The following is a 144179-nucleotide window of genomic DNA, read 5'->3' on the forward strand; positions in this document are numbered from 1 at the left end:
CTAATAAAACCAAGGCTGCAAAACTTAGAAGGAGGGGGTGGCTAGGTGGTGTAGTGTATAAAGCACCCACCGGCTCTGGAGTCAGGAGTACCTGGGTTCAAATCCCATCTCAGAGACTTAATAATTACCTAGCTGTGTGGCCTCGGGCAAGCCACTTAGCCCCGTTTGCCTTACAAAAAAACCTAAAAACAAAAAAAAAAAAACTTAGAAGGAAAACAGAAAACTGGGACATAGTTTTTACAACTAGGGGCTCTGATAAAGGTTTCATTTCTAAATCACACAGAGAATTTCATCAAATTTGTAAGGTTTACAAGCCATTCACCAATTGATAAATGGTCAAAGGATATAAATAGTTTTCAAATGAAGAAATTAAAGCTATATATTATCATATGAAAAAATGCTCCTAATCATTATTGATTAGAGAAATGCAAATTAAAACAACTATGAGGTATCACTCAAACCTATCAGACTGGCTAAGATGGCAAAAAGGGGAAATGATCAAAATTGGAGAGGTTTGGGACATTGGGACATTGATGCATTGCTGGTAGAGTTGTGAATGGGTGCAACCATTTTAGAGAGCAATTTGGAACTATGTCCAAAGAGCAATAAAACCGTTCATACCCTTTGTTCCAACAGTTCTAATACTAGGCCTATACCCAGAAAAAATTACAAAAAAATGGGAAGTTTCACATGTGCCAAGATATTCATAGCAGGTCTTTTTGTAGTGTTAAAGAATTGGAAAGTGAGGGGATGCTCATTAATTGGGGAATGGATAAACAAATTATGATACAGGAATATTATGGAATATTATTATTCTATAAGAAACTATGAATAGTCAGACTTCAGAAAAGCATGAAATGAATTATAGAAACTGAAGCTGAGTGAAGGGAGCATAACCAAGAGAAAATTCTACATATTAACAACAACATTGTGAGTTGATCAACCATGATAGATGCAGCATCTTTCAGCAGTTCAGAGAGTTCAGGCAATGCTAGGAGAACAGCTATGGACAATGCTAACCACATCCAGAGGAAGAAAAATGAAACAAAACAAAAATTCTACAGAATCTCAATGAACACTACACTCACTTTTAAAAATTTTCATATTTCTTTCCTATCTCATGGTTTTCTTTCTTTTCCCTTAATCCTAATTCCTTATACTGAAAATGATTAATCTGTAACATGTTAAATTTAAAAGTATAGGTATAATATTCACCTGACTATTCGCCACTGAGGGGAGGGGAGTGGGAAGGAAGGGTGGAAAGAAATTATGTAACTTAAAATATGCATATGCATGTGGATGAATGTTGAAAAACTTTCATAATATGTAATTAGAAAAATATCAATTAAAAAATAATAAAAAAACAAGGTTTGAGCAGGCTTAGACAAAGTAGGCAGGACCCCAAGAATGTGAATGAATAATAAATATCAGAACTAGAAAACTATAATACTCCAGAAATAAAACAACTTCAATGATTCAAAACTGGCTGAGGAAGCAAAATGATGAATTATCATGTGACTCTGATTTGGGTTTCATGGGGATTTGGAAGACAGAAGAGATAACTCAGTTCTTTAGTCTACTTTCCCCACTTTCCCCATCAGCAAACATTTTCTAAAAGGGTGATTCTATTACCAGTCTATAACTACACTAGAGAAAAAAGACACAGGGCAAACCTATCATTTATATTTACTTCATGATTTATTGAAGGAATATCACCATATCAGGCAAACCCAAATGCTAAAGGTTCAGTACTATAGGTTCTTCCAGGCACTTCTAGGAATATAGCATCTTGCTTTGGGTCTGCAGATCATGTCTCATTTCAACCATTTGTGCCATTCAAATTCAGCATCCCCCAGATCTGTTTGAGAGACATAGCAGTCGAGAGAGAGAGAGAGAGAGAGAGAGAGAGAGAGAGAGAGAGAGAGTGTTGTAAAAACAAAGTTTTTTGGTCATCTTTTTCTGCCCTGCTCTCATTCTGAAAATGTTCAATATTTTAATTTTCTATTTTTTAAAGTTGATGTTTTAGAAACTTCAAATTTCACATCTGATTGGTGCCTCTCTTTCTGTGATTTCAGGGATAGAAAACAATTCAGATCCACCTAAATTACTTCTATAAAATTCCCTGAGCAACTCTTATCTCATGGCTGCCAAAATCCCTTTATACTCTAGCTACCAGAAATTGTCATGATCTTTAAACTGACTTAAATGCTATCAATGAAATCTTAAAACTTGAACCCAGGAGAACTAAACTATGGTGGACTGTTTCTTCCTGCTTCAATTTGGAGACTATGATGCCAGCTGCTCCTTGGTGACATCCTGGTTTATAAATTTTTCCTCTTACTTCCCAGGTTTACTTTTGAAGTATTAATCCCAGATCACAATATGAGAAAGCTCAGTAGGCTATCTCTGGACGCATCAGTCCTAATCCAGAGCCAAGAGGGCTATGAGCTTCCCTAGTTTGTAAATCTAGATCCTGTCCCCATCCTGAGGAGTTCACTGATCTCTCCTAAAGCTTGTCCCTTGTTCCATCTCAAATCTTCCTTTAAACCATTACAAATAAAATGACCTATTGATTTCAGTACCCATTGACTCTTTGAATCCTTTTTTGAGCCCCTTTTTGTTCCAGAAATAGATCCCTGACAGTTTCCCATTTTTTAAGCCATGTAGGATACATGCCATCTCTGGCATGGTCTGCTGATACTTCACTGATCTTTTTGTTTCCCAATGTTTATATGGCAATAATTGATGGGAAGATAAACTTTTATCTATCACTTTTGTTCCTTAATCTACATTTTGAAATATATGAGGAAGCAAAAAAAAAAAAAAAAGAAGGAAGGAGAATCTGGCTCACCCCATGACTGACTGCAAATTTAGTGTTCGCCATTTAAAGATGGGGGCCTGTTCTCTTGGTCTTCAGTTTGGGATCGTAAGAGATTCTTATCTGTATAATCCCAGAGCTGAGGATAGCAAAGAGTAACAAAGAAAAGAACAAGATGCTATTAAGTTAATCCATAACCTGAATTTCTGACTGAACTCAATTCCTCTGGGTAAATTTATGAACGTTTAAATGTCACTTGGGACATTTGATCAGTATTTTGCATACTGGTATCTCATCTCATGAAATGAATGAAGCCATCATATGGGATATTCTTCTAGCATCTTGTAGCTTCCAATATTTGTCAATTGATCTCATAAATTCACTGGAGTTCACCAAGACCACTTCTAGGCTCTAAAGGGAGAATAGGAGTCTAGGGTCCACTGATTCATTAAAGGACCAAAGATCACTTACTGATTTCTTTTAGTTGACTCCATGTACCAAATCAATGTCTTTTAATATTGAATGCTATTTTGATATTTGTATATAAGATATTTGTGAAATGACTGGTCTTGATGAGAAATTATGGAAGGATATTTTCCCCATATTAGACTTTTGTATTCTCCTCCTAGAGGATCCAGGTAGGTTCTGATGCTTTTTTTCTAGTTCAATCTAGTTTTAAAAGCAATTTTGTTATTGCTAAATATTTCCACCATGATTATTCATAGAGCACGTGTTTATCTTCATTGCATAGTAATAGACCTTACTCCAAAAGAAAGGAGAAAAATATTCTGTGGTTCATTGATTTTTATCTCTAGGGTTTGGATCTTAAAATTATAAGATGACCTTTCAGAGATGATCTGGTCCTAATTTCCTTTCATCCTATTTGATCCTAGGAAATAATTGGCATTTAGAATAAAAGCAATTTATACAGTATAGCTTACTATATAATTGTGATCAACAATCTGGTAAATATAGAATCATATAACTTGAGTTGGAAGGAACCTCATGGACAATCCAATCCGATCCCTTTATTTTCTACATAAGGAAACTAAAGCTAAGTAAGGTTAATTGATTTTCCCAAGGTGAATTCAATAATATATGTTAGAAAGGGATTTGAATTCAGGCCCCATTTTTCCACTTCAACAGGAAAGTTTGATGTTCTTTCCACTGAATCATGCTCCCTTCTTCCTCTGGAGTCTGCTTCTCTTTATAAGGAAAAGAAAACAACCAAGAATAATTTTGGAGAGTCCTTCCATTGCTTATGGGAGACTATCATCTTTCCCCTTCCAGAGGATCCAAAATTGGGATTGCCTCCTAACTCATTTGCAGTGTTGACTCAGTTCATAGCATGACAACATTCAGCCAACAACTTCTATGAAACACTATCCAACCAGTTCAACTTTTATTTTTATTGCATTCCAAATATTCCTTATTCTTGAGATCTGTTTTCAATAGAGGCTCTTTTGATTTTAAGTTCTTATCTTGCTATCCTTAAAAGCAACATGAATACTTAGTCTTCCAAACAAGTTGGTAAAAAGTCTGAATGGATTTTGGATTAAAGAGTTCATTACAAAATTACCATATTTCCATTTGAGGTTGCGAGTTTCAGATATCCTCAGCAAGCTCTTACCAAGATAAAGAAATTTGTGAAATCTATGTAGTTTTTAATCTTAATAAATCTGAAACTTTATAAGAAAAATCATCTTCCTAATCATGATAAGAGATTCATTTAATTTACATTAAAAGATGGACATTCTTTTTCATATTTTTTCTTTAGGTTTGAATATTCATGAAGTCTATTCTTTTTCCACATAAACAATGACTCTCCTCCTTTACACACACACACACACACACACACACACACACACACACAAGAAGTCTGAGATTATTTCTATCTTCCTAAGGTCTCTTATATTTTTTAATTGCTGGAGAAATGCTTTCCCCAAACCAAATTAACCTTTGACATACCAGTGTATTCATGTTAAAGCATTAGACGCACAGGAGCACAAATGAATTATACTACACTAAATCTGCCAGAGAGAAGATACCATCTCCTTCAGGCAAATATTTTCACTATGCAGTGCTATACTAGGTGGGTTTCTACCATATTTTCAAAGTCCATATCAGCATTAGTGATTTCTGCTGTTCTGAAATTAAACTTCAAAATCATTAGGTCTTTCTAGAGAATAGAAATTGCTAGGGGAAAACTAGAAAACAGACAGGAAATTAGATTTAAAGCAACATCTTTCACCCTATACCACAATAAACTAAAAAATGATATTTGAACAGAATATATTAAAGCCTATAGTGTTAGAAAAACAGAAGAAAATCAGGTCAAGTATATTTCAGTTATAGCTAAGGGGAAAATTCTTAACCATATGTGAAAGTCAGAGGTGATAAAAACAGATAATTTCAATTTCATGAAATTGAAAAAAAAATTTGAACAAGCAACATTAATGCAAGTAGGATAATAAGGTAAGTGGTCATTTGGGGGAAAAAACCTTTTTACAACAAATATCTCTGATAAGGTCTAATTTCTATTTGCCAATGGATATATATATATATATATATATATATATATATATATATATATAGTCAAAGTATATGAACAAATAATTCTCACAAATAGAAATTATCATTTTAATTAACAGCCTTCTGAGAGATTGTTGCAAATTAGTAATAATAAAAGCATATCAAAACATTTCTGAGATATATCTCACCTACCAAATCAACAAAGATGATAAAAGTTGTAAATAATAATAGTTAGCATTTACATAGTGCTTCAAAATGCACAAAATGCTTTACAAGTATTATCTCATTTTATCCACAATGAAAACCTGGTGATATTATTATTCCCATTTTACAGATGAGGAAACTATGGGAAAAAAGACTCACTATACTGTTTCTGGATTTATAAATTGGTTCAACATTCTGTAAAATATTTTGGTATCTTACTAAGAAAAAGACTAAATTGACCCTATACCTTGACTCAGAAATCCCATTGTTAAAAGCATATTGCCTCAAAAACCTCAATGAAAAAAAGAAAGGAAAATATTTAAAGCATCACTTTTTATAATATTAAAGAACTAACAAGAAAGACAAATTCTCTTTGATGGGGGAGACAAATCCTTATTGATGGGGCAATGAATGACTAAATAGTGATTGAAAAATGAATATAATAAAACAAAAATCACTGTTCTATAAGAAACATTGAATGTGCAGAATTCAAAAAAAATGTGAAAATTTCAGTGACCATTAATGGATTCAGAACCAGGAAAGCAACACATGCAGTGACTGAAACAATATAAATAGAAAGAAAACATTTAAGGAATGAGAATTTATCTTCTTCTCTGGTTTATAGAGGGGAGGGACTATGAGTGCAACATTGTTGTGTCCGGGGTCTTCTTCCCCGGACCCCCGAGTGAGCTCCTCAGTGGGCACTGCTTCAGGCGTCCCTGGTATTTCCCTCCCCCGGGGATCAGCGAGGAGGGACTCAGGCAGACATGTCTTCAGGAGGCATATGTTTTATTAGGTGCAGAGGGATCCCCCGAATAGCTCAGGGTGATGGCTAATATAGGGAGTTAGTTCTGGGCTGCCACCCCGATCCGCCCCGAGGGCGGAACCTACTACCTGATTGGAGCAAGCGACACAGGCCAACCAGGCGAAGCCACTGTTCCCCTTAAGGAGCCGTGTCTTCTTTGGATTGGCCTGACCTCACTCTCGGGGAGGTCCTATCCACTCAGGCGGTCAGGGCCGACACCCCAACATTGTTGCTTTTTATGTTTTATTGTACTTTTATTTTGTTAACTAGTTTGCAATTACATTTCTTTCTTTTTTTTTGCAAGGCAATGGGGGTAAGTGACTTGGCCAAGGCCACACAGTTAGGTAATTATTAAGTGTCTGAGGTCGGATTTGAACTCAGGTCCTCCTGACTCCAGGGCTGGTACTCTATTCATTGTGCAACCTGGCTGCCCCTGCAATTACATTTCTGACTGATTCTGGTCACATCCTGGAGTGTTGTGAGCTGTTATTTTTAAAAATTTTCTTTAATTTATTTACACATTAATAAAATATTCTTGTTTAAGAGTAAACACAACACCCCTCCCCCACAAAAAATATAAAAGCTCATGAAAAATAAAGTGAAAGAAAGAGAAAAAAATGTGTTTCAGTCTGTTTTCTGATACCATCAGCTCTGTCTCAGGTGGATTACATTCTTGTTTGTTTGTTTATTTGTTTGTTTTGTAAGTTTTTTCAAGGCAAATGGGGTTAAGTGGCTTGCCCAAGGCCACACAGCTGGGTAATTATTAAGTGTCTGAGACTGGATTTGAACCCAGGTACTCCTGATTCCAAGGCCGGTACTTTATCCACTATGCCAACTAGACGCCCCAGATTACATTCTTTATCACAAGTCCATCATAGAAATTACTTCCATTTTTTTTCCACAGTTGCTGTTGCTGATTGTAATTCCCTCCCTCCATTCCTCCCCACTACCAACTATTATATTTTCTCTCTCCTTTCACTCTGTCCCTCTTTTAAAATGTGCTGTGGGACAGCTGAGTGGCAAAGAAGACAGAGCACTGACCCTGAGGCCAAGAGGCTCCAAGCCTACATCCCACCTCAGAGACCCAGCAACCACCCAGCCCCATGGTCCCAGATAGGTCATACAATCCCACTACCTTGCAAAAAGTAAAAAAGAAAATGTGTTATATCTGACTATCCTCTCTTATGATCTACTGTCTCCTCTATCACCCACATTCCCCCTCTCCTCCTCCTGTCCCCTTTCTCTCCTTTTCCTTCTAGGTGTCTATACCTTATTGAGTGTGTATGCTGTTTCCTCTCTGAGCCATTTCCAATGAAAATGAAGGCTTACTCATTCCCCCTCGTCTTCCATACTATGGCAAAAACTACATGAAATATCTTAGCATATTCTACTTCTCCTTTCTCTTACTCTCAGTACATTTCCTTTTCACCCACTAACGATTTTTACAATATATTATATCTTCAAATTCAGCTCTCCTGTGCTTCATCTATAAAAGATCTTTCTACCTGCTCTAATAAAAGAGAAGGCTCATATGAGTATTATCAGTATCATCTTTCCATGCAGGAATACATGCAGTTCATCATTATTAAGTCCCTCATAATGTATCCTTCTCATCCACTCTCTATGCTTCACCTGAGTCCTGTGCTTGAATATCAAACTTTTTGTTCAGTTCTGGTCATTTCAGCAGGAGCATTTGAAATTCCCCTATTTCATTGAAAATTCATCTTTTCCCCTGGAAGAGGATGTTCAGTTTTGCTGGGTAGTTGATTCTTGTTTGCATTCCAAGCTCTTTTGCCTTCTGGAATATTATATCCCAAGCCCTACGAGCCCTTAATGTAGATGCTGCTAAGTCCTGGGTAATCCTGACTGTAACTCCATGATATTTGAATTTTTCCTTCTGGCTATTGTAATATTTTCTCTTTAACTTGGGAGTTCTGAAACTTGGCTATAATATTTCTGGAGGTTGTTTTAATTTTTGGATCTCTTTCCAAAGGAGATTGGTGGATTCTCTCAATTTCTATTTTGCCCTCTGCTTCTAGGATATCAGGGCAATTTTCCTGTAGAAATTCTTTAAAAATGAGGTTAGGTAGCCCAATAATTTTAAAATTATCTTTTCTGGATCTGGTTTTCCAGATCCAGATTGTTTTTTCAGTGAGATATTTCACATTTTCTTCTAGGTTTTTCATTCTTTTGTTGTTGAATTATTATTCTCGCAAAGTCATCAGCTTCCTTTAGCTCCATTCTACATCTGAAGGATTTGTTTTCCTCAGAGAGCTTTCTTATCTTCTTTTCCATCTGGCCAATTCTACTTTTTAAAGCATTCTTCCCCTCAATAACTTTTTGAACTGTTTTATTCATTTGACCTAAACTGGTCTTCAATATGTTATTTTCTTCAGTGTTTTTTTTTTTTTTGGATCTCCTTGACTAAGCTGCTGACTTCATTTTCATGTTTTATCCTGCATCTCTCTCATTTCTTTTCCCAATTTTTCTTCCACCTCCCTTACTTGATTTTCAAAATCTTTTTTGAACTCTGTCATAGCCTGAGCCCAACTTCTATATTTCTTGGAGTCTTTAGATGTAGAAGATTGGACTTTCCCATCTTCAGATTGTTTATTTTGGTCCTCCATGGGACCAAAGTAATTGTCTATGGTCAGGTTCCTTTTTTTACTTATTTCCCTAGTCTGTGCCTGGTTTTGAGGTGCTTCCTGAGCTTTTGAGTATTATTGGGACATCCCCTCAAGGACCTCAGTATGTGAGTCTTTGACTGCTCTCCTGGTCTGTTGATTGGTCACAAGCTCACCCCTCTGGAGCCCCAGACTGCAACCAGGGTCTGAATGTGAGTCCTGTTCCAGGGATAGAGGACCAACCTTGGTGGTCTCCCTTTAATGTTTGAGTTGGTTAATATGTTAGTTTGCTTTGATGAGTCATTTATAAAAATTTTTTATATTCTTTGTTACAAGGGAACATTGGAAAATGAAAACTGATACAAAATCAAAATTGATCAATAATTCTTGAAAGTCTGCCTAATTTTCTAGTAGGGGTCTCCTGTAGGGTCCATTATTATTGACTTTGGCCTGTTGGTATCATATTAAACTTCCTGGGTCACTCAGCAGGCAAAGCCTGATCATAAGTTTTTCTTGAATGCAAGTCCAACATTCCTTTCATTAATTTATTATTACATTGCTAACATTTGTGACAACATTTCTAGGCATTAGATTCTAGTTTAAAACATTTTTCCTTCTGTAACTTGGTTTTAAATTCTTCTGATCCATTATTAAACAAATTACATTTTCAAATTTCAGACTCTGCATACCATTTTTTACGTACATTTGAACCACACAGACCTAATCTGATTTGTAGTAGAAATACTATCTTAAGATGACTAATTTCCAATTTTACAATTGTATTTTAGGTATTCTAATTCATAGCCTTCAAAATGATCTCCTACTTGATATACACAAATAGTCTATCCAATTGAGATATTACCTGCACTATTTAGATGAAAATACATGAAAACATGTTTATTTTAATACATATTTGAGTTCATTTGTCTTTGACAATAGCATGCATTGGCAGATTGTACCCAATGACTTACATTGACATAGGTTTATCTTCCAAAACAGAAATGTTTATAGAGATAAGGATAGAGTACTGAATGTGGAAGTAGTAAGACCCACATATAATACCACACCTCAGATTAGAATAAGTGGGCAAAGTAGAAATAGAGAGAATTCACTGGTCACCTCTTGAAAGAATTCTCAATAGAAAACTCCTTGATCATTTTAACCAAACTATAGAATTTCCAGGTCAAAGAAAAGAATTCATGTACTAAGCAGTCACTATTAGTCACATAAAATTTTGCTCTACTCTAAAGAAATATGGCATCCTAAAAGGCAAAGGGTCTAAGTTTATAGTCAAGAATAACTTGTGAAAATTGAGTATAATTGTACAAAGGAAAAAAAATAGACCTTTAATAGAGGACATCTAAACAGTTCTGATGAAAAGATCAGAGCTATATAGGAACATTCAGTGAAAATACAAATGTCAAGAGAAACAAAAAAGATTAAAAAATGAACAAAATATAAGCTACTAAAGGGAGTTAAACTGCTTATATTCTAAGAAGGGGAAATGATATTCATTATCTCCTCAGAATTATATCATCACCATCATCTTCATAGGAAGAATAATTAGACAGAAGGCCTGAGAGTGATTACCGTTTTACATTTTGAAAAAGAAAGGGCAAGAGAAATATAAAGGGGCAAGGAGGAAGAGAAAGGATCTCAATAAAATTGAGATGCAGGAATAGAAGTGTACAGGATAAAGAGGAAGGCTTAGGTAGAAAAAGAAAACACATGAACCAGAACTGGCTCACTCTCATCTTTATTTGAATTGGTCTAAGGAAGGAAGAATACACACACACACACATACACACACACACACACACACACACACACACACACACACACAGAGTAAGGTATAGAATGACATTTCTTCCAAAAGGGAAACAACTGAGAAAGGGGTTAAGGGAAGCGAATAATAAGAGGGAGAATAGAATAACAGGATAATTAAATGTAATCAAAACTCTCAAAAAGGGGTTAATAAAGAAAAGGAAAAGAATAAGAATGGTATGACAGAAACGATGAGATTAGCAATCATAAATGTATGTAAATAGCATGCACTTACCCATAAAATTGAAGAGAATAGCAAATTGTATGAAAACAAGAATCTAAAAATATGTTGCTTAAAAGAAATGCATTTGAAACAGAAAGATATTTAAAGTTAAAATAAGAGATTGGACTAGAATCTGTTATGCTTTAGCTGAGGTAAAAAAGGCACTGATCTGAGACAAAAGAATAGCCAAAAAATAAATATAATTAAAAAAGGTAACCCAAGGAGAAAGCATTTTGCAGAACCAGGAGAATTATGTATATAACAGTAATAATATTATAAAGATAAACAACTCTCAAAGACTTGGAAATTCTGATCAATATATTTACCAATCACAATTCTCAGAGGAATGAGATGAGACATGCTACCCACCTCCAGACAGAGAGCAAAAGATTCAGAGTACAGACAGACATTTTTTGACATGGTCGATGCAGGAATTTGTTTTACTTAGTTATATCTGTGAGTTTCAGGTTTTATGAGTAGAAGTGTGAGGGAAAGAATATAGACCTAGAAATAAAATAAAATTTAATTATAAAAAAATTGACCATCTCAGACATTAACCGTGTGACTGGGAAAATCATTTCACTCCTCTTTATTTATTTAATGTCATTCTATTATTTTATAAATCATTTAACCTCAACTTATTCTTCTATAAAATAGAAAGAATAATAGTAGGGTTGTAGTACTATAGTAAAAATGTAGTAGTACTATAGTAGGTTGTAGTACTATAGTAAGAAGATCACTCTATCTATACATACATATGAGAGCTTTATATATATATATATATATATATATACGTATATATATATATGTATATATGAACTTTACAAATTATTTAACACTATATAAATGTTAGTGCAGTTAGTGCAGTTGATGAGAGTAGGAGGCCTGAAGTCAGGAAGACTCTTGGTGGTGAATTTGAATCTCACCTCACTTACCAGCCATGTGACTCTTGGCAAATCACTTAACACTGTTTGCCTCAGTTTCCTATCTGTAAAATGAACTGGAGAAATGGCAAACCATTCTAGTACCCTTGACAAGAAAATCTCAAAGGAGTTTTGAGGAGTCAGATACAACTGAACAACAAAAATATGTTAACTATTTTCATTATTATAGATTTAAAATAACACTGCTATCATAATTAGAAAAAAGAGTTTCAAGATAGAAATATAAATCTCAATTAATCAAAATGAGAGTGCCCTGATCCAGGTAGCTATTCACACAAAGGACTTAACTTAATTAGCATCTGATAATAAATCACACTAGCATACAGTTCCTTGAAATCATTAAGAGCAACAAAAACTTCTGCATTCTAAGGATTTGACTTTTGAAGAGAAAAATATTTTTAAATCTTATATAGCATTTAAGTAGAATCAAAACAGGGTATCAGTGAACTTCTACACTCCACAGCCTCATCAGTGCATCAGTGACTTTGAGGGAGAAAATGCTCTCATGAACAGATTATATGTATAACTATCCAACTTCTTTAAACCTCAATTCCCAATTTCACAATCCCTAGTGAAGCATATCTAGGAGACCATCATCATGAAATTTAATACTGAGATCAAAATCTAATTTGTCTATAATAATCTCACCTAAATCCATTGAATTTGTGTTAAAAAGAGAAAAGATCAATACTGATTCCTTGATTTCCTGTTGAAGACAGTCATTAATATATTCTTCATTATAACAAATCTCAGGAATGAGAGAATGTTTTAGTTTTTGTCATCTTTTTCCTTTTCCCTTTCTTGGTTAGCTGTACCAAGAGAGGTTAAAAAAAAAGAGATTAAAGGAAATAGAATAATTCTGCTTAGATCAGACTTTAATTCCAGTTAGATAGATTGAAGCATAACAGCTGAAAGGTCCACATTTCTTTTTCTTGACCCTTATTTTATTAGGGGTGATTTCCACTTTTCACCCAAAGATTTGTTAGGGGCACCCAACTGGCACAGTGGATGGAGCCTCAGACCTGATCAGTCAGGGATATCTAAGGTCAAAACTGGCCTCAGATATTTAATAGGTGTGTTAACCCTGTTTGCCTCAGTTTCTTCATCTGTAAAATGAGCTAGAGAAAAAAATAGCAAACCACTCCAATATCTCAGCTGACAAAAACCTAAAGAGTCACAAGGAATAAGAAAAACTAAAAACAACTAAACAGCAACAGCCCCATATTACCAAGTGCCTTTTGGACATTCCTCCTAGTTATCTCAAATTCAACATGTCTAATTTAGAACACATTATCTTTCCCACTAAACCCATCCCTCTCTCCCTAACTTCTGTCTTTCTATATAGTACATCAGCATTCTTCTAGTTTCTCCACATAGTTTTCCTTTCCTCTTTATCTCCATCCAATAAGTTGCCAGATCTCACTGTTACTTCTTCAACATCCCTCACATCTTTCCCCTTTTCTCCATACATATTTTTAGTATTTCATCACTTTCTTAATGTAGAAACAAGGGTGGCGGGGGGGTACAGTGGACAGTCTAGAATCAGGAAGAACTCATTCTGAGTTCAAATCTGGCTTCAGACACTTTACTATCTGTGTGATCCTAGGCAAATTATTTAACCCTGTTTACCTAGAAAATGAACCTAATAAGGATATGGCAAACCACCCCAATATCTTTGTCAAGAAAATCATGAATTGGGTCATGAAGAGTTGGGACACAACTGAAAAATGACTGAACAACAATAAGCACAAACTGGACCGTGTCCCTTTCTTGTTCCAGAATATTTAATAATTCTCTATTTTTTCCAGGAGAAAATTCAAATTTCTTGGTTTGGCATTTAAAAACGCTTCAAAATGTGTCTCTAACCTCTTTCCATTCTTATTTTATATTACTCTCCACACACTGTGTATTCCAATCAAATCTACACACTAATACTTGTAGATACTATTCCATTTCCATTATCACCTTTGCACAGGTTTCCACCCATTCCTAGAAAGCTTCTTCACATCTTTCAAAATCTCTAGCTCCTTTTGAGTCTCAGCTCAGGTGCTACATAGGGTCTTCTTTGATTAATATTCCAATGGTCAGTGCCTTTCCTAGTCTTTAAAATTGTTCTGTATTCACTTGAAATAAACTTTATATTTCATTATTTGTATATTCTCTCACAGTATTCTAGATTTTCAGTATTTGTAGGGACCTCAGAAGTCATCTAGTCTTATCTGTACCTGTCACAAAAGCCAAAAAATTGATATTAAACTCACTGGCCTTCAATTGGCAGTTTCTATTTTCTTCCCATTCACAAAAATCAGAACATTTGCCCTCTCCAGTTCTATTCTACTTCTGTGCTATATAGGATCTTTCAGATATTACTTCAGTTTAAAATTTACAGGGTATCAACAAAGTAATTGTTTTCTCCCAGTAGAATGTAATCAACTGTTGAACAGTTTCATTATTGCCTTTGAAACCCCTCCTCCCCCAGCACATAGTAAAGTGCTTTAAAAATATTATATATTTAATTAATGCTTGTCTAATTAAATTGAACTGATCATTTCCTCAGAGAGTGATGGATACCTCTCCTAGAGAGGGGAGGATCATAGCAACAATTATCAAAGGAGTTACTCATTCCAGCTCAGGAGGCTTTTTGTTTTTATTTTTTTATTTTTTAAACAGCACAGTTGAAGAAAAGTTGTTGGAGGGAAAAAGTGACTGAGACAGAGCAGCTGTGCCAACTTTCTTCACCACCCTGACCCCCCTATGCTCCTGACCCTGGTCATCAGCCACTTTCCAATAAATAGAATTTACTATGGGGCTAAAAAATCATGACTATTTAGGCATAGGTTGGCTAAGATCTCAATGAAATAAGGTTCCAGGAGTCACTTGGTCCCTGAAAACTTTGTTATAAATGGGTGATCAGGTAGATGTTGTGACAATGGTGTTTTCCGAAATTCTCAAGTGGAGATTAGTTATAATATACTAACAATATTGTTATGAAATGAGGTCAGTTGGACATCATCATATGCAGTTTGTCTCTACTGATTAGGGAGAGAATTAAAGGGAAGTAAAAATGAAGATAATCTATTCTATTTAAATATTTTTTTAATATTTTGATAATATAAAGACCAAGTAGTATTATTCTATAATTATTTCTTGATGGGACCTGGGATTTCATTCATATGGAGAACTCTCATTAGCCTGATTACAAGGTGGATTGTCTCTGTTCTGTAACTTAAAGTCTAGTAATGTTTCCTGGGACAACCGAGAAGTTAATTGAATTTTCTCATAGTGTCACTACTATGTGTCAGAAATATCTACTATACTCATGTTGACACATTATTATCATTATTATTATTATTATTATTAGTAGTAGTAGTAGTAGTAGTAGTAGTAGTAGTAGTAGTAGTAGTAGTAGTAATAGCAATACTTACTGTAGGATCTTAAGAAAGGATCAGCCTTGATCCTTTAATTTTGAAATTTAACATTATTTTGTTGGTGAATTTTTTTGAAGGGTGGGAGCATTGGGGGGAGGTGGGGTTAAATGATTTGCCCAGGGTCACAAAGTAAGTATGTGAGGCCGGCCAGAGCTCTATCCACTGAGTTAACTACTTGTCCCATTTTTTTCTTTGTTGTTGTTGTTGTTGTTATTGTTGTTTTGGGGAGATTCTATTAGAATTAAGTGTGAAGTCTAATATTGTGAAGAGAAAGAGAGAATAAAAAGGGCATTGAACCAAGATCTAAATATGATAGTTTATTTTTATTTAAATTTGGGTCTTAAAGAAAAATGGTTGAAACTAAATGAAGTGATAATGTAACAGGGTTATTAAATTGGAAGAAAGCAATGGTCTTTGGAATTAAATTCTCAATGTTTTTCTCACCAAATACTCACTTGTTTCAAGTTCAGCTCTGATTGTTAGCCATGTAGCTGGTGGCATTTTTGAATCATCTGATCTCCTGTTCTTCTGTAATGGGGGGGTATTTAGTCCTCTTCAAAACATGAAATAGATGGGGTGGGAAATGGGAGTGTTTGTATACTGTATTATGGATGATAATTGTGTTTTTTCATTGATGGAAAAAAAGGAAAAGGAAAAAGGAAGCTTTGTTTCTATCCTGCCTATCTTCCTTGACCAGGTCTGCATTTAGAGTTGAGTGGCACAGTGGATAGAACATGGGCCTGGAGTGAGGAAGACCTGGGTTTAAGTCTGGCCTTAAACACTTACTAGCTGTGTGACCCTGGGCAAGTCACTTCACCTTGTTTGTATCAGGTTTCTCATCTTCTCATCTATAGAATGGGTATCATTCTATACCATATAGGTATAATATATATATTATATATATATGTATATCTAAAATCATTGAGAAGATTAAATGATAATAATTGGAAAGCACAAAGTAAACACTCCATAAATGTTAGCTATTCTGATTACTCTCTGTCTATCTTTTGGGTTTATTTCAATTTACAAACAACAAACAGACAATTTCTGTGTGTTTTTTTTATTGTTAAGGTGATACTTCAGGTCTTTTCTTTGCTCAATAGAGCATTGCCCTTCAGATATATTTCTTCCTTCCCTGACTCCCATGAGATAAAGGATTCAAAGTCCACACAGTCACTCCACATCCCTGTCAATCCAGCTGAATAATTTTTCACTTTGGTTTGAAAAATCTGCAAAATTTTGAGAATTTTCTTTCATGGTTGAGAAACCAGGAAATCCAGTGATCTGATTGTGGCCTTTGTAAGGTATCCCCTGGGTAAAGAAATTCTTTTTTATAAAAGCATCGAGTAGAATGGAAAGAGAGCTGAACTAGGAGTCAGGAGACCTAGCTTTGACTTCTTTGATGAAAGACTAATTCACTCTGAAGCCTGAGAAGTCATTTAACCCTCTCAAGGCCTCACAGATAGAAGGATCTTAAGAGTTGCTGGCAATTTCCTTGGTTGTAATATGAGGGGATTGAATTTTGATGATCTGATTTAAAATTTCCCCCAATAGTTGAGCATATTTGCGACAAAAACAGATGCCTTCCAATTTCTTTGGGTCCTTCCATCACCCTCATACAGTTGATTTTGTGTTTCAGGGACACAAACAAGACAGTTCCCCTAAACAAACTGGGATGGACCAGGGCCAGACCAAGCATGTTGGGAGAGAGGAAACAGGTTTGGGATACAGAGAGCATTTCAAGCCCTTAGGCTGAGGAATAAATGGGATTATGAGCCATGTTAGAACCAATAAATAGTGTTGAATTATAGACCCTGACATACAAGTAGCTAGAGAAAAAAGGTTTTTGGTTTCATGTATGATGGAAGGCTTTGCACTTGTGATAGAACCATTGGTATGCCCATTAGCAGCTAAAAAGGACCTAATGAGACCACCTGAGGCAGACCTAGGAGATGCTCCTCTCATCTGTACTTGCCATCTCTCATCTCAGAGGAGAAATCCTACTCATCAGGGCTATTGGCATATATATATATATATAATTTTGACAACCATATTATATATATATATATATATATATATATATATATATATATATATATATATATATATATATATATATTGCATTTTTGACAACCATATTTTTGCCAGGTAAGGAAATCTGCTTTTTCAAATTCATATGTTTGAATTAAGTCTATCATTGCACCACTCTAATATCTAGTCTAGGAAGGTCTTTTGGGCCTCAACAATTGGCATTGTGGGGAGGGGGGAGTGATGAAAATTGCTCCTTCATTTAAGCAAGGAGAAAAGGGGGACAGAAGATGGGAGAAGGTTATCTGATGGAACTAGAGTTCTGGGTAATTTTAAAGAAATCCCATCAGTGGGACAAGATAAAGTGCTTTATCAAATTTGGATGATATGGACAAAAAAAGTAGAAGGAAGACTGCATATTTGAAATTGAAATTTTAGCTTAACTCCAATAAACAGAAATAGCTCAAGCAAGTTATTCTGAGTCACCCTTTCTCAGAGGAAGGCTTTTCTATTTTATTTATCTGTTGTTCATTATATAGAATTAGTGTGTATGCTGTCAATAGTGTCTGTGCAGTCTGTGTTTGTTTATCTGGGTAGAGTTGTTTTTTTCCCTGTGTGATGTGAGTAGGCAAAAGTAGAAGGATAATTAGAAGTGAGGTGTTTTCTTCCTTTTGGTTTGTTTTAGCAAAAAGTTTATAAACTTTTAAAGGATATTGTCTTTTTCTGTATTCCAATTAGGTCTCTTGATATGGCAAGAGAGAGATAAAGAAAAATCTATCTCCTCCTGCATATGCAGAGATTAATATTGAAAACTACAGAGACTAAATCTCTGAATAAAGTCAGGTATAATGTTATTAAATAATGTAGATTTCCAAATTGTGATAGGGATGGCTAAAGAACAAATTTTTAGAATTTGCATATACAAATGCACCCAGAGCTCTCCCCCCGTTTCCCCTAGGGAGACAAATATTTTTTATGGCTTTTAATAATGTTAGGAAAAGGGGAAGATTTGTGATTGGAACCTTTGTCACTGAAACCCCTCCCACTGAAGTAACTCTTTCCAAATCCAAATCACTACCAAAGGACTGGGGTGTCCTAATGTTCACAAATTTTGTAATCTGAGCAACATGATGTTCTAACAGTTAATTTCCTTTCTAGCAGAACTATAGAAGACTCTAAGTGTCTATAAGATAGATTCATTATAACATGTCCTTTTCTTAGTTCTATGAATAAAAAAAAGGACATTACATTCAACAAGAATGTGTATGGAGTTACAAAAAGCTTTTGCTTATTTTAAATCTAAGTCTGAATAAGTTAAAAAATTGACTTCTGGATTTTTAAAAGCTTAAAACAGGTTAAATCACAAAGGGTTTGAGGCACCTAGGTGGAGCAGTGGATAGAGCACTGGCCCTGGAGTCAGGAGGATACAAGTTCAAATCTGACCTCAAACACTTAATAATTGCCTAGCTGTGTGACCTTGGACAAGTCACTTAACCCCATTGCCTTGAATAATAAAATAAAAAAAAATAAATCACAAACGGTTTAGATGAAGTTTGTAAATTTATGCATTTAAAGGTAAGCTAGTTCAATGAGTTTTGCCATTCCCCCTTCAAATACACACAGACAGACAGACAGACACACACACACACACACACATAGTTACAATTCCTGCTAAATGGGAGGACAGCAATTATGAAGAAGTTTGTTAAAACAACAGCTTGGAATTAATAAAACCAATAGGACAATGAAATATCTAGAATGTAATCAAAGGTTGCTCATAATAGATAAATAATTTTATATGAATTACTAATTATTATGGAATATATGAAATATAACTGGATAAATTATAAACCAACTTCACATTTTCTTATTATTCATATGCTTGTTATATAATGTTGAAAAATATGGAAAAATAGTGAAAGATCAGACTACTTCCATCCTTTTGTGAATATGATGAGTTTTTCAACTGAAGAAAAACATTTTCAGATCTATACTCTCTATTTTAGGCCAAGACTAAAAATAGCATTGAAGTCTGCCGAGAGAATCTCTCACCAGAGATCTTAGACCATGAGCAAAGATATTAAACATAAAGGCTTTGAAATCTGGATCTTTGTATTTCAGGTTAAAATACTTTTACTTTCTAGAGATTGACATGCAGGTCCTGAATTCTCAGAAATAATATCAAGCCTTTTTAGGTTAACCCAACAAGTGACTTAGTATTTAGAGAAGTGCATGAATTTAATTTCTGTGTAAACTACTAAAATTATTTTTGTGATTATTAATTTTGACAATTGATGGCCATATCAGGGTGTGTGTCAAGCTAGAAAGAGAGGAATTGAGGTACAAGTGTTTAGGAAAGTCTACCTATGAGCTTAAACAAGATGAATGTTTTAAATGACTATCATGTATTATGTCATAATTGTGAACTTGTTGGTATTAATGTTAACTTGGGAGGTAATTATCTTGCTTAAGTTATAATTAAATGTATGAGGTAGAATCTCTTGGGACTGCATTTCTGATCTGATCTCAATTTGATTTCTAGTAAGAGAGTTTATGATGCATAGCCAATAACCCATCATTCAGGAGATACTAACAGAGGGAATGCTGCCTAGTACTTCTAAATGCTATAGTCACCAAGGTGGAGGTGGATTAATAGAGGGGTTGAGAGCATGGCCTTATGCAGGTAATAGCAGGTTCCTCCCAAAATCAATTTTGAAGTTGCTTCAACCACATTCCTCTTCCTCCTTTCATAGTAGATTCCTCTGACTGGAAGGAGATGCATGAATATGTTGTAATGAATCTTAATGTAACCATCTTCTGTCATCCCTGAATTCATAATATTGAAGATTCTAAGATGGAAAAAATGTCACTACCCATTGTAGACAAACAAAACAACAAACAACAACAGAAGCAGCATTGGCATTTATATGATCCTTTAAAGTAGGCAAACTTTATCTCATTTGACCCTTAAAAAGCCATGGATAGTAGTCTCAGTAAGGATGAGAGTAAGACTTAGTAGTCTGTGTCATATTAAAATTCAGATCTTTCTTATTACCAGGTCTAGGGCCTATTCCTTATGCTGTCTCATGGGTGAATGGTTCCAGTATCTCTCAGAACCAAAGATCTGAGGAAGGGAAACACCAACCTCAAATTTTTGAATGACAGTCTTTAAAAAGATGGGATAGAAATGCTAGAGAAATAACTGTAAAATAAAATAACTATAATGAATAAACTTAGAATTGTTTTTCATTCTGATGACCACTATAGTGAGAGATGTAAGATTGGACATGGCATTGCATCAAGTAGGAGCAATAGCCCCCTGAATTGCTTGGGAGATATTACTCAATCAAATGTTGATTTAGACCAAATTTAGAACATACTAATACTGATTTCACTGGGAAGCAAAAACTATTGATTAAGAAGCTCCAGGAAGGATAGCTTAGTGTGAAAGGATCCGTAAATTCCAGAATGAGGAATAGAAGATCACTGGACTTGAATAACAAGATTATTTGGATTTCTGGGTTAATGGATTCTTCAAGATCTACTTGTGGCAGTCACTGTTAATAAGTCGCTTTACAACCTGCTTCTTAGATTTTGCTTGGTATTCTATACCCAACAACTATCCCTATATAATTCTAACCTAGACCAGAGAACAACAGATGACCAGGGCCTGCATTACTAAGGATGACTAAACTACCTGGGTCACCATGATCTCAAATAATGGGTATAGTCCATAGTAGTTCACAATAGTTCACAGCTAGGACCACCTCTATTAAAGGGAGGGAATCAGACCATGTGATGCAGATAGAATTTCAAGATGAAAGGCCCTACACTATGGGCAGATGGGATTGCAGACATGTGGGAAGTGCTGTCGGATATTTTGTCAAGTTGGCAATGCTAATGCACAACTGTTTCTTTGCTTTATGTACATGTAATTACCTTGGACACCTCCTCAAACCAAAAAAAGACCCCAATGAGGGAGAACCCACCCCTTCCAGTCTGGCAGATTCTCCATTCCACAAAGGTTGTGCCTCTATTCAAGAATCATCTCCATGGAGAAAACTGAGGCAGAGGAGTGGACTTGGAGTTGATCAAGATAATCAGCATGTAGCCTTAGACTGTGTTTGATAACTGTAGTAAACCTACTTTTTAAAATCCCCTGCTCAGGTAGGGTCAGTAATTTATATCTCTCCAATACTTTATTTTAAGACAGCTTCATCAGCTTCTCAAGACATAAATCCAGGCATTATGTTAGAATTTGTAACAGTCACTGAACTGAGTGAATTCCATGGTATGTTTTTCTAGTTCTAAAGTTGCTTGAAAAGTTTTTTTGTTTCATTTATCTGCCTCTTTAGAAACACAAGAGTCCAAATTCTCACGTTAGAGTAGGGAACTTCTTTAGTCTTCCAGTAATTCAGACTGTAGCTATAACATAAGATCATAGATTTAGAACTAGAATCAAAGTCAAAATGCTCATTTTATAAGTAAGAAAACTGAAAAACGTGAAAATAAAGTAACTTGCCTAAGGTCACACAGCTAGTAATTGTCAGAGGTGCAATTTGAACTAAAATCTTCTGACTTCAGAGCTACAGTTCTTTCCACTGTTTTGAGATGCTTCCTATGCTTTGAAAATTAAAAAAACACTAAGATTAATTTTTAAAAAAATAAACTCTAAAGAAATGGCAAATCTGGGGGCAGTTAGATGGTGCAGCACTAGCCTTACAATTAGGAGGACCTGAGTTCAAATCTGACCCAAACACTTAATAAGTTAAGTGCTAGTTAAGTGACCCTGGTCAAGTCACTTAATACCCCCCCCCCCCAGAAAAGGCAATTCTTTTTTTCTGAAACCCATTTCTGTTGCTTTTGACAGCAACATATAGCCAGTCCCTCCAAAATGTGCCTCATTACCAAGGCAACTTCACTTAAATTGTCACCAAGAGAAGTCTGGTGGCAGAGAAAGGTCAGTGAACTTGAATTCAGAAGAATCAGGTTTTAATTTTCCACTCTTTTGACCACTAATTGTTGTGAACTTGGGGGCAAGATCACCATAGATTTGTTTCCTCATCTGTAAGGTGAGGGGATTGTACTAAGTGATGACTGGGGCCCCTTCTGGCTCTGAATCCTTGGATCCTATGACCACTTCACTTAGAACTGCTGTGACTGACTGATATCTGCCCTCTGAGCCTGATGGGTATTTGTCCTTCCCATCTGACTGACACCTGGCTTCCTGTGGCAATTTCTGGTCTATAGGGAGAAAAAGCACTTAAAAGTATGGCAGCTTTGACTATCTGGAGCTCTCTTATGAGTTCTTTCTAGTGTTTTGACAGAGATCAAAGAAAGAGCCAAAGAGAAAGGGGGATTAACAATACCCCTCAAAAGGAAAATGGTCTAGGCTGTTACCTTAAATTTGAGACAGAACTGAAAGATTGGAGGACTTTGTTGCCTCGTTCTTTTTGTGACTAAGAATTTTTTAAGCTAGGTAGTCATTTTTCTTACTTCTATACAAGTTCTATCTGGGGAGTGACATCAATATAATATTGGATAATTTTAATTTCTTCTTTATGTTCTTTACTTTATTCCAAACTTCAGGTAATATAATAGTCAAGCTATAAATGATCTCAAAAATTACCTCATTGAACCCTCTTATTTTACAGATAAGCAAACTAAGGACCCAATAGGTTAAATGATTTGCTAAATTTCATTTAGCCAATTAGTAGTAGCATTTACATCCCATGATCACTGATAATATTCTTTCCTCTGTTGTCTTTTTTCTGATGTAAAGATAAAAATTTCTGTTGTTATTCAGTCATTTCAGTCATGTCTGACTCTTCATGACTCTATTTGGAGTTTTCTTGGCAAAGATACTGGAGAGATTTTCTATTTCCTTCTTCAGTTTATTTTACAGAGGAGGAAACAGAGGCAAACAGTTTAAGTGACTCGTCAAGGGTCACACAACTAGTAAGTGACTGAGGTCAGATTTGAACTCAGGAAGATGAGTCCTAACTCCAGGCCTGGTGCCTAGCCATTGTGTCATATAACTGCCCCAAGGTAAAAATTGTTACCCTCATTTTGCATTTGTAGGGTCTAAATATCACTGAGATGGGAAGATTTCACCCCAGTAATTCTGTTAGAGATAAAAATAAAATCCTAGTACTCTAATCTTAAATGTCCCCTTAAAGTATTCTCTCACCTGTGTTCCAATTTATTAAAATAATAAATGTGTCACTCATAAAATATTTTGCAAACCTTAAAAGACTATGTGAGTATGATCTACTAATTACTATTGGTATTGGAATATTTTTCCCTTTCCCTTTCTGAATGATATGTTCATAGGGTAGGGCTGCCAAAATATGGGTACGGAAGAGATTGTGAGAAGAAAAGAAAAAAGGCAAAGAAAAAGGGCATCCACTGATTGATGACCTCCAGGAAGAAGATATCTTTGAAGTGTTTGACCTTCACCTCATACAAAGGGGATGGCACTGAAAGTTGGTAGAGTTTTAGACCTTAATCTTCACCTTGCTGGAGAAACTGGCAGCTGAGGTGGTTCCATTATAGAGTTGGGGACCATCAAGAAGATCAACAGAAAAATGACGAAGAAAAGGAAAAGAAAAAAAAATATGACCTTTCCCTTTCCCATTCTTGCTTTCAACAAGAGAAGAATGATGAGGAAGAGGAGTCCTCTGCCAGTAATACCCTCCTATTTAGAACTATAAATAACTCAGGGGAGTATAATGCATCCATAGAACTAATGAGTCTCTCTTTTTCTCCGCTTTTCTTAATCATCTTTTATTAGGATGACACATTTGCAAGGGAAGAATCTGTCTCAGCATAATGGGGCCATCATGCTGCAATTTCCTGGGTTTCCTCAGTGGAACATATGAACCGAGAGAATGAGACTTCACAGATGCATGCACGATACCCTTGTATGCATGCATACACATACTTACACTGATGCCATTCATGTTCCATGACCCCTTGACAATAATATTACATTTAAAAAGTACAATTAGATGTGTTTGACATTCCAAGTGAATCCCTTCTAAGGCCTGTCAATCATCCTTTCTCTCAGGGGTGTTGATTGTCATTTGACACAGATTTAGCCTAGTCTCACAACACAGCAATGGATCTTGAAAGAAATTAGGCATGTCAGGAATTTAATGAAAATTAAAGGTGGATCCCTATAGGACTAGTCTGGGCCTTTTTCACCCACAGAAGAGGTATCAATGTAGAATGATAGAAAGAACACTACCTGGAGTTAGCCCACTTGGTTGGTAGACCATTTCTGATCCTCATTAGTTATGGAACGATGAACACATCACCCGAACTCTCATTTTCTTTATAAAATCTGGATAATGAGGCTCTATTTACTTCCAGGAGTACAATAAGGAAAGCACTTTATAAACCTTAAATCATTATATAAATACTGTGTTATACATATGTACATACACACCTAGTTGTATGTGTAGATGTATGTATATGTGTATACATGGGGAAAGAGAGAGAGAGTGAGGAAAGGATAAAGGGAAGGAGGAAGGGAGGGAGAAGTTAGGGAGAGAGAAGGAAAAAGGGAGGAAGGGAAGGAAGTAAAAAAGGGAGGGAGGGAAGGAGGAAGGCAAAGAGAAAAGGAGGAGAGGAAGGAAAGAAGGGAAGGAGAGAGGGAGAGAAAGGGAAAGGGAGAGGGAAAGAGAAGAGAGATGGAGGGAAAAGGAGAGAAGGAGGAAGGGAGGGAGGAGAGGAATGAAGACGAAAGGAAGGGAGGGAAGGAGGATGGAAATGAAGGAAGGAAGAAGAGAGAGGAGGAGGAGGGAGGGAAGAGAAAAAAGAAAGAGGAAGGCAAATTAGCTTCTTTTTTAAGTTTACAAATGCTAGGTTCATAAAATTGCAGAGTGTAGGGTATAGCTGATGAAATGGTTAATATGTAACCTCTTGTATATGTGACATACCTTTTTCCCAATCTCTCTTGCTTTAGCCTTCAGTTTGTTGACCTGTGATTCAGCCTCTTCTGCTCTTTGCTTTGCATCGTCTAGCTCACACTGCTGGGTCTTAAACTGGTATAGATATTGATTGGCTTGTGCTTCCTATTAATAAAAAAGAAGTCCCAAGAGCTCAGGTGATCTCACGCTTTTCTGCTATGACCACAGTTAACATAGTAAGAGAAGTCTGTAACAGGATTACAACTCCTGAGTTCTATGATATTTCAGTTATATAAGCAGTTTTAAATGTGCCAGAAACTCAAATTACAAAATCAATAGGTTTATCCTCTTCTAAACTGAGACTTGAGACATACTTGAGAACTTAGAAAGCACTGGGGCAACTAGGTGATCCAGTGGATAGATTTCTGGGCCTGGAATCAGGAAAAGCTGAGTTCAAATCCTCCAAAGACACACTTTGAGAACCACTGTCCTAATATTCAGAGCAATATTAGAGTCAGAAAAACTAAGGTTTGAATCGCTGATTTTTCTTATCCATGTGACATGAGGAAAAGCGCTTAAACCTATTGGGTTTAAGTTTCCTTGGTTTCCTATTGGGCTTCAGTTTCCTCACCTATAAAATGAAGGAGTTGAATGATCTCAGTCACATGTGTGTGACCTCATTTGGGGTTTTCTTGGCAAAGATACCAGAGTGGCAGAGATACTTCCTTCTCTGGTTCATTCTACTGATAAGGTAAACAAGGATCAAGTGACTTGTCCAGGGTCACACAGTAAGATCTGAGGTTAGATTTGAACTCAGATCTTCCTAACATCAGGTCCAACACTATCCACTGTACCATTTAGTTACACCAGTCCTATAGGTCTATATTCTATTGATGCATTTTCCTATTTCTCCTTATGATTGAACTGTATCCTATGATTGATTTTTCCTATAACTCTTTTGTCTGATCTACATTTAATAGATCATTTTCCTATATCTCCTTGTGTTTGATCCAAATTCTATCAATCTATATCTAATATTCAATTCTCCTATGTCTTTGATCTTAGTCTATTGATCTATACTTCCCTAAATTTCCTTGTGATTGATCCATATCCTCTTGAGCTATTTTCCTGAAACTCTTTAAAATGTTCTATATTTTACTGATCTATTTTCCTATATCTCTCTTTGTGTTTGATCTATATTTTACTGACCTGTAATCCTACCTCTTCTTGTATTTGATCTATATTCTATTGATTGACTTTTCCTATATTTCCTTATATTTGATGTATAACCAATAGAACTATAATCTAATATTTAGTTTTCCTATATGTATTTGTTATTGATCTATTGTCTATTGGTCTATATTCTTATATCTCCTTAAAATTGAACTATATTCTATAAATCTATAGAGTACCAATCTATTTTCCTTTATCTCCTTGTGCTTGATCTCCAGATATTGTCTTTTCTTTCCTTGACATAAAGTTAGAAGAATTCAGCTAGAAGTTGGTTAGATATAAGTTAGTCAAAAAAATCACCAAAAAGAAGACAAGACTGATAATTTTGGTTCAACCAACTATGGAGGATAGACAAAGGGAATTTTATGAAGATCTGTGCAAAGCATGTTATGTCTATTTCTGTTCATGCCAGGTAAGACTTAGGCAGACATAAAGTGCAAATTGATCTCCATCAAGAAGAAAAAGTAAAAGGATTGCAGGAACACATTTTTCTTCTTCAAGTAACAGGAGAAATTAAGTGTTCTTTTGAAAAATATAATAAGTGCTCCATAGAGAAAATAAAGGGAAAAAATAAAGAGATAGAAGAGAAACCTCACCTGCATCAGGAAGTTAAAGGTTAGAAGGGGACACAGAGAAGTGAGGGAGAATAAAGAGAACTAGACACTTGAAGCTGGGTAATGGATTAAAAAGCTCTTCCTAGAGAGGGGAATGCTTCTTATACTACAAGGACTGATGCTATGAATCAGATGCTATCAAATGAAAGGTCACTCAATAATAGTCAGAAGAAGAAGAGATAAGTAATAGTGTCTGGTAATCAATACTAAGGCAGTTAATTATTAGTCTGACATATAGAGGTAGCTATGTAGCACAACGGATAGATCTGAAGTTGAGAAGACCTGAATTCAAATTGATCTTCAGACAATTTCTAGCTGTGAGTCTCTGGGCAAGTCACTTGACCCCCATCTCTCTCAGTTTCCTCATCTGTAAAATGGATTAATAGTAGCATCTCTCAGGGTTGTTATGAAGATAAAAGGGGGATAATATTTGTAAATCACTTTGCAAATCTTAAATCCCTACATAAAATGTCAGCTATTATTATTATATAACAGAGAGGTTTGCCAACTTCTAGTTCATATCCAAAACTGTTAAAATACTGACTACTAAAGATCCATGTGGGGACAAATAATATTCCCAAAAGGAGGTACCTAAAGAACATTGCTAAAGATTATGAAGTTCCAGGCAAAACACTGAAAACCGAACAAAACACCAGCTGTGCTTCTGAGGTTTTCAATCCCTACCACTAATTGAAGGTACAGAATTCAGAAAAGCAAACTAGATTTGAGAAATGAACAGCTGGCTAAGAAGATGGTGTCTAACAGTGGGATTTGGATTTCTGAACCACGTAAAATGTGGGAGTGATGAGCTCTCAGCCAGGACTGGAATATCTCTTAGAAGGGTCTCCAACCTTGCAACACCTAATCAAGAGTGATTCAAATTGAAGAGAGAAGGGGAAAGAGAAGATTCCTCCAAAAGGTTAGCCAAGCCTGGTAAAATAAAGAGCAGGGGGCACAATAACTCTTTGGTTTCTCTTTGGAAGAAGGTGATCTTGGCCTAGGAATAACAGAACAAAAATGCTAAGCAAAGTGTGGAAATCAGAGATAGGGGATGAGATGAAACCTATTATCTTCTGTAAATTCCTATTATCAGACCTGAATGAAATTTATCCCAAAGCACTGAAAGAACTGCCAGATATTATTGATTAGCTGCAGTTAGTAGAGGTGCTGTGGGATAGAAGAAAATCAAATATCCTCTTCTATTTTTTTTAAAGGAAGATTGTGGAACCTGAAAACTATAGGCTAGGGATCATAACTTCTATTATTAGTAAAATAATAGAAAACAGTATTTCAGGAATAATTTATGGGCATTTAGAAAAGGAAACAGAACAGGTCATAATAAACTAACTTAATCTTTTCTATTTCTACCCCTTCCTGCCCCCCTTCTCCTCCCCCATCTTTCGACAGGGTAAATCATTTGAATATTGTAAATAAACAGATTCCAGCAAAGCATCTGCAAGCTATCCTTGTGCATAGGAAGGAAGAAAACAAGCACTTATTAGATGGTTATCCCTAATATACCAGACACTGTACAAATATTATCTCATTTGATCACAACAATCCTGGGAGGCAGATGCTCCCAGGTTACCTCTGGACTATTATCTCCATTTTACAGGAAACTGAGGCAGGAAGTAGTTAAGTGATTTGCCCAGGATCACCCAAGTCAGATTTGAACTCAGGTCTTCTTGACTCAAGGCCAGGGCTGTGAATGAACAGATCCAAAAAAAAAATAGTCATAGGTTAATGATAACTTTAAGGAATTCTCTAGAGGAATACTCCAGATCTTGTCCTTGGCTCTGCACTCTTTATCGTTTTTATCAATAACTTGTTTGAAATACACTTATCATTTGCACATGACTTAAAACTGAGAAAGATAGCCAAGACTTTGAAAAATAGAGGACCCAGAATGAGCTTTATAGATGCAGCTATGTGCTGCATTAAATTTAACAAATTTAATGGGAACAATACATTGTTCCATATTGTTCGAAAAAAGCAGCTTCTTAAGGAGAGAGAAACTATGACCAAAGACAGTCTCTGTGACAAAGAGCTAGGGTTTCAGTGGATTACAAGCTTGACATGTCTCAACAATAGAGCATGGCAGTCTAGAAATCTAATTCTGTTCTGGATTGAACTGAAAGGCAAAGGGCTCATAAAGAAGACTGCAATATTTCTGTTATTCTCTGTCTTGGTTAGACCAAATATCAAGTAAAATGTTCAGTTATGATCGTCATATATTAGGAAAGTAATAACAGGTCAGAATATTGTAGAAGATGGTAACCAGGGTAGTAATATCTCTAGAGAAGAAGCCATTGGAGACAATGGTGAAGAAAATAGGGACAATTGGCTATGGTAAGAGGAAATGGAGAGAAAATGAGACATTTAATTTTCAAGTTTTTAAAGGACTGCTATTTGGTTTAAATGTGTGTCATTTGGTACCAGGAGCTGTTATTTTCCCCTCATTCTTTCAAGAGGACCAATGACATCAGGAGAGTGATGTCTTGATTTGCAAGTGAATTGGTTTTAATGAGGCAGGACTGTGCAAGCTCATTGGCCTCACTCTCTCCTTCAGAATCATTAAGTCCATTGGTAAGACATAGGCCTGGGTTGCAATGGGAGACCTTGGTCCTGTTAAATTAAGATCTTTCCCAAGTCTCAATTTATTTGAGGCAATGCCCTTTCAAGTGATTTAAGCCTAGGTAAGACTTGGGGGGCAAAAGAGGACTTAGTTTGACTTCATAAAAATATCAATCTGGGGGGGTGGGAAGACCCTCAGAGTTTCTGGCTAGAACAAAAACCCAAATAATGATCAAATGGGGCTTAGATCTATTATTGGTCAATCAGTGAAAGCCAGTGTGATTTGTGTTTTAAGGCATAGACAAGTAGCTCTACTTGAATCCCAATGAGTTAAAAACCAGGTTTACCAGAGCTATATTTCAATAAATCTTAAATGAAAACTACCTGAGACAGAACCGAAACAATTGCATTGAAGTTGTATTCAGGAAGATTTAGATTAGTCATGGGAGAAAAATCCCTAACAATGAATGAGCTTCCTCAGGGGATGACAGATTTTCTGTCTCTAGACTTCTTCAAGAAAGGACTCGACAACCACTTGGAGCAGTTACAGAAAGTTCTTTGGATTAAGGACAGGTTAGATGACATGGTTTCTGAGATTCGTTCCAACTATGAGAGTCTTTGAGTCTATGTAAATAAAATGGTATGGTTCTTGTAATAAGTAAGGCCACTCCCAGCCCACAATAGAAAGCTAGAAAGCTAGCTTGCCATAGAACCTGCACACCTACCATGGTAGATTACTTTTCTTGGAGACATTGCTCTCTATAAAGGTCCTCAGTTAATGTGCCACCCCTTCAAAGCTATGTGTACTTGTCATCATTCCATAAACACCTTATTAAAGATTAGATCATTAGACTATTTTCCCAGGTGACAACTGAATGGGAATAGTTACAGAACAGGTAAGTTTTAAAGAGTACTTAGTAAGTACCCCAGTACTTACTACGGCCTCCACTTGGTATTTGTAACTTTTTACTTTTAGCTGCAGTTTATCTATCATAGTCTGCATTTTATTTAGATTTCTCTTATCTTCTTCTGCCTACAAACAAGAGAAGACATAAATGAAAATAATTTAGTCAGGATAAGCAGACCCACAAGGTTGAGAGAAGCCTTGCTTCATGAGTAAATGGTACAATTATTCCTCTTAAGCCTTCTTGTTAGTGTGAGCTAATTATTTATTCAATGGAATCATTTTTGTTGTTCTGATGTACAGATTGGACATTTTTGGCTCTTAAAATTCTTACATGATTTTCTTTCCTTCTCTCCTCTCTGTTTCTCCCCCATCCCATCCCTGTCTCTGTCTTTCTGTTCCTCTGTTACTATCTCTAGTTCTCTATCTGTCTCTCTGTCTCTGTCTGTCTGTCTATATGTCTGTCTCTTATCTATCATCTATCTATCTATCTATCTATCTATCTATCTATCTATCTATCTATCTATCTATCTCTGTCCCTTTCTATGTCTCTATACTTGATCTTTCTCTTGATCTTTCTCTCTGTCTATCTTTCTCATGGCTTCAACTAGATACCTCCTTCAGCTGATTCAGAAAAAAGATTGTTAGATTGGGAACCAGAGGACTGTAATTCAAATTCAACCTCTCTGCCAGCTAAGTCATTTAGCCTTTCTGAGGTTCAGGTTTCTTATCTGTTAAATGGGAGGATTGGAATGGGTAATCTTTAGATTCTTCTTCTAACTGTATCATATTACGGTTTTCAAATCTATCAACAATCTTGACTTTCTTACTTATGTTACAGGTCTATGTTTATAAGTGCCTTAACTTTAATTTCAATTTTGGATATATTGAATTGAGAGTTATTACATCATTCCCCAAACCAATACTCCTGCCCATTTTCCTTTCAGTGATAGTACCAATATTCTAATATCTTAGGCTAGAAATCTCTGTAATCTCTTGATTTCCTCCTCCTTCCCTGTATCCAATTATGTATGATTTCAAATGATTTCTTTCAGAATCACTTTTCCCTTTCCATTACTGTTACTACCACATTATTCAGTCCCTGACTACAATAACATTCTGCTTGCTGTTTTCCTTGCCTCTATTTACTCTTCTCTCCAACAATCCTCACACAGGGCTTTGACCCATCTTCCTGAACCTCTGCCTTTGTCACTTCAGTACTCTATTCTCTAATGTACTTCATCAGGTTCAAATTCCTCTGCTTGTCTCTCAATGTAGTCCATGATCTGCTCCCAATCTATGCATTTAATTTTAACTCAAGCACTGCAGTCCAGTCAAACTGACTTACTCAGTATTCAACACTTTAAAAAAACTAGACCTGTAAAGTGTAAGAGATCATTATCTATTTGTGTATAAATGCAGAAAAAAACTTGATTGTTTCTAATTTTGCTGTGTTGTTACTTGTCTTAATTAAATGCTTTTGCTAATTGGATTTGTGTCTCTGGTACTGTCCTAGAACTACAGGATAAAAGAATTAAGAAAGGATACTTTGGGGTCATCTAAACCCAAATTCCTCTTTCTTTATAACTGAAGACACTAAAGCTTAAACAACCTGACCAAGGTCAAATAAAGGGTTAGTATTAGTTTTGGTTTGCAAACCCAGATCCTCTAAATCTAAACCAAAATGCTTTCCATTGTTCCATTGATGCCTTCCATTCTCAGTTTCATCTAGAGAAATATCAGATTCCAGAGTAAGTTGCACTTTCTTGACAAGAATGGAAGGAAAAACTATACAAGTAAAGGCCATACTTTGTATTCCCTGAGCATATTCCCTCTGAAAATATCACAGCCCTTCAGAAACATTATCTGCTGCCAATTACTAACACCATCCTCCTTGTTATAGAGGTGGAGAAATGTTGGCTTGGAGGTCAGACAAAGAATCAGAAGCGGGGACCAGAATAGAATCTTGGTCTCCTGACTCCCAGATGGACTGGTTCCAGCCTGTAGCAGCTAGATACATATCAAGCATCCTTTATCTGAGGAAGGTCTATAAATTACTGCCTTTATACTTTTTTTTTGCCTTTCTACTTTGAAATTAGCAAGTGAACTGTATTGTATAATATGGCTAGAGCAAGATGGGGACTTTGGGTCTATATGGCTGTACTTTTTTCCCTTGATTGGTTTTCATTTCTTTGGCCTATTTTTTCTTTCTCTTAAATGTATTGCAGTTGCAGGCTTGTATTGTTATTTTAAAGGTGCTGAAGTCAACTTCTAAGGCTCTTTGAAGGTATGATATCTTTCTGTATACAGAGAAAAAAATGATAGTGACCAGCACCCTAACTATGGAAGAAATCTAAAATATTAATAAAATCCCATGAGATGTCATTGATTAAAAAAATATATGAGGACTGGAGGTGATAAAACCTAGTTGATAAATAGACTGCTAAATATATTCACATTGAAACACAAATCATTAGGTTGCTCTGGTTCTTTGAATTTTTGTGAAACCTGAAAATTGGGAGCAGAATTGGCCATTGCTTCTACTTTGGTCCAGTTTTTTCTTAAGCATTCCACTGTAGTTGGCTTGGTCTGCCTGCCATTCTCTTCATTTATACCCTGTTCTCACCCAGTTTCACAGAGAAAGTCATCTTTCTGAGGGAGCTATAAGACACCAACTGTGAAAAATGACTTGAGTATATAAATAGCTTTTCACTTTTAATTGCGGCTTGCCAGTCAACTCTGCTTCCTGAAAGCTCTGAAAGGGGAGGGGGCCACCCATACCACTAATAGCAAGGGAGACCAGGATGGGTGAATCACTATCTACAACTAAGGAAATAACAAAGATGGAGAGCAAAAGCGGTGGGTGAGAGAAAACCATGTTAGAGTTGAAAGACTGCACATCCTCCTAAGGGAAGATTGTTGTTGTTATTGTTGCCCTCTGTTCTCGAAGAGGATTGTGACATCAGGGAGGTGATGCTGTGACATGCAAGTGAATTGGATTTAAGTGAGGGAAGACTGGGCAAAGACACCAGCCTTACTCTCTCCTCCAGAGCTGAAAAAGCATAACAACAAAAAGCAACAGCAACAATAATAATAGTTAGCATTTATTTAGTGCTTTAAGGTCACCAAATATTTTACATTGTTATCTTATTAAATTCTCACCACTTTGTGAAATAAATGCTATTATCTATTCCCATTTTACAGATGATAAAACTGAGGAAATGAGAGGTTAAGTGACCTCTTACCACTCAAAGTCTCACAGGTAGCAAGTGCTCAAGAAAGAATTCAAATTCAGATCTTCTTGACTCTTAAGTTCAGTGCTCTATCTCCTGTATCACCACTCTGCTTCAAATAATTTTCCCACAGTACCTGATAGGACAGTTCTGCAATAGATCTCTCAAATTTCCAGGTTCCATTTTGGGCCTCAGAAGTCCGACGTGTTTCACGCTGTAGTTTATTTTCTAGTTCATGGATCTGCAACCAAAATATTACCTCAATCTACCGGTTGGCATGAAAATGGGTATTTCATTGGCCGGTCTACAAAATCATTGGGAGGAGGGTAAATAAGGGAAGCTGTAGAATCTCTCTGTATTGTGGACTGAAAGGGACTTTTGAAATATTAAATGGTCTTTTTATCATCTATGCATGAACTAACTCCTCTCTCTCATGTTCAAAATCTAATTTAGGTGGGAGAAAGCCTGTCTAACTTTCCCTCTGTTCAGTTACAGCATCTAAGACTCAAACAATGGAACTCAGAACCAAGGCTAGGCAAAAATTTATCTGTATACATACCCATATCATTTGAGATGTTGCATAGTTACAATTGCAAGGCTGAGAGGCAGAGTGTAGCGGATGGTTGCAAGATCTAGGATCTTATATTTGTAACCTCGTGATCCTAGACAATTCACTGATTATTCCCATTTTTCAGATGAAGAAACTGAGACTTAAGAAGAGGGATACCTATGTTGTTTACTTCATAAGACTATTGTAAGGAAGGTGCTTTGTCAACCTTGAAAGGCTTTTCAATTGTATGATTAACATGTCCTATAGTAGGATTCTAATAAGGCAGTTATTACAACTTCTGTAACAACTAATGATTTTTAGATGTCATTTAAAGTTAAGCAAAACGTTCTACAGTTATCATCTCATTCAATCCTCACAACCCTATGAAATAGATATAATATAGTCACTATTTTATATATGAGGTGACTGAGGTTCAGAGAAATTAGAGCTATCCAAATGTCAAAAAAGAGATAACTATGGAGCTAAGATTCAAGACTCCTTCCTTTTTTATTGTGATGTTTAGAGAACTTACCCTCTGCCTTATTTATATTTACAACATATTCCCAGCTACCTTAGTAATGGGTCCTAATGGCATCCTAGTTCAAAGCCAGACTCATACCCTGGATTCCAGTTTATGGATATGCTTAGGGCCCCCATTTAGAGCATTCTGCTCAGTATCTTCTAGTCTTTTCTTTAATTCTGCAATGGTTTGTTCCATATTATTTCTTATCTTTTCCAAGTGAGTACAGGTGTACTGTTCTTTCTTCAAACTCTCTGACAACAATGATACCTGGAATGAGAAAAAGATAGGAGTTTTCCACCAGTTAACTATTCTTACAATGTGGTGAAATAGAAAAGATACTAGATGGGGAATTAGGGAGATCTGGGTTCAAATCTTGCATTAGAATCTTATTAGAAGTATGAGCCAGGGCAAGTTAATGAATCCATCAACTTTCTTCGATGGAAAAAAAGGAAGCAGCTGATTCATCTCCTGTCCTCCATAGACATCTCCATGCATGGACATGTAGAAATTTGTTTTTCTGCTTGAAATGCAGATTTTTCTTTTGCCTTTTGGGTTGATTGGTTGGTTTGCTCAAGGGAGAGATCTTATGAGTGTATGTAAAATTATTTTTAAATATTAATAAAAATGAGGTAATTGGGCTCAAAGGCATCTTAGACATATCTTCTAGTAAAGCTATAATCCTAATGTACTTTTAGGGGTTTGATAGAATGCTAAGCCTCACTACTGCTTTTTTCCTCTCCATCTTTTAGTCTCTTTAAAGCTACTTTTGACTCTGCCATCTTTCAGATTCCCCAAATTATGTATAATTTGGGCTTGGAAAAAGCTAGAGGAATAACAAGTTCAAGGTTGCTTTGCAACCCAGACTAGCAACACATCATAAAAGACCATGAATGTACATCATATGGAAGATGTGTGTGTGTGTGTGTGTGTACACATACATATAGGGAAAGAGAGACATAGACAGAGAGACTAGATCTGTTCTTTCACTAGTATAGGGAATTTCCAAATGACACTAATACTGGTCATTATCTTCTCTAGAATCTTAGATTCTTTCCAAGAATACTAAGAGATAGAATGACTTGTCCTTTTATACCAACCATTATATATAAGAGTTGAAGACTTTTGAGACCAGAACTCTCTCCATAACTAGGCTATTCTCTATTCCATTATATTAATGTACCACAATTTACTTAACCATTCATTCTAATGCCTTTTTTTAAATGTTTCATTAAAGTCACAGATCACAGAGTTAGAACTATTAACTGGAGCCTTCAAGAACCTCCCAGGGCCTATAAAGCAGGCCAAAGTTGGGTTAACTCTTGTTAACCACTATACCCCTGGCTTTAGCCTGATGTTCATTAGCATTGTGTTTTCCTTCATTAAGAGCTGACCTTCATATATTTAGCACCGAGAGTACTTTCCTAAAGAATTAAAACTTATCTATTTTCAGGTTCCCAGTCATTTGCCTAATATCAAGTCTGTGAGATTTCTCAAGAAAGACATAGAAGATGAAGTTTGATTTCTTGAGATGTCTCCAGACGGCCCTACGCAGAGCTGGTTGAGACAGAATGGATTTGTGGAGAGGCTGTGGAGGAGTTTTCACTCTCAAAATTGTCAAGGACAGCTTAATAAGACTCCGCTCTTAGGAGTCTCAGCTTTTTATAACCTGCTACTGCAAAAACTTGTCAAACAGAGACAGGAAAGAGGAGAGAGAATTCAACAGAGATAAACTACTCTCTGGGGAAGAGAGTTCACAAACATTCAGATAATTGTTTGTTCTTGGACAGCAAACACATTTTCAAGCTTTCTCAAGTCACCGCCTATCTCCCTACTACTAGTGTCTGCTTTGATTCAAAATGTCTGAGTGACAGTCCTCATCTCCATCCCATACTTTCTGCAGAGAATTCCAGAATCAACATTAGCATATCTACTGGGGATTTAGTAAAAGTCTTTAGAAATTTATTGCTTAGATCAAGGTATAACTGGGAATTCTTATGACATTTGATGAAGGATTGGGGGGTGGAAGTGATAAAGTACCACAGAGGACAATCCATTCTATATCCAAGAGAGTCCAGGTCATGCCCCTGTGACATGGTCAATAGTTTCTAACTAAAAAGATTTGGATGGTAAATGTGGAAGGAGGTGAGTTGTTGGGAGAATGGCATCATGATTCAGGATAGCTAGGTGGACACTTGACACTTTCTAAATATGTGACCTTAGGCCAGTCATTTAACCCTGATTGTCTTGCATTCATATCTAATCATCCTGATTCATATCTGGCCACTGGACCCAGATGGCTCTGGAGGAGAAAGTGAGGCTGGTGACTTAGCACAGAATTTCCTTCACTCAAATCCAATTCATCACCTCCCCTGTTGTCATGGTTTTCTTCAAGGACAAGGGACAAACATCATCATCATCTTCATGATTTAGGACCTTTGCAGTGGAAGTCCAGATAAGGACAAGGGAGTGAGGAAGGAAGTAAATGTCAGCACTCTAAGGGAGGAAAAATCCCAATATCTTTCTGCTAGTTACGACTCTGAATCAGACTGTTGCTTATAGGAACTATGGACACTAGCTTGTACTCTGTATACAGACTCTAACAGTCCCTGAAGGAAGTCCTCATTAATAATAATTTCTCTATATCTCTCCCTCTACCTCCTTTTGCAACCAAAGTGCCAGGTTTTTTTGCATAGATTCCTGACAGTAGAATGTCAATGGAAGAGAAACACCTGAAGAAAAATTAGAGAAACATTGAAAGTTTCCCAAATTCCCAAATCTTTCTTTACTAGTCTGCTCTTGCCTCCCAGGAGGTATTAAAGTTATTAAAAAATGAAAGCAGGATTCTTTCCCATACACTGACACAAACCATTACTGACTTGGGGCAAATAGCTATTTGAAAGCTATTTGCAAGGGATGACAGGAAGTTTATGATATTTCTAGAGCAGAGGACAAATTCTCACATTACAAATAGTTTGCATCCCTTCTTTTGTTCTTCCTTCTCATTAAGGGTTTTACATGGATCAATTCAACTATCCTCCTTACTTCTCTAAAGAGTTGGGGGGGGGAGATGACATTAGTTTAATTTTTTAAATAAATTTAGAATCAGAGAGACTAAGCAACTTCTTGATCATGAGGCAGGGGAATGACAGAGACTGTACTCGTTTGTTACCCCAATATTTAATACTGTTCCTCAGCCATAGTCCAAGACTACCTCTAGAGAATAGTGGAGAGCCACCTATCTCCTTACATCAGTAATTGCCTTTTTAGTTTTTTCTTCAGCACTCTGACGTTCTTCTGTTGCTTCTTTTAATTCTTTCTTCATACGGTCACTGTCAGTTTCCCATTTTTTCTTCATATTGTGCAGGCTTGTATTCTAAAAACAATAAAGAAGAAGAAGGTGAAGAAGGAGGAGGAGGAGGATGAGGAGGAGGAGAGAGAGAGAGAGAGAGAGAGAGAGAGAGAGAGAGAGAGAGAGAGAGAGAGAGGAAGGAATGGGAGGAAGGGAGATGAAAGAAAGAGAAAGAAAGAAAGAAAGAAAGAAAGAAAGAAAGAAAGAAAGAAATAAAGAAAGAAAAAGAAAAAGAAAGGAAGGAAGGAAGAAAGAAAGAAAGAGAGAGAGAGAAAGAAAGGAAGAAAAAGAAAGGAAGGAATAAAGAAACAAAAGAACAAAGAAACAAAGAAAGGAAGGAAAGAAAGAAGGAAGACAGGAAGGAAGGAAGGAAGAAAAACAAAGAAAGGAAGGAAGGAACAAAGAAAGGAAGAAAGGAAGGAAGGAAGGAAGGAAGGAAGAAAGGAAGAAAAGACAAAGAATAAAGGAAGGAAGAAGCAAACAAAGAAAGGAAGAAAGAATCAAAGAAAGGAAGAAAGAATCAAAGAAAGGATGAAAGGAAGACAGAAAAGAAGGATAAGAAGGAAGACAGGAAGGAAGGAAGGAAGGAAGGAAGGAAGGAAGGAAGGAGGGAAGGAAGGAAGGCAGATAATCACTTTAGAATTGCCTAAAAATAACTACATAGAATCCCACAGCTGGTTAGTTCATTTAGGTGGCAAAATCCAGACAACAGAAAGTAGATGAATAGATCTAACTAGGAAGGTGCAACTGGGGCTTTGTCCAGGGTAATAATATCCAACAGTATGCTTCCTCCCCACCTTGGACATATAGCCCATATCTCTAGTACTTCACTCTGTCAGGAAAATGCCATGAAAATCCATCAGAGAGGAGATGTGAACCTGAGGTTTTCTAATTCTTGAATCTGTGCACGTTTCAGTATACCCTGTTGCCTATCCTATATCAGCTTAGCTTTATGGGTTAAGGTCAGGTTTTGGGGAAGGGGTGAAGAATACCTTCCTTACCTTCCTTCCAGGAGAGTCTCTCCTAACTTGGAGAAACAGGGAGTTGACTCTACCAACTGAATTTGCCACCAGTACCTGATTAGAATTCCTAATATATCTCTCTAGGTAGGGTGGGAGGGGGCAGGTCCCCTATTTTGATTCCCTAAATTTTCTAAATAGGTATCAACTTAATGAGTTCACATTAGAGAACCCCTACCTCCCCACAAAGTACACATTATCTTCCTGTATATGTCTCATCTAAGCTGTGAAGGAGCAAACACTTTGGTCTGAATCAGTGTTTAATGATGTCTTCCATCATTTCAAAAAAGTGCAAACACCCTAGAAAATGTACTTTGACTTCTCTATGCTTGGGAATTTGGTTGTATGCCCACCACTCCTTGATGTGGTAAGGGGGTCACTGCCCTTGGATCAGAAGTTGGGGTCAGTGGAGACACCTCAGAGAGCCTGGGAAATCAGTCACCAGCTGGGCCTCTTAGAAGAAAGAATTTCTTGTCCTTCCTTTGGCTTCTTTCCTCTTTTCCCACTACTATTCTCTACCCCAGTTTCTCCCTGTCTCTTCTCTCCTGCTAAGTGGTACACAGATGCCTATCTTGTTCTTTATCTAACTGATTCCCTACTGGAAATCTTCATTACAAGGCTGGATTCTTCCTTTCCAGCACAGTAGATCAAAGGTTTTATAGGTGCTAATTTTTTAACCTGTATTTATGAGCATAGCTTTACTAAGAATGTGATGATGCCTAGATCGAAAAGAGTGTTTATACATAAAGGCTCCATATGACAATTTCTCATCCATTATCATTTCATTAATCCCCCCCCCCCCCCAACTAACACCTTCTTGCAGTCAGGATTAAAGGTCAAAAATACACAAATGATCTATTCTAGCCTTTTGGTTAGTCCCCTTACCTTTTCCATAAAATGATTCATTGACAATAAGTCTGCTTTCCTTGATTCTTCTTCATACTATAGTTCTAGTCTCATTCTTTCTGCGGGCATATGCCACCTAGGTTCCTATTTCTATAAGCATGTCCAGCAGAAGGTGAGCTATAGTTATAAGTATACATTTTTTTAATGTTTTTTGCAAGGCAAATGGGGTTAAGTAGGTTGCCCGAGTCCACATAGCTAGGTAATTATTAAGTGTCTGAGACCGGATTTGAACCCAGGTACTCCTGACTCCAAGGCCGTGCTCTATCCATTACACCACCTAGCTGCCCCCAAGTACACATTTTCAAAATGCTGGTTATATAGGTAGTACCCTACTTTAAAACAGAGGGGAGAACCTTTTTTCTGCCAAGGGTCAAACGTTAAAAATTAGCTTGCTATATTTAGTCTAGTATTCAATTAATTCACCCTTAAAAAGTTCCTAGATTTGTTGAATTTTGAATCTTGTCTGCAGTTGCCTTTGGCAGCACCAGACCAAGGTATTTCTCTGGATACAGTTTCTGTTCCTGTCCCTGTTTTAGAGAGTCAGCAAAACATAACAAATAGAAAGCCCCTTAGAGTCAAGATGACCTAAGTTCCAGGTCCATCTTTGGACACTTAGCAGTCATGTGACCCTGGATCAATAGCTCAGGCTAAGTGCTTAAATGCTGGCATATTGCAGGTGCTTAATAAATTTTAACTGACTAATTGTTTGATTCAATCTCTCAGAGACCCAGGGATATCTCTGCCTCTGAGTAGCAGAATAATTACAGATCTATATTGGTAGTAGGAGTTTCCTCACCAGAGCATTCTCTATATCAATGCAATCACAGATTCGGACCAAATGACAGGTATGTCATTTTATATGACAAGTATGCTTCTGAAAAGTTGAGTATGAAGTGATTGGCATTTTCATAGAACCATAAAACATCAGAGCTGAAAGGAATCTTAGAAAAACAGTTTCACCTCTTTGTTTTATATACAAGGATACTGAGTTCCAGGGTCACTAGAGAGGTTTACTTTGAGAAAGGAATAACTATAGGGATCTTTTCAATGAGAAAATAATTTTTCAAGATAAATAGTGATGGAAGCGGCTAGGTGGCGCAGTGGATAAAGCACTCCTGGAATCAGGAGTACCTGGGTTCAAATCCGGTCTCAGACACTTAATAATTACCTAGCTCTGAGGCCTTGGGCAAGCCACTTAACCCCATTTGCCTTGCAAAAACCTAAAAAAAAAAAGATAAATAGTGACGTACTTTTTTTTTTTTTTGCAAAACTAAATTCTCTTTTGCATTTTCTGGTTTTTATCAGAGACTTTTGTCAATGTTAGAGAACTTCCAGTATGGAAACTCATTCTACCAATATAGATTAGCAAATATTCTATAATTTACATTAATAGAGAATAATCTGGGGCATCTGCAGTTGCATGTACTCTCTATTCTGTTATGCCTATTCAAATATTCATTTCATATGGTAGTTGCTAAGTTCAGAATAAAAATAAAAATTAATTTAAAGCAAACAAAAAAAGAGTTGTGAATTATTTGTGGTTCCATAGCTAGTACTGTGTTAGAACTAGGACTTGAACCTAAGTGCCCTTATCTCTAAGGTGTGTCCTCCCTCTATCAAGTCAAGCTGCCACTCTAAATGGTCACGCCTTGAATTTATTAAATTGGGACACTGGTAAGTCTGTTATAACCTCATGAACACAGACTAATTGAAGCCAAACAGAATATGGATGAGTGGGGTGATTCTAGAATGAAAGTTGGGCTACAAAAGATCCCATATGGTGAAGAGATATCTTTCTGTTCAGAAATAATGAGAACTCTGCATTCATGGAACTAGTGGTGAGTTTTCCTCATGCATTAAGTCTATTCTGGGACCAAGCAAAATATGTTGTACCATAAATCAAAGACTATGGATTTTATGATCCATCCTTATTCATCTTCTTGCAAATCTTATGGTTAGCTCAATCAATTTTTAACCCAGATCATAGGATTTAGAACTAATAGGAATTGTGGAGATCACTTAAGAATCTAAGATCCTATGGATTAAGCCACTTAAGCAAGGACATACATTAAGTAATTAGCAAAGCCAAGATTGAACACATGCTTTCAAATCCCAGGATTTTTTTTCCATCATACTATGCTTCACCATCAAGTTGGAAGTCTTCCATAATTGCCCTGGACAAAAGTAGTTTATTTAACTAGAACAAATTCCAGTTACTGGGTAATGGAATGCTGTTCTTCCATTGCCTACTAACTGGAATTTATTGATCATGCTCTTCTTCATCTGAGTGTGGTAAGCCACCATGAGCACCTTCATCTCACACCTAAAGTTTTCCAGAATTGAAGTATACTTTGCTGTAAACTCTGAAACCAAGGGATTCCACAAGCTATAGGCACTGGTTAAGGAAAAGTTAGAAGGGACTTTCATAGTAAACTTGCTAGGGTTATGCAAAGTAACTGCCAAGAGAAGAACAATGCAATAGGATGTGGCATTTTACATATTGGAAAAAGTCTTTCTCTGAGCTCTCTAGATATTTATCTTGTGAGGAATCATTATATGTATCATGATGAATAAAGGACTTCTAGCCAGTAACAAGGGGAGAATAATTTTAGAACTTGTCTAGAGTTTGAAATGCCTTATTATCATCACTGCATCTAGTCTCACCTCCCACACAATGAAGAAATCTTATGTTCCTGATAGATGCTTATACAGCTTTTGTTCGACTACTTCCAGTGACAAGAAACTTAATGATTTTTGAGATGTCCATATTCTGAGAAAATTCTTTCATAAACTAAATTGAAACCTGTTTCCTTATAACTTCTAACCCTCTGTTCTTGTTCTTCCTTCTGGATCCATGAAGAATAAAACTAATTTTTATTCAATATGATAGCTCTTCGAATATTAAAGATCTCATTTTCAAGGTAGAAATCCCCAAATCCTTCAATGATCCTACATACAAGCTTTCCACACTCTTTAATTTCCTCTGTTCATATTCCTGTTTGTCAGTATTTCTCTGACAAGGAATTGGCCAGAAAATGAAACACCAGCCTCATTTGTCCTCACCTGGGTGTGCACCACATTCAGTTTTTCAGTGGCTTCCAGAAGCTCTTGTTCAGCCAATCTCCGTCCACGTTCTGTCTGTTCCTGCAAAGACCTTAACTCATCCAATTCATACTGAAGGATAGCATATTGCCTTTCAGCCACCATCGCCTTCTCCTTCAGACTTTCATTCTGCTCTGTAGTTTCATCTACCTTCTCTTGCAGATTCTGTAACAAAGGGAAAAGAAATGTCTTATTGTGGAGGGAGATGGTGGGGTAGAGAGAGAGCTTTTAAAGAACTTTACTGGCTTTAAATTATTCAGTAGAGGAGGTGGGTTGTCAATGGAAATAACCTTGGATTTAGAGTCAAAGGACCTCAGTTCAAATCCCAACCATAAGCTACTTGTGTGACCTTGGGACAAGTCACTTAACTTTTCCAGGTCTCAGTTTCCTCATCTGTAAAATGTTGGACTGGCTGGCCTCAAAAGTCTTGTCCAACCCTATATCTACAATTGCTGGAATGGATTTTGGTATAGGATGTGGAAGATAATGAGGATTTTCCATCCCTTAGGCTATTCTTCTATAAATAGAGGTATGTATTTTGTTGGGAAAGAATATGGAAATACCTTAATTTGCATCTGGAGGGTATTCAGAGATTTAGAAGCTTCTGATGTCTGTTGATTAGCTTGGTTGAGCTGTACCTCCATCTCGCTGAGGTTCCCTTCCATCTTAATCTTTAGCAGAGAGGCCTCAACTTGGCTCTTGACTTCCATATCCAAAGTTGATTTCAGAGAATCAATGGTATGCTGCTGATCTCTCCTAGTTTTTGGATGATAGCCAGAAGACAATTTTGTGTGTTTATGGGTATGTGGGTGTGCATGTTTAATTAAGGAGGTTTACCTTCTGAGTTCAAAGTAATTTAAGCCACAAAAAAAATTTGGGGTTCCTATTTTCTGAGCTAACAAAATTGGGTCTGGAAATTTTTTGCTTAAAAAAAAATCAAACCCATAAGAATGATGTGCTAGGTTAATAAGCATCCCTGGTTTATTCAACCAGCATTTAATGAACTTTAGCGTAGTGGGAAAAGCAATGGACTTTGCACAAGAAATTTTAGATTGAAATCCTGATTCTGTCACTTGACCAGAAGTGATACTTTGGCCAAGTCATTAACTTTTGTGGATATCAGCTCTCTTCTCTAAAAATGAAGTTGTTGGACTCTAAAGTCCATCCCAGTTGTGACATCCAATGTATCTTTTCCAGTCCCAAACACAGGATATTTAAAGAAAAATAAGTCATGGTCTCTGCTCTTAAGGAGCTGATGATCAAGTCTTAAACACAAAGTTAATTTCTTATGACAATATACTAGAAAATGTAAAAAACAATTCTGTCTGCCAACAAGGGATGTTTAATATTTGTTGAATCAAACTGAATCATATACAGTTCCTGTTATACTCTTAGTTTTAGTCTCCTGACCAGAAGGCCTAGGGCAAACAATTATTCCAATTCCTTTTACTCTGGGGTCAGTTCTGCATAAAAGACATGCTTTCATATATCTTGATGAGATTCAAAGCTGCTTCCCTATCTAGAAATCTGTTCACAGTCTGCAGTGAAGAGGTAACTCAGTATCTCTTTAGAGTGTGCATTTGGCAACCAACAGTTTTATGGAACTATGAGCTGAAGACAATGAAGTAACTTGCATTTTTTATTTATTTTTCCCTAATCATATGAAAAATAATTTTCAACCTTCATTCTTAAAATTGAATTCCAAATTCTCTCCCTCCCTCCCTCTCCACTCCCCTCATTGAGAAGGAAAATGATTTAACATAGGTTATACATATGCAAACACGCAAAACATATTCCCATATTACTCATGTAGTAAAAGAAAACATAGACAAAAAATCCTTAAGAAAAATTTTAAAAATTAAAAATGTATGCTTTGATCTATATTTAGATTCCATCAGTTCTTTCTCTGGGAATGGATCATGTTTTTCATCATAAGTGCTTCAGAATTATTTTAGATCAAGATATTATTTAGAATAGCTAAGTCATTGCTCATTTCATCAGTGCAACAATCAGGGACAATTTTGGGTTATCTGCTATGGAGAATACCATCTGTATCCGGAGAAAGAATTGTGGAGTTTGAACAAATACCAAAGATTATTACCTTTAATTAAAAAAAAACCTGTTATTATATAATTTTGCTAACTCTTATATTTTATTTTTTTTTTCCTTAAGGATATGATTTATCTCTCAACACATTCAACTTAGATCAATATATAGCATGAAAACAATGTAAAGACTAACAGATTGCCTTCTGTGAGGAGTGAAGGGAGGGAAGCGAGATTCATGGAAAAATTGTAAAATTCAAAAATATAATTATAATATATATAAAATATAAAAATATAAAAAATAATAGAGAAAAGAAACCTCAAAAAAAAAAGAATAGCTAAGTCATCCACAGCTGATCATCTTAAAATATTGATGCACAATGTTCTCCTGACTTTACTCATTTCACTCTGCATCAGTTCATTTGTAATTCTCCAGGATTTTCTGAGAGCATTTAGGTCATCATTTTTTTATATCACAATAGTATTTCAACACAATTGTATACCACAAATTGTTTAGTCATTCCCCAATTACTGAACATTCCTTCAATATCCAATTGTTTTACACCAGATAAGAGTTGCTATAAATATTTGGGCATAATTCCAAATTGCTCTACATAATGGTTAAATTAGTTCACAACTCCATCAATGGTAGATTAGTGTCTCCAACATTTATCATTCTATCCTATTAGCCAATCTATTAGTGTGAAGTAGTACCCTCAGTATTATTTTAATTTGCATTTCTCAAATAAATAGTGATTCAGATCATTTTTTCATGTCATTATAGATAGCTTTGATTACTTCATATGAAAATTGATTATTAATATTTTTGACCATTTGTCAATTAGGGAATGGATCTTATTTTTATAAATTTGATCCATTTCATTATATATTTTAGAGTTTCTTGTTATTAGAGAAATGTGTTTAAAATTTTTTTCAGTTATGATTGCCAACTATATTTTTCTCCATCCTAGTCCCCCTCTTAATTATATTCCTCTTTCTCTCTTTTTTCAATCTGTCTCTCCTCAAAAGTGTTTTGCCTCTTTTTTCAACCCACTCTCTCTTTCATGAGCACTCCCTCTTCTCTTGTCCCCTTCCCCTCCTACTTTCCTATAGGGTAAGAGATTTTTTACACCCAATTGAATGTGCTTGTTATTCCCTCCTTGAGTCAATTCAGATGATAGTAAAGTAAATGAATTCCCAGCCATTTCCTTTATCTTTCCCTCCATTGTAATAGCTCTTTCTTGACTCTTTATGTGAGGTAATCCACCTCATTCTACCTCTCCTTCTCCTTCTCCTTTAGTTCATTCTTTTTTTTTTAAATGTTTTTGCAAGGCAATGGGGTTAAAGTGGCTTGCCCAAAGGCCACACAACTAGGTAATTATTAAGTGTCTGAGACCGTATTTGAACTCAGGTACTCCTGACTCCAGGGCCAGTGCTCTATCCGCTGCACCACCTAGCCACCCCTCATTCCTCTTTCTTACCCTTCATTTCATTCTTTAAAATATCATCCTATTATAAACAACTTATACCTGTGCCTTCTAGCTATATCTACACTCCTCCTAACAGCCCCCAAAATGACAAAATTCTTATGAGTTACAAACATCATCTTCCCATGTAGGAATATAAAGCTTAACTTTATTAAGTCCTTTATGATTTCACTTTCTCTTCTACCTTTTTATCCTTCTTTTATTTCAAAATCAAATTTTTTATTCAGCTATGGTCTTTTCATCAAGAATGTTTGAAAGTCCTCTATTTCACTGAACATTCATTTTTCCCCTGATATTCAAGTTTACTTGGGTAGGTGATTTCTGGTTATAATTCAAGCTCCTTTGTACTCCAGAATATTATATTCCAAGCCCTGAAATTTTTTAATGTAGAAGCCACTAAATCTTGTGTAATCCTGACTGTGGCTCCATGATACTTGAATTCTTTCTTTCTGACTGCAGGCAATATTTGATCTTTAACCTGGTTGCATTGGAACTTAGGTACAGTATTCCTGGAAGTTTTCATTTTGGGAATCTCCTTCAGGAGGTGATCAATGTATTCTTTCATTTTCTTTTTTACCCTCTTTTTTCCCTAAACCTATTTTACCCATGCACATAATGGCAGTGTTCCTTGATAATTTCTTCCTATATGATATAAGGCTATTCTTTTGATTGTGGCTCTCAAGAAATCCAATAATTTCTTTTTAGTTTTTTTTGCAAGGCAAATGGGGTTATGTGGCTTGCTCAAGGCCACACAGCTAGGTAATTATTAAGTGTCTGAGGCTGGATTTGAACTCAGGTACTCCTGACTCCAGGACAAGTGCTCTATTCACTGTGCCACCTAACTGCCCCTATGAAATCCAACAATTTTAAAATGACCTCTCCTAGATCTGTTTTTCAGGTTACTTTTTTCTAATAAGATATTTCACATTGGCTTCTATTTTTTCATTCTTTCAGTTTTATTTTATTGTTTCTCAATGTCTCATAGTCATTAGATTCAACTTGTTAAATTATAATTTTTTTAAAAAAATTATTTTCTTCAATAGGGTTTATGCCTCCTTTTTCATTTATATAATTCTATTTTTTAATGAGTTCTTCAGTGAAATTTTTGTGCCTCTTTTTCCATTTGGCCAATTCTCCTTTCAAGGAAAATTTCTCTCAGGCAGTTTCCAGAAATGTTTTTTCCATCTGGTCAGATCTGCTTCTCAGACATTCTTTTCTCTATTAGATCCCTATTCTGTTTACTAAGTTGTCATTTTCTCCAGCACTTTCCTGTGCCTCCTTTAATGAGCTGTTGACTTCTCTTTCATGATTTTCTATATCACTCATTTCTCCTTCCATTCTTTTCTCCACCTCTCCTATTTTATTTCCAAAATTCCTTTTGAGTTCTTTCATGGACTGAGACCAATTCATATTTTTCTTCAAGACTTTGGATACAGGAATTTAGACTTCACTTCTTCTTCTGAATGTGCATTTTAATTTTACTTGACACAATAATAATTTCTATGATAAGAATTTTTTCTGCTGTTTTCTCACTTTTCCCAGCTTATTTCTTGACTTTTAATTCTTTGCTAAAATGGTGGAGGGTGCACTCTGCTTCCCAAGGTGGAGGGTATACTGCCCCAAACTTCAAGGGTTTTGTGCAGTTGTTTTCAGAGATACTTCTAGGGACCTGTACGTTTTCAATTTTCCCAAGATGGTATAATTTAAAGAGATGTGTATTTAGTAGTCTTCTGGACTATGCTCTGGTCTATGAGAAACCATAACCACTTTTTCTTCTGCCCTGGAACTTTGTTGAGGATCCCTGCTCCATTGGTGTTAGTGTTCTTCCTTGCCCTGGAATTGTTACCCAGGACTGGATCAGTACCAGCAAAGAGGCTCCTATAATCTTTTTCAGACCAGGTTTTTGATCCTCTTAGTCTGTGAGCTAAGATCTACAGAAGCAACTGCTAATTCATTCACTCTCAAGGCCTGTTCCTGGTTTGCTAGGACCAGGCTTGTGCTGGCATGGCCAGTACTGGACTGCTTTCCACTCTCACACTGGTGCAACAGACCTTTACTTTAAGTTGTCTTGGGTTGGAAAATTATTTTATCCTATTCTTTGCTGGGTTCTGCCACTCCAGGATTTGTTTTAGATCTCTGGAGAGAGAACTCAGCTGAGTCTCTACTTTTCTCCATCCTCTTGGCTCCATCCCCTGGCAATGGAGTAATTTGTAAAAAAAAAATGAGCTTCGTTTTTTTGTAGGGAAAGGTTAATACCTACATCTATTGCCCTTCTCAGAAAAAGAAATTGATATGGAACATCCATCTAGTCATCACCAATATGTTCTGTCCCTTGAAATGTCATCCAAGGTGAGCTCTGGACAGCATACTTGTCTTAGGATGTTCTTAAAAGGCTTTGTCAATGATTAGATAATAGAATAAAACTCCCCCAGAGCCCGTTTAAATGGCAGGAGAAACAAGCATGGAAAAGAAATTGTTCCAACTTTGTTTTCTTTCCTTGTGGAATCTAGTTGATGGTGCATTGTAGCCACTGGAATATGAGCTCATTAAGGAAAGTGACTGTGTTCAGGCCTTTCTTTGTGCAACCCTAACTTTGCATTTTCAGAGCCTGGTATATTTTAAGAGCTTAACAAATGTTTGTTGAATATGGATCTATGTTTAGCATAATTATAAATGTAGAGCCTATATTGGATTGTTTTCTGTCAGGGGGAAGGGGGAGGGAAGGGAGGGAGAGATTAAAATGTAAAACTCAAAACCTTGCAAATAAAGGATTGGTAAAAACTACCATTGCATGTGGTTGGAAAAACAAATAAATATTTTAGAATAATAGTAAAGTTAAAAAAAAATGCTTGTTGACTAATTATATTAAAGTAGGAAGAGAGAAAGGAACACAATAAAGAGTAAGTTGAGAAATCCCAAATCAGAGATCATTTTAAGAAACTACATTGTCCTTGTGGGCAAGTAATGTCCAAGTATTAACAAATACATAGGGAAACTGAGTAATGTAATGGAAACCCCAAGAGGGAAAAAGACCATGAGAAAGCCTTCTGAAATGCAGAGTAGAGCCTTTATGAAGAATCTATAGGAAAACATTGGCAAAAATTGTACAGGAGGAGAAGGCATGGAGGGAGCCCATGTGAATGTGTAGAGGGAGTTCTTTCCATGAAGCAATTGCCAATCCATAAGGGCATCATATCTAGGAGGCTGAAGGGTTTCTTTGCAATCACACAGTCTGTGCAGTAATTTCATTTGTAAAGGATGAAAGCATCCTGTTAACTTCCCAGCAGTGAACCTGTGGAGATGTAGCTGCTCTCCACTGTGCACTGCTCATTAGCAAGTTCTATGAATGGGACAGAGCTTAAGAAGGGCAAAAGGAGCTTTCATTTCCCTCTCAAAAAAGTCCAGTAGCGTAAACAGAAAAAAAAAATTATCAGGTGCTGAGTCAAAAAAAAAAAAACGATCACTAGGAATTTGAAATAGGACTGCTTAATTATGTTTATTAAAATAAGCTCATTAAAACCAAAGACCTCTTTTATAAACACAGGAAAAACTGAGGGATGGAGAGCAAGTGGATATCACTTATTCCTCTAATGCACCCAAGTAGTGATAGGATAAAGAACAAATGAAATAGAAGTCCCACTTGCTCTGACTACTAGCAATGAGGCATTGTGAAGAGAGTGCTTGTATTCAGTATGAGTTGAGTTCAAATGTCACATCAGACATTTCTTAGCTGTGCTCTAAATCTTACTGAGCCTCTGTTTCCTCAATGAATGGGGAATGATAGAATCTACTTAACAGTATTTTTGCAGACCAAAAAACACTTAACAAACCTTATATAGACATGTTAACTGTTTGATAAGCAGAGGTTAGAAGGAAAAAGCTGTAATATCATTGTTTATACAGATGCATAACTATTTTCTTGATCTGCTGTACTGTGTGAATATTTCCCTTTCATCTGCATGCCTTTTCTTTCAAATATTTCAATATTTCTTTCCACAATCCTGACCCACCTTCCATTCCTTTTTTTCTAAGTGTCAGATGGGGATAAGGAATAGAAGTGGGAGGACTGTGATATAGACAGATATAAGTAGGTGAATTTAACATGAATTCTAAAGCTCTAAGATTGGAAAAACCAAAGGAGTGTTTTTACAGCACCAGAACATTTCTCTCTCTACTTCTTTTAAGAGTCATTCATTTAAGAGTCTTGAGTCAAAATCCTCTATATGGTAAAATATTCCGCTAAAAGTTCCCATTGTTAAGACAACAAATAATCATGTGGCAGTTTTGCAACCATCCTCATTTCTAAGTAAAAGGCGGTGAAATGTAATTTTTAAAAAATTTTATAAAAATATATCAGCATAAAAGTACTTCAGAAATCATTCTTCTTCAGTGTGAATATACCCATGCCAACCAATACCTTACATACAGATTCAAGAAATTTTAAGAGATGGCCTTGAGGAAGTTTTCATTTCATATGCAAATAACCCTCCATGGCCGAGAACAGGTTGCTGGAAAATCCCTCTACCTGAAGTATACCCACAACTAGAGAAGGGGAAAAAGATAAATGAATAATGTAGTCAAATTTAGTATCAGATTAAAAAAATAAAAGAAAAAAAAAGAAAATCAAAATGAGCAAAATTATTTAGCTGGTCAAACATTAATTTAAAGCTAATTTCTTCTAAGTAATGTCATATCACTGAATCTGTAGACTGTTGGATTTATTCTTTCTAATTTGTCTGATTTCCTTTTAGGAAATCTTTGTGAATTAATTAACTAATAAAGTCTTGATAGGAACCAACAAGATAGTTAAAGATATTAAAGATAAGCTCAACTCTTTTTGCTTAGCATTGGAATGAATACAACCTTTAAATGCCAAAGAAGCATGATATAAAAGAGAACAATTCCCAATCAGAACTGGGTACCTTCATTGGACTCACAATGCTTCTGTCGTATGTCCAACTTTAGAGAAGTAGAAAAAGAACTTTTTGGAGAAGAGGCAATGGGGTAGTTATCAATCATGGAAGCATCTTTGGGTTCTTTGGGCTATGCTAAGCATCTTGGTCTCTGTTAGCATCTATCTCTCAGGGACATGGTGAAAATAAGATGAAATCACATTTGTCACATCAGTCAATAAACATTTATGAAGCACCTATGTGCTTCATAGTTAGATACTGTACTAAATATTAAGAATACAAATACAAAAAATAAAGATGGTGCCTCCCCACAAGGAATTCACAATCCATTGGGGGAAGTTAACAAATGAAGAAAGCTGAACAGTGTTAAGAGGTTGGATCAGGGCACCCAGCTTAAGGGAATGATGAAATAGTCCAAAAAGTACACTTGGATGAGGAAATGAAGAGATGCCTGGCCCAGAGATCCTCCTTAAGTCAAAGTTTGGGCAGGAGTTTTCTACTCTATGATGCTCCATTCAGAGGGTCCCAGGGAGCAGAGGGTGTTGATGAGGTATGAGTCCTAAACACTTGCAAACCTTGAAGCACAATAAAAATGCTAGCTATTGTTGTGGTGGTGGTTATTTCAGAACATATCTAAAGTCCTCCTAGAATAAAGAAATTTTTAAAAATCTACCTCATCTATGATTCACCACATGTCTCAGCATAATAAGAACTTTACAAGTTCCAGAAACTTGTAGAAACTTCCTTTTCCTAAAGTGTCCACACAACTGTGGGAAGAGAGCAAGAAAAAGTGAAGATATGGCCAAATCCAACACCAAATGAAAAAAAGTCATATCAAATCAAATCAAAAAGCAAATAACTATCATATCAAAATAAACCTAATTATTTATAAACCTAATTATTTAACAGATCAAACTTTCATTTAAAGCTTAAGCCAAATAACGTAGTCAAAACTCATCTTTTTAATGAATTAGGTCCTACTTAATGCTATCTCTATGGCCCTCTGTCTGCTATTAATATATCGATCATAATCTATCATATATCTATCATACATGAAATAGAGTTAGAAATGCAATTTCTATTTTCCCTTGGTTTGGCTGAGTTTGAATTTAGAGGATGTGACTGGTAGTATTTATCCAACTGACAAGTTACCTCAACTAGATTCATGTATTAGTAGCTGGGGCTTCCTAACAGATAAATTACTGCTCTGTCTTTTGGTGGATATAAAAGTTTTAAGATCTCTATGCGGATTATCAAGACCATACCCCCTTTCTGTAGCCCAGAAAGATTCTTAGGAGAAAAGAGAATTTAGCCAGCAATCAAAGTTTTATTAGCAATAATTACCCATCAATGACAGTGATCTTAAGACTTAAGAAATATATAGTTTCCCATTAAGAATTCCCTGAGTTGGGGTGTCAAAGAAGTATCTCTGTCTATATACTTAATAGCCAACCAACTGGCCAATATTACCATCACCATTAGATCTCCAGATGAGATAAGTATAGGGGCAGTTGAAAATGACATAGAAAATTGTCTCAAGATCATGTCCTCAAATCACCAGGTTTGAACAAACTATACCCCAGGGAACAGAAAGAATAGACACATGTGATATTTAACCACTATCTTTCATTTCTGAAAAACTTTGGTTAATAGATGGGCAAGGGTCATTCCAATTTTCTAGAGAGGGAAGAAGAAAAATTTTGCAAACCACATACCAGAGAGCTTGACTTTGGTTCCTGAAAGAAGGAATATAATATTGAAGGCATAGCTCATGATTACTTATGTAAAAAAAGGCAACACCAACTCAGAAACAGGTCATACCCCCTTACCCCAATTGGATTAGTAGATCAGGAAAATTCAGAGACAATGTCAAGTGTCTTACTAAAATGAGTTTGGTTCCCATGATATTCTCTTGGGTAAAACTGAAAAAAAGTATTTTAGGGTAAGAGGTGTTAGGTGAACTCATTTGAATGGCTAGAACACATTATCCTTTAAATTATCTTGTAAATTAAATTATTTAATTTAAATTATCTTGTAAATAGTTATATTTATATTTTGAATCACTCCTATAGAACCTAACATCTTTTGGAGCAAAAATTGTATTTCATTTATTCATTGTATCTCAGAATCTTAGCAGATACCAGTAGATATTGTGTTAGGTACTCTTAACAGTAATACCTAGTATGAACTAAATAATCTAGCTTGTATTGGATTAAACCCAGAATTAAATACTCATAATCAGTAAATGTCAACATGAAGGAGGTCCTATAGAGAAATACCTTGGGTTTTTTCAGCACTTTCATCAATAAGTTGGACGAAGGAATAGGTGGCATGCCTATCAAGTCTATTAACTTCCCAGTCTCAGTTTCCTCATCTATACAATGGAGACAACTGCAAAGTTATGATGATAAAATGAGATAATATAGATAAAACATTTTGTTTAGTATTACCTTGAATACAGATGTTAGCTATCATATTACAATCAGATCTGTAGATGTTACAAAGGAGAGTTAACACGCTGGATGAACAAATCAAGATCCAAGTTTGACCAATGAACTAAATGTAATATGTTAAAGTTTAATAGGATAAATGTTGTCATATTTCTTTTTTTTAATCTACGTCTATGGATTTATATCTCTTTGTGTGATTTTAAACTCAGTAAGAGTCAATTGTATGAGTTACCAGGTAAGAAAGCTCACACCTCAAGTGAAATGTAGTGTTTAGAAAAAGGAAAATGATAATGCCTGTTGGGCAGAACACATATAAAATATTGTATTATGGATTCTGTGTTTCAGGAAGAACACTAACAAGCTAGGACACAGGGTTTCAGGAAACTAAAAGGACTAAAGGTACTGAGGATTGGTTGAAAAAACTATGTCATAATGAAAACAGAAAATCCCATTTCTGTTGCTTACCATCTGAGGGATCACTAGCCAGTCATTTTTACTGCCCCAAGTCTCAGTTTCTTCACCTGTAAAATGTTGGGCTCAGTTTCAATGGACCCAAAGGTAGTTTCTTGCCCAAAGATCCCACAATTCTAAGAACTATCAATGTTTAGTATGGAGAAGAGAAGCTTTAGTGGGGGTAGATCATGGGTATAATAATTATAGCCAAATATTTTAAAGTCTACTCACTGGAAGAAATATTAGGTTTGCAATTTTTGACCCAGAACTAGGAATAAATGGTGGAAGCTGTAGAAAAATAGATTTTAACTGGATATAAGGAAATCATCCTTTTAGTCTTCAGAATAGTTCAAAAGTGGAGTGAGTTGCCTTGGAAGTAACGAATTTGCTCTCACTGGATGGTTTCAATCAAAGGTTGAATGACCACTTGCCAGAGATGCTATTGAGGTGATTACTATTTGGGTTGAGGTTGGGTAGATGACTTCTCAAATCCTTTCCTTTTTTCTTATTTGCTCTGATTTTTTTAAAAAACAGCAGTTTTCATAATGATAAGAAATTACTAGGCTACATTATCTTTTAAAAACTTTACACATTCAACAGAAATGGAATAAACAAAATTTTAAAGTTTATAAAAATATTTATTTTAAATATAACTGAATTAAAATAAATTAATGATGCTGAGATATCCATGAAGAAAGAGGTCTGGGTGAGGAAAGATGCTTTCAACATTAAGAATCTAGGCATCTTTAGGTATAGAACTGGTCATATTTCACTCCTGAAGAATCTCTAAGAAAGAATTTCTTGTGGCCTATCGAGAGAAGTTCAAACTTTTAACTTGGTATTTCAGGTCTTCCATAATCTGACAATCTTTCTTTAGCCTTACCTCAATCTCTCTTAGTCCATATAAACCACACTTCAGTTTAACTAGATTACTTGTCGTCCTCTATACCAGGGATGGGGAACCTTAACTCTGTCAAGGGTCATTTGGATATTTTATAACATCACTTGAAGGTCCTACAAAATTATCAACTTAAAAAGCTCTTAGATTTATTGACTTCAGAGTCTCACCTGCAGTTGCCTTGGCAGCCACAGACCACATGATTTCTCAAGCCTTGCCTGACATCACCTCCCCCCCCCCCCCCACTGCTCCATGTACACATCTCATATTTTCCCACTTCTCTGCCTTTTCTCATGTTGCCTAAAAGCTTACCAATCCCCTAAATTAGTGGTGTAAACACATCTCCCTCAGGGCATTGACTTCCCATAACACTCCCAAATACTGTCTAAATCAAAAAATTTAAATTGTGAAATATTTGTCAAAATAAAAATATAAGAAAACATATTTTATAACTAAGTCATTATGTGTCTTACAGGGATCCTTATGTACAGATTAGTGGTTCCTATTTCTGTTTGAATTTGATACTACTCCTCTAAGGCCCCCACAAATATTAGCTCTCTCTTGAAGCCTTTGCTGACTTCCCAAATTAATGAAGTTATCCCTTTTTTAGACATTTCTCAGTCTTTCTTTGCTCTCTCTTATGCATTCATCCATTATTTTGTATTATAGTGAAGGAAAATGATATATGTCCAAATGACAATAAACTCCATGAGGGCAGGGATTTATCTTTGCATCTCTCCCACTGGAACAGTGCTCTACACATGAATAAATGTAGATTGAACTGAATTCCTATGGCTCTATTTACTACTAAGCAGCTTTAGACTTCTGTCTTGCTTTATCCTTGGATATTAGTTTCTTTGATTTTAATGCTTATCAGCCCCTCCTATTTGGGATGCCTTTAATTCTCCCAGGATCCTTTAATTCATGACCCACCATGAGCTATCATATTCTCATATACAATAGCATTAACTTTGCCATTTTGGTGTTCCAAGAACAGAGACATGTGACCACTGCCCACAACCACACAGAGTGGGGATGGGCTATGGAGAAATTCTAATGTCTGTTCTGAATGTGTCAATTAGTATGCTATGAATCATTGACTAGAACTCCTGAACAGTTCAGTCACCACTCTCCTGCCTCCCCTTTGTCCAATTCTTCATTTCTCATGCCTAACCTTTGATACTTTCTTCTCCGAGCTGTTAGATAGTTGTTTAGATCTACTGCTTCCTTTACACTAAAATTTTAATAACTGGAAAATTGCTCTATATCACTCATATGAGCCTGATGAGATGCAGTCTCTCTGAGGATTCATTTTTTTCCTTGACTAGAGTTTAATTATAGGTAGTCATTTGACACTACCTGAAATCATTTTATTTAACTATGCAAGAAGGTATTTATTTCTTTCTCCTCAAAGTAGGACAACTCTTGAGTTCCAGTATTTCTGTCTTTCATCAAGAAAGTCCATTTGGACATTGACATAGGGTCTTAGAAGGAGAAATGAATCATTCACACATTCTACTATTTAGGCTCAAATTTTCATATATTAGGACATAAGTAACCTGAAACACAGGGTACAGCTGCATTTTTCTTGACATTCTCATTAAAAACTTGACCCAAGTAGGAGTTTCATGACTATGGATTATAGAAATGAGCCAATTACAGAATATACTTGAACAGTTTTGAATTTATAAAAACTGTCTTTTTTCCTTTTTATTCTTTAAAATATTTCCCAAACATATAAGGAGTAACTATCTGACAGCTGAACTATAGGCTTGAATTTTTTTTTCCTCTTGCCCATGGAAGAAGCATTTTTCCTAACAGCTGAGGGACAATTGAGAGGAAAGATTGAATATAGACATATGCATTCCTTATGTTTGTTTGTATACCAAGTAACCCAGGAATAGCATCCTTATCCTCAAACTGCCTGTACTTTTTCTAGCTCTGCACCTGAAAGCCATCCTCCAAGGGAAGTAACCCATGGAGAATGGGTTCAATATTCCCACCATCAAGACCAGCTGCCAACTATGAACAATGGAGTAGTCAAATCAGTATAGCTGGAGATACATAACACTACAAGGGAGAAACAGGAGCTGGTATGTACTAGAGAGGTCAAACCTTCTCAACCACCATCTCCTTCCAGACCCTGAGAGAGCCTGCAGAAGAGAAATGCTGACCAGATCATCTTACCCTGTCCTTGTGAAAAAGGGACTTGCTATGTCTACCACCATGAACAACAGCTTGAGAAACAAACTGGCAGGTAAGACCAAAAGTCTAGGGGTGACAACATTGTCCCTTTGACCACCAGGTTCTGCTTCCCACCCTGATCTCACAATCATGATCCTCAGAGGTAATATAGGCAATTGCCTCTGTAGACACTACAGCCCAAACTACTGAAGACACAACCAAGATATATCTTACTGCCAAAGTTCTTGGCATTGCCAAACAACTCAGCAACAGAAACCAATTCAGTTTATATGAATGGAAATACTATTAAAGAAGATACATTACCATCTGTTTTGCCACTACTTCATAAAGGACAAAGGAGCCTTTTTATCAGCCTTGGGGTTGAAACTATCTATACACAATAACCAAAACAATAATAAAAGGAACATTTAGATACTCCTAAATCCATGTAAGCCACTGTGCTAAGTGCTTTATAATCATCTGCTCATTTGATCCTCACCATAGCTCTGGGAGGTAATTGCTATTATTATCCACATTTTACATCTGAGGAAACTGAGGTCTACAGAGGTTTAATGACTTGATCAAAGTCACACAGATAGGCAGCATGCTTCCTTAAGAATAGGGGTTAATTTGCTTTTCTTTTTATATCTCTGGCTCTTAGTCTAGTGCTTGCCACATAGTAAACATTTATTAAATGTCCTTTGATTCATTCCTTCAAGTCAGATAGGAAAGATGATCACAAATTCCTTGTGTTTCTAGTAGCATCCTTCATCTATAAAGTTTGAAGGGTTTTTGCAAACAGACTCGCTGATCTTTGTTACCCCCTTCAGAGATAGGTAAAGGGCTCTTTTATCTTCTTCATTTAACATAGGGACTGAGAAAAGACATATTTAACATCCTCAGCGTGTGATGGGTGGCATTAAGGGATGTGGATTCTTTCCTTGATTCAGTTTTTAAATTCATCGTCCTGACTGCTTAACTGATACTGCTTCAACAGATATTCAGAAGTCACTTAAATTTCTGCCTTAACATGAATACAAGCAGATGCTGTAAAATAGGTAATGGGTCCCTATAGAACAACAGCATGGAGAATAAGTAAAAGTCCTTTGTGCCACAACTGAATCCTGGAAGGGGAGGAAAAGATTTCTCTTTGTTTACTTAAAGTTGGTATTTTACTGGAGTGCTTCTCCAAAATAAATAAATAAATGAATGAATGAATAAATTAATAAACAAACAGCTAAGTAGATAAATAAATAGAAAAGTAAAAAATAAAAAGGCAGACTGCAGATGAATGAATGAATGAATGAAAGAATGACTGAGCAAATAAATATGGGAAAAAAATTTCCTCCTATAAGGAATCATCACAACAATTGAAATATTTAAGTGAGCATCACCACAGGAGAATTAGGAAACAAATACTTTAGTCTATTAGCTAATAAGCATATGTTAAGTGACTAGTATTAAAGGAAAACTCTCTGCTTAGCATTGATGGGATACAAAAAGAGGCAAATGATAATCTTTGCCCTAAATGAGCTCATACTTAATAAGGGTGACAATATGCAAATAGCTACAAACAAGTAAGCTATATAGAGAATAAATAGAAAATGATCTGTTGTGTGCCAGCCAGCTAACTTATACTATATACTTTATTCATAACCTATTCACTTGACTCAGTCCAGCTGTAGTCAAGTTCTCAGGCAAACGTTGAAGAGGAGGCAGACAAAGATGACAAGTTCTCCAATTAGTCAAACAAACAATGCCTCCATGCTCTGCTAGGACTCTCATACAATGTTGCTATCACCAGCTTAGTGTTTACACACAATGCTCCAGGAAGTGCCAAAAAGTAAGGAACAGAAGAGAAGATCTGGAGAGTCGACCCAGGTGAGTAATCATTGATGCACTTGGGCAAGAGGACCTTTAAGTCATTCCCAGTCATGCAATGACCTTCCTGTGACCCTCAATTGTCTCTTACAATGAACCAGAAAAAAAATAGAATTAGGAGGAATTAGGAAAGGTTTCCTGTAGAACATAGGATTTTAACTGGAACTTGAAAGAAACCAAGGAATCTTGAAAGAAACCAAGGAGTCAGAGATGAGGAGAACATTTCAAGGTTGCTAGACAACCACAAAAAATACTCAGAGCCCAGGGAAGGAATGCAATTTCTCTTCAAGAAATTACACCATTTTGTTGAATTCTTTCTAAGTCAAGGTTTAATCTGTTTAACGTTATAGTTGTATCATATATATTACAAGGTATAGCACTATCATCATTATGAGTATATAATATAATGATGATGATATTAAATTTGTAATATACAATATATCTATAGTATATAATATACTTTTATATTAGGCAAGTGTCATTTATTTCATGAATACTATATGTATTATACTATATAGGTTGAATAAGTAAATTTTATATTGTCAAATTGTTTATAATTTTTACAATCTGACAAACCAAAAGTTTGCAGAATAGCTAGTAAAACACATGGTCCACTCATGGTATTATAACACCATCTTGGAGAATCATTGATTTATTAACATTTAATCCTTGAACTTCATTTTTGAAGAAGACTATGACATTAGGGAGGTGATGCCATAACAAGCATGTGAGTTGAATTTGAGTAAGGGGGATGCTGTGTTAAGTTGTCTCATTCTCTCCTCCAGAGTATCAGGGTCAAGTGGCCAGATATGAAAATCAGGATGACTGAAGAGGCAATGAGGGTTAAGCGATTTGCCCAAGGTCACACAGTAAAAGTCAAGTGTCTGAGAGTAGATTTGTCCTCCTGAATCCATAGCCAGTGCTCTAGTCACTGCACACATAACTTCCCCTAAACATGTACTATAATGTAGAGTGACTTGTGAGTAGTTATCAAGGAAATTATAAACATGGTCATATCCCTACAATCTCAGGGTGGAAAGAGGACAACACATAAAAAGAAGTGTATCTTCCCACCACTACCATCTCTGCTACCACCGAAAAACAAACAAACAAACAAGAAAAGAAGAAAGAACAAAATAGATTTTCAAGCTAATTTCCGTGACTCAGTCTGCTCTCTCTCTCTCTCCCTCCCTCTCTCTCTCTCTCTCTCTCTCTCTCTCTCTCTCTCTCTCTCTCTCTCTCTCACATTTACACACACACACACACACACACACACACACACACACACACACACACCTGCAGACTACAGACAAGATTCTTTGGCCAGTCAGAGATGCTGTGTTAATATGTTCAGTGATGTGCTAAATAAAGGTAAGAAGAGCAGTGTAACTCTAAAGACATAATAAGTTCAGTTCAGCTAAAGCTAATGAAAGAAATATATATTGACAACTCGTTATATCAGTCTTACATACCTCAAGTTTTCAATTTCCTCTTCTTTCTCTGCAAGTTTCCTTTCAAGTTCTACTTTAGCCTCCAAGACCTCATATTGAAAATGAAGGATTTTGTTCTCTTCATGTTCCAGGACTCCCTACAATCAAATATACCAAATTGAATGGAATTTTAGTAATTTATTTCCTTTATGTTAATGAAAAAGCTACATCATTGATAGGTCGATTAACCAGCACTTATTAAACACTTACTGTATCCTTAAAACTGATACTAAGAATACAAGTACAAAAAAAGGGGAGAGTCCAAGCTCTCATAAAGCTTACATTTTACTTAAGAGTGCGATTTGTGGGAAAAGGGCCTCTTTAGAGTTCCTAGGGAAAAAAAGATTGATTTTAACTTTTTCAGGAACTGGAGCAAGTACAGAGGAAATCTAGTAGTCTAGTCTACAATATAATCCTTTGTCATTCATCCTCAATGTATTATTCAATCTGCTATTTTTAAGGTATTTAAAAATAGGATACAGAAAAAAATAGTTCCTTTGAAAAGTCCAACAGTAGGAAATTCCTAGTACTAGATAATTTGTACATGAAAGGTAAAAATCAAACAAAATCATTAAGAATCATGGGGGTATTCAATAAATTCTAAGAAATGTCAGAAACAAGATTATGAAGTCATTAGCACTGCTTGACTATGGGAGGAAAATAATATAATGTGGTAGAAAGAGTTTCGAGGTATGAGTCAGGAAATTTATAATTCTCTGCTCTGCTCTGCTCTTAACTAATAGCATGACCTTGGCCAACACCCTTTGTGTGCCTCAGTTTTCTTATTGAATATATTGGGATTATCCCAAAAGTCCCTTTCAATGCCCAAACTGTCATTCTTAAGAGCAGGATACTTCTGAAAATAGTAATGTTGATTTTGCTATGTGGTAAGGACTGGTATATACTTTAAAAACAGACATAGGGAAGATATTGGGAATTTTAGTCATGCTCACCCTCTACTGCCCTGATTTCTAATCTCTCCTTTCAATCAAAGGGAAAACAAATTTAAAAAAAACCCAACATTAGATGGCTGTTTCCTCAGAGTGAGCCATGTAACTCCTGCAGGGGAAACTGTATAACCTTTAGCCCTGTAGAATTCACTGAAAAAAAGTTTAATAAAAGAGCTGGAGAAGGTGACCTAGGATAACAATTTAATTTGGGTTTTTCAGAATGCTTCTGATAAGGTTTCTCATAAAGGTTTGCCCTGAAAAAGAAATAAGCCAGTTGTACAAATTGATGGAGCCCATGTTGATTAAGCTTTCATGAATATGGCTGAAATCAAAATCAAATATATGTGGGCAGGAAATAATGCCATCTAGTGGTAAAAAATTATTCAAGGAATGTAACTTTAGCAAGAGGCATGGGTTAGACCTTGTATTAGGCTAATAAGCAAACTAGATAATATGGAGTAATCTGATAGCCCATATTCAAAATATCTCCCCTTGCAGTCAATCATGGTGTTTAAAATTTTCATTATTTTCCATATTGTACTTTGGATCAAAGTATTTTCTCCAGGAACATTTTTTTCCCAATGAAAATGTATTACCTTGGAATAAACAATAAAATTATCTTCATAATTTATCCTGATCCAGGATCAAGTTCCACTAAATAGATTATAATCTTCTTGAAAGAATGTACTGCCTCTACTTGTCTTATTTTCTTCAGCCTAAAATCATTTTAACTAGGACAGTCCTTCCAATTATCAGAGGTGCTCTGCTATTAATCTAAAGGATCCTGAAAAATGTTTGTGGATGAAAGCAAAACAAGACTAACAATTCTACTTGTCTGTAAAGTGGTCTACTACATTTCAAACTCTTTTAAGAAAGGAACCATAATTTCTTCAATTTTGTTTCTCTGCCAGTGCTTCCCACAGTAACTACATTGCTTGATAACAGCCCTAAATAGATGTTTCTTGAATGAATTCTATGTCCATAGATATATGATTCCCAAGTAGGAAGCTTAAACAACTTTAAAGTGAGCAATCATCCACAGTATAGGATAGATTTTTTCCAGCAGATCATTTCCTTTTGTTATACTCTCAAATGGTCTGTGTGGCACCATTTAATGTTGATGATGATGATGTTTGTTCTTCATTCTTGAAGAAGAGCATAACATCAGGGAGGTGATGTCTTGACAAGCATATGAATTATATTTGAGTGAGAGGGTGCTGTGCTAAACCACAAACAAGTCTCACTTTTTCCTTTGGAGCCATTTGGGTCCTGTGGCCAGATATGAATCAGGACAACTGGAGATGGCCCTGAATGTGAGGCAATCAGGGTTAAGTGACTTTTCCAAGGTATCAAGTGTCTAAATCCAGATTCAAACTTGGGTCCTCTTGACTTCAAAGTCAGTGCTCTATCCAGTGCACTGGTTTAGCTGCCCCTAAAATGCATTTACTCCTCAAGTACACATATTTAAAATTGTCTAGGTACTTTTTGCTAAGGGCAAGATAGAATGAACAATTTAATGGAAAAGAAACTTGTTAACAATGCAATAAGCATATCTAGTAAATAGTTATTTCAACTTTCTCATGCATACTGAGAAGAGCGTTTTAATCCCTGGCTAATATCCAAGGGGCAAAGGGGAGTGGAGAGGGAAGGAAGATATTTTCTTTTCATGAAATAATGGCTCAGTGGAAGAAAATATCCTTAGTTTTCAGGAAGCCTGAATTTGAAACCTAATAGTATGATGGATGGAGTGCTTTACTAGCTCCAGAAAACTTGGATTCAAATCTCCCCTCCAAAATGAGTAATATGTTACCTTAATCACCTCCCTCAGAGGTTTGTTAAGAAGCACAAATGAGATAATATGTAAAGTTATTTATATAGTATAAATATTATATTATATTAAATTATTTGTTAACTGTAAATGTGATGTTAGCTATTAGCTAATATTTTATTTTCACACAAATAACTGACATTTAAAAAGTATTCTATTTTACAAAGGGTTTTAGATTCTACTTTCTTGCTTTGTTGTTGTTGTTGTTCAGTCATTTATTTGTTTGGGTTTGATTCTTTCTATACATCATGATCTACCAAAGGCTGTCCAAGCTCCTTTCATTGCTTCCATGACACTATCTATCCATCTCACCCTTTGTCTTCCCCATCTCTTTTTACTTTCAATTTTTCCCATCACCAGGATTTTTTTCCCAATGAGTCCTGTTTATCCTAGAAAGCTGACATGAAAATCAAATGTCATATTGTATAAAACAGCCTTTAGAAACTATAATATATATATATATCATCTATTTATAATTAATATTAGTAAATAAAAATATCACCACTGTTCATATAACATTTCATAGTTTACAGATAAAAAATTAATAATAATAATTGACTAGTGTATATAAGTACCTAAGGACTGTTTGAGGGAACTTGATATTAGATCATGAACTGAAAGAGGTAGTAACATACACTACGATAGCTATCTTACACAGCACTGGAACCCTTGATGCCAGCAGGAGAGACCTGCTTGACTGTGTGAACCAGAGAAATGCAAAACTTCCACTCTTCCCAGGGGATAATACCTCTGCTTTTTCCAGGGCCAAATGCGCCTCTGATTTTTCCTGTTCAGCCAACATCTTCACCTTTTCCATCTCAAATAGGTTCTTGTTTCCTTCCCTAATCTGATCTGTCAGATCAGAAATTTCTTCTAAAGAGACAGAAAGAAGAAAAAGCACATTAATTATGGGGACCAGCTTCAGGTTCATTAAAATAGATGCAATGTTACAATGTTAATGTATAGTGACACTTTGTATCACTAATTTCCCTCCCCCTCCCTTTCCTTTTTAGTGGTGCTTATCTAGGTCCACTGGACTAAAGCCAGAGAGAATATGCAACTTCTAAGACCTCATCAGCTCCTCTGCTCTTCTATTAAGAGGATTCAACAACCTCTGAATGCACTGCTTGTCAGCTACTGCAAGATCATGAGGAGTGTGGATTTAGGCAGATTTGTGCTTTGTCAGCATTTACCCATAAACCTGGATAAGTTAGAGATGCTCAGGATAGGACTAGAGGAGGTAACAGCCCCTCTCAATTTTAAGTGCTATGCTGCAAGCAGTCTTCTGAATGGAAAGGGAAAGAATCGAGCCAAGCCTTCAGTACGGTCTGAAATTCAGCTGCCTTATAGAATTACTGTCATCTTGCCTCATCGTAAAATCTCAAGTACATAAAAGATATATTGTGAGCCAGGGGGCATCAGAAAGATAATGTGACTTTGGAAGTAGATAATTAGCCGCAGGCTGTGGAGATCCAAGGTCTACTACCAGTTGTGCCCTTCTGACCTGTGCTTGGTGACTCTGCGTACATCACTTAAATTGTTTGTGTCCAAGTTTCAGCCTTTTGTAAAATAGGAAGAATGAAAATGCTGAATTCCCTTAGAAGGGCTATGACAAAGAAGAGTCTATAATCTTAAAGAGGTTGAAAAACACTTTATAAGAGCAATTTAAATGTCTAGTAATTATCAGTCTTTACTGGGGGTCACATACGCTGATATTCATTCTCTCTAAAACAGGGCTGACTATGATTGGCATATTGGGGACAGTCTCTGACCTGGACAATTTGCAGCTTCTGCTTCTAAACCAACTGTATCCCAGCCTCCAAGGGAACTATGATCTCATTAGCATGAACTCTTTTAACTAAAAGATAATACAACTCATTTAAATCTTCTTTGTCATGCTGTGGCTTTTTCACATTTTTTTCTGTAAGGTAGCTGGGTGGAATAATGGATAGAGCTGGACTTGGGAGTCAGAAAGACCTGGGTTCAGATCCTTCCTTGGGCAGTTATTAACCATGTGACCCTGGGCAAGTGACTTAGTCCTCCGGAGTCTGTTTTCTCATTTGCAAAATGCGAATATTAACCTCTCTCCAAGGGCTGTTGTGAGGATGGAATGAGATAACTTACATAAAGGGTTTTGCAAAACTTGAAAGCATTATATAAATACTAGATATTATTATTATTTAGTCCTCCAAAGACAATTTATCCAACACACTCTAGAGGATCTTCTCAGGATGTTATAACATTACATGGATCCCAGTGCAACTTGGCCTGTCTATTCTTCCCTTATCCTCACAACTTGCCTGGCTTATGACCTTGTCCAGTCACATAAGGGCCAAAGGCATCTGCTGTGCCTGTCCAAAATGTGGATAATGATCTGCCCACTCAACATGTTCTATATATATTGACATATTTGAGTAATATGATTTTTTTTTTTGCTCCTCTATTTTTCAGTGTGTGTGGCTAAGTTGTTCTAATGACCATGGATCTCATTGAAGGACTCCTTTACTCAAGGGCTCATTGAAATCAGTACATCATTATCTACTGCCAGGAGCATCTGGAAAACCTTGACATGTATAATAAATTCCTCTTTGATTTGGACCTTGCACAAAACACCTATTTCTCTGGTGAATGCCATTGGTGAGCTCATATCTCCCTGTTTCATTTCTCTCCTGATATTGTCAAAGATAATTCTTTTTTGTCCTTCATTTTTGAAAGACCATGCCATCGAGGAGATAATCTCATGACAAACACATGAATTGAATTTGAGTGAGGGGGTGCTGTCACCAACCTCATTTTTTTTCCCCAGAGTAATGTGAGACACTTGACACTAACTAGTTGGTGACTTAGCACAGCAACCCCCCTCTCCCCACTTAAATCTAATTCATATGCTTGTCAAGGCATCACTGCACTTATGTCATGGTCAATCATCATCATCATCATCATCATCATAACTCTTGGAAAGCAGGGCAGGGACTGGTCTTGATAAAGATAATTATTTAATAATCCTTTATCTTCACCTATGTCAGTGATCTTGCAGTAGACATTTTGAAGAGAACACTGACGACTAAATTTTATTCTACAAAGTCAAAAGTACATTTTTTGTAGTCAACAAACTCTATACAGAGTAGAATCAATCTCTACAATTGTGTGGCTATTTATGTTGTAGAAAATCATCTGAAAAGGTTGATTTTTTTCATATTTTCATTAATGATATCTTCAAATACTTGTTTTAAATGCTCATAGGTCATGAGAACATCAAGAAAGCATATCGCTTTTAGAAATTTCATTTAAACTGAAAGGAAGAGTTACAGCTAACTTAGGGATCTCTCACCCATAGGTACACTCTTCCCTTAAGGAAAAAGTCTAATGCCCCTTTTAAAATTGACAGCTTTTTAAATATTTGAAGACAGATAAAATCCTGCTAAGTCATCATCATCATCATCATTATGGGTCTCATTATCTTGCCCAAGCTGAATGTACAGTGGTTATTCACCAGACCAACTCCAATACTGATCAATATAAAAGCTTTAATTTGTTTAATGTTTCTGACCCAGGCTGGTTCACCCCTCCTTAAACAACCTAAAAATTCTTGACTCCTAGGGGATTCACTATATTGTTTCCAGAGTTTGTGGGGAAATCTAATTGGTTTTAGGATTACTGTAGCTCAGAATTTCTGAACCTAAGTAGTCTATCAACCTCAGTCTCCCCCAGCGTCAGGGACTATAGATATGGCACAATGTAACTGGCTAAGTCTTTCATCTTTGAGTTAACTAGTTCGTTCATTTGATTTTCCTATATAGCATGATGTTAATGCCCCCCATCATCATTTAGGTTGCCTTCTTCCTGTGACAAAATATTTCAGAGGTGATGTGATGACATCAGAGTAGTATACGACTATAACCTTCCAAATATTGGGCATCACTGATCTCACACAGCATAAACTTTTTGGCTTTCATATTATACAGTGATTATAAATGTAAAGCTGAAAAAGACATTAGTTAGTTCATCATTATCTTTAAAGATGATGAAACTGAGACCCAGAGAAGCTAAATTATTTGTTCATGGTCACCCATGCAATCAGTCACAGGGATAGGATTCAAATTCAGGACCTCAAGTATCCATTTAATTACATGATACTCCTATTGCATATTTATTCCATTAAATAACCTTCCCAATTTTCCCATGAACCTTCATCTTGCCATCCATCCCCCATACCATATCTATAAAGTTGCATTTTTTTAAATCAGGCTGCAGGGTGACTTCACATTTAGCTCTATTATAGTACATCACATTCTATGTGACCCAATGTTCTAACCTATTGAAATCCCTTTGGTCCACAACAGCCAGTCCATCAGTGTTTGAAGTAGCTACACAAAAAGCTATACAAATGTAAGGCACAGTCATAGTTACATGTGTATATAAAGACTAGGTTAAAGTTGTTTTCTCCAGGTCTGTGGTCTGCCCAACATACCATGGAGGTTCTCATTTTCTCTTTTCAGAGCCTTCTGGTTCAAAGTGATCTCTTCATAAGCTTGCTTGAGGTTGAGCAGTTCTTCATTAATGCTTTGTGTCTCCAGCTGAGAGGCTTCAAGCTCTGCTTGAGAGTTGTCATATTTTTCCTTCCAGTCTGTAACGACTTTGTCAAAGTTCCTCTGCTTCTCATCCAGGAGGGCTGCCGTACAATGGACCTTCTCCAGGTCAGATACAACATCTTCCAGCTCCAGCTGAAGTCGATGCTTTGTCTTCTCCAAGGAGGAGCTTTTGGCATTAGCTGCCTGAATGGCCTTTCCAGCCTCCTGAAGGCAAAATGCCAGTTTCTTCCTAAGGAAAAGAAAGGGAGGATAAAAGTCCTACTAAAAGGACTCACTCAATTTTATCTTGGAATCCAAATAATAAAATACTTAAAATATAATATGTGTATAAGATGCGTACATATAAAGATAATATACAGATAGATGGATAGATGGGCAGGTAGGCATACAGAGAGACAGAGAGAAAGGTAGATAGGTAGATGGAATGAAAGATCATAGTACTACACTACTCTGATGTTATCCACACATATCTGGAATATTTTGTCAGTGTTAGGGATTACATATGTATGTATATGTCATATACACACAAAATGTATAAGTATAAATAAAATATATGTTTATATGTATACACATATAAATTTTTGTTTATATACTATAAATTAAACATGATATATATGTATACATCAATATAGCTACACATTAAAGTAATATTTATCATTACTACCAGTACTTAGTACATTATGCATAATATATAGGCACATATAGTGTATGAATCTACACATAAATTTTAATCTTACTTGACTATTACTAGCAACATACTTAGTATACCATATAAATAAGCACACACACACATATTTAGCTCTATATATTGTGGTTGTTTAGCTGTTTTTCAGTTGAATTCAACATTTTGTGAACCAATTGGAGTTTCCTGGCAAAGATAGTGGAGTGCTTTGCCATTTCCTTCTCCAATTCATTTTACAGGTGAGGAGACTGAGACAAACAGAGTGAAGTGATTTACCCTGGTCATTCTTTCCAGGAATGGGGGGATGCTTTTAGGACATCTCATTCAAACAACATGTCCAAGATAGAACTCATTATCTTTCCCCACAAATCTACCCTATTCCAAATTTTCATTTTACAGTTGAGGACATCTCCATCTTCTTAGTCACCTAGGTTCATACCTCAGTGTTATCCTCAACTTCTTGCTCTTACTCATCATTTATATTCAATGTGTTACCACATCTTGGTTTTGTCTTTCTCTGAAATTTGTCTTGGATATATCCCCTTCTTTTTTCTTACACACTCAAAATTCTTGTTAAATATCTCTTCACCACTTTCCTGGACTATTGTCCTTTTCTCTGCTCTATTAATCAATTTGAAGTTTCCTTTACATTCAGGATAAAACTAAACTCAACTGTTTATTTATTCTTGACAGGTATGACTAAAAAATAAATCAGTGCCAAGATTATGTTCCAAAGTTTAGGTCTGACCATGTGACTCTACCATGACTCCCTTTGGCCTTCAAGATCAAATAAAAGTCCTATGTTTGGTATTTAAGTTCTTCATAAGCTAGTTTCTTCTTACCTTTCTGATCTTCTTACATTTTACTCCCCCCTTCACTCATTGGCTTAATTATAATTCCTCAGCATGATACTCAATCTCCTGTCCTCTCTATGACTTTGCACTAATTGTCCATCCCCCCTTCCTGGAATTATTTGACTCCCAAACTCCACCTTCTTAGTTTTCTTCTCTTCTTTCAAGACCCAATTTGAATCTTTTCTTCTGAAGACCTTACCTCAGGGACTAACTCTTATGATCCTGGGTAAGTCATTTACCCTTTTAATCTCATCTTTAAAATTATGGGATTGGATATGACAGCAGATAAATTCCCTTCAAGTTCTAAAGTTATGGAGAAGAGGAGTGGGAATATGCACTTCTTTAGTACCTAGTATTAGACCAGACACTGTGCTAAGGGATCCTCACAACAACCCTGAGAGATAGATATTATTATACCCATTTAATAGTTGAGGAAATTAAATCAAAAAGAGAATAAATTTCTTAGAGCTAGTAAGTATCTGAGGCTAGATTTGAACACAAGCCTGTCTCCAAGATAAGTGCTCTAGCTACTGTACATATGACAATAATACATATATATAATTATAATAAATATTTATATGTGATATACTAGAGTTATACAATTAATAGATTTATGTATTATCTGATAATTACATAACATATCAGATAATATTATTTCTCATATATAATATGTACTATGAAATAATATTCTATAAATATATAATATATATTATGAGAATATATGATATGATATTATGTGACCCTATGATTGCAAGAAATGATGTCTCAAAAAACAAGATCTGAAGAAGTAAAAGGTATGTAGACAACTTAACTGGAGACCCAATGAAATGTAACTAAAGAACATTTATAGCTGAAATTAGAAAAAAGGACAACAAATAGAAATGAAAACCATAAATGAACTAAGACATTTGCATTGATTAGGTTTTCACGACCTGACTGTGACCTATTTTTCCAACCTTATTTACTTTACTTCCCTCTACTCCCACTATGGTCTGTCCAAAATAGTCTCTTTATTTTTCTGTTGCTGTTTCTCCTGTCTCTATGTCTTTGCATGGTTCATGCCCATGCCTGCACTCACTCTCCCCTCACATAAAAATTCCTGACTTCCTTCAAAGTTAGCTTCCAATGATGTCTTCTATCTGAAGCTTTTCCTGATTTTCTTGACCACAACCTGACCAGTGCCTGCTCTCCCAAATTATCTTCAATCAATATTGCAGATATTCTGTAGATATGTCTATATGGACGTATCAACTTCCCTGCCTACACTTTATCTCCTTAAAGCAAAAACTATCCTCTTTTGTCTTTTCATCTCAGCGCCCAAGGTAATACCTGACACATAGTAAGTACTTAGTAAATATGACTGATGGACTTGATATCATTGATTACAGTATAATCATCATATATGGACAATTCAGTACATACAAGGAGAATGGAAATGACTTTCATGAGGTTTCTTTAAGCAATTCTCCAGTGGCAAATATCTAAGCAAATGCAAAGGAAATCCATGTTGAAGGTGACAGAATTTTAGTCACTGAGAGAAACTGATTTGTTAAGTCTTTGAAAGATTACTAAAAATTGGAAAAATCTACAGATATTATTAATACAAAAGGAGAGAGATGATTAAGAAGACCTCAATTACCTACTGTTCCACAGGTGTTCTATCTCATTGTTGCAAAATCATTATGAGAATGTCCTGAGCAAATATTCAGGTCATCCATGAAGATACCTAGTAGGTTGACTGGTTGTACAGTGGATAGCGTGCTGGGCTTAGAAGAAAGAAAACTCATCTTTGTGAGTTCAGATTGCTGTATAACCATATTGTCTTGAATTTCCCCTTCTGTAAAATGATCTGGAGAAAGAAATAGCAAACCATTCTAGTAGATTTGCAAAGAAAACCCCAAATGGGGTCACAAAGAGTTGGACGTGATGGAAAAATGACAACAAAATAATCCTTAATTATTTGATATGATATGATTATTTTTATTATTATATGAGAGGGAAGAAGCAGATTTTCACAGATAATATTCTGTAGGAGACCACAACTTTGCAGCCACAAAATTGATTGAAATGTATAAAATTTTCACTATTCATTTTATTTTATTTCAGCCAATATTAAATATCTACATGTACAAGCCAATGAGTCAAATGCTTTTTTTAATTACTCAGAGTAAAATGCAGCCTGAAATGTATTTTTCCAGTAAAATGTCTTCCATGCATGTGTTAGTCGAATAAAATTAATTGATAAATACAACTATTTAGTTTCTAGATTCCCCAGGCTCACAATATTAATTAAGCAAGGTCATATCTTATAACTTCCTCATCAAAGGTGTTTATCATCGTTTAGAAAATTGTCCTGCTCAGAGTCCAAAGGAGAGAAAAATTTCCTATAGATAATAAGGCATTCCAAATATTTCTGACTGCAGATAATACAGTATTGTGTGGTTTGTATCACATCTTGGAATATCCCTCTAGATCAAATGAGGCACCAGGATTCCACCAACTCCTACCTTGACAATCATACAGAACCTCAAACTTACCATCTGCCCTCCTCACATCAAATGCAAACAGAACCTCCTTCCCACCCCGCCTTCTGTTCAGGTTTTCATAAGCAAATCAACATTTCCTTTGCTACTGTGAAATGTGTGACTAATCTATTATTCTAGAGATTCAGTCAAAAGTCCTGGGATTCTGAGTTGCAGGTTATCTATGATGAATCTCCTTTCAATGACATTATTCTTCCTTCTCATACCCTAAATCTCATACTATTCCGACCTTTCATTGTACCCTCTGGAACCCCCACTCTATTGTTAACAAAATGTCCTTCACATTGGATCCCTGCCCTCTCCCTTAGAAATCTCTATTTAATTTTCTATATGCATTTTCTTCCTCCTCAACAGTATCAAAGTTCCTGAAGGACAACATTTTTGTTTTTGTCTTTGCATCTCCAGTTCCTAACATGGTTAATGGTGCGTAGTAGGCACTTAATAAATGTCCACTGAATTTAATTGAATTGAACACTGCAGTGATACCCTAGTGAGTTCCATAACCACTCAAGAGCCTGGCACAGAAACAGGCTGATACAGACTGACAAGCAGGGGAAAATCAAGTAGATGAAGAATGAATATTTTTTAGATTATGAAATGCATTGGATGGACAGTACATTGAGTTATTCGATCAGTTCATATATTTTAGGCAGACACTGAGTATGGGCAATGAACTGGATTCAGAATTGAATAGGATGAGGAGATTGGGCTGTATCGCATTTGGGAAATTGCATAGCTCTTTCAATGATGTCAAACTACTCCCTGCTGCCAAAGTACATTTTTTTAATATGAATATTCTCCTGATGATTCTGAATGACTGTACATCATGAAACATGATGACCCCAAGAACTAAAAATTTCAATTGATCTAAGAACAATGGGAAGATACTTGACATATAATTAGGCTGAGCATGTTACATAGGGGACATATCACTTTCTTATATGTAGAAAACATCATCTTTTCTATACACTTTTGCCTGGAAAAAAAAAGAGATGGGCCAGTTAATGTCATCAAGAGTGAGGGATGACAGGAGGAATATTCGGAGTTCGTGAAATACTCAAAGACTCAGGGGAAGACCTTTAGAACGCTGGGTAGATGAGAATAATGTTATTGCATGGATTAAATGTGATAATGTATGAAAAGCATTTTTCTATCTTAATGTGAATGACAAATATTTATTGTCTATAAAGAAATATTTGCCCTCTAAAGATGTATTTCTACAGAGGGTTATTTGCCCTCTGTAGATGAAAAATAGGCCTCTTGTTAAATTCTGTTCATGTTAAGAAGGCACAGTTGTGGGGCAGCTAGGTAGCACAGTGGATAGACCTGGAGTTAGGAATTAACTGAGTTCAAATCTGGCCTCAAACAGTTAATTACCCAGCTGTATGGCCTTGGGCAAGCCACTTAATCCCATTGCCTTGCAACCCCCCCACCAAAAGAAAAGAAGGCACAGTTGTATATAGTCTATACCTATAAAGAAAACATTACTAGTATAATGAACTGCAATGAGGCAACTAAGGGTATAGTTGATAGTGTTGGAACTTAGAGACAAGAAGAGCTGAATATCAATTTAATTTCATACCCTCACTAACTGTGTGACCTTGTGGAAGTCATGTAGCCTTTTAGAGTCTTAGCTTCCTCATCTGTAAAATGAGATAGTGATAACATTGACCTTAGAGTGTTATAAAGATTAAATGAAGCTATCTATGGTAAAGTTTAGAATGTTATATATACATATATATGTGTATATATATATATGTATATATGTATATATATATATATATGTGAGCTATTCTTATTTTATGAGTTCACAATTCCATTAAAATATATTCAATACTTTAATGTTTAGAAAGGACTTTTCAAAACCTTGCAGTTACCAAAGACTGTATCATTCCCATTTTACATTTTACAGATGAGGAAACTGAGATTCAGTAATATTAAATGATTTGCCTACAATTATCCAGCTAATAGGTCTATCTATATCTTTTGATTCTAAATTGAGTGTCCTATTTATACCACACTGGAATAAATATATGCCCTATATTAAATTTGAAAGCTAGGCTCATAGATTTCAGTCTGAATTTTAATATCTTCATTTGTTAAGAATATATATATATATGTATATATGAAGAGAGATAGAGAGAAAGAAAATTCCTGTCCTGAGACCTCTTCTGCTTTTTACTTTTCAATATCTCACTTGGTAATATCATCGGCTCCTGTGGGTTCAGTTATTATGCTTTATAGATTATTTATACATGTGCATAATATATTTATATGTGTATACATACACATATATACCCATGTCCAGCCTTAGTTTCTTTCCTGAGCTCTAGTCCTGCATCACTAATTGTATTTTGGGGACATCTCAAATTCAACATGTTTAAAACAGATATATCATACTGTCCCATAGGTTCAAAACCAGGGTATCATTCCCAACAGCTTGCTCTCATTCACCCTAGAAATACAATCTATTACCAAATTGTATCACGCTTTTCTCTATGTCTCCTGTATCCATCTCCATCTTTACTCTTACAGAGCCGTTAGCCTAGTTCAAGCCCTCATTACTGAATTATTGTAGTAACCTAGTAATTAGTCTCTCATACATCTCTTCCCAACTTCATTCCATCCTCTACTCAGCTGCCAGTGATTTTTCCAAAAAACTAAAGAATGGCCCTATTACCCCCCCAAAAGCAATAAATTCCAGTAACTCTCTAGTCCCTCTGCTTAGTATTTAAAACTATCCATAACCTGGCCTTTCCAGTGTTCTTACCCTTAGATCTTCTCTACATTCTCCATGATCCAGATACAATGACCTATTTGCTGCAACACTTTGCACAGGATACTCCATTTCCCATCTGTGCTTTTGGATAGGCTTCCCACTATGCCTGGAATGGATTTCCTTCTCACTTCTACCTCTCAATTTTCCTGGTTTCCTTCAACCAGTTGGCTATTACACATACCTACTATGTTAATTGCTGGGAGCCATGGGCATAAACAGTCCCTTTTCCCTCTTGCTCTCAAGGAGCTTAAATTCTAATGACTTCAAGACTGAGTTCCAATTTTACTTTCTTCAGTAGCCCTTTCCCAGTCTCCCCACCTTTTAGTTGGACATTCCTAATTAGGATTGTTTACTAAGAGTTTCCTCCTAGGAGTTGCCATCTCCTTCGTATATATCTTGTATGTACCTAATTATTCACATATCATGTCTCCTATTAGAATGTGACCTTTTTAAGGATGGGGGTTTCCCTGCCTTTCTTTATTTCCCAAAATTTACATGATGTCTGACACAGACACTTAATAAAGTGCTTTTTGACTGATTCATTGCTAAGTTTAAGTACTGTATCAATGCGTAGCATTTGAGGGGAGCTGGGATAAGAGGGAAGCAGAAAAAGTCCTATATAATAAGATTCCCATCCTCCAGTAATTTATGATTTGGAAGAAGTAAAAAGGAGACATGAGAATGAGAATAAAGTAGACTACATTCTACTTAAAAAACACTCACTAGCTAGATGGATCCTCAGTTTCCTAAATTTAAAGTAGGTATGCTGAAATGTAAGCCATCTATATCCTGATGTGTTTATGAAACAGTGAGCTTCCCCTTACCTTTCTGAATTGAAAGCATGATCTAGACAGAGCTTGATTTAGTTATTTTTGTTACTATTTAAGAAGAGAGAAAATAAATTCTCCACGAACCATTAATGACAAATAATGGATGGATTGATATCCCTGACCTAATTAATGTCTATTCACTCCAAGACCAACCCCAACAGAACGATGTAATCATCAAACCAGACTCTCTCATTTTCTCCCCTGTTCCCCTTAAAAAAAACTCATCAAAGTAAAATGAAAGATATCTGCCTTTTCTATCCATCTTCCATCATTAGAGGAAGAAGAATCTCACTTCAGAAGCAAATTCTATATTTAGAGTTGAGGAGGCATTTCATTTCAAAGTCCCACTTCTCTATTACCCACAGTTTTCAATAACATCTAATACAGGTATTTTTAGTGTCTGTCATCCTAGAGCCCTTTTAAAGTGACTGTGGATACAGAGACAGATTACTTTGTACCCTTCTGGGACAGAATACAGCTGCTACTAAGGGACTGTTTTATGGGAGGGATTGAAAAGAGAGAATGTCATCAGTTGAAGCCAGAAGAGGAGTTTAGTTGTCCACTCTGGATCTGGGCCAAGATAGCAAGTGAAGGACTTGTTCTTTTAAGCAAAGCTCTGTCGTGATCACAGGTCCTTGTGGTAACTGTTTGACATCTTTTCAGAAATATACCCAGTTCTTCAGAATCTCAGACCAAAATGCTTCTATATTTGATCTTCTGAGCCAATTGGGACCCTACATTTCTAGAATTTCAGGAAATTTCTGGAATTATTGGAAAACCAGAAAAATCCTTGCATCAAATTGTCAGTGAAATTCATTTTTGAGTGGTCTGAGTATATTTTAGAATTATTGCTGTTTACTTGTTTGTTTGTTTTAATCAGGGGGCAGCATGGTCTACTATATGGTAGAGAGATCACTGTTTTTGCAATCAGTAGATCTGGGTTGAAACTCTGCCTTTGCCATTTGTAGTCTATGTGACCTTGGACACATTACAGCACTGTGTGCCTCTGCTTCCTGAAAAATGAAGGGACTGGTTTTTAAGGTCCTTTCCCACTCTAAATGGGAATGGAGAGATGTAGGCCTCTGCCATCAACTACATATGTGACATTAGGAAAATCATGTAACTTCTCTGGGCCTCATTTGCCTTATACTTAAAATGAAGGCATTGAATTAGATGACCTAGATGGCTCAGGAGATAGAGCACTACACCTGGAGACAGGAAGACTGGAGTTCAAATTCAGCCTTAAACATTAATTAGCTGTGAAATGCTTGGAAAGTCACTTAATCTACTGGAGAAGGAAACGGCAAATTCCTTTAGTATCTTTGCCAAGAAAATACCATGATCCACAGGGTCACAAAGAGTTGGACATGACTGAACAACTCAACAACAACAACAACATTTCTTTCCAGCTATAAATTTATGATGTTTAGATAACAATTGAATCTTTTCAGTACCACAGAACAAAAGTCATATAGATACAAAGGTGTTATCAGAAGTCCATAATTTCAGCCAAATCGTGATCTTTTTTTCAACTCATAACAGAATTAGCTGGGATACTAAGTTTGTCTGAGAACAGTATAAGGATAGTACCACTTACTTGGCTTCCTCAAAGTCTTCATTTTCCTGGTAGGTATATGACTGATAGTGAGTTCTCCAGTTCATCATTTCTGAATGTTCCTTGGACAAAGACCACAGAAGCTTCACCTTGGCCTTTTTTTCTTCCCTATATTGACCTTTCAGGTGGTCATAATCATGTTTTGCTGACTGTAGGGCATGGGTGAGGACTTTCTTGGACTACAAGTGACAAAGGGACCTTTGTTAATTATAATTTAGGAATGGACCAACCCACCTACATAAAACAAAGTCCAACAATATGTTTTATTTCCAAAACAGGCTACAGTGAAATATAAAAAAGTTGGTACTATAGAACACTGGACCAAGAAAGGAAAGATTAGAGCATTTTTTAAAATGTTGCTTTTATAATTATGTAGGGGAGATTAATTTGTTCAGGCTTGTCCTTGTTAGAATATTTGGACACCTTGGGCATGTAATCAAATAATTCGAAAAGGAAGGGAACAGAATTTTAAAGTGAAAATATTCATTATTCTTTAGGCAATTAAAAAAAGTCTTATAATTTGCATAAGTCTAAAAGTCTTTCTCTTATAGTATAACTCCTCTTTAAAAGATCACAACATAAAAGGGAAATAGGATCCCTATATGCAAACTATGTGATCAAGAATGCCTTCTACAACATCCTGCCTTGTTTGAAGACCTATTGTAAAGAAGAATGATTTCCTGCAAGAACAAAGTGTATCTCCCTTCTGTATAAAAACTTTTCAAAAACTTAGTCATGGGATAATGAACTTAAAGCTTGAAGGGACTTTAGAGACCCCTTAGTGCAACCCTTTCATTTCATAGCTGAGGAAACTTAGACCTGTAGAAATTTAGTGTCATTCTTTGTATCTCTAGTGTTTAGCATAATGTCTAGTCACTTAACAAATTCATGTTAAGCTGTTATCTTTTCCATTTCAACCACTTTGATTTAGAGTTAGATTTAGAGCTAGTTCAAACCTGTTTCCATATCTGTAGCTCATCAGAAGCTATTTGCCTAAAAATCATTCAGGTAGTAAGCATCAGTGAGTCAATTGAGACCCAGGTCCTCTGTTTCCAAATCCATTACTCTTTCCAATGTACTTTGCTTCCTCATAAGCTTTCATATCCCCCTTAAGTCCTCTCATCCATTCCTTAAACTTCTAACTGTATGACCTGGTCATCAGTAGCCCTATCATCCTTTTGCTCTTTTTTGGATGCTCTCTAGCTTGGTTATCCAGTCAACCCAGCAGTGCATTTTCATAAAAACATCATCTGGAAATCAAAATGATAGCATTTTTATAGTGAGCTGACTAAAGGAGCTTCTAAAAATATCCAAGCATATTTTACAGAGATTTTCTGTAACTCTATTCTTGAAACCCATGACTTATTGGTGGGGCCACTTTATAACAGTTATTTTTGTCTTTTAGTAACTAAATCTCCTTGAATGCATTATTAGTTGAAACTATCTTATATTGAATCTCATTTGGTAATGATATAATAAGAAATGTATTGATCAGGGTCCTCAAGAAACTAGATTTCTCTTATTTTAATTCTGATATTACTTAACTTTGAGATTCTGGGCAAATGATATAACCTCTTTGTGTCTTAGTTTCTGCATGACTAAAAGAAAAAGGTTGGATGAGTTGATTTCTATAGTCCTTTCAGGTTTTAGAGTTCTATGATTCCATATTCTCATGTACTAATTGCCTATGCTAATTGAGATTGTGTTGCCACAGTCTGCCACTTATTAGTAATTTTATCTTCTCTCAGAGGAAGCCATATTTAATTTTTCATGATTAGCTGATAACTTTAACAAAACCAAATATATTGCTGATCAAATAAAGCCACACAAGTATCATTCTGTCTTCCACATATATTCAAACATACATTCCATTAAACACTTCACCCTCAGAGATTTCCTTTTCTAAATGTCTAAAACTTTCCCCTCTCCCTACCTCTTTCTATAGTGATAAAACCAGAATGGATAAATATGCCTCACTGGCCCTTAATCTGACAGACTATAGAGAAAATTTGAATTCCTAAGGCATAATGCTTAGTAATCAAAGTTTATTTGTTAGTGTTGAAATCTTCCTGACACATGCAGTGCCCAACCTCTGTTTTCCTGTAATTTGAAAAAAAAATACCTTTCCCAATTCATTTGAAACTAAAAGGCTTTCAGGACATTTCAGGTCCCATTTGATGGGGGGAAAAGTTGTCGAGAATTATTATTGTTTGTGTCTCATAGATGAATTCTACTATGAATTAAGGAAGTCATTACTTCAGTCTCTTGTTCCAGGATCCTTTTCAATTCTTCAATCTGTTGAGTTAGGTTACTCTTTCCTCTGTAAAGTTTGTTTATCATAGTCTCCTTCTCTTCCAGCTGTTTTTTGAAATCATCTAAAGAAAAAATTCACCAAATGAATCATGGGAGATCTCCTTGTGTTTCCTGGCTTCCCTCACCTAATATTTTGTCCTACCTTTCTCATTCTCAAGTTTTGACTTCTGAGTGGTAGTATCATTTACCAATCTGTCCATCTCTTTAAGTCTATCATTTGTTTCATTGAGTTGGTTTTCATACAGTTTACAGAGCTTCTCCGTCTTTAACTAAGTATTAGGAAGAAAAAAGACAGGAAGTTGATTATAGCAGAGGGACCTATTTCAAAATAAAGAAATCCTTTGTTTTTGACTTAGAATTCAGACTAACTGGTGGACATAAGTGCATTTCTGGGAGGAAAGCACACAGATGATTCAATGTGGGACTGATTTAATGAAACACAGAATAGGAATTGAAATAGGAGCTCACTGGTATAGGAAACTCCTTCTATAAGTGCAGATCAGCATGTCATGGAAGTAGAGTTGGCTTTAGTTAACAATGTGAGAGGAAGGACTTGAACTCAGATCTTCCTGGCTCTGACACTGTTTCCATTATCATTGAAGCAAAACTGGGTAATGGAAGAATCCATTTGTTCCTTCAGAGATTGGGAAAGAAGTCCTAAGTCAGATATCCTCTGGGTTTTTTAAAAATACTTTATTTATTTATTTTTCCCACTACATGAAATGGTAGTTTTCAACAATCATTTTTTTCAAGGTTTTGAGTTTCTCATTTTTCTCCCTCTATTCCCTCCCTCTCTTCCTGATAGAAAGCAATTTAATATAGCTATATATGTATGACTATAATAAACATAAATCCATATTAATCATGTTGTGAAAGAAGAACCAAATCAAAATGGGGAAAAACATTAGAGAGAAAAAACACATAATACATAAGACAACTGTTAAAAATTGAAGAAAACAAGCTTTGGTCTGCATTTAAATTTCATAGTTCCTTCTCTGGATATGGATGATACTTTCTATCACAAGTCTTTTAGAATTGTTTTTGATTATTATACTGCTGAAATGAACAAGTTGTTCACCAGAGTTGATCATTACCTAATGTTCTTGTTAGTATGTACAGTGTTTTTCTGGTTCTGCTTACTTCACTCAGTTTATGCAAGTCTTTCCAGGCTATTCTGAAGTCTCATCCCTCATGATTTCTAATAGAATGAACAATAGTGTCCCATCACATTCATATACCACAATATGTTCAGTCACTCCCCAACTGATGTGCATCCTCTCAATTTCCAAATCTTTGCATTACAAAGAGAGTTGCTATAAATATTTTGGTGTATGTGGGCTTTATACCCTTTTTTTTGTTATCTCTTTGGGATAGAAACCTAGTAGTGGTATTTCTGGATCAAAGAGTGTGCACAATTTTCTTGCCCTTTGGGCATAATTGCAATTGTCTCCAGAAACATAGGATCAGTTCACAACTTCACCAACAATGCATTAGTTGCCCCAGTTTTCCCACAAACCCTCCAACATTGATCAGTCTCAGATTAACCATCCCTTGTTTTTCTATTTGGCTTATGATCACCTTTTATGTCTAAATCCTGTACCCATTTCGATCTTGGTACAGGTGTGAGCTGTTGATCTCTGATTTCTGCCATACTATCTTCCAGTTTTCCGATCAATTTTTATCAAAGAATGAGAGTTTCTATCCCAGAAGTTGCAATCTTTGGGTTTATCAAACAGAAGATTACCACAGTCACTTACTACTGTTTCTCTCTCTCTTTCTTTCTCTCTCTCTCTCTCTCTCTCTCTCTCTCTCTCTCTCTTTCTTTCTTTCTTTCTTTCTTTCTTTTTTAGGATTTTGCAAGGCAAAATGAGGTTAAAAGTGGCTTGCCCAAGGCCACACAGCTAGATAATTATTAAGTGTCTGAGGCTGGATTTGAACTCAGGTACTCCTGACTCCAGGGCTGGTGCTCTATCCACTGTGCCACCTAGCCACCCCACTACTGTTTCTTTTGCACCTAATCTATTCCACTGATACACTACTCTATTTCTTAACTTGTACCAAAAGTTTTGGTAACTAATACCTTACAATATGAATCTAGATCTGGTATGGCTAGGCCACCTTCCTTTGCATTTTTTTCTCATTAATTCCTAGATATTCTTGACCTTTTATTTCTCCATAAGAATTGAGTTGCTATTTTTCTAGATCAATAAAGTGGGCATTTTGGTATGGTACTGAATAGTAATTTAATTTAGGCAGAATTGTTATTTTTATTAGCTCAGCCTACCCATGAGCAATTGACACTTGCCCAATTATTTACATCTGATTTTATTTCTGTGAAAAGTATTTTATAGTTGCTTTCATATAGTTTCTGAGATTGCCTTAGCAGGTAGACTTCCAAGTATTTTATGTTGTTCAACATTTTTTTTTTTTTGGTTTTTGCAAGGTGATGGGGTTAAATGACTGGCCCAAGGTCACACAGCTAGGCATTTATTGTCTGAGGCCAGGTTTGAACTCAGGTACTCCTGACTCCAGAGCCAGTGTTCTATCCACTATACCACCTAGCTGCCCCCTACCTTTACTTTAAATCCATCTCTTGCTATTACTTGTTGATAATATATAGAAATGGTTTTTTTTTGAAAAGTTAAAAATTCCTTAATTTTTTTATTCCTGGTACCACTACCACAATTTACAGGGCAATATACCCGATGTAATGAAAAGAAAAAGAAAAGACAAAGCTACAACAGATAAAAGACCTCAGGAATGTACATCTAATTGACACTACATTGCATTAATCAATAGCTGCACTTTTTGCAAACTGTGGCTATGACAGTCCTGAACAACAAGGGTTTCCTGTTTAAGCTGCAGTAACTTTTCTGACTATGGATCATCATTCCTGCTGTGGCAAATTTTTACAGTTCCTCTAATGCATTTGGGATGACTGTCTCAAAGTAACTTGCAGCTTTCCTGACAACTCCTTGCTCTCTCTCCTGCTAAGAACTGTAGCCCTCTTCTGTTGAGTTTTTAGAACCTTCTGCTACCATATCCACCACTTCCACCACCAGATCCATAACCACCACCATAAGGACTGCCTGAGCTCCTTCCACCAAAACTGCCTCCTTTCATGGGTCCATAATTTGATTGCTGCTGCCCACTATAATTTCCAAAATCATTATAGTTCCCACTGTCACCATAGTTACCACCACCAAAATTTCCTCCTTCATTGTAACCATCATATTCTCCTCCACCACCACCATATCCACCACCTTAGTTTCCATATCCAGGTCTACCACCTCCACCATAACCTCCTTTACTACTGTAGCCAGGACCACCTCCATAGTTGCCACCATCTCCTCCAAATCCATTATATACACCATCTCCACCTCCATAACTGCCTCTGCTGCCACCACCACCTCCACCATAACCACCTCTTCCACCAAAGTTTCCTCCATGGCCAAAGTTTCCTCCATCACCTCCAAAGTTTCCTCCTCAACCCATAAAATTGCCTGAGCCACCTCCACGACCTCTTTGTGAGCCAGCAGACTGCATCTCTTGTTTTGAAAGGGCCTTTTTCACTTCACAGTTATGCCCATGATATGATATTTCTGAACAACAATTTTGTCAACTGTATCACGATCATCAAAAGTTACAAAAGCAAATCCTCTCTTCTTTTTGCTCTGTCAATCTTCCATAACTTCTATAGTTTCAATCTTGCCATACTTTTCAGAGTAGTCTCTTAAATTATATTCTTCTGTATCTTCTTTAATACCACCAACAAAAAATTTCTTCACGGTTAGATGTACACCAGGTTTTACAGAATCCTCTCTAGACACAGCTCTCTTTGGTTCCACTACACGCCCATCAACCTTATGTGGTCGAGCACACATTGCTGTATCTACCTCTTCTACACAAGAATAAGTCACAAAGCCAAATCCTCTAGAATGCTTTGTTTGGGGATCTCTCATCACTATACAATTTCTGAGAGTGCTCCACTTTTCAAAGTGTTCTCTTAAACTATCATCCGTAGTTTCAAAGCTCAAGCCACCAATAAACAGTTTTCTCAACTGATCTGGTTCCTTTGGATCATGACCCTCCATTTTGAGACCGGACTCGCTGCCTCCAAATCGGGTTCCAATATGTAGAAATGTTGATGATTTGTGTGGGTTTATTTTATATCCTGCAACTTTGCTAAAATTGCTAATTATTTCAAGTAGTTTTTAAAGATGATTTTCTAGGATTCTCTAAGTATACCATCAAATCATTTGCAAAGAGTGAGTGTTTTGTTTCTTCAATACCTATTCTAATTCCTTCAATTTATTTTCTTCTCATTGCTAAAATTAACATTTCTAATACAATATTGAATGATAGTGGTGATAAGTCAGATGCCCTGTTAACCCAAACCCTTATTTCATGGACTTGGGAGTATCTCAGATCCTGAAGAGTTAAGACAAAATGAAGATCACTGGTAGAACATATCTATTTCACCCTGAGCAATTCATCCTTCTCTAGTGTGGAGACCTTTCATACCCTCCAGGAGGCTTGGATGGTTATCTACCAGCAGTGTCCTCTTGATCTAACTAAATCTAAGTAAGAGCTTTTCTTTTTTTTCTTCTCCCTACTTCTTAGGGAAGCCTTGCATGAAGCAACTCAAGGAGTTAGGAGAAGATTTAAGACATGAGATCTTATCCCTGGGAGTTTTAGGAGGCCAAGATAGGTGATAGCTTCCTGCTTCACTCTGTTTGTGTGTGTGTGTGTGTGTGTGTGTGTGTGTGTGTGTGTGTGTAATTCACAAGGGATGCCATCCTCCACAGGAAGATGATGCTTAATGGAAGAATAGATTTTTAGGGACTTTTGAGACCTAATTAAACTCTCTAATTTTAAAGATGAGGAAACTGAAGTACAAATATGCAATGTAACTTGTCTACAGGCACAGAGGTAGTAAGCAGAGACAGGATTTAAATTTCAAAATTCATTCATTATTTCTCTTTGCCCTAAAAGTGATTTCAGGCCAGGGTTGAGCCAGGTAAGTGACTTCCTTTCACTAGCATATAGATCCAAGCAAGAACAGGGATAGGCTGAGGAGCATTGTTGCTTTCCCTACTAGACTTGAGTCCTGAATCTAAAACCTAAATCTAAAGGAAGCCCTTGGTCTTGGAACAGAGATGAGGAAGAGGTCAGGGTTCTGGTCCAAACATCCCAAAGTCATCCAAAGAAATTATGAAGTACAACCTGATATTAAAAATGAGATCCCGTGAAAGTTGAGGGAATGGCCTTCAAACTAGGAAGTGCTTAATCAGTAAACCTTCAGCTTAAAAGACAGCTGCCAGAACAATTGCTCTAGTTGCTTCAGATAGTGCATTTGCAATGACAGAGATTGACCCCAATCTCTAATGCTGCCCAAGATGCCTCAAAACTATCTTGTATTCTCCAGTAGAGGATAAGAGCACTAGGCTTAAAGCCAAGAAAACTTGAGTTTGAATCTAGCCTCAGACGCTTACTAACTATAAGATGCCAGGTAAATTACTTAACCTTACTAAGCTTCAGTTTATTTGCCTATAAAATGGTGGGAGGGATAATAATAATAATAATAATAATAATAATAATAACAATAATAATAATAATAATAATGCCTACCTCATAGGGCTCTTATGAGAAATAAATGAGATAATGTATGTGCCCACTATATCTTGAAAACTAAAAAGCATGTTTTCACAAATGCCAGTTATTATTCTTATTAATCATTATCATCATCATCTCTTATTATTAACATTAATTATTATTCACTCTCACCCTTCTACCTAACTTGTAATAATTATTTTAACAGACCAAACTATTCCATCAGGTATAATCCTTTTTTTTGTTTATTCATTTTAATTTTTTTAAGCTTCAATCTCAGATCCAGACCAGTATCCTCATCTAGTATAATTGTTTGCCTGACCTAGATGTAGTTCCAAAACATTAGAAAAGAAGAGGTGCTTTTCACCTATTGAGATCATTCATAAAGACCTTGAATTGGGGACTCCTCTCTCATATTCATAAGGCTCATTGTCTACCTGAGAAATGTTGTCACATTGATACCCATAGCTTTAACTTCCATGACCCATACCATACTTAACTGGTCCTCACTGGCCAATCCCAAGTGTTTCTCTACCTCTGATACCAGAGGTGAATGAACATTCATATTTACCTGAATGAGAACTCTCCACTTCATATAAAACCCATGATCCACATCCATGAACTGTGTAAAATGATGGAAGGACCAAGGTGTCCTCCTCATGAAAAGGAAGGAATAATGTGAAGTCGGTATGAGACAAAAATTGCAGCCTCTCATGGAATCATCTCTGATCTCCTTCTTCCTTGTGCTGCTCCCTGAAGATCCTCACACATGAAGTTCAGAGGTGGCTGAATGGTATAGCGGGTAGAGCTTTGGGCCTGGAGTCAGGAAGACTTTAATTCCAATACAGACTCAGACTCTTACTAGTTGGGTGACCCTGGGCAAGATACTTAACCTCTGTTAAGCTGCAGTTTTCTCAATTGCAAGTTGGTTATTAGAATAATACCTACTTCTTAGGATGTTGTTAGGATTGAATGAAATATTTATAATGTGATTAGCAAAGGGCCATAAGAGGTAAACTTAATAAATGTTGTTCCCTTCCTTCCTCTCTGGTTTTATCTTTGATTGCCCCATCCTGGGGTTTTCATTTGGGCTTATTCCTTCCTTGGTTTGAGCTATAAAATGTGGTTATAATAAAAGTCTCCTAATTTTAGCATCACTGATCTATCTCTTTTGCAAAAGTCTGTAAGTACTTAAGCAGCTGAAATGGTCTAGGGCATCCAACATAGTTTGCATCTCAGTTGTTGCTGTATAGAAAGGCAAAAGGTAATAAAATTATTTGGAAGCATATTATCTGGTTTGTAGATTCTTTGCTGAGTATACTTGTTATCTAATGAGATTTTTATGGAACTGATTAGCTAGAGAAATAACATGGTAAAAGAGAAAAAGTTTTGGAATTAAAAGACCTGGACTTAACTCTTGACTCCAATATCTGCAACAAGTCATTTAACCTATCTGGGTTTCAGTTTCTTAATCTGTAAAGAGCAGTAATAAGGGCATGTCCAACCTAACTTGTATAGTCACTTGATGGGTCCAATGGTAGATTATAAGAAAAGTACTTTACTAAGAGCACTATAGATGTAAGGCCTTCACCTTGTACTTTTTAAGTTACCTACCTATATGGAAGTTACCTATATGGAAGTTCTAGACTATGCCTATCTTCTCATTCTCTCTTTACCTGCTAAATTTTAATCCAATTTTTAAAATGCAACTCAAATGCCTCTTTCTCTTTGAATGAGTAACTACTTTCTCTCCCTGTCCTACCCACTCCCCAAATTCCCCAAAGCAACTTCTCTGTACATTTCATTTTATATTAGTCTGTAGGTATGACATATCCTTCTATTATATGAAGTTCTATCTCCCCCAATGCCTAGAAGAGTGGCCTACACATAATAGGCTCTCAGAAAATATGTTTAATTGAATCAAATAGAAATATAAAAACTGCCACTAGATTTTCTGACCTAAGAAGCATCTTTTCATATATTATATTTATTGAACAAGAGATAAAATACCAGCTCCAGGAAAGCTGGTACATTGCCTTTAGGAGGCTAACAAAGAATATAACAAAGTATAAATAATGACAAAGCATATAACTACCAGGCTCCAGAGTAGAGGATCATAACCTTTGTTTTAAATGCCATAGGTCCTTCTTTGGAGATCTGGTAAAGCCTGTGGCCCCTTTTCAAAATGATGTGTTTAAATGCATAAAATAATATGCACATTATGAAGGAGAGCAATCTATGGTAATGAGTCATTGTTATCAACAAATTTTAAAAAATCAATCTCAAAGACTTTAGGTAAGAACTCTTGCCCTAGAGTGAAATAGATCTATAAAGTGGCCATGTTGATAGATAACTATGAAACTGGACCTGGTAGAGTGTGTTTTGTACTATCCAGAGCCCAAGGTCATCTCCAAGTCACAGTGAAGGTCTACTATCCAAGGGAGAATTACAGCAAAGTCTTTGACCAAAAAAAAAAAAGGATCCAGCATATGTTTATTAGACAAAACTGGAATCTAGACAGTCACACCTCCTTTGGAGAGGCATAATTCTGCCATGCTACACATCCATCAAGAAAGACTTCTAGTAGCCCATAGTTTATCCCAATGGTAGTTAGGAAGCTTAAGAACTAAAGTCAAGAGATCATGTAAAAGGGTAAAAACATCACATACAAAAATATTCATATTAGCTCTGTTTGTGGTGGCAAAGAATTGGAAATTGAGTGAATGTTCATCAACTGGGGAATGGCTGAACAAATTGTGGTATATGTACATTATGGAACACTATTGTTCTATTAGAAACCAGGAGGGATGGAAATTCAGAGAAGCCTGGAAGGATTTTCATGAACTGATGCTGAGTGAAATGAGCAGAACCAGAAGAACATTATACACCATTAACAGCAACATGGGGGTGATCAATCTTAATGGACTTGCTCATTCCATCAGTGCAACAATCAGGGACAATTTTGGGGTATCTGCAATGGAGAATACCATCTGTATCCAGAGAAAGAATTGTGGCTTTTGAACAAAGACCAAAGACTATTACTTTTAATTTTTTTAAAAAAGTTATCTTATTATGTTTTGCTATCTCTTATTTTTTTCCTTAAGCATATGATTTCTCTCTCAACACATTCAACTTAAGTTAACATATAGCATGGAAACAATGTAAAGACTAACAGATTGCCTTCTGTGGGGGTTAAGGAGAGGGAAATGAGATTGGGGGAAAATTGCAAAATTCAAAAATAAATAAATTTAAACAAAAAAGAACTAAAGTCAAGCATGGTACCTTTGAAGGAGTACAGAACTAAAATCCCAAATCTATCATAACCAGTTTGACTTTAAGCAAGTTACATTTCTCCTACAGATCCCTCTTTCCCTCTCTATCAAATGAGGGAATTGGGTTTTATGATCTCTCAAACAGGGGCTATATGTGGTCGTAATGAATAGGGATAACAAAAAAAAAGGATTTAGGCATTATATGATTAACCACAGCCTCAATGAGTTGGCATATGGATAACTTCATCAGAGCAATATTTGAGGGTTGGGAGAGAGTGGTTGAGTGGAATTGATATGTTATTTCAGAGATATTGGGAGCGCCATAAATAGGAAACTCATTTTACTGTAAAGACCTATAGCTGTTTTCCAACTTAGAGAAGAGATTATTAACAAATCATTCATTTGCCTTTTTAATATATTTTGATAGCTTTACTTTGACAGAATTGATTTCTTTTGTTATTTGTTAAGTTTTTTCAGTTACATCTGACTCTCCATGAACTAATTTTGGGTTTTCTTGGAAAAGAGGTGATTTAACATTTCCTTCTCCAGTTCATTTTATAGATGAGGAAACTGAAGCAAACAGGGTTAAATGACTTGCTCAGGGTCACACACTATTATTAAGTGTCTGAGGTAAGTTTTGAATTCACCAGGATGAGTCTTCCTGATGCCAATCCTGGTACTGTATCCACTGCTCTGCCTAGCAAGCCTCTTCTTTTGTAATACTATAGATTTTATTTTAAGTATTTCAGAATTATGAGATTTGTGAGATATTATACTGAGATAGGTTTTGGAACTCTGACAAGGGGAATGGGACACAAAAAAGTATTTGAGAACTTCTCTTACAGAGAGGTTCCTAGTCACTGAGTGGTTGTGACTTGCCTATGAGCAATGATACCAATATGTATCAAGAGTGGGACTTGAACAGAGGTCTCTCTGACCCAGGTGCCTAGTCTCTACCCACTACCCAACACTTTTTCTTTGGATGCAAGCCTGGTTTATAGCAATCACCCAAGGGTCATTGTTCTTGAGCCAAGCCTTTGTGCCAATATAGAGTCCAAGAGGCCAAAGTATTAGTAGTGATTGAGTACAACTAAGGATCGCAGCTGTTATCAAATGACAGCCTTTACATGTGTGCAGAATGGAAAAATGAGTTGGACATGCATCAATCGACATTTTCAACCCCACCTGCATACATACACAGCAACAATCATCAAAAGAATCCATTTCCTACTCTGAGGGACAGTGACACACACTCATAGCTAATAACTGACTAGTGTCCATATATTCATTTTTAAACCATTTCCCTCAAGTACATATAGGAAAATATGCCTCCCAGAAGTGTACTGCAATGTCACTGAAATCAATGTGATTTTATAATAATCAGGATAATTTTTCTCATGCCTGTAACCTCAGAATTATCCCAGGCCCTTCTGCCAACTTGTCATTGCTTTTAAAATTCTGCAGTTTCCCTGTGCTAGTGTGGTTGGCTTGCTTGGTTACACTTCAGCAGCCAGGGCTGAAATAAACAATTCAAAAAGGTTTTGTATAACGTGCAGGTCAGACAGGGTGATCATAACCAATTCATTTATTCCTTCATTCACTCATTAAATATGTATTCAGTTCCTACTACGTGCAAGTTACTGCAAAGGGATATAAAAATATGAAATAAATCTCTCATACTAGACTGTACATACTCTAAAGGCAAGGACCATCAGGAAGGTGCATAAATATATTTCACAATGATGTGATCAAAGGGCCAGAGGGAAAGGACCTTATCTGTCATCTAGACAAACCTTATGTTAATAGATGAGGAAACTAAAGTCTAGAAAGGTTAAATGATTTATCCAAGGAATAACTATCAGAATCTAGAGTCCTCAGTTTACATATCAGTTTATAATTTTCTACTGTTTCATATACCTGTCATATCTCATTGTTGAAATATGACAACCCTACAATGAGAAGTATTACCAAAGGAATCTAAGTTCTAAAGAAGTTTCAGAAAGAAAAGAAATAACTTCTAGCTGATTATGTGGGGCATATTGGTGAAAGTTTCAAAGAAGAAATGACATTTGAGTTGGGCCTTGTGAGATGTTAGATTTCAATGGGAAGAGGCAGGGAGAGGGTAAGATAAAAGAAAGAGTGGCAAAAGAAAAGATTCAGAGGTAAATGAAGAAGTAGGTTTGGAGGACAGTGAGCAAAGTTGGGTTTGGCTGAAACAGATAGTATATGTATAAATGGTAGATGAGATAAATGTGAACTGGTGTGATGAGGACAGATCACTGAAGAATTTGATTGCTAGACTAGGGAGTTTTACACTTCCTTAGATTATCTATCTTTAAGGAACTATTAAAATTTTTAAGTTGAGGAGTGTCTTATTTAGAGCTATTTTAGGGAAAGATTAAACTGGAAATTATGTGAAGAATAGATTTAGAAAGGTGAGAGATTAGAGTTAGAGGAGATAAATATAGAATAAATAGGACTAGGTAATGATTTTGATCCTGGAGAGAAAGATGGAAGAAGTCAAAGATAGCATTAAGACTTTGACTCAAGATGACAGAAGATGATGGTAATAGCAGAAACAGCAAAATTCAGACAAGGAGAAAGTATGGGTGGGAATATAAAAAGTTGGATCTTAAGCACTGGATTTGAAGGGCATATGACATATCCAGGGATAAATCTCCAGGAGGTAATTGGACATGTAATGTTAGAATTGAGGAAAGAGATAAGAACTAGAATTAAGATCTAGAAATCATATACATAGAAGTCATAGTTGAAACCATGGGGATGTTTAAGTTCAAGGAAATGAGAGATCATCTGAGAAAGGATTAAAAAGGATAACCTTTGGGAACACTGACATTTGGAGGGCAGAAGGAAAAAAGGACAAAGGAGATATAGAAAGAATGACCAAAAAGGCAAGAGGAGAATCAGTTTAATACACTGTCTTAGAAACTAAGATAATTAAGAATTCGAAGTTTGCAATGATTTACAGGGGTAAATATTGCAGAGAGATCAAGAAGGGTGAAAACTGAGATCAGGATTATAATAATTAATTAACTTAAAAGTTATATAATTTGAAAGAGAAACATCTTAGACAAGTGGTGGAACTCTAAAGCTTATTCACTAGAAAATATTGACTAGAGAGGGAATGATGCAGAAATGAATGCAGGTACTTTTTTGAGAATTTTGATAATGACAGGAAGTAAAGAAAAAAGGAGGAAAGTTCAATGCAATAGCAAGACTGAGAGAATTGGTTTTGTATTTTATTTGGTTTGTTTTTAAGATAGTGAAGGCTTGAGATTGAGCAAAGTCAGAGAGAAGGAATACACAGAGAGGGAAGGATTAAGCAAGTGAGGAGTTAACTCATGGATCAGGATTAAGAGGTAAGAGAACATGAGGTCAAGAGGATCAGTGAAAATATTAAATGTGCAAAGAAGGAAGGATACTCCCTATAAGTAAAGAAGGAAGAGAGGGGATAAGTTATAGGAAAATTAGAGAAGAGAAAAATTAAATACATGAATGGTACTGATCCCAGTTGGAGGCAAAGTGATTCAAGAATAAGAACTATCAGGAAAATGCCAGAAGGTAAAAGATTCCAAATTCTTGGGAGAAAAGGAGCTATTTCAGGTTTGCCTTTATAACCCAAGCATCTTATGTGAAGCATTTATACATAGTAGTCACTTACAAGATCATAGGACTACTGACCAACTCTCTCATTTGTCAAATGAGGTATCTGAAACATAGAAGTTAAATAACTTGGCCAAGGTCAAGCTAAGGAATGCCTAAGACAGGATTTTTAACTCATAATTATAAATCCAGAATCCTATCCCCTCTACCACAAAGCTATGTCAGTCAAATTTGTTGAATTACATTATTGAATAGCTAGGGAACAGGACAAAGGCAATCAACAAGAAATAAAGGTTTAAAAAAAACCATTATAGGGCGTAAGATCAGAAAACATAAATTTATAGGGTCCTTAGAAGGAGTTGCTTCAACCCCAAATAGTAGCAGCAGAAAAAAAAATGAAATAAATAAATAAATATATATATATGTGTGTGTGTGTGTGTGTGTGTGTGTGTGTGTATACACACAAATATATGTATATATATATATGTGTATACATATATAATTAGAAATTATTATCAGGGATGGGAAGGAAGCAGGTTGAATTGACTCTAATGAATTAACTGTTCAATTTTCAGTATGAACATTTATACCTCAAAACTGGTAAACATAAATCACATTTGATATGAATGTAATGGAATATTATTATAACATAAGAAATGGTGAAAGGAATAGTTTCAGAGAATTCTTGGAAGACTTAGGTGAACTAATGCAGAATCTAGTAAGAAAAATAAGGAAAATAATTTATTGACAACAACATTATTAAGACAGTTTTGGAAAAATCAAGACTTCCAACTTCCAATCAAATGATCTGCCATAATTTCAGGAGACAGAAAAGTAAGCCTACTACCTATTCAATAAAGAGATGATGGAATCAAGATGCAGAATGAAACATACATTTTTGAACTTGACTAATTAGGAAATTTTCTTTGCTTAACTATGCATATATTATAAAGTTATGGTTTTTCTTTTCCCTATTTGGGAATGTGGAGATGAAAGGGGGATAAAATAAAAACCTTTTAACTGAAAAAAATTAAGTTTAAGAAAAAAAAGAAATGTTTTTTCATCCTGGCTTACCTCAAGCTAACCTCCCCATAGCATACAAAGTTCACAGAGGAGGAATTTATCTTGCTTGTAAATCTGATTAACCCTATGGAGTTAATACAGTTAAAGAGATCAAACTATGAGTGGCTAATATGATTAATAAAGAAAAACAGAAATGCATATAAGGGTGTAATGGAGAAAGTGCTAGATTTGAAATCAGAGGTCCTGAATTCTAATTCTGATTTTTTGCTTTAGGATATCTCAAAACTCTGAGTTTTAATTTTTCTCATCCTTAAAAGAACCTCCAGGAGACCATTTAGTCCTTAAATGTTTCTTCTAGTACTAATTGATGGGAAAAAAAGCCTACAATAATGTTGAGAAGGACCTCTTCCTGGGCATCAAGGCTATTGGACAAGTAATGTCTAATACACTCTAGTCTTGTCTGAGTTCCCTTGTAGTAGACACCCACTGTACCCATTTGTTTTTCTAGCAAGCTCTATCACTAGTAGAAGCAGATAGCACAGTATTCCTGACTTGCTTAATCCTGATTCTCTCTACAAACACTTCTAGGTGGATCCATGAGTGACAAGGTTAAAGATGTGTATGACATGGAAATGATTTGTAAAACTATATAAAAATCATAAAGCTATGCTAAGTTCATAGATTTAGATCTAGAAAGGACCTCATAGACTCAGTCAAGTCCCTTCCAAGCAGTGTCCAAGTGATTTTAGACCCTGGATGACTTCACAAACACAGTTGATTCTGAGCCTCAACACCCAATGACTTTCAGCCACAGGTAGCCAGACCCTGCCTTCCTTTCCCCTGGCACCCCTTCTTCCCTCCTCCTTAGAGTGACTTGAGAAGCTCTTACCTTTGCTTTGGCCATCTGCTCCACACGAGTAAGCAAGCCATTCACTTCTAGCTTCAATTCGCTCTTCTCTTCTTCCAATTTCGTCTTGACCCACTGTAGGTTGTCAACCTGCCCCTTTAAATCTTCCAGGCTCTTCTCATGTTTCTTTTTGATGGTGGCAGCTGTGGTATCAAAGTGAAAGGTGGCTTCATCGACATCTCTTGGTAACCTTATAAACTCAGCCTCCCTCTTCTTATTGATCTCTAACTGAGCTGGACTGGAGCCCCTGGCCTCTTCCAGTTGCTTGTTCATCTTTTCCAACTCATGAGCCAGGTCACTCCTCTGCTTTTCTACCTTGGCTTGCATTGTTTTTTCAGCTTCCAGTTTGTCTTCCAACTCCTTCTTTCGAGCCTGGCACAATAGTAACAGTTTTTCTTTTAGTGTGAAACCTGTACCATGTCTTATACTCAGGGAACATTATAGTGGCATTATTTATTGGTTCTCATAACTGTGAAAGCTCATTTGGATCTCTGAGTCTTCACTTTACAGTTAAAGAAAGTGCAGCCAAGAAATGTTAAGTGACTTTCCCAAATCAATTACAGAGCCAGAATTAGAACTCACAGTTCCTAAGCTCTTAGCCCTATTTGACATATAGACTTTTAATTATATGCAATTTTTTTAAAAAGGAAACTTTTAATCTTTGAAAATAAACTTGCATATAGTCCATGATATGTTAGAATATTAAAAAAAATACCAAAAAGAACAATAGTTATATGATCATAGATGTTTCCCTACACAATAGTAACATCTCACTAACCTGAAGACCACTTATTTGGCAATGCCAGTTGTGGAGAACAATGCTAAAAGCTCATCTGTCTGAGTGGAGCAGAACAATTTGCCTAAAACTAATTCACCTAAAGTCAGTTCCTCTTAAACAGAGCCAAAACTACAAAGTAAGCCAAAGCATCAGCCAAAATAGATGTCACAAAGGTCATGTACTTTATTCAGAGGGACCCCTCCAGGTCCTTGGCCGGAGCCTATTGTAGATTCATTTTAGACACAGCTCTTTCAAGTTTGATTACCTGGTTTCTAAGCTCACAGCAGATTTCAAGGCAACAAATTAGAAAATGGGAGAATAAAGAGAAATAAGGGATTGGAAAGGTAGGCACACTGACAGCTGCAAGAAGTGACAGCTGACAGTGAGGGAGGAGACAGAACAATTATAGAAAATAGGACTCAAAATGCCTAAAGTCTGGATCCATTTAAGGAAGGGCCCAAATCCCTCATTAACCACTGAGAACTTCACTATATTACAGAAGAATGAAATGATTGAAGCTCACCACGATTACTTGGAGTGATGAAAAAAACAGGAAAAATTAGTTTTAAGTCCTATCTTATGGATGAGATTTCACTGTCATTCTATTTGAGGTGTGACTAAAATTAATAAATTTTTTTGGGGGGGCTAGATGGTGCAGTAGACAGAGTGCTGGACCTGGAGTTAGGAAGATTCATCCTTGTGAGTTTGAATCCAGCCTCAGATACTTATTAGCTCTGTGACCCTGGGCAAGTCCTTTAACTCTGTTCACCTCCATTTCCTCTTCTGTACAATAAGCTGGAGAAGGAAATGGCAAACCATTTTAGGATCTTTGCCAAGAAAATTCCAATAGAGGTCACAAAGAGACAGATATGACTCAATAACAAAATTAATGATTGAAGTGTGATTATAAATTAATAGAATTTGCATGGTTAATGGTATGACCAAATCAATATTTTCTCCTTCAAGGCTATACTTTTATTGTAAGGATGCTGCCATTTGATATATTTTTGGAGTTCCTTTTTTGAATATCATCAGGGTTGATAAAGATTCATCCTTTCAGGGTGAATTTAATTTCTAAAAGCAGATGATTGTCATTGAAAGTCAATGATTGCAAATTATTAGATGAAAGATCAAGTTGGGAAATGCCATTTTTGGTCCAAAACAAGGGATTTAAATAAAGTGATCTGATTGATTTGTTATTGCTTTTATTTTTGAGTCATTTTATCTTTTAAAGTCATTCTCATTTCTTTATAGCACCATACATAGCCAACCTATAGATATTTAGTAGGTGCCTATAAATAGATGATTGGCATACCTAGGGAATAGAGGTCCATATGGAGTTGAAGCAACCTGAGTTCAACTCTTGATTATGACTCATAATAACTACCTGACCTTGGCCAAGTAACTTAAGCTTTCAGTGCCCTAGGCAATTTTCTAAGATGATGAGTAGCAGATAAGTTGCTGTTTTACATTGATTGGACTATCTAATATTTTATAAACAATAATAAATATTATTAAATATGTTATTTTAATATTAATATAATAGATAATTTTTATTATTAATAATAATGCTGTAACAACAAAAACAACCAGAATTTACATAATACTTGCTTTTGTGAAGCACTTTACTCAAGTTACTTCCTTGGATCCTCATTACAATCTGTGAGGTGAGTAGGTGCTCTCATCATCCCCACTTAACAAATGAAAAAAAACTGAGGTTGAAAGAAGTTAAATGAATTACCAAGGATTACATAGCTAGAAAAAGTATGAAGCAGGATTTGCATTCTGGTCTTCCTGACTCCATTTCTAATACTCTACCCATTGTGCCAATTAGCTTCAATTACAGGTCCAGAGCAAAAAGAATTCACTGATGAACTCCAGGGTGTTCTGAGGTTCTTGGCAGTTAGAAGAAGTTGCTAACCTCCAGAGAAAGAACTTGGTTACAGACAACACAGCTATGTAAAAGGATGCCTTGGTAGATACTGCAGGATTATTCATTATTGGTCCACATCATGTATACAGTATTCAGCTCCTTGAGGTTACCTGAAATTCCTTCACCACCTTCTGGAACCGGCTGAGTAGTTTCTTCTCATCTTTGGAACCTGAATTCATTATGTCCATTTCCAACTCTTTCCTGTTGTTTTTTAAGGAGAAAACCCAAGAACAAATAGATAGATGGTTTCTCTACACCTTCAAATTGAACCTCTGTCAAAGAGGAAAGTTGTTTTTTTTATGTAAGTACAATAATTTAGAATAACTGTTAGAAGTCTGAGTTGGGGTTCCCAAGGACTTATGATTCTAGTATCATGGTGCTGAGAGGATACAAGTATTCAAAAGTAAATTTGACAGAATTCAAGTATATCTAAATTAGTTGCCTGCCTCAGCAAATTCTTCCCCTTCATCCTACCAAATTCTCAACTTTATTACTGATACTACAATTGTATTATAAAATTATAAATTTTAAAAAATTATTCTATTAGCAAAGGCTTTATGTTAGATTCTAAGATTGGTGGCTACTAAACTTTCCACAAATACTGTTACCTGGAACTACCAACTTGACTGTAATGTAATGCTCTACATCCTCATTTAACAATAAATCAGGTCTAGTCTGATCACCTCTGATTCAAGCTCTTAATGGTTCTTTTCTTTATAGGCATAGCTCACATTCCCAATAATGCCATTGCTGTGTTACCTAATGAACAAAACTATTTCTAAGAAACACTAACAGAGAGGGGAAGCTGTCCAAAACTGAAGCCATCCAAACATCAAGGTGAAGTGTAATGGGGAGACTAAGGCTTGCCCCAATTTCTAGGATTCAAAAAAACAGTTCCAGAAAAATTGAAATTCAAAAAATTGAAATAATTTTTATATCAAGTACATCAGATAGAAAATATACAATTTCTATGAATTCGAGCCAATTTGGATGGATATTTGATTCCTGATGTGACTTTATAGATATCTACTCTTCTATCTTAACTCTACCAAAAACTTGGACTTCACTACAATTTCCCTAGCTTAGAATGCTGTCTTTGACTTACCTTATCCTTTCATACCCTTTCTAAGAACCTTTCAACTCCATATCTCTCAAACCCTTTCAACATCCTTTTTTTAAAAAATCATTCTCCCTCAGTAGAATGTAATTTCCTTGAAGGGCAGGATCATGCTTACTTTCTTTTATTTGTATTCCCCAGAACTTAGCATGAGCACTAAGAGGCACCAAAAATTTAATAAATGTTCTACCTATCTAGATTATAAAACATTCTTGCCTATTTTACCTAAGTGATTCTGTTAGTGACCTTACTGAACTTTTTTTCTTGTTCTTTCCCCTAACTGCTGGGCTTCTTAACTGCTGCACAAAGTGAGCAGCTCATTGGTCAAAGCTCTTTGGTTATTCTGTTTTGGGGCTATTCCTCAAATATTTCCAAGGAAACGGGACAGTGGCCTTAATCCAACCATATATTCCTCTTTAATAAATTTGTTCTTCCTTTTAGCTTTTGCCAAAAGATACTACATAAATTCATTTTTTAGATGTTATCTTTCCCTAGAATCATTAAAAAATGAGGCATTGGAAGTACATGAGTGAACAAAACAGATTAATTGCTCCTCCTGGTATGTTTCGTAGTTTCTAAATTATCTGGCCAACAAAAAGGTACCTTACTTTTCTAAATTTTCATCTAGCTGCTGCTCGTCATTCTCCAGATCTGTGGCACTTTCCTGGCTCGGATCTAAATCAACCTCCAGTTTTTCCTTTTGCCATTCCATGTCCATCTTTATTTTCTTCTCTTGCTCATGGACACCCTCAAGCTGACAAAAGAAAAATTTGCTTTTTGTAACTGAATGATTAATGACAATGAGAAGCCTAAAACTCTCTTGCAGAAGGTTACTAGATGTAGTGTACTTAAAACCCAGAGAGAACAAAAAATATACTGTAAATAACATCAATGTATACATTCTTCTCACTATAAGATGTGAATATATTTGTTATGTTACATATCTGTGTTAAAATAATATATCAATATTATATGGCAATAAATGTAAATATGGCAAATAAATATTTGTACTAAGAAAAAGGAAAGCCTTTGTGTAGTGTATTTAACAAGTTTTCTCAATATCAATATCACATTTAGAAACAACAAACATTTGTTTATTTATTTATTTATTTGTTAACTTTCTTATGTGCCAGGTACTATATGAGCTCTTTTGAGATCAGGAAATACTTTTTGCCTTTCTTTGTACCACCAGTCCTCAGCATAATGCCAGGAATATAACAAGTTCCTAATAAATCCAGTTAACTGTTTGGAAATGGAAAGAAGACAAGATCATATTCTTTGGACCTCACATTCTAATGGAAGAGATTATATATATGTCTATAGATATATGTATACACATACATTTTCATATTTATTGTACACACAGTATAAATGGGAAGTGTTTTCAAAGGGCAGATACTAAAAGTTTTTCGTGGTAGTGGAAAATATAGATGGAAATGTCCTATAGATAGAGAACTGCAATGAAGAAAAATTCTCTGAAAACTTTATGTAAAAACATGGCAGTTAAAGTGAAAGCAGATAAATTTCCCGAGGAAATATGTTTGCTAAAATTGAAAGCCCCTAGGAATCTTGGTAATGTGTCCAATGAATTAATCACAGAGAACGGAATTAGGGAGCAAAGGGAAGAAGATGAGAGAAGAGAAAGAAAAGCAGTGAGACACAGGAAAAAGAGAAAATGAAGAGTACACATGACTGTCTACATCTTCAAATGCAGCACAGTTTCTAGGAAAAATGAGAATGAACATGCAATAAACTTAAACCAAAGCTCTCAAGTTATTAACTGCCAACATTTACAAATCAAATAGATAGAGAGGGAACTTATATTCTTTATATTTCTGAGTCATGTAAGCATAAAAATATAGTTGGTTATAATTGACTGAAAATTCCTTCCTGTTCTTCTCTTAATGTTTTCAACTAAGAATGTCTTCAAAGTATTTATGGATCATTCCAAGAGATTGTTTATAAATACAGAAAGTCAATATATGAATTGATAATAACTTATGTCTTCTCATTTTCCTTTATCAGGGAAGGGGAAAAATGAAGGAGAAAAAATCTTTTATATTCTTGAGAATATAGTATAGATTTTTTTTTACATTATTTGGTCAAAATCCCAGAACCGTGGAGTTGGGAAGGACTTTAGAACCACTTTGAACTAAACCCAAACTAAAAAAAAAAAATCCCTTTGTTTAAAAACCTCCTGTGAAAAGGTATGTATCCCTTCAACCATAAAATTAGACAATTGAACCAGATAGTCTAAGGAATCATTTTCATATGCTCTAACTAGGATCCTATGACTTAAGACAACCCATTTTAATTTTGTATAATTCAAAATTGTTAGGAAATGTTCCCTTAAATTAATCCAAAATCTGACTATACAACTTTCATACATTTTTTTTTCCTAGTTCCATATTTTTTGATCTGAGTAAAACAAGTCTAATTGCCCTTCAAAAAGTGGTACATAAAGGTCAGGTACTCCATAGGTTTTGTATACCTCAGATGAAAAACCCTCATTCAATCAGTCTTCATGTCTCATCCTTTAAGGTACTTCCCCACCCTGGATGCTCCATCTTGATATTTTCCAACTTATCAATGCCCTTCCTAGAATCTGGTACTGAGAACTAGATACAGCACTATATATGTGGTTGAAACAAGGTAGAATACTGTGAAATTATCATTATTCCAGTCCTAAACACTATGTCTCTCTCTCTTAAAGCAACTAAGGGTATATTAATTTTTAATGCTGTTATAGTGTATTATTGACTCATTTGGGACTTGTAACCCACTAAAATCTTAAGATTTCTATGGACCAACAACTCTCACCTCATTTGGAACTTGTAATCCACTGACACCTGAAGATTTTCTTTGAATCAACTGATTATCTGTCCTCCTCTCCACTTTGCATTTATAGAATTAGTTTTTTTCAACTCAACTATAAATCTTTACACTTAACACTATTAAATTTTCCTTTGTTAAGTTTGATCCCATAGTCATACCTGTCAAGATCTTTTCTGGATCCTCATATTTAACCCAATGTGTTAACCACTCTTTTTAGTTCATGCCATATGAAGATTTTGTAAACATCAAACATATCACCTGGTTCCAGGTTTTTGATAAAAATCTTAGTTGGAACAGGATCATATAGACCTTCCAATGGAGACTCCCTTCCATATTGACATTGACCTATTGATGACTTACTTTTGCAGTCCATTTGTTCAGGTAGTTCTGGTGTTGCTATTGTCAACTTCTTCATAAATATCTTTACATAAGAAAATATTTAACTCTTTAGAGGAAAACATAGTTTAATAGTTCTCTTCAAACTATATTTCCTATACACACATTAAAATTATATATGATAATGAAAGTCATGACTATGGCTGTATCTTTACCTAATGGAGACAATGTTATAGAAGATGTACTAGTGAAGTCAAACCCCTCCCTCCCACTTGCAAAGGACTGATACCAAAGTCCTATAAAAGCCCCAACTTATAAATGACACTGTTTCAGTTATAATTGCAAAGTTTCCCCCATTAAATCTACAATAACGCAAAACTATTTTGGAACCATGCATAATTTTAAAAAAAGGAGGGAATAAAAAAATACATTGTCCAGATTATATTTAGTTGGATGGGCAGCCAATGAAATTAGCCCATTATGTATATCCCTGATAGATTAGATTGGTTGGTCCAAAATGGAAGATTATACTTTGAATCTTGAGCAATACTGTAGATGATACTAAATTGTTCAGTACTTTAAGACTCATGTCATTAACATCAGTATTCTTTTGGTGATGCATATGGCTTTGAGTCAATAACACTAAGTCACAAAAGAAAAGAAGAATAAATAAACTAAAGTATAATAAAAATGAGTGGTTGATATAAACAGACCTTATTTGAATCATTATTGACAATAATTCATAAGCAAAAATCAGTATAAGATACATTATTAAAAGCATAGATAACTATAAAAGAATGAGAGATAGCAAATGGACGGTCCACTTACTTTAAAAAAAAGATTTTAAGAAAAAGAGGAATATCCCTAGAATATTCAGTATTTTCTCTATGGAAAAATTATGAGGAAATTGTGACAAGAATCATAAACAATGAGAAGGTATAGAGAAATTATAATTTACATTAATGAAAACAGTACTCATACCAATGAAATGACAGATCCATTAAAGTTCCAAAGTGCTGAGAGCAAAACCTTTATTTGCATGTAATTCATGCCACATATCCAAACAATATTTAATTACATATAGCTGTTTATGACAAGGGTGCAAACCCTTTCTTCTAATGCCAGTTAGTGAATTGAGACTGAAGATGACACAAAGGCTAAGAATGAGGTCAGATTAAAACTGAGAGGGTCAAGGGTAGGTTCTGACCAATTTTCATAGAACTAGCATTATGTGAAGTTGGAACTCAGTTGTAGTGCTGAAAACAGGAGTATGAGCAAGGTTCTATTTTTGCAGTGCAAGACTCTCCAGTGTTCAGGAAAAAGGGAACAGTATATGAAGAAAAATCCATGGAGTCAATCTCAGTATGTCTTTATTAAGTCCTGGAAAATATAGACATAACTCCTAACTTGATCAACTTAAATATTGCATATTGTCTTCTATTTAGTATTAGTTATATGCATTATCTCTCCATGTATTTTTAAGTGCAGATAAAGGAATAGAGAACACATCTTTATTTGCCTCCCCACCCTAGAAACCTACCCCACCTTTACTCTAGTCACATTGATTATAGAGTTCTTCATAGAGTAAGCATGCTAATTGATTTGAAATGCAATGAACTTGATGCTTTGACTTTTTAACTATACTATTGATTGGTACACATTGAAAGAATTTCCTGAAAATAATCTTTATAAGATAAAATATGCCTATAAGTTTTCTTGATTCTTTAAAAACAAAATATGTGGAAAAAAAGAGGGGAAAAATCACTTGCCTCATTGACTTGCAGTTCCAGTTTGAGCTTTGCTCAGGGTCTTGAGTATGTCTTCCTCAGCTTGCATTACATCTAGGATCTGCTGGTGGGTCCTCTGAGTAACATTTATGTCTCTGTTAAATTTATCAGGATCAACATTTAGCAATCCTATTTCTGTCACGTTCTTGGCCTGTGGATAAGGAGAAATAATTCAAAATCTCCTGCATCAGAGCCAACAAATTGTTTAAGGAGACTGTCTTAACCACTTTTTTTCTTACTGGATATTTCTACAGTAGCCAGTGTTACAGACAGGCTTATGATGAGTAGAAAAACTGATGAACCTTATAGAAATTCCAGGGCAGAAAGTCCCCTTCAGTTATTTGGGGTTTTGGGGGGGGGGGCGGGTTGCAAGGCAAATGGGGTTAAGTGGCTTGCCCAAGGCTACACAGCTAGGTAATTATTAAGTGTCTGAGGTCAGATTTGAACTCAGGTACTCCTAACTCCAGGGCGGGTGCTCTATCCACTGCACCACCTAGCTGCCCCTCCCTTCAGTTATTTTGGATAAAAATTACCTGTGTTACCAACCGATATTAAAAGGATCTAGAACTAGAAGGAACCTGAGAGGTCATCTAGTCCAGTCTCCTTGTTTTACAGATGAAGAAAGAGAACCCAAAGAGATTTACTGATTTGCTCAAGATTACACAAGTGGTACAAGCCGAGATTTGAACCAAAAGTCTCTAAGATCAAATTAGTGTTCTTTTCCCAATACCATATTGCTTTATGCAAAGATAGATATATGGAAGATACATCTTTCCTTCAGATTGGGACCAACTGAAAATCATCAACTGAGACTATGGGGATGTAGGTAGAGCTGGTAAATCTGGATCTCATTCTGCTTTCTTTAGTAAACTTAGTGTTTTTCACATAGCAAATCTTTAATAAATATCTATTGAACTGAATTATCTGTCATGATCAGGGACAAGATTTGATGAGGTTAATCAATTTTTCTGGTAATTATAAAGTCACTACATAGGCTATACAGAAATGACCAATTTTCATGAAGTGAGAATATATAAAATCATAGGTGACACTAAAAATTATACTGAATTTATTTAGAAGGCTTTCTCAGATGATTCATAAAACTCTTGCTAGTCTCAGGGATCTGAACTCCAAGCTTTAGAAGCTGAAAGAGAACTCAATGATCATCTCGTCCAATTCCCTCATGTTATAAGTGAGGAAATTGAGACACATGGAGAGAGCATAATTGTTCAAGATCATCCAAACAAAGTATCATTACAAAACCCAAAATATCATTCTTATACTGGTGATTTGTGATAGTACCAATGAATGGTTTAGAATATCTAAAAGTAGAATATGTGAACCTAAAACTGGAATCTATTCATCTGAAAGAGAGCCAGAAAAGGGAGTAGGTGTCACTCTTCAAAGTCATCATTAAAGCTTTATTGGAAAAAATTTGAGAGTTAGAAACTCTTAATAAACATTATGACCAAACATAATTCCAGAGGTCTCAAAATAAAACACTCTACCCACCTCAAGATAGAAAGATCCAATGCTTAGCACAGTAACTGACACATGGCAAGCACTATGTTTGTTGATTAACTGATTGATGGACAGAGACATTTTTGACATGGCAAATGAATTTGTTTTCCTTGACTAGACACACTTGTAACAGGCTATGTTTTTCTTTCTTTCTCACTGGGGCAGCAGAAGAAGAGGTAAGTGGGGGAGAGAGAATGAAAACAAAATAAATTTGAATTTTAACAAGTTTTATAGATGAGATGTCTACCCATTCCAAATGTTAGACACACATCATTCTTGGCTAGCTTAACTCCTTCAAAGACAAGAGAATCAATTTTCTACCTAAAAATAAAGCAAGTTATTCAAAGTTCATCAGCAAATGAATAGCAGAATTAAAATTGCTGCCTATTCCAAATCAGTTATTTATTTAGTTGACTGTCTTTCACTAACAAAAAAACACTCTGAGTCCAAACAAATCCATTTTAACCTTTCTATCTTATTTTGTACACAAGGATATTGAAGCAAATGGAGGAAAAATTACTTGCAAGATTAACTGAGATTTCAATATACACTTGTGTTTGAAATACAAATCTGATGGCTGTGTTCTGTAGAGTGTGTTTCTTTCTCTGTCTTCACCAGTATTGTTTCCAGGTCATTGATTTCGTTCTTTAGCACGTCACATTCATTTTCCAGTCCCCTCTTACTAGTATTCAGCTCGGAATTTATCTCTTCCTCCTCTTCCACTAACACAGGGACTGATTTGACTTTGGCCTCCACCTGGATCTTGGATATTGTCAGAGTTATGTTCTTCAACATCTGTCAGAGTCTCTTGTTCCTACGATCATGAAGAGAAAACTGTTGCCAATAGCTGGAAGTAATTCACAGCAAAGAAAGATTCAGTTTAACATTTAGGAGAGAGATAATTGCCTGCCCACTGTATAGCATGTTGTCCACCTCCCTTTTCTTAAACCTCTGAAATAACACAACCATCACCCTGATGTCAGTGCCATATTTATGTTTAGAAGTAAATTCAATCTTTCAGATTCAATAAATTACCTTTTCTATGGTACTGAATGGAATCCTAGTGACCAAAAAGCAAATACGTTAAAAAAAAATAAGCCATGTGTCTCTAAATCCAATTTCTAGAAATGTTCATGTTGGCATATAGTCTGAATCAATGCTGCTGTTCCTAAAAGGATAAAAAAAAATCACATTCCAGAACACACTACAGAATGTAGACTATTTATGATGGAATCCATTCCATAATATGATCAATCAGAACTGTAACTAGTAAAAAGTAAATAGGGATTTATTCTAGGATCCTAGAATTGGGATGAATTTCCTTTTCCAAGGAGGAACACCTTCTCCCTGATGTTAATGACATTCTCATAATTTGTCTCAAGGTATTCCAAACACCTAATAGACAAGGCATAGCTGACTGAAGGCCATCACTCTCATTATCTGGGGCCCCTTGACACCCTTTTCCTGGGCCTACCTTATTTATGCCTCAATCTCCCTGGTGGACCTCCTAGAGACAATCTGTCTCCTCTAATAGATTAAATCTACAGTTGAATGGCCACCACTGTACTCATTCATTGTTTCTGTTTCCATGTGGAAAAAAAATCCTTAATTATAGCTCTGTCCTCAACACTTACATTTGTAACCTAAATAAATATTTAATAAATGGTTACATTTACTAGATGCTTACATTGTGGTGGACAGAGATGCTGAAGTGAGGAAGCTCTAGGTTCCAGGCTATGATACATTCAAGTTGGTGTAACCCTGAGTAACACTTCATGCTTTCTGCAACTCTTAAAACTCCATGAACTAGATTAAAAGGTACTAACCTACCTTGGTAGAGGATCCTCTTCATCTGGAATATCCTAAAACAAAAACAAAAAATCACAGATACAGGATAAAGAGAATTACAGCATGTGTTACTTTCTCATATTCAAGATTCCCAGGGTTACTTGAAGGGTTACTTGAAGTCAACAGCTACATTTCATTTGATTTCTAATAAACTTTTTCCCTCAATGATTCCAACAACAGCAAAGTCCACAAGTTGTACCCATGCTGAATAAAGAAACATTTCTTTTTATCCAAGTGTACTGCCTCTAAGTCTCGTTGAGTAGCCCATTGTTCTTCATGTTATGGGTCAGGATCAAAATGAAGGAGCTGATTGCCTTTCACTGTAAAGCACCTTTCATAAGTCTGAATCCCTCAATCAAGTTCCCTCTAATTTGTCTCCATTAGAAGCTAAATGAAACCTCTTTGTGAGCAAGCTCTCGATTGCAGTAGGTCTTGCCGCACCACAACTCTAAACATATCTCCATTTTCCTTTTCTAGACCTCGCTCATCCTCTGCAACATATTGGCTCAGGAAGTGTATTATCTTCTCATTTACTATGCTTAAGTTGCCTCTGCTGTTAGATAAGTCCGGATAAAGGCAAAATCCTGTTTACTGGCCTCTGGGTGAACTTTTGGCAGGAGAAGCTACTGGCTGCTCAGCAACTGGTTACAGAAAGGGAGAGGGTTAAGGACAAAAAGGAGAAAGGAAAGGGGAGAAAAAGTCATTTTCTGCCCTCAATCAGGACCTCAAAGGGGGAACTAAATGAAAAATGGAAAGAATTCTTTAACAGTAAGGGTCAGCAACATGACACAAGAGCCTCCAAATTTGAGGGGAATAATGAATGTATTTCATCTTAGTGCAACACTAGTTGACAGAAAGCACAGACATTTTGTTCTATTCCATTCAGTATCTAGAGTATGCCACCAGCTCTGAATGAAGAGGAGTATCCAATTGATTGTCATTGATCTATTCATTACAAATGGCAGGGTTTGGGGACTGAGCCTTGGTGGGTGCCAGTTTAACAGCCTGAAGATTCTTTCCCCAATGACTGTTATTCCCACATAGACTCATAATTAGAAGTAGATAGCTTAGGATTTCCAAGGTTGAGTCAGAAGAAAGCCTCTTTTGGGCAAGCTCTCCATTTTTGACACAGTGATCAACAAGTATAACACCACCCATCTTTTACATAGCCAGATTGACTTAGATTTTTTTTAGCTTCATCATCCTTTATCAGGTCCCATAGTCCTAACCTTCATTCCCACTTACCTTATAGTTCTGCTTTCCAAGTCATCTCCCTGGAACTGTTCTGAGAATTCAGGCAACTCTGAATATGCTCTACTCCTATGTAGGGCAGAGGGATAGAAAAGAATAATTGAGACTCATCTGAAGTTATCCCAAACCTATCACACACTGACATTCTCATTCCAACAAGAATGATAGTAGGGCAAGGAGGGTATAAAGAAGTATAAAAATAAATTTTGTGCATGTGTTAAAATTTGGATAAAGAAATGATACTCTACAAATTCAGAACATGGAATTTGACCAGGGGAAGGTTACACTTAAATTTAGTTATTTAATAATTATCTTCTTCCCTAAAATTCTTTCAATCATTTCAAAATTACTTAAACAGTTAAGCTGTTTTTGTTGATGGTATTATATTTGAACTTCCAAAAATTAATACAATGTTTTTAAAAGTATTTTTTGAATGATTAATTCCCTCAATACTTATTATTTGATAGTATTCAATTCATTCTATACTGACTATTTAAGCACTGAACACTTACTATGGGTAAGCCACTATACCAGGGAGGAAATACAAAAATTTGAAAGACAGTTATTGTACTTAAGCAGACAAGATATGTACAAAAATAATCACAATACTAGACAGTAATTCAGAAGTGTCATGTGACAGATTCAGACCCTAAAAATGCTATTAAGGTTCAGAAGAAGAGATTACTTCCTATGAGGATGTTCAAGACAATCTGGAAGTGATGGAATATGAACTAGAATTTGAAAAAAAAAAGGATAATGGTGGATCGAGTCAGAGACAGGAGGAGAGAGCAGTAAGGGCAAGGGCAAAAAAAGATGTGTGTGTTTGGGTTAGGTAAGCAAACCAATCTAGCTGATGGAGAATATTTCTTAAAGGGACAGTCAGAGATTCTGAAAAGTTGCATAGTGGTGCATTGTCCCTTATCCCTGTTATTTAAATCCAATATTATGGGTTCCTTGTGAAAATAGTTACCAGCTCTCTTCCTCTATCTTTTATTCCCTTTTTTAAAGTACTTTCTCTAAAAATGATCTGAATTGATTTCCATTTTCTAATCCAGGGTACCCCAGAGGAAGAAAGGGACCAGAAAAAACAAGTAAAAGGAGGAAACAGAAGAACCTTAAGATTGACAGATTGTAAAAGAGCTGGAAGCACTCCACAGCTAAGAAGAGGATGTACCCATAAGAGGGATAAACTAACTTAATCCACAGTAAAACCAAAAAAAAAGGAAGTCTCAGGGCAAATAAAAGATGGTTCTCATAGCATTTGGAGAGGCCCCTTCCATGATCTATGGGCATGGTGCATAGGAAACCTTTACTAAATGCTTGTTGACTGACTGACTGGCTAACTAGCTAAGTAAATGGCCTAGAGTCACTTTGGTTCTGAGCAGGAAAACATTGTACTACTGCCAACCCTTCCCTCCAGTGATCTGGCTGCTCAATACTTGGCACCATGTTCTGGAGAGAAGGAACAATAGCCAGGAAGGATCTTCCATGAAAGGAAGAAAAGAGCTGCTCCAGCTCCCCCTCCTATCAGGTATCCTGGCTTCTTCTCCCCTATTGTTCTTCCAAGACAGTTGTTCCTTCTTCCCAAGAAACTGTGCCAGTTAGAGAAGGGAAGAGGCCAACAGTATTATAACTTGTTCCCACCCACCGCCAGGAGATTCCTGGAAGTATATACTCATTCTGTTTATTTAAATGGTTCTCAGAGCCTGACCCCACCAAGAGCCTACTGGTTATATTTGAGCAAGTGTTCATTTCCTATTCTTCACTCTCTATCTCATTCTCATGAGCCTTCCATTCATTCCACATTTCCCATGGAAGGGCTCATGCATTTTCTCTTTCATTATTCTCTAAGTTTTAATCTGTGTTTGTCCAACTCAGTCATGCCATGCAAATTAACCTAGGGTTGCTTAGAGAAAAAGGAAGAAAGAGTTCGTTGTTCCACCCTGCAAAGGTACCTGTTGCACATAGGTAGGAGGGTTCTTCACTCCTTATAAACTGGATCCAGATTCTGTAGGACCTTTCTTTCATTAAAAGGCCAAAGGGTTTAGGTTTTATCCTGTAGACCTTGGGAAGCCACTGAATAATTTTGAGTGAGACTGATATTATAAAGGCAATGTTTTGGGATTAACCAAGCAAGCATTATATAGGGAAAGTCTGAAGACAAGGAATTAACTTTGGAGCCTATTGTGACAATTTGACCACAATCAAGCTTCTGTTAGTACTGTAGACCAGGGGTGTCAAATATACACAACCCTCCCTTCTTCCCCCAACACTCTTGAATGAAGCAGAACTAGATTAAAATGTAATTGGTAAATATTTAATGAAATAACTAAAAACACAATAAAACAAAGATTGTGTTAATGGGTAGTTTTTCTAAGTCACCATATATCCAAAGGAATCCTTATATATGTAATTCAGAGGGGCAAATGAGTTAGGGTCTACCTAGAGCTTTTAAAATGCACATTGACCCATATATGCATGTATGAATACATATGTATTTATATGATCATGTGTATAAATAGGTGTGTGTATATATGTATAGTGTGCATTTAAGTATAGAGATATATGATGGGGGGGATAGCTAATGAGAATCCATTTCTTGGAACATGCTCTGTGTATCTTATCAGGAAAGGCAAATCTGAGCATACTCTTAAGGACTAAATCATCATTGATTAGTGAGAGCCCCCTCCCACATATACATATTCAGTATTTAGAAGTTTACTGATACCTGTAATACATCATGGTACATCTATAAGGTAAAATCTAATTATACTCAACAACCAGCTGCCAAAGAATCTACTCACTTCATTATGAAACAGAGAGGGCATTTTAAGTGTTTTAATTGCCTATATTCAGCAGACTTTGATAGAGTTTGAAAAACTGACATTCTTCTGTGTTGGTTGCTATTTTTTTAACCTTTCCAAGCAATCATTACCCCAAAAAACCACAAGTAATTCCAATGAGAGAATGAGTGAATGAATAGCAGACCAGGTGGAACACTTAGAGCCTGCAGCTGGAGGAGTAAGTAAGTTCTTTTTATGATTAAGGAAGACTTGCTTTGCTTCCCATTCCTACTCCTGATATGTTGCTTTCTCCAAGGCTTTGCTCAATTTTGCCAATTCTTCCTTAAGCCCTGTCACTTTTTCCACTTTCCACAGGCTTCACAAAAGGTTTCATCTTAAGAAGTTGCATTCAGGACCAGGTCATCCTAATCAGAATATGCTGGTATTCCATCAGACCATAAGAATTACAGCTCTAATTGCAGAGAAAAAAATAAACAAATAATTTCTTAAGTATCTATTATATGTGCCAAATTTTGTTATGGTCTAAGGATACAAATACAAGCCAGGCAATCCTTTCCCTCAAAGAACTTGTATTCTGATGGGGAAAGACAACATATAAAAAAGAACTGAAAAAAGGAAGAGGGTTAGATTAAAAAAGGAGGGTGGGAATTTAGGCAACATGGTAAGGAAATGGCCTGGAAGTGGTAAGGAAGACTGGTTCCTGACAAGGTACAGCTAAAACTTGCCTATCAAGAATGGATTCTAAGGTTTGGAAGGAATCAAAATCAAGTTAAGCCAGGCCCCCAGAAAAGGAAATATCTTCCAAGTTATGCAGATACTTGACAAATGTACTTTTTTAGTAGTAATTACCATCTTACCACCTCATCAGACTAGCTAAGACAATAGAAAAGGAAAATGACAAATGTTGTGGCTTGCTTCACCTTGGGGCCCACAGCAACGACCTCCCTCCTGGAGGGGAGCTGAGAATAAGGAGTCAAGCCACCACTGCCTTATGCCTCCAGCTCAATTTTATTACTGCTTAGCTTCTACATATATACTGTTAGGTCTTCCGGGGTAGAACAAAGAATAATGAAGTAATGGGGGGGTTAAACAAGCAGGGTATTGTGCAGCATCTTGTGTTACAGGATAAGGAGGTATGTTAGGGGGGAGGTGGTAAAACACAGTTGTGTCTTGTGCCCTTGCTCTGTGGAGTGGAATGTCCAGCTCCTAAGGACTCCAGAGCACCTTATCTCAGGGTGGCAAGCCAGCTCCTGCCAGATGGCAGTCTGTTAGAATAGCCTGTGTTCCCACATCTCCCCCTTGTTTTTGATTAAGGGCTGGGGGGAACCTGGATAGTCAGGATAAACACCGAGAAATAGTAATAAACATAATAAACATAATAAACATACAGGGACTTTTTTACACGGGGATCAGGGGATCTGTGGAGACCAGAAAGGGGGGGGGGGAGTGTACAGTGTCAGGGAGAAAAGGCAGGGAGGGGTGTGTGGGGTTTGAGGTCATTCAGTAATCTAGGTCCAGGATACAAGGTTCTGAAATTCTGGGGCCAGTAAGCAGGGAAGAGAGACGCATCATAACCCACGGGTAAAAGAATCGGGGAAAGGGGATAAGTGTGCACCGAGGGGTGGGGGTGTTCAGCAGCAATAGCATAGTAACAAGGAGTTGGTGAAGAGACAAGTGTTCTCTGGGTTTAAAGTCCATTGCTCTTTTTGCCAAGGTAAAGAGCTCATCCTGGAGTGCTGCGAGGAGGCTGGGGGGATCATCTCCTCCCCCTCTGTCCTCTGTGTTTTGGTTTCCTATTGTTGTTTAGAGACATTCTTTGCATTTCTTTGGCGTGATCTGGAAGCTGGAGGGGGTGGGGCTGCTGCTGCTGGGAGCTTCATCTAGAGAGGCAGGTCGGGTCAGACTGTTGGGACTCTACAGCGGGGCAATGCAATCTGTGGAAAAAACACAAGCAAACCCTCTCCCTTGCATTAGGATGGGGGAGGAAGGGAAGCGGGCAAGGACCAAGGCTAGGGCTTGCAATTCTGCCTGTTGCACAGACTGGGTGTGGGGGCTCCTGTGAGTGAACAAAACAGATCCATTACTGTAGATTACATAGCCCAGGTGCTTTCTGTTTGCCTCTGTAACGGCTACATAAGCCTGTGGAATGGGTCCGGGGGAGGGAAGCGAGAAGGGGACCATGACAGGGAGTGCTGAAATCCCCTTGAGGAGAGGGGTGGGTAATGGTTATCAATAGACCAAGAAAAAATCTTTCATCTGACAGGCTGCTGCTGATGGGGTGGGGGAAGCATCTTGATGTTTTGGGGGAGACTGGATCCAGTCGTCTTCCTGAGTCAACTCAGGGTAGAGATGAGGAGGCTTTGGGGGGGGGTTTGTCTGGGGGGGGATCCAGAGAGGGCTGGGGGGGGGGGCGAGTGCATTTTTCATCAGTTTGAGTGCCCTCATCGCAGACCTCAGTGAGGTGGCACAGGCTCTCTGCTCTGGCCTTTTCTGCATCTAAAGATGCCTGTAAAATATCCTGAGGCTTTTCCTCTCTCCCTGAAAGGCAGGCATGTATTGCAGTGACAATAGGATAGAAGGGCAGTGGGGAAGAAAAGTCACCACGGACCTCAGCTCTGTGGGCAAGTGTCAAAACATGCCCCCAAATATCAGGATCCATGATATGGCCAGCTTCAATCCAGGGGGCCAAAGACAAAACCGCCTGGAGTGTTATCTTACATTCTTTTTCAGAGCATTTCAGGTGACAGGAACTTAGGAGGTGTTTAAGAACCCATACTTGGGTATTTTGGGAAGAAGGGGGAAGATTCCCCATTATGTTAAGGGACTACAGTGGGCTCTAGAAGTCATGGGGTCTCTGGGGTGGGGGACCATCAGAGACCAGTCCATATGGGGCATTTACCTTGGCCAGCAAGCATGAGTACGAACTCTGAAGCATCCTTCAGAATCTTGGGGGGATCCCAGATTTTGGCACCATTTGTTGTGGCTTGCTTCACTTTGGGGTCCACAGCAATGACCTCCCTCCCGGGGGGGGGAGCTGAAAATAAGGAGTCAAGCCACTACTGCCACTACTGCCTTATGCCTCCAGCTCAATTTTATTATTGCTTAGCTATTACATATATACTGTTAGGTCTTCCGGGGTGGAACGAAGAATAATGAGGGAATGGGGGGGTTAAACAAATGAGGTGTACATGCAGCATCTTGTGTTACAGGATAAGGGGGGTACATTGGGGGAGAGGTGGTAAAACATAGCTGTGTCTTGTGCCCTTGGTCTGTGGGGTGGAATGTCCAGCTCCCAAGGACTCCAGCGTACCTTATCTCTCAGGGTGGCAAGCCAGCTCCTGCCAGGTGGCGGTCTATTAGAATAGCCTGTGTTCCCACAGACAAATGCTGGAGGGATTGTGGGAAAATAGTTATATTGGTGCATTGTTGATAAACCGTGATATGGTTCAACCTTTCTAGAAAACAATTTGGAACTGCCCAAAGGACTATAAAGCTGTACATACCCTTCAAGGGAATGTAGGTTGTTCAGTGGGCATAACTGAAAAACATCTCAGCAACATATTCTTTGATCTAGTAATACTGCTATAAGATCCATACCTCAAAGATATCAAAGGAAAAATACACTTTTATAAAAATATTTATAGTGCCTCTTTTTCTGGTTGCAAAGAACTAGAAACTTAGAGGATATCTATCACTTGGAGAATGACTAAACAAGTTATGGTTTATGGTTGTGATGGAATACTATTTTTAATAAGAAATGATAAGTTGAGTAGTTTCAGAAAAACCTGGAAAGACTTATATGAACTGATGAAAAGTGAAGAGAGTAGAACCAGGAGAACTATTTGTATAAGAATAGTAATTTTGTGAGAGTAATCAGTTGTGAAAGACTTAGCTACCCCAATCAATTCAATGATCCAACAAAGTTCCTAATGACTCATAATTTAAAATGTCATCTATTTCCAGAAACAGAACTGATGAACTCCAAGTGAAGTCTATCTTTTCCCCCATTTTTTTAGCTTTTTTATTTAATGTATAAATATATTTTGCATGATTTCACATTTTAAGTTCTGTATTTCTTACCATCTCAAAGGATGGGATGGGAGGGTTGTAGGGAAATTATTTGGCATTGAAATTTTTTTTCAAAAGTAATAGTACCTCCTTGCAGTTGCATAATGTCAAATATTTTTCTAAGAACTCGCAGACTATCTCATTTGGTCTTTACAATAATGCAATCAGGTATGGAGGACAGGATTTTATAGGTGAGGAAATTGAGATGAGATGTTTATTTAGCCCACAGTCATATAGAAAGTAATAAAGATCTAAAACTCAAACCTTCTGACTATGAGAATGGTATCATTTATTTTACATTTCACTAGGCAAAGATGAAACAAGATTCTATCATGCATCATAAATCTATAAAGTATGGTACCTCCATTCCAGAATCTTTTGAAATTTGACCCACATCACTTTGTCTCATACTGAGGCTTGGATTAGTATGAATATTTTAGTGAGTCTCTTGTTCTTCATTTTTTCCAGGTGATCCAAGAGACCAGCTGGATAACACCTTGAAGAAAAAGCAGAAAGATGTTATGAATATTCAAAGAATAGTTAGTCTGTCCTTTCCTATCATAACATGTTTGTGGTGACAGCATTTTATATTTCAGTTGTAAAATTGCTTCAAGTTCTATTTAAACATTTTTGGAATTATATTTTTGTAAATGTGAGTTCATAACCCCAAGAAAGCAGGGTTGTGTATTTTATTTAAGAAAATCAAATCCTATATTGTGGCTATTGCTAAGAGATCATTTAATGCAAATTAAGAATAATGCAAGTTCTACCTCCAAAGGATAAAGAATCATAATTAGCAGGTACAATTGACTTTCTTCTTCCTGGGTAAAAAAAGTGACCACTTCAGTAATTCAGTGAGTAAATGAAGAAACTACAATATCCTCATTTCTTTCTTCCTAAAAACAGTGGCAAGAAAAATGTGCAAAAGAGAAAGAAGAAGTAACTGCAGGCAAGAATTTCTATAACATAATGTAGGTTAATCAAAAGGCAGACATTACTTTGACTTTTTAAAATACAATTATTTGTCTCTCTTCCTAGATTGATGAACAAAAGCAAACACTCTGTTATTCAACACAGATAAGTATAAATAAATCATTCTAGTCCGGGGATTATGGATCTCCCTTTCCAAATCCTCTCTCCACAATAATAATAATAATAATAATAACAATAACAACAGCAATAATAAACTAAAAAACTTTTGGTGTGAAATAAAAAATTTAGGATATTTTGGAGAAAAACTCTATCCAAGGGGGGGGTAATTAAAGCAATGATTGATAACAATTAAAACTTAGGGATATGCATCCCTAAACACTTAGGTGATTGACTTACTCTGACAGCATTGCACTGATTAATAATGCTGGTTCTCCTTATTTGACAATAAAGGTATCTTGATCACAAGGTCATATAATGCAGATACCACCATCATTTGATAAATGCCATCCATGTAACTAAGAGGAAATAAGTGTCTGCTTGAGGACTGGCTTGAACCCAAGCTCATCAAGTGGGAGCAAATATTGAATAACAATTCATTATTAATAAGAATAAGGATGGAGACCACATCTGTGATCTCATTGATATAGTAAACTATGATCATTTCTTGAAGTATGATACCCAGGTCCCTTTGTTTTAATCATGAATTTCAGGTAATCCAATAACTCTTTTTTTTTTTTTTTTTTTGGTTTATGCAAGTCAATGGAGTTAAGTAATTTGTTCAAGGTTACACAGCTAGTAAATATCAAGTGTCTGAGGCTAGATTTGAATTCAGGTTTTCCTAACTCCACCTAGTTGCCCCTAGTCCAATAATTCTTAAATTATTTCTCCTGGATCTATTTCTCTGTCTGACTTGCATCTTCCTTTTTTTTTTTATTCTTTTGATTTTGTGTGATTTTGTTTGATTCTTGATGCCTCATGGAGTCATTGGCTTCCACTTATCCAATTCTAATTTTCTAGGAGCCATTTTCTTCAGTTAGTTTTTTTAACATCCTTTTTCTTCAGTAAACTTTTGAATATATTTTTCCATTTTTATGCTTACTTTATTAGGCTGTTGACTCCTTTCATGATTTTTGTTACATCATTCTCATTTTTTTTTAAATTTCATTTTTAATTTATGAACTAAAACAAGCATTTCCATAGCACAGTACAATAAGAAAGATGCTTGTATATGAAACTGTAAATCTCCTATGTATAACTTGTTATTCTTATCAAATATATATGTATGTATTCTATACATGCTTCTGTTCATTAGTTCTTTCTCTGTATTCAGTTAGCCTCTTTCTTTAAATGTCCTTTTTAGTTTACTTGGTATTTTAAATACACAAAATAAGTTATTTCTCAAAGTCTTTTATAAAATAATAAGATCTCATTTCTTTCCCTATTTTCCTTCTACCTATTTTTGGTTTTTAAAATCCTTTTTGAGCTCTTTCAGGAATTCTCTTTGGACTTGAGAACAATTCACATCTTTTATTTGAGACTACGAATGTAGGTGTTTTTTTTCCTTTGTTGTCCACTTCTGAGTTGTGTCTTGATCATTCCTGTTGCCAAAATAACTTTCTGCAGTCAAGTTCTTATTTTGTTTTTGCTCATCTTTTCCAGACTATCTTTTACTTTTCAAGTTGAGCTCTCTTCCTAGGTGGAAGGGACAAGCATCTCAAGCTTCCTCTGCCTGAGGCTGCAATCCCTGCTTGCTTGCCTGGTGCTGCACAGAGACTACGGGAAGACCACTGGAAGGGGATTTGACCACTGACCTGGTGCTGCACTGAGGCCTGGAAAATGGGATAGGGAGATGCTGGCTGGGGCTGGGGGTGTGGGGGTGTGATCTGACTCCTTGCCTGGTGCTGTGCTGAGTCTATGGGGGGGAGGCTGATCACTTGTCTCTGCTAATGGGAACCTATGGTGGGGGGTGGTGACTCTTGCTACACAGGGGGGCAGGAGGGCTGACCACTTGTTCAATGCAGTCTTTGAGGCTTTGGAGCCTTGGTTATTGATCTATGATAGGGCTCAGGGCTTCCTGCTGGCTTGCTAAGGTAGGGCCTGATGCTGGTTTGCCAGTCTGCCTCTCCTGGACTACACTCTCCATTTATCTAATAAGACTTTCCTGCTCACCTTCTAAGTCATCTTGGGCTAAAACCTGTGTCTTTTTTGTTAATTCTGCCATTTCAAAATTCGTTGCTATTTCATAATTGTTTGGAGGTGAATATTTGGGAGAGTTCAGGTGATTTCCTACTAACTCTGCCATCCTGGTTCCTGGAAATGATAAAGGAAACTTCTAGATGAGGAAATTTTCACTACTAATTCAGATCAGTAACTGCTGTGCAATTTATAATCTTAAAACAATGGCTAGAGTTCTTAGAGAATAAGAGAACTGTCCCTCACAGTCAGTTTGTGTCAGAGGCAGGAATTGAGCTCATATGCTCTTGACTCTGAATCCAGGTCACTATCCATTACCCCATACATTCCAAAATGAGAGTTACAAAAAGGGGTAAAATATTACTTTTCCAACTTTCATTTTAGAAGCATATAATGCTAAAAGTATTATTAATTCACTTCTTTTCATGAGGTAAGCCTAGAGGCAAATATGGTTGTAACCATGACACAGCATAAGTGCCAGGCTTATTTAGATAAGATTCAGCTTGGGGAACTTCTTTCTGAAATATTTTTTGCTTTCCCTTCTAGAACTTCCCTTGGGAACATCAAAATTTAGGTTGTGCTTATAAATAGGACCTTGTGTTCTCATGCAAATATTCAGACCAAGAAGATATATATTAATACAGATGCATATATATTAATATAGGGCCAGATTTATTTAACCTGAACAATACCATAAAGACTGAGCCCATCAACAGTCAAAACAACTTTCCTTCCCTCTCTAATAGGTCTCCATCTCTCACAGGGATATAGTCCTCCATGCCTATACTGAATGGGACCCAAAAAAGGGAAAGAACTTGGGACTGCTAGAAAGTTAAATAACTCATACTTTGGGTAAGTCCTATGCCTCAGGTATATATACAGATATATATGTTTCTGTTTGTATTAAATATATTTCTATAAATTCTTACATGTGGAAATATATGCAGTGAATTATAGATGTATGTGTAACATATTAGATATATATTTAGAGAAAAGAAGAGAGGATAGAGAGCTGAGAGAGAGAGAGAGAGAGAGAGAGAGAGAGAGAGAGAGAGAAAGGGAGAGAGAAAGGGAGAGAGAGAGACAGAAAGACATAGAGAGAGGAAGACAGAGAGAGATGAGACAAATACAGAGAGAGAGAGAAGGGGAGAGAAACAGAGAGAGACAGAAAGACACACACACACATATACACAGAGAGAGAGAAAGAAAGAGAGAAAGAGAAAGAGAAAGAGAAAGAGAAGGAGAAGGATTAAGAGAAAGAGAAAGAGAAAGAGAAAAAGAGCATCTCTACTTTGGGTGGGATGAAGAAAGCACCTGGACTATTTAGAAGGTCTCTGTTTAATACAAATAAATTGCTGTAATAGTAAAGGGCAAGGACTAAGTTTGCTTCTCTACATTCTGGTTCTATCTCATCTTGCTACACTATTCTGACTCAGTTAACACAATTGGTCCAGAAACGCTTCAGCTTGGTCCAGAAACTTCTGTACTGGGTCTAAGAATCTTGATTCAGGAAACTCTTTACTAATCCAGAAGATCCTGGATCCCTCTGCTACTGATTTTCTGTTATTCTTAACTCCAGGTCTTATAATTACCAATTTAGCCCAGTAGCTCCCCACCGATCACTCACTCCACCTCTGGCTTCATCTACTATCATCCTGTTGTCCCATGGCTCCATAGAGCACATGGTTTCCTAGGGATGGGATATGAAAATACACAGGTCACCTGTCTAGAGAACTGAGTCCTTGTCTCTCTATAGTTCCTGTCTTTTCACTTCCTTTTCTCTCTTTCTATGTATATCCCTATATCTGTTTGCCATGACCAAGATGATAAACTGGCCCTGAATTTATCAAATCTCCTCAATGTTATATATATATAGATAGATAGATAGATAGATAGATAGATAGATATAGATATATAGATATATAGATATATATAGATATATATAGATATATATAGATATATAGATATATTATATGGGAAGAACCCAGGACCAGGTAAGAATACCAAAGAGCTAATCTGGTCAAGAGATTATAATCCTTGGTTAAAGGATTATAGATCCAATATATATATATTTATATTTGTTTACCACACATGGATATATACACACATATATATGAGATATATGTGTATGTGTGTATATAGACATAAACATACATGTCTGTTTATTTATCTAGCCAATGCCAGAGCAAAGTCCTCATCAGTGAAAGAAACAAGGACCCAGAAAAAAAAACTTGGATATAATTACTACTTCTGAAAATAATAAAAATAGCTTGTATTTACTTAGTACTTTAAAGTTTACAAGGCCCTTTACATATATAATCTCATTTGATCCCCACAAGTATATTATATTATCCCTATTTTAGAGATGAGAAAACTGAGAGAAGTTAAATGACTTACCTAAGGTCAACAAAGCTAGTAAATTCTGAGTAAGGATTTACTTCAAGTCTTTTGCTCAGGAAGATGAATCTTCCCGACTCTACACACAGTACTGTAGCCACTTCACCCCTCAGCACAGTAACCCCATTCAATATAAATGACCCTTGTTTAAGAGTTTAAAAAACTGAGTGAGCAGAAAGTGGCAAGGAGTCCTGAGGGATCAGAGAGAACTAGGTGTATATGCACTAACAGAGTTTCTTCATAAACTCCTATTTTCTAAGAAATCTATACTCACTAATGAAAGATCAACTCTCATTTTACTCTCTCACATTACCACTAAAAAATTTGGGCTTTGGCCCCTTTTGTCAAATGTTCTCCTTGACCCAATTCATTTTGAATTTCTCTCTCTCTCTCTCTCTCTCTCTCTCTCTGTCTGTCTTTTAGTATTCTACTACTGGCTATTCCATGAGAGCCAGATATTAGACACACAATTAACCAGATACCTTTATGACACACTTCATTCTAAATCAATATCTTGGTATCTATTCTTCTACCTTAAACTTCCAACTTGTCAATATGGCATTGAAATTCCAAATAAATATTATTTGGATATTCAGTCTAGTGAAATTATAACTAAGGTACTAGCACTCAGCATAGGAGATACTTTAATAAAAGCCTGTCAATTTGTGACCCACTCTCAAGTTATATTCAACCCTAAAATTGAAGTCAAATTGAGACGTTTTTGTACATGTGTTATCGTTTATCATAGTCTCTTTAGGATACAGACCCAGTAGTGATATTGCTTGGATCAAAAGGTATGCACATGGGGCGGCTAGGTGGCACAGTGGATAGAGCACTGGCCCTGGAGTCAGGAGTACCTGAGTTCAAATCTGGCCTCAGACACTTAATAAGTACCTAGCTGTGTGGCCTTCTGCAAGCCAGTTAACTCCATTTGTCTTTCAAAAAAACTAAAAAAAAAAGTATGCACACTTCTATTGCCCTTTGGGCATAATTCCAAATTGCTCTCCAGCAAGGTTGGATCAGTTCACAACTCTACCAACATCATTAGTGTCTCAGTTTTCCCATAACCCCTCAAATATTGATCATTTTCCTTTCTAATCATATTGACCAATCTGAGAAGTATGAGGTGGTACCAAAGATATGTCTTGATTTGTATTTCTATAACCAATAATGATTTAGAGCAATTTTTCATATGACTATAGATAGCTTCGATTTCTTTGTCTGAGAATTGCCTTTCCATATCCTTTATCAATTGGAAAATGACTTTTTTATATAAATTTGACCAGTTCTCTATATATTTTAGAAATGAGTCCTTTGTCAGAAACACTAGTTGTAAAAATTGTTTCCCAACTTATATTCTTTTTAATCTTGGTTACAGTGGAATTGTTTCTGCCAAACCTTTTTAATTTAATGTAACCAAAATTATCTTGGTTTTTTTTTATAATGTTCTCTCTCTCTTCTTTTGCCAAAAAGTGCTCCCCTTTCCATAGATCTGATAGATAAACTATTTCTTGTTCTCCTAATTGGCTTATAATACTATCTTTTATGTCTAAATCTTGCCCCCCCCCCCACTCCTTGGTATAGGGAGTGAGATGTTGGTCTCTTCTTAGTTTCTACCATACTATCTTTCAGTTTTCCCAGCAACTTTTATCAAAGAATAAGCTCTTATCCCCAAAACTGGAATCTTTTGGTATATCAAACAGTAGATTATTATAGTCATTTACTGCTATCTCTTTTGCTTCTAATCTATTCCACTGATCCACCACTCTATTTCTTAGCCAGTACCAAACCATTTTGATGACTGATGCTTGATAATATAATTTTAAATGGTATGGTATGGCTAGGTCACTTCACTTTGCATTTTTTCAGTAATTTCCACATGAATTTAGTTACCATTTTTCCTAGTTCACTAAAGTAATTTTTTGGATGTTTGATTGTTATGACACTAAATCAGTCATTTAATTTAGGTAAAATTGTCATTTTTATTATATTAGCTCAGCCTACCCATAACATTTGCCCAGTTATTTAGAGCTGATTTTATTTGAGTGAAAAATGTTTTATAGTTGTTTTCATAGAGTTTCTGAGTCAACATTGGCAGGTAGACTCCTAAGTATTTTATGTTGTCTGAAGTTATTTTAAATGAGATTTCTCTTTCTATCTCTTGCTACTGAATCTTGTTAGTAATATAATGAAATGGTGAGGATTTATATGGGTTTATTTTATATCCTGCAACTTTGCTAAAGCTGCTAATTGTTTCTAGTAGTATTTTAGATGATTTTCTAGGGTTCTCTAGATGTACCATTTATCATCTGCAAAGAGTGAGAGTTTTGTTTCTTCATTACCGATTCTGATTCCTTCAATTTCTTTTTCCTCTCTTATGGCTAAAATACATTTCCAATACAATATTGAATAATAGTGGTGATAATGGGCATTCTTATTTCACCCCAGCTCTTATTAGAAATGCTTTTAGCTTATCCCCATTACATGTAAAGCTTGTTGATAGTTTTAGCTAGACACTGCTTATCATTTTATGAAATATTCCATTTATTACTATGCTCTCTAGTATTTTTAATAGGAATGGGCTCTGTATTTTGGTAAAAGTGTTTTCAGCATCTATTGAGATAATCACATGATGTCTGTTATTTGTTGTTGATATAGTCAATTATGCTTATAGTTTTCCTAATACTGAACCAACTCTGCATTTCTGGTATAAATCCTGCTTGATCATAGTGTATTATCCTAGTGATAACTTGCTGTCTTTGCTTTGGTAGTTTTTTTGTAATTTTTGTATCCATATTCATTAGGGAAATTAGTCTATAATTTTCTTTCTCTGTTTTGACTCTTCCTGGTCTAGGTATCTGCACCATATTGGTGTCATTGAAGGAACTTGACAGACTTCCTTCTTCATATATTTTTTCAAATAGTTTATGTAGAATTGGAACTAATTGTTCCTTAAAAATTTGGTAGAATTAACTTATGAATCCATCTGGCCCTGGAGATTTTTTTCTTAGAAGTGTTCATTGATGGCCTGCTCAATTTCTTTTTCTGAGAGAGGATTAAGTACTTAATTTCCTCTTCTTTTAACCTGGGCAATATATATTTTTGTAAATATTTATCTATTTTACTTAGATTATCAGATTTATTGGCATACAGTTTGGTACAATTGTTCTGAATTATTATTTTAATTTCCTCCTCATTGGTGGTAAATTCCCTGTTTTCATTTTTGATACCAGTAACTTTGTTTTCTTCTTTCTTCTTTTTAAAAACTCAGATTAAAAGTTTTATCTATTTTATTGTTTTTTCATAAAACCAACTCTTAGTTTTATTTGCTAGTTCATTTTCTTGCTTTTAATTTACAGAATTTCTAATTTGTTATTTAATTAGGAATTTTTAATTTGTTCTTTCATGAACTTTTAGTTGCACACTCAGTTCATTGTTCTCTACTTTCTCTCTTTTATTCACGTAAGCATTTAGAGATATAATATTTCCCTTAACAACTGCTTTGGCTGTATCTCTTAAGTTTTGGTATGTTGTCTTGTTATTATCATTGTCTTGAATGAAATCATTAATTCTTTCTATGAATTAGTTGTTTGATCCACTCATTCCTTAAAATTATGTTATTTAGTTTCCAATTAGTTTTAGATCTATCTTTCCATGGCCCTTTATTGCATGTGATTTTTATTGCATCATGATTTAAAAAGAATGCATTTATTATTTATATCATTCTACATTTGTTTATAAGGTTTTTATGCCATAATACATGGTCAATTTGTATAGGTGCCATGTAACAGAAAAAAAAAGATAAATTCCTTTCTATCCCCATTCAATTTTCTCCAAAGATCTATGGTATCTAAGAAGTTTTCTAACATTCTATTCCCTTCCTTAACTTCCTTCTTCTTTATTGTAAGGTTAGATTTTTGTAATTCTGAGAGGGAGTTTGAAGTCCCCTACCAATAGAGTTTTACTATCTGTATAATCCTGTAACTCCTTTAGCTTCCCCTCCAAGAATTTGGATGCTATACCATTTTGTACATACACATTTAGAATTGAAATTGCTTCATTGTTTATGGTACCTTTCAAGAGGATATTTTCTTCCTTATCTCTTTTAATGAGATTTATTTTTGCAACTGTTTTGTCTTAGATAAGGATTGCTAATCCTCCTTTTTTTTTTCACTTCAGCTGGAGTACAATATATTCTTCTCCAGTCTTTTACCTTTACTATGTATGTCTCTCTGTTTCAAATGTGCTTCTTTTAAGCAGCATATTATAGAATTCTGGTTTTTAATCCATTCTGCAATCTGCTTCCATTTTGTAGGAGAGTTCATGCTATTCACATTCACAGTTTTAATTACTAACTTTTTATTGCCCTCCATGCTATATCTCCTCCATTTGCATTTTCTCCTCCTTTCACCTTATCTCTCCTCCCCAGTGTTTTGCTTCTGCATACTGCCTCCCATGTTTTTTTCCTCTTCTATTCCCTGCTTTCCCTTCTTTCCCCTTTCCCTTTCTTCCTTCCTTACCCCTCCTAATACTTGAAAGGTAACACTGTGTCTGTGTTTGTGTGTGTGTGTGTGTGTGTGTGTGTGTGTGTGTGTGTGTGTGTGTGTGTGTTTTAATCCCTCTTTGAGTCAAATCTGATAAGAGTAAGTCAGGAGGTTCTCACCTTCTCCCTTCTTTCCCTTTGTTATAATAGGTTCTATGCATCTCTTCAGGTGATATAATATCCCATTCAACCTCCCCCTTCCTCCTGTCTCTTTACAATCCCTGCCCCCTTTTATAATGGAATGGGTTTTTTTTAATCACTCCATTAAAGTCGAAGACATACTACAAATGTCCATACCTTCAGTCTAAATATATTCCCTCTAATAGAGTTACAATTCTCAAGAGTTATGAGAATCTTCCTCTTAGGTATGGATGCAACCAGTTGAATCTTATTGGTTAGCAGTCTTTTTCTTTTCTCCCATTGACCTTTTCATGTATCTCTTGAGTTTCCTAATTGAAGATCAAATTTTCTGTTCACTTTTAGTCTTTTCATCAGGAAAGTTTGAAAGTCACCTATTTCATTAAATATTCATCTTTTTCCCTGCACAGAGAAGGTCAATTTTGCTGGATAGTTGATTCTTGGTTATAATCCAAGCTCCCTTGCTCTCCAGAATATCATATTCCAGGCCTTTCATTCTTTTAATGTTAATGCAACCAGGTCCTATAGAATCCTGATGGTGGATCCTTGGAATTTAAATTGCTTCTTTCTGACTACTTGTAAAATTTTCTCCTTGATCTGATAATTCTAGAGTTTGGACACAATATTCCTTGATAGTTTCATTTTGAAATTCTTTTTGGGGAGGATGGAAGGATTATTTCAATATCTATTTTGTCTACTTGTTCTGTAATATCAGGACAATTCTCTTTAACTATATCCTGAAGAATGGAGTCTAGGCTCCTTTTTTTGATCAAGGTTTTCAGATTGTTCTATGATTCTTAAATTGTCTCTCTTGGATCTATTTTCCAAGTTAGTTGCTTTACCAATGAAACATTTTACATTTTCTTCTATTTTTTTTCCTTTTTCTATTTTTGTTTAACAGATTCTTAGTGTCTCATGAAGTCATTAGCTTCCACTAATCCAAATCTATTTTTCAGAGAGGTATTTTCTTCATTTAGCTTTTGCATTTCCTTTTCCATTTAGTCAATTCTATTTTTAAAGGAGTTATTGTCTTTTTTCCATTTGCTTAATTGTGTTTTTGAGGAAATTATTTTCTTTTTTGCATTTATTCAATTTTATTTTTAAAGGATTTGTTTTCTTCTGTCATTGTTTTGTTACAACAAAATATTAATAAGATATAAATTTTCTCTTGCATGGTGTTAATTTTCTCTTGCATTTCTTTTTCCAGTTTTTCCATTTGACTTTTAAATTCCTTTCAGATCTCTTCTGGGAAGTCTTCCTGGACTGGAGACCAATTCATATTTTCCTCTGAAACTTAAAGTGTCCCTTCTGTCTTCCTTTTCTGAGCTAGTATCCTTATATCCAAGTTAACATTCAATAGTCCCTGCTTTGTGATGGCCTTTCTTTCTTTTTGTAAAGTTAGCTTTCCTTAAGGTCTTGTTTTGGGGGAGGGGTTGGTTTGCAGATCTTTGGTGTTGAGAACTCTAGAGGCCTTGGTTACAGGGGTTAGAAACTCAGTGGACCACCCAGTAAGGAACACCAGAAGTTTTCTGTGGATTATCTGAATTGAGGCTGTCAACAGGCCCCTCCCTAGGCCTGATCTGGGCTATTCTCATGCAACCCAGTCCCTGGGCTAGGACTTCAAGGCTGGAAATGCCAAAGTGTCTTTCTGAATAGTTAGGGCTGGGGAAATCTTGCTATTCATACTGGAACCTTGAGAAAAGTGTGAACATTTGAGGCTGTTTCTGTATTTGCACTAAAGAATGCCAGCCCCCCCCACCCCCACCAGGTATGCTGGGGTTCCTCTGAAAACACCAGGGGCTTGTGGCTCAGGCCTTCCAGATCAACTATGCTGGCTGAATGGACAGCTGCTCTGGGGGTCTCTCAGTCTACCAACCATGCACATCGCAAAGGTTTCTGCTCCCATTGCTGTGGTTTTTAGGTTAGACCCCAGACTCCCTTTATAGCTGGTGCACTGGGCACACCCATGTTCCTCCCTTCTCCCCTTGACAGACCTCATGAGAAGATGTTCCCCTCTGTTCTTTTGTGGTTTCTGTAGATCCAAAATCTGTTAAGGGGCTTGATTCATGTCGGTTCTGAGGGAAAGTCAGGAGAGCTTAACATAATGCCTGGCTTCTCTCCACCATCTTGGCCAGAAGTTCTACCTGTGTGATCTTAGGCAAGTCATTTAATTCTCATTGCCTTGCAAAAAAACAAACAAAAATGATACAATTCAGTTATTACCTTCTGTGTGGAGCTTTCCTGATTTCCCCATAACTGCTAGTTCTCCCCTTCTTAAACTACCTTGAATTTTGTATTTATTTTCTTTTATTTCTTGTATATACTTACATAGGTACTTGCTGCTTCCCCCAAAAGCACATAAACTCTTTGTAACAGGAAGTGTTGCCAACATCTGTTTCTCCAGAACCCAACCGAAATGGGAATTTAATAAATCTTTGTTTATGGATTTATTGATTTCAGAGGACATGTATATCATTTATTAACATGGAAGAGCTATTTCCTAAGAGGTTCTTTGAATGACTCTATTCACCTGATACAAGCAAGTGGTTTACTTCCAGAAAGGTGTTTATTCACCTTGAAATGGGACCTGATCTGTAACTACTTGATCTCAGGATCATCAAGTTCCTTCATTACTGTGTCTATTGGCATGAATCTGCCCTAGCATCTACAGAAAGATAAAGACTGAGTTTTATAAGTGTTGACTTTGCTTTCTCAAAATGCTTTGGATCATCCACATTCAAAAGAGTACTGTTGATGGTAGCTTGGGATGTGGGGGTTGGAAGACTGCCTAACAGTTGTGCTTTCATATGTATTTTAAGAAACATATTCATTCCACAGTCTTCTTTGAAAACACTCTCTGTAGCTTTCTGGTTACCTTAGTGATTCCAAAATGGTATTGAGTCTGGGTGAAGGTAAGGAAAGGAGGCTGGGAGTTCTTAGACACTCTCCCACTGTCCATGACTTCCCTAGTAGAATGACATTTGGATGCAATACTTAAGTAACAGAGTAAATTATTAGGCCAAGATCAAAAGGGATTGAATAAACCATGCAATGGACAAATAAAGATGAAACAAAAAAACAGGAAAAAGGTGTCTTTTCTTCCTTAATTCCAATTTTCACAAAGCTCATTATAACCAATTTTCATGTAACTCTTGGAATTATAATGAGGATAATGATAATAATTCTTCATATTCTATGTACTACATTTATTTCAGAGTGCTTTCACATATCCTATCTTATCTAATCAATTCCTCTTTAAACCTTAGCATACTATATTAACATGAGTTACTTTTATTATTATGGTAAGCACTCACTATATCTGTCTGATTATTAACTAAATGAATAACAACTAACTCTAGTAAGACAGGTATTCTTTCACCTTTTTACAAAGATGGAAATTGAGAACCAGAAAAATTAAGTGACTTGACCAGTCAGGGGTTTGCTAGAACTGGCTTATACTAATTCTAGAGAGCCAATTGTTAAATTTTCAGCATGAGCATTTATTTACACTATGAGCTAAGAAATTTTACAATCCAAGCTTTGATTTTTTTTATTTTCTAAATTTAAGGTGATGGAGAAAATGTTAATAATACAGAATAAACTTAAAAACCTATTGGGGGGGAGGCGCAGCTAGGTGGCGCAGTGGATAGAGCACTGGCCCTGAAGTCAAGAGTACCTGAGTTCAAATCCAGTCTGAGACACTTAATAATTGCCTAGCTGTGTGGCCATTGCCTTGCAAAACTAAAAAAACAAACAAACAAAAAATACCTATTTTGGGTCTGGAAAACCAATAGCTAAATATTTACCAGATTATCTCTACTTAACACTTAACAGTGAATTAGTGAGAGAGTCAGGACTAGAACCTCAATATTCCGACTCCTAGTCCAGCTCTTTTCACTATATTTTGGTGTTTCCAAAGTTTCCTTTTTATTGCTGAATCCTAAAATGATGCCCTCAATTAATAAATTTAAATACTCAGCCATCAAGCAAAAGGGTCTCTCTTGTCCATGTTGTCAAAAATTTCCCTTCCATGGATAAAGGGGCCCTCATCCTTTCAAGATCTCTTAAGACACAACACTTAATGTTATACAAAATTTCAGATTCCATTCCTCTTCTATATTGCATACATTTTTATATCTATAAACCCTCTTTCCTTTAATAGGGATTTAAAGATAATGCAGATGTCACAGAATCTTCCTGTTCTCCTTAGCGCTAACCAGTAAATAATATCTGACACAATCTTTAATCACAGAAACCCAATATGAGATTACTATGTCACTCCAAAACCTGATCATGAGTCCATTCTCAAAGAACCAAAGCATGCATGCCCACTGCTTAGGAGGTGCCCCAGTACAATAGGTCCTGGGGTCTCCCTCTCAGCATTGATATATAAGGTTTTGGAGAAAGCATTCAGCATTATGAGAGAGTTAATAAATTTCAAAATCACCCAAAAGGCCCTGTGCTCTCTTGCAAGTACCCAGGAAAACAAGACACTGATTAGGGTAACCTCCTTAGCCTAAACAAAACCACAAATAACAGAGACTATTATCCAGTCAAAATAACTTCCCTTGGCTCACTACCCAAACTAAGTGATTCATAGAGTAAAGGACAATAGACATGAAGAATGGATTCCCAGGGGTGGTTAGGTGGTGCAGTGGATAGAGCACTGGCCCTGGAGTCAGGAGTACTTGAGTTCAAATCTGGCCTCAGACACTTAATAATCACCTAGATGTGTTGCCTTGGGCAAGCCACTTAACCCCATTTGCCTTACAAAAACCTAAAAAAGCCTTAAAAAAAATGGATTCCCAGAACATTGTTCAAATGATGAAAAGTAAAAGAAATCATTTTGCAGCTTTTAGACACTGGGCCCATAGACTTACCTTTGCTTAGATTCAATATACATTTATTCCTTCCACATCATGATTTTCCCCATTGTACTTTCAATACAGCACAGATTGGCAGAAGAAATTAAATGTGAATTTTGGGGGAGTTTTATGAAAGTCACAAATGAAGGCCAGAAAAATGATTCAGAAAAAGTTTAGAAATTCAGAAATGCATAAAATATATGTATCGTATTGTATAATATCAAAATATTTTATCTTTTAATACCATAATAATTCAAGATTTCTCCTCTGGGTACAAAGGAAGAGCCAAAAATTTTATATAGATTTTCCAGGTCCCAGGGAAACCATGCCCCTAGTCCTCATTGATATGGAAGGGATTATATACTGTATTATAGGTTGTTTAGAAAATTCTGACAGCAAATCTGAATCTATCTCAATATATCATTATAGTGAAACTGCTGTGGTCCTGGGTAAAGATCCATTATTCCTCAAAGAAGAGGGCAAATTAGGCTCATCTCTGAAATAAATATTGCTTTGAAAAAATATATTGAATAAAAAAGTCAGAGAAAGGTTGAAGTCAAAAGATTAAAGTTTATTAAACAAGATTAAAGTTCATATTTCTTCATAAGAAAGGACCTCGTCCTTCCCTTTACCTGAGAGTCCTTACCATGGCTGACTTTGAAGATAACTTTGGTAGGAAACCACCTAGGTGGCATGATTTCAGTTGTTATAAAAAGACAATCTCCATCTCCTTCAAATTACGTTTTCAACACATTTACTGATGCCTCAAATTTCCTTGTACCTGGGATGCTTTCACTCCATAATTACATAAAAGAAATAAAATGTAAATGCTTCTAGGAGCACTAGGATATTTCTCTATACTCAACTCATGCTAAGATATCAATGATTGACAGCAGAGTCTTTCCTAAGAACAGGTTTTGCTAAGAAGAGGGCATAATAGTACACAGGCTTATTGCTAGCTTAATCTGAATGAGAGAAAGATAGGATACTCAGGAAAGAGTGAGAATTATTTACTTTCCAATGCCACCTAGAGGTTACCTAAGTGGTAATCAGCCCAACCCACCAATCTTTGACAACTGCAGAACCATCTTTTCAAGCTTCAGTTGTCTTCATCTATAAAATGAGGGATTTAACTAGATATTCGCTAAGATCTTGTCAAGCTTTAAATTCTACATGGTAGGGTAGAAAGAGCTCATGATCTAACTATCTAGGTTTGAATCACCTCTTAGTACTTCCATTTTTGTGCTTCTAGATAACTCATCCTCTCTGGCTCTTAATTTTTTTATTCCTAAAGTGAGGGAATTCGACTCAAGCCCCTACATCATACAAGCCTATGATGTTGCTGTTGGCAGTGGATAGAGCACCGTGCCTCTAGGGAGTGAGGAACACTCATCATCCCAAGTTCAAAACTCATCTCTGATTCTTATAGTGTGACCCTGGGTAAATAACTTAATCTAGTTTGCTTCAGTTTCTCATCTGTAAAAATGATCTGGAGAAGGAAATGACAAATGATTCCAGTATCTTTGCCAAGAAAACCAAAATGGGGTCAGGAAGAGTTGTACATGACTGAAACAACTGAACATCCACAAAATACTGTTGCTCCTGATTAAGCATTCCTCTTTAGCCTCTTCCATCAAGGGAAGACCATTTTGTCTATTGATTACCCCCTCAGACTATGGACAGAAAAATCACTCAGCATCTGTACTTTGCTACATCTTGGGCTCCTTTCTGTCCTCTGTAAGCTTCATAAAAATAAACCTTTGACTGCAACACAAAAAGTGAAAAACATGGCCTCTTCCCGTCTGTGCTCAAGAGCCATAGCATTCTCTGTTAAACCTTGTGCTAATAACTTATTCTCTTTTCACATTCCCTTCTTTGCCAGGAACTAAGAGGCAGAAAGTCAGAGAAATGAGAAAAATGGAGCCCCCTCCCATTGTTTACCTGCATTTCAAGCAGAAACCCATTCTCCTTCCTCTTAAGAAAGTATGGAACATCTTTCTGATTAGATTGCGCATTTTTCTTATGACTAAAAATCACCACAGAAATCAGGGCCAACTCAATGGGGAGGCAACTCTAATAGGTAACAGAATTGTTTCAAAATAGATACAACTAATTAGATTCTTTGCTAGATGGAAGCAATACTCCTGAATGCATTCAGAAGCCCAGCTGATAAGAGACAATGAGACAAAAAGCGTACAGCAATGCGTGAACTTGAAGTGTTTGTCTTGCAGAAACTCAAACTGCAGCATCATTGTTTTGCTTCACACATTCCCAAAATAGACCGAAGACTGTCAAGTTTAGGGTCTTAATTACAGGAGGTTAATAAAGATGCAGGATGCTAGAGAGCCTGTAGGAATCAGAATCAGTAGCATCTGGCTACATATTCCAAAGGTGATGAGCATACCATAGACACAGGTGCTGCTGATGACATTCCCTGGAGGTCTGGAGCACAGACCCTTTCAAATATCCCCTTGATTCTGGGGCTCTTCACTGCATCCTGGATTTGGGATGCTGTTGAGATCTTTAAACCCCAAACTTCTGGCCCCATCCTTTTAATCCTCTTACAGACAAAACCCCATTTGACACATGAAATCATCTTTAAAGGCACCTAATGAAAACAGGGTGGCAAAGCAAATCAATGACATTTCTTTAAGCAGTCACACTTGTAACTCCCATGTCACATGGCTGTCTCTACCAACTACCTTTGGAGAGCATTAGTTCTCTCCTCAATTAGTCCCTCCCTGGCTCCCAGGCTGAGAGGAGCAAAATACAGACAGTGCAGACCTGTGACATTTGTGTTAGGGGTAAGCAGCAGTGGCAGCAGACTCTATCAAAGCATTTCCCTTTCACTCTTGCAAAGAAGTAAACTTTGCAAACACTGACTTGTTGCTATGGTGGCCAAGCAAACCTTTTTTCTTTATTTTAAAACAACAATTAGACAGCATTGTGGAGAGAACCATTGCCACCTATGTAATCCATTCTAGATCCAGCACAATCTAGGCACTACCTTTCCTTCTCTCTTTGAGTCTCCTGCATCTCTCCCTCCTCAAGATTCCCTAACCCCAATACTTTTCCATACCTCTCCTTATACATTTCTCATTCAATGAACTCAAAAATGGAAGAGTGGGGAAGGGAATTCCATGAAATTTTATGCCTATATATGCCCCTCTTAAAAGTAGATAATTTATGACTAAAACTTAATGAATAATTATTATTTTAAAACTTGACCTCAGCTTCTGGGATAAAAACACCCTCTTCGATAAAAAACTGTCGGAAAAATTGGTAGTATGGCAGAAACTTGGATTAGAGCAACATCTCATACCCTATACCAAGATAAGATCAAAATGGGTACAGGATTTAGACATAAAAAACAATATTATAAGCAAACTAGGAGATCAAGGAATAGTTTATCTGTCAGATCTATGGAAAGGGAAGCAGTTTATGGCCAAGGAAGAGATGGAGAACATCATTAAAAACAAACTAGATGGGGGTGGGGGTGGAGCCAAGATGGTGGTGTGAAGGCAGCATTTCCTGGAAACTCCTTCCCCCCAAAACTCCAAAAGCCACTAGATTATGACTCTAGCCAAAATTTAGAGGGGCAGAACCCACAGAAAGACTTAGTGATACAATTTCCCAGTCCAGGATAACAGAAGTTTGGTAGGAAAGGTTTGTTTCTGCCAGGACCAAGGGGGAAGGGGGTTGGAAAAAAGTCCCAGCTGCAACACAGCGCAGCCCAGCCCAGCCCAGGGATCACCAGGAACAATTGAAGAGGCAGTGAGAGAACTTTGCTACACCAGAATGAGTGTGGAGTAAGAAGCACTGGCCTCAGAGCAGTCCTGCTGGAGTGCCAGCTTCAGTACAGCCTTTCTGTGAGAACCTCCAGCTGGAATCAGGGAAACCAGCCTGTACCTCCAGAGCAGAGCCCACTGATAGTAAGGGGGGTTGGGAGAGACTGAAGAAATTTCTTTGCTCTCCCTAGGGAAGGACTCTGCTGTTTCCCACGCTCAGATCCAGGTTGCAGTTTGGCCTTCCATACTAAGGTAGCAGGGACCCTCCTCACAGCTCCAGGGCAGAGGGGAGTGGTTATCTACATATCAAAGCACAGAGGTCATAGAGGTATCCCCCCAAAAAACCCCAAAGCCTTGGAAATTCTGTAAATTAGTTTTAGGCTTAGGAAATGAGCAAATAACAGAAAACGAAGACTATGACCATGGTCCCTTGGAAGATCAAAACACATATTCAGATGATGACAAAATTGAAGGTTCTGTATCCAAAACCTCCAAGAGAAATAGAAAATGGGCTCAGGCTATGGATGAGATCAAAAAAGACTTTGAAAAGCAATTAAGGGAGGCAGAAGAAAAATTGGGAGGAGAAATGAAAGTGATGTAGATAAATCATGAAAACCAAATCAGCAGCTTGGTGAAAGAAATTTTAAAAAACTGAAGAAAATAATGTTAAAAACCAGTTTAGGCCAAATGGAAAAAGCAAACCAAAAGGCAAATGAGGAGAAGAATGCCTTGAAAAGTAGAACTGGCCAGCTGGAAAAGGAGACAAAAAAGGTCTCTGAAGAAAATAACTCCTTCAAATGCAGAATGGAACTAAAAGAAACTGACAACTTTGTGAGAAATCAGGAAGAAATAAAACCCTTCCAAAAAAGAGAAAAATTAGAAGAAAATGTGAAATATCTCATTGGAAAATTAACTGACCTTGAAAACAGATACAGAAGAAATAATTTTAAAATTATTGGGCTACATGAAAGTCATGACCAGGAAAAGAGTCTAAACTTCATTTTTCAAGAAATAATACAGCAAAATTTCCCTTAAGGGAATTAACTGATCACCTTCTGAAAGAGATCCCAAAAGAAAAACTTACAGGAATATTATAACCAAATTCCAAATCTCCCAAGTCATAGAGAAAATACTAAAAGCTGCCAGAAACAAGGCAATTCAACTACCATGGCTCTATAGTCAGGATTACACAGGATCTGGCAGCATCTACATTAAGGGCTCGTAGGTATTGGAATATGATATTCTGGAATGCAAAAGATCTTGGTTTACAACAAAAATCAACTACCCAGCAAAACTGAACATCCTCTTTCAGAGGAAAAGATGAACTTTCAATGAAACAGGGAACTTTCAAACTTATGGAAACAACCAGAGCTGAACAGAAAGTTTGATCTCCAAGTACAGGACTCTGGTAAACCATAGAGGGGATGGATGAGAAGGACTAACTATGAGGAACTTAATGATGTTGAATTGTTTGTATTCCTGCATGGGAGGAAGATACTGATAATTCACATGAATTTCTCATTTATAAGAGCAGGTAGAAGGAGCATATATAGACAGGGCACAGGAAGGAGTGGAATATAATGATATAATATAGTAAAAAGATGGAGTCAATGGGTGACAAAGGAAAGTATTGGGAAGAAGAGAAAGGAGAGGAAGAAGGAGCTAAGATATTTCACATATGAGTCAAGAAAACTTGTTTTCAATGGAGTGGAGCAGGGGAAGGTAAGGGGGAATGAATAAGCCTTCATTCTCATCAGAAATGGCTCAGAAAGGAAATAACATGCACACTTAATAGGGTATAGAAATCTCTCTTACCCTAGAGAAAAATGAGAAGAAAGGGATGGGACAAGGGGGGGGGATGGGGGCGGGAAGGGGGAATAGGTGATAGAAGAGAGGGAAGATTGTGGGAGAGGGTACTCAGATACAACACACTTTTGGACAGGGACAGGATGGAAGGAGAGAGAGAGAATAGAATAAATGATAGTGGGGAGGACTAGAGTAAAGGGAAATACAGCTAGTAATAGCAACTGAGGGAAACATATTGAAGCAACTTCTCTGGTGGACTTATGATAAAGAAGGCAACTCACCCCAGAGACAGAACCATTGGAATCTGAATACAGACTGAAGTATATTTTTTTCTCTCTCTCACTGTTCTTGAGGTTTCTCATTTTTGGGGGGGTTATGTTTACTCTTATAACAAAATTATTATAATAATATAAAATAAATAAACCAAAAACAAACTAAATGATTTTGATTAATTAAATTAAAAACCTTTTCCACAAACATAACCACTGTAACCAAGATAAAAAGAAATGTAGTAAACTGGGAAACAATTTTTACAACTAGTATTTCTGACAAAGGACTCACTTCTAAAATATATAGAGAACTGAGTCAAATTTATAAAAAAAAGCCATTCCCCAATTGACAAGTGGTCAAAGGATATGCAGAGGCAATTTACAGATGAGGAAATCAAAGTGATCCATAGTCATATGAAAAATTGTTCTAAATCATTATTTATTAGAGAAATGCAAATTAAAGCATCTCTGAGGGACCACCTCACACCTCTCATTCTGGCCAATATGACCATAAAGGACAATGATCAATGTTGGAAGTGATGTGGGAAATCTGGGACACTTATGCATTGTTGATGGAGCTGTAAACTCATCCAGCCTTTCTGGAGAGTAATTTGGAATTACACCCAAAGGGGAAAAAATGTGCATACCCTCTGATCCAGCAATACCACTACTGGTCTATACCCTGAAGAAATCATGAAAAAGGGTAAAAACATCACTTGTACAAAAATATTCATAGCAGCCCTGTTTGTGGTGGCAAAGTATCAGAAATTAAGTGAATGTCCTTCAATTGGGGAATGGCTTAACAACTTGTGGTATATGTCATGGAACGGTATTGTTCTGAAACCAGGAGGGATGGGGATTCAGGGAAGCCTGGAAGGATTTGCATGAACTGGTGCTGAGCAAGATGAGCAGAACCAGAAGAACATTTTATACCCTAACAGCTAAATAGGGGTGATCAACCTTCAAAGACTTGCTTATTTCATCAGTGCAACAATCAGGGATAATTTAAGGGTATCTGAGATGGAGAATACCATCTATATCCAAAGAAAGAATTGTGAAGTTTAAATAAAGATCAATGACTATTACCTTTAATTTTTTTAAAAAAAGGTATCTTATTATATAATTTTGCTATCTCTTATATATTTTTTTCCTTAAGGATATGATTTCTCTCTCAACACATTCAATTTTGATCAATGTATAGCATGGAAACAATGTAAAGACTATCAGACTGCCTTCTGTGGGGGTGGGGGGGAGGGAAGTGAGATTGGGGGAAAATTGTAAAATTCAAAAACAATTTTAAAAAAAGAAAAGATGACCTTCTGCAGGTTTAAGTTCCATTATTGTCTGATAGGTACAAAAAGAATAAAGACATTCATGATGGTTTTCAACATTAAATGCAGTGATAATATTTCATATCTACAAATAACTTTGAAATTAATGAAGCACTATAATTATTTCTTTTGATCTTTATAGCAACCCTGTGGGGGTAATGATAGGCAGTCATCAGATCTGGAACCGGAAGGGTTCAGCATCTTAGACTGTGAACTCTTTTACCTTTCTTTCTTTCTTTCTTTCTTTCTTTCTTTCTTTCTTTCTTTCTTTCTTTCTATCTTTCTTTCTATTCATCCCCAACCATTAGCACAATGACTGTGACATAGTAGTTATTAATAAATGCAAATTGATTTACTGAATAATTGCATTTCTCACTTTACACATTGAGAAACAGACTCAAAAATATGGAATGGCTTGCTCAAAGCCGCATAAAGTGCTAAAGTCTGTACATGGACTCAGATTCAATAACCTGAAAAATTTCTTCCAACTCTAAATCTATGACTCTATGATTCTATGGCCAGGTCTTCTGGAAACCTTTCTCAACCCTTCTGAATTCTGTTTATATTATATATAATTTTGTTGTGCATATTTTTTTGTTTTCTCTCCCCCCCCCCATTAGGTTATGAACTCCTTGAAGACTACAATTGCTTATTTTGTCTCTTTTTATATCCTGGACACTAAGCATAGTGTTTATAATAATAAATTTTTATTGACTAACCCACTTGATGCATAATTAACATCAGCTGGGTGACAACCAATACTGTATCTTTACCCTGGGGCTCCAATGCAGTCAACTAAAGCTCATCTACCATATAATTTCAGTCAAAGGGTAGCACTTTCAATATAAGTTGAGAATGTGAGTGCAGGTGTGGAGCAAGAGGAGAACAGTCCTAAGACTGTATTACTAGAACTGTGCTATCAAATGCTGCTCCTAGTACAAAAGTTAGCCTGGTGTTATATCAACCATCATCATAAACAACTCTGGTGGTAGGACTGATTCCTTTCTCAGCTTGCTGAAAGCAAGAATCTTTGAAATTTCACCAATAAGATAATTCTAAAGGATATTATCTTCTGGAGACTCCTCTCTGCTTCTCTCCTACAGTGCCTAGATCACTGAGTATCTCATTCTGGTTCATCCTATATAAGGGAAGTAAAAAGGACATGTATCCTTCCTTTGTGCTCCTAGGAAAGCAGAAACATAAGACCTGGATAATAATTGGTCTCAAATTCAAACTCTTTTCTGAGAGTGTAGTTCTTAAGCTCCCTATATCTTCATTCTCAAGTAATCCTTCCCACAGAAGATCATACCTTTTCATTGTATCTTTGATTTGGTCAATTTAAAACAACCACCAAACTATCATCTAATGAAAAATACCCACTGTGCAAGATTGCTCAAAGAAGAAGAGATAAAAGTTGTGAGAGAGAGAAAAGAGAAGTTGGTGGGATTAAGAAAGCAGAAATCAGTACTGCAAAAACCCTACTGAATTGGAACTGAATTCAGATAATAGTTCAAGTCATTTGCTTTTTATAATGTCCTTTTTCCATTTGGCTTTGCAGAAAATACCATTTGAATGGTGACAGACACTTCTTAGATCAGCACCATCTAGGAGGACAATATCCTCATATATAACATGAGTGAATTGGTTCAGACTAGTTGTACCTCTTAAGTTCTCTTCCAGCTTGAAAGTTTTAAGATTCTAGAATCCCAATATCAGGTCCATTATTCTATTACAATAGGACTTGTTTAATGAAATTTCACTGCATGGCTACTTGGACTTTCAGGTCAGAAACAATCTTGAAATAGTTCCAAAGACCTACCTTTGAACTCTAATTCATTTTTCCATTGTATAATTTTGACTTCTTTGAAAGGGATCAATAAATATTTCTTAAAATATATTATGAATACTATGAATTATATTCTTGAAATATAACTCAACAAAATGGAATTCAAATATAATTTACCATCTAGTTCTTTACCTGGAGCTCTTTCTCATTGGAATAAGACAACTCACAAAACAAGGCACTATTTATTTCAGATTAATCATCAATTCATTTAGTTTTTCCTAAAGGGAGGATAATAATAACTATAATTTAAACCACCTTGCACATAAATCCTCCCCCAAGTTCTACTGGCCTAACCATGAACACTAATAGTAAAATAATGAAGTCAGTATCCTTTCCTACTAGTCAAGGAAAAGTAATTATTTTCTCAGCATGAGACTATTTCTAAGACAGACATAGAGAAATAAAATGCTTTTCTGAATTATTTCTACCTTCGTTGAGGATTAGAAACAATTTCTTGTGATGAGTCAATAAATTGGTTGGAAGAAGGAACATGTATTGACATTTTTCTGCCTGAGGATGTTACCAATCTAAACTGAGAAACCTTTTCTGGTACTAAGAATACCTTTTAATTTCTCCTACAGAGATAAGTTAACATGTGCCCCCCCCCCCCATAGTTTAGAGATAAAATCCCATCTCTGGAGTCTGTATACACACAGATTGTGAAGCATTTCAAATGTAAATTGACTCAGAATTTATTCTGTACAGAGGGTAAGTCTGTTAGGTAACCCTAGAAGGAAGTCCCTTTCTTGAGTTTCTTTTCCTCACTTGTATCAACTGTGGGGAGGGATGGTGGAGGAGAATATAGATGGCCATAAAAACTGAAACAGGTAATCCAGTTTGCTTTAAGATACTCAGCAACATTAAGGCTGTAGAAGGCAACAAACTACAAGCAGTAGAAAGACCAGATAAGTTATGCATAAGGAAACTGTGAAATAGTCTCTTTAGTCTCTGGAAGAGACTTTAGATTATATCCAGTCCAACTCCTCTTTTCTTGAATAAAGAAACTAAAACTTGGAGAACTTAAATTATTTATCCAAGATCACACAAGTAATAAGTGGTGGAGTTGAGATTTGAATCCACCAACTCCTCCAATTCACAATTAAATGTTCTTTCCATACTATTGGAAACAGCCTTGACTCACTAATGGAATACTGCTTTCATTTTCTCCATTCAAGATGTAGGTGCCAATCATTCTTCAGATGTATATTATTGTTTTGACCCTGAGGTAGTCACTTAATTTTTCTGTGCCTTGGTTTCCATCTCTGTATAATAATGGGGCTGTACTCTGTGGCCTCTAAGATATATTCTGACTCCAAGTCTAAGATTCCATAATCTCCTTTATGAGACTAGTTCATTGATTTCCTCACATAATTGCAAAGGCACAATTATTAAGTGAACAAATGAATTAGAAATCTTGAGGAAAGATGTCATAGATAGGAATGAATGCAGAACTTTTAAAAAGCCATTTAGTCTTATTCTCCTCTCTTATTCTGGCTCTGCATACATGAGACTGCATAAAGAATTGTGAAAAGAAAAAAAAATCCCTATTCCTTTTGTCTGATGTCTAGAAAATCACTCTAATGAAACCACCCAAGCTAAGCACTCACAGTTCACATGCCGCTCTCAGAGACACTTGAGAAACTATCAGAGTAATCCAGGAGGTCAAATGGAGAATAAAGACAGGACTATGGACAGAACTCCCTGGACTTTGATTTGTCTTTGTCTTTGAGCATTGCAAGTCCCACCCCCACTCCCCAACCTACAAATAGACCTTGCAGGGACCTACAGATAGAAAAAAGTCTCCTTGAAAATCCTACTAGGAATTAACAAGAGGTACAATCAGGTCACAGCTAGAAAGAGTGGTCCTTGTGAGAAAGAGGACAGAAATATCATAAGAGCTAAGGACACTGAGGATTCAGGTCATGCAAGATTACTTTGCTCACTGCTGACAGTACAGTTGTAGTTTTCAAAAAAGAATGACCAACAGTTTACTGGAAGATTTCTGAAACATTCCTCCTACTAATTCATTAAGAGAGTCTTGGTTGTTCTCAAGTCAACTAATAATATCATAAGCACCTAAAGAGAAGCATGCAGTTCAGATAATAGAAGGAAGAAAATTCATAAATTTGCCAGTACATTATCTGAAATAATGTCAATTTATTTACATCATGCTTTAAAGTTTACTTCCCCACAACCATTCATTGAAGTAGGCAGTGCTCATATTAGTTTTGTTTTTTGTTGCAGATAGGGGATTTTTTTGCTGATAAGGAATCTGAGACCTAGAAAGTGTGAATGGTTTTCTAATAGTAACAGAATAAGTCAATGTTGGAGTTAGGTTTCAAATCTAGATCTGCTGACTCCCAATACTGCACGTTTCACTACAGAAAACCCTTATATGATTCTTTAACTTGAAAAGAGGAAAGAAAAGAAGGAAAGAAGGAGGGAGGAAGAAAAGAAAGAAGTAAGAAAGAAGAGAGGAAGGGAAAGAAGAAGAAAGGAAGGAAAGAAGGAAGGAAAGAATAAAGGAGGAAAAGAAAAAGGAAAGAAGGATGGAAGGAAAAAAGGAAAGAAGGAAGTAAGAAAGAAGGGAGGAAGGGAAAGAAGGAGGAATGAAGGAAATAAATGTTTTTTTTAATAACCTATGATTAGGGGCAGCTAGGTGGCGCAGTGGATAGAGCACGGGCCCTGGCCAGACATTTAATAATTACCTAGCTGTGTGGCCTTGGGCAAGCCACTTAACCTTTTGCCTTGCAAAAACCTAACAAAAAAAAAAAAGAAAAGAAAAGAAACTATGATGTGCCATGAACTGTGTTAAGCACTCTACAAATTTTATCCCATTTGATTCTTACAACACCTCCTGGAGTCGGGCCCTATTATTGCCTGCTTTCAACAGCTGAGGAAACTGAAGCAGACAGGGATTTAAGTGGTTTACCCAGAATCACACAACTTGTAACAGTCTGATGTTGGATTTGAACTCTAGTCTTCCTGACTCCAAGGGCAGCCCTCTATGCATTTCACCTCCTAGATACCTTTAGGATAAAAGCTCTGTTGGAGAAATGTGATAGTTTGGTTTTATTATCTGTATCTTATAAAAATGGAAACTAATATAAAATCTTTATGTCAGTATGGAGAGATATGCTACAGTTTATCAGGAAGAGAGCCACAAGAATATTTATCTAGACCTACATAAATTGGCAATGTTTTTGCAGGTAGAGATTCTGAAGGTCATAATTTCCCGATCCTCCTCCTTATGTTACATTCAGAATCATTGGCCAGAAATATAAAGAAGAGAAAAAGGATGTCACACAGACCAGAGGAAAGATGAGAAGGGGCAGTGAAGGTCACTAGAAATCTTTGCTCAGCTATAGTTTAGAGAACACTGTTACCCATGGGCTATTTCTTTATGGCAGATTAAAAAGGAATTCCAATAAAAAGACCAATTGACATCACACAAGCACACGCACAATGTTAAGTTAAAAGGAGAGACAAATAGGAAAAAAATCCAATGCCTTTGATGGTTTCTGTTCCTCTCTGAAGCTGCTTTGCTTAATGTTTGGTGGGGCCAGAGACCATTTGGGATCTCTGACCCCCGGGTGAAATGTGCAGCTATTAATGCATGGATGTTTCATTTCCTAAGTCTAAGAGGGTTTGTCCTTCTTTCATCTCAATCTGACTTTGTTTTCATTCATCTCTTCTCTTAATCTAAACTTCACTTAACTATTATCTAAGGACACCAGCTGAGCATGTTTGAAGCAATGCCAAAAAACATGAGCTTGGGTGCCTGGGGCAACTCACCACTCCTGAATAATGTACAAGTTCAAAGGGAGCCAAATATTTCCTCCTGTCAGGCACAGGTTTCTGGGAAGTTGAAAGACTTCCCAAGATGGCTGTCATAGAATTTGGTCTTGAACATCATCCCTCTAGCCTTTGGGAACTTGCTCTACTCTTCAAGGACAGCCAGAATGCCCACTGGCTTTTATAGAGACATTGAGAAGGGACACAGCTGAAAATTAATCTGGAACAGCATCAACAAATCAATTAATAAGCATTTATTAATCACCCCCTATGTGCCAATCACTGTGTTAAACACTGGGGATATAAAGCAGGACAAAAACAGTTTTTGTTCTCGTAGAGCTCACATTTTTATTAGGAGGTTATGGTAGCAGATATACTGAAGAAACAAATACAAAATCTCTCTGTAGGATGAGAACTGGGCCCAAATTGTGCTGCCTGCTATGAAAGTATAAATACAATTTTACCTCTTACAAAAGAAGCTTATTTCAATTTCCATTCCTAACTACCTAGACCTAACGACTACTTTTATTCATTGTTATATGGCTAGAACTGTGTCTCACTGTCCATTTGAGCCTTCACTGTAATATGCAGCAGTACAAAATAAATATTTATGTGCCATGGAGAACAGAATTGTCTGGCACTAAAATAAATGCACTTATAAAAAGTAATATTAAAGATACTTCGGAATCTGCCCACCTCCTGCCAGAGAAGTGATAAACTCAATATGCAGAATGAGACATACATTTTTGGCCAATGTGGGATTTTGTTTTGCTTGACTATGCCTATTTGTTCCAAGGGTTTTGTTTTTGTTTTTTTAATAGTGTGCATGGAGAAGTTGGAGACAGATAAAATAAATGCTCGTAAATTGAAAGATAAAGTTTAAGTCAAATGATATAAGGGAAAAAAAGTAATATTAAAGCAGTGCTTATTTTCTTTCTTCTCCACACATACCCCACTATATATCAAAGTAGGTTAAGGTCCAACCTTTATCTATCTAGGGTGCCAACTCTGCTAGGAATCCACATAGCCTGCCAAAGACAGTGTTAACTGCTTCTGCCCACATTAAAGCAGACTCCCTTCCAGTAGCTACCAGAATGTCCTGCATAGAGTAGGCACTTAATGAATGTTTAATGAATTGAATTTCCCCAAAATGGTGCACTGGGGATCCTTAAATGCCACAGCATATGTTTCAATATTTTTCATTTACTTTATCACATTCAGGGATCATAGGATCACTGATTTGGAACTAGAAAAGAAGTAAGATATTGTTATTTAGTCCAACCTCCTAACATATTTTACAATAAGAGATCAAGAATAGATAAGTGACTTAGCCAAGATCATATAGATTTTTTTTTTTTTGAAAATAGCAGGTTCAGGACTCAAATTAAAGTTCAAAACACTTTCCACTCACTCAGTTATTC

General features: G+C 36.2%; 1 protein-coding gene and 1 pseudogene across 1 annotated transcript; both read right to left on the reverse strand.

The window, feature by feature from the left end:
• Window positions 1–1679: 1679 nt before the first annotated feature.
• MYH15 (myosin heavy chain 15) lies at window positions 1680–118089 on the reverse strand. The gene is given in 25 exon segments (XM_074211191.1): window positions 1680–1858; window positions 2852–2957; window positions 25374–25508; window positions 30702–30797; window positions 34038–34142; window positions 35071–35241; window positions 38222–38347; window positions 43312–43515; window positions 43914–44106; window positions 61134–61249; window positions 64678–64802; window positions 68401–68750; window positions 77807–78003; window positions 80081–80199; window positions 80280–80406; window positions 94559–94948; window positions 97398–97488; window positions 99013–99158; window positions 103345–103369; window positions 103371–103513; window positions 105404–105509; window positions 106714–106745; window positions 113239–113507; window positions 113686–113820; window positions 117957–118089. Coding segments are annotated over 24 exon segments (3621 nt in total). The 3' UTR covers window positions 1680–1858; window positions 2852–2870.
• Window positions 83098–84235, reverse strand: LOC141521341 (heterogeneous nuclear ribonucleoprotein A3 pseudogene; annotated as a pseudogene).
• Window positions 118090–144179: the final 26090 nt, after the last annotated feature.

The sequence above is a fragment of the Macrotis lagotis genome, chromosome 1 (assembly GCF_037893015.1).
Source record: "Macrotis lagotis isolate mMagLag1 chromosome 1, bilby.v1.9.chrom.fasta, whole genome shotgun sequence".
Lineage (NCBI taxonomy): Eukaryota > Metazoa > Chordata > Mammalia > Peramelemorphia > Peramelidae > Macrotis > Macrotis lagotis.